Source organism: Athene noctua, chromosome 1, assembly GCF_965140245.1.
Source record: "Athene noctua chromosome 1, bAthNoc1.hap1.1, whole genome shotgun sequence".
Lineage (NCBI taxonomy): Eukaryota > Metazoa > Chordata > Aves > Strigiformes > Strigidae > Athene > Athene noctua.
In genome coordinates this window covers 94,519,287-94,661,314 of record NC_134037.1, presented here as the reverse complement: position 1 = coordinate 94,661,314, position 142,028 = coordinate 94,519,287, and the positions used below count along the sequence as shown (strand labels likewise).

General features: G+C 46.7%; 4 protein-coding genes across 7 annotated transcripts; 2 read left to right on the top strand and 2 right to left on the bottom strand.

The window, feature by feature from the left end:
- Positions 1-63,129: 63,129 nt before the first annotated feature.
- Positions 63,130-76,934, top strand: CCDC167 (coiled-coil domain containing 167). Its single transcript, XM_074897018.1, has 4 exons — positions 63,130-63,178; positions 70,509-70,603; positions 73,882-73,934; positions 76,083-76,934. Exons 1-4 carry the CDS (start codon positions 63,140-63,142, stop codon positions 76,184-76,186), a joined length of 291 nt encoding a protein of 96 aa, XP_074753119.1. The 5' UTR covers positions 63,130-63,139; the 3' UTR covers positions 76,187-76,934.
- Positions 76,935-77,354: 420 nt separating this feature from the next.
- Positions 77,355-106,620, bottom strand: CMTR1 (cap methyltransferase 1). 2 transcript variants are annotated; one of them, XM_074897016.1, is made up of 24 exons: positions 106,055-106,620; positions 104,762-104,896; positions 101,257-101,399; positions 98,787-98,945; positions 96,638-96,730; positions 95,831-95,902; positions 95,086-95,180; positions 94,916-94,988; positions 94,508-94,706; positions 91,905-92,023; positions 91,555-91,651; positions 90,205-90,337; positions 89,474-89,653; positions 89,008-89,064; positions 87,984-88,041; positions 87,261-87,329; positions 86,955-87,086; positions 86,333-86,455; positions 85,520-85,611; positions 84,817-84,885; positions 83,350-83,397; positions 82,688-82,800; positions 82,037-82,145; positions 77,355-80,300 (listed from the first exon to the last, which is right to left on the bottom strand). In XM_074897016.1, exons 2-24 carry the CDS (start codon positions 104,889-104,891, stop codon positions 80,168-80,170), a joined length of 2,496 nt encoding a protein of 831 aa, XP_074753117.1. In that variant the 5' UTR covers positions 104,892-104,896; positions 106,055-106,620; the 3' UTR covers positions 77,355-80,167. The 2 variants fall into 2 exon arrangements, with proteins under 2 accessions (XP_074753117.1, XP_074753116.1); XM_074897015.1 differs by lacking the exon at positions 106,055-106,620 and having other exon boundaries at positions 104,762-104,927.
- A 959-nt stretch (positions 106,621-107,579) lies between these two features.
- Positions 107,580-122,017, bottom strand: RNF8 (ring finger protein 8). Of its 3 annotated transcripts, XM_074897014.1 has the most exons (9): positions 121,822-121,940; positions 119,615-119,645; positions 119,086-119,214; positions 116,867-117,607; positions 115,676-115,738; positions 114,781-114,870; positions 113,547-113,654; positions 112,349-112,553; positions 107,582-110,555 (listed from the first exon to the last, which is right to left on the bottom strand). In XM_074897014.1, exons 3-9 carry the CDS (start codon positions 119,152-119,154, stop codon positions 110,449-110,451), a joined length of 1,383 nt encoding a protein of 460 aa, XP_074753115.1. In that variant the 5' UTR covers positions 119,155-119,214; positions 119,615-119,645; positions 121,822-121,940; the 3' UTR covers positions 107,582-110,448. The 3 variants fall into 3 exon arrangements, with proteins under 3 accessions (XP_074753114.1, XP_074753115.1, XP_074753113.1); XM_074897013.1 differs by lacking the exon at positions 119,615-119,645 and having other exon boundaries at positions 107,580-110,555; positions 112,342-112,553; positions 121,822-122,017; XM_074897012.1 differs by lacking the exon at positions 119,615-119,645 and having other exon boundaries at positions 121,822-122,016.
- Positions 122,018-122,197: 180 nt separating this feature from the next.
- Positions 122,198-139,809, top strand: AARS2 (alanyl-tRNA synthetase 2, mitochondrial). The gene is made up of 22 exons (XM_074897011.1): positions 122,198-122,422; positions 122,726-122,914; positions 123,573-123,718; positions 124,510-124,704; positions 125,240-125,384; positions 125,833-125,978; positions 126,288-126,396; positions 126,987-127,025; positions 127,773-127,884; positions 128,430-128,557; positions 129,299-129,449; positions 131,278-131,447; positions 132,393-132,506; positions 132,909-133,049; positions 133,672-133,809; positions 134,219-134,328; positions 135,434-135,542; positions 137,067-137,189; positions 137,608-137,718; positions 138,590-138,673; positions 138,809-138,919; positions 139,312-139,809. Exons 1-22 carry the CDS (start codon positions 122,198-122,200, stop codon positions 139,474-139,476), a joined length of 2,961 nt encoding a protein of 986 aa, XP_074753112.1. The 3' UTR covers positions 139,477-139,809.
- The last annotated feature ends 2,219 nt before the right edge of the window (positions 139,810-142,028 follow it).

Sequence of the window (142,028 nt, the reverse complement as noted above, 5' to 3'; positions counted from 1 at the left end):
TGTAATTTTATGACCCTTCTAATGTTAAATGGAACAAAGGTTAATTGATGTGATTACAGCTCATGAGCTGAATTGCAGTCCTTAGTGGGTTGGATGATTGCAGACATATGGGTTGCAATATTTCTCCCTCTTGGCTCATCGGGGGTTTGCTAGGCCCATAGTAGGTACCTAATGATACTTAATGGCATGAAGATAAAGCAGTTAATAGTTACATAAGTCTCTAAAGTTTAGTATTCTTAAAGCTGATCTGACTGCCATAGGGTGTTTTTTGAGCAATGGACATGAAAGTGCAGTAACAGTCATATCAGGTAGGACCAGAGACCCATCCCACCCAACAGCCTGTCTCCAACCAGCAGCAGGCAATGGCAAGGCAAGCACACTGCAGGATTTCCCCAGATTACTCTCCTGGCCATCTTTGGCTTCAAGACATCCTGGGTCACACATGGCATTCCTGCGTTTGATACTTCATGATGGATTTTTCCTCCACAGAGTTGTCCGGTCGCATTTGGGATGCTCCAGATGCCCGTTGCCCAGACATTTCACAGCTCAGCAATGCCCCCACCGCAGAGCCACCTTCTCTTGTCTCTTCTGAAACTGCTGCCTGCCAGTTCCCTCTGACTCCCCCCCCCCCCCCCCCCAAGTCCTGATGCTGGGACAGAACAATTGTTCCTTGTTCTCCTTCTCCATGGCACTCGGGATTCCATAGCTCCTCAACTGTGTCTTCCAGGCAGGGGAGTCCTAGCCCAGTTAATAATTTTTCACACTCAAGTCATTCCCCACCTTTGGTAATCCCTGCTGTTGCCCTGCTCTGAGCCTTTTTTAGCTCTATTATATAAAATGCATTTGAGCTGGAGAAGCCAGAGCTGTATACCCTACTCAGCATGTGGGCAATGGCATAATGATATTCTCTGCTTTGCTTTATTTTCCTTCCTATGGCCGGGCTAGCAGGAGCTTCCTCCACCTCCAAACCATCTCATTGAACTGCCACGCAAAAGGCTCAAAAGGATCACACTGGGTTTGCAGCAAATATATGACCCACTGTAGTGTGAGACATGGATGAAGAGCTTCAAGAAACATAACAGACCCTCCTAGCACTCAGATATAAAAAGAAAATCCCGCACTCGGGACTTTCAAATCAATTAATAGTGTTCTCACAAAGAGCTCATTCATTGCTGTCAGTTCTCCATAAGAGCTATAAACCAGACTGAATTAGAGTAAAATATGCCTGACTGGTGCTGAGTTATGCCCAGATATAATTATTACAATGTACATAGAAATACCTATAGATTTTCCTTGGCTCTTTCCTTTTTACTTTGAAATCCTCTCTGGGCAGAGAACAAGCACAGGGACTCTAAGCCTCGAAGGAATCTGTATGCAAGAAGTAAGAAAAACTAAGAAACTGTACTTTCTTTCACAGTGGGCATATTTCAGCATTACAATTGCAGTCACTGATATTTCTATTCTAAGAACACAGGTAGTCATTCTGGATATACTAATATTGAAATTCCACACAGTATTGCCATGGGTTGCTAGAAAGACCATTTCCTCCAGCCATGCACTAGGATTTCAGATGTGTTCTCTGAATTTCAATGGTGACCATGCAGATGAACAAAATAATGCACATTTTTAATGGCACATTTGGCTAGAATGGCATTAAATTTACAAGAATAAATTCAATTAGTAGAACCTTTCATTCCCCAGCATTTAACTTATTTACACTGAATAAACACATCAGACAAGCCCCTCTCTAGAGATTACGCACAAATGCTTGGCAATGGGAATGTACTCCTTGGTGCGTGTGAGTATAATGGAAGGAAATTAATATTTTTTTGCAAAATAATAATTATTTTGCATTTATATCGAATGTTATATTGAGAGATCTCAGAGCACTTAACAGAGTGATGCAATGCTGCTTCTTTTTAATCTTGAGCACTTGTTTATATGGACTTACACCTATAGCATGACAGTATTTTACTGGCTGCAGTACACAGGCCCTGAACACAGAACTTCAGCCATCCTGCAGGCACCCTCCCTCCGCCAAAGCAAAGACACTCTGCAACCACCACCACAGATGCCACAGAAAGAGCAAGCAGGCCTGAGGACGCATGCTGGCTCTTTGCTAGGGCAGAGCTTTGTGCAGGGAAACTGCTCAGATGGTGCTGGGGAAGGAGCCAGGCTTTCCTGCCACTGGAGGAAGAGCGATAATGCCCAGAAGATTCTCTCAGACTGTCCCAGCAGAAGTTGTCTCCAAATCCAAGACATCATTTTAACCTCAAAGGGCTTTAGCACACAGAGTCAGGGAGTCCAATCCAATCTTATTTTCCATTCTTGTACCCAGACCTTTTTTCCTCACTGCTAACAGTGACCAAGAGGTGAGATAGCCTCACACCCAGTCCCTGTTATACCAACAATGTGTTTTTGTTGGGATAATACATGTGTTTTCACCTGTTTCCTAACAGCCTGAAAGAGTCAGGAGCTTGCCAGCCTCTGCTGTCACCTTTAGATTTCTCTTAGGTCACTTCTCACGCTCACACACCTTGCTCTCTCCTCACTCCCAGTGAGAGCTGCTCTCCTCCAGTGGAGCAGAAACCCCAGCAGATGCTCACGCTTCTCATAATGGGGCTGAAGGGAGGTAGGAGGGGCAATGCAGCTCAGGCTCTGTGAGTCCCCATCTTCATTAGGGAATGCAAATGGGACTGCTTGAACTCATTTCACAAATGGCTGTCACAGCATGGCTGATTGATGCGTAGCAAGGGAGTCACTCTGAACTTGGCAGCAGAGAAGAGCTGCATAATACAGACCGGCTCTTCCCTCCCTGCTCTCCACTACAGTGCCTTTTGTTTTCAGCATCACAGGCCTCCTCTTTGCTTCCAACTAATAGCTCCTTTGGCAAGTCCCTTCAATAGGCTGCTTGAAAGACACAGCTCCACTGCAGAGGGAGAATGAGATTAAATGGGAGCGAGAGACAAGAGGAAGGATGAAGGCAGGCAGAGATCAGCAGCAAGATGGGAAGGAGAGATGGAGGGAGTAGAAAGCAGGGTGCAGAAGGCAGTGAGGGAGAGACAGAAGGAGGGAAGGAAGGATCATTTTCAAGTTTTTAACAGCATGGTCCTGAGCATACCTTCCTAATCATGCCCACAGACACCAGGGACTTGACCATGAGCACAGAGGGAAGCAGAGAAGGGGGGCAGGCAAACAAGCTGTAGTCCCAGTGGCCAGACAAAGGGTCCCCCATAAAGAGATGCTGTTCTCATTCCTGCAAGCAAGATGATGATCAGTTGGTGCTCTGGTCTTCCAAATAAGGACTCCTTTCCCTTCTCGCCCTACCATAAATTGTCTTGTCCTGTTCCTGCCCCCCCAACGCCCCCATCAAGAAGGCTGCCTGTGGGATCCCACCCTTTTGGATGCCAGAAGTGTTTGGAGGGAGGATGGCCAAGGCAGACCAAATCCCTGGCCTTTTCTGTTCTCTGTCTGCAGGTTCATTTGCTTAATCAAACCTTGGCCGCAGCTCAGCAGAGATGCCCAGGGTCACTTTATCTTGCCTGTTTGCTTGGGCAACCAGTCAAGCAGCTAGTAGCAGAAACAATGGGATTTTTTCTTTTGTGTATGTGGGCAAAATTAAATGTGATTTGAACTTGCTGCTGGATTTGCACCAAATGAGCCCCCCCAGGCCACGAGCTGTCAAGCAGTTGAGGAGGGGCTACCCTTCCCAGCACAGTGAGAACTTTCCACACCAGAGAAACACCGGCAGCACAGCTGGGAGATCGCCCACGCTCCCTCAGATCACTTGCTGCCAGAAGGCTGCCTGGGCTGCCTGCCACAGAAGAGGCTGGTGGCCTCCATCCCGCTTCCTCCTCCACCTGTGGTGAGAGCAAGAGGCATGGGATGCCCACCTCTGCATGTTCAGGGATGAACCTCCAGCACCCCCCCCCCCCCCCACTTCCTAGCCTCCCAAGGGAACTTGGGTGTCCCCCCCAAAACTCACTGGACTCAAGCCCCTCTCAAGATTTCTGCTTTGGGCCAGCTCCAGGACCATGAGGGTCTCCTTGGTCAGCGCCAGGAGGAACGCTTGGCATCATCCAAACACAAGGTTTGCTTTGCAAAGAGGCCATCGGTGGCTTCCAGGAGTCTGAGGCTCCTTCCTCTTGGCCGACTGCCCTGGGAAAGCCAGTCCCTGACTCTCTCAGCAGCCAATTGATGCTTTGCTACACTGCGCCCTGCAGTCTGCAGTGAAGGAGAGGTACTAAATATGGATCTGCTCTGCAGACATGACTCACACTCCAGCAGGGTCATCCTGCTCCCTGTATGTGCTCAGGACTTGCTTTTCTTAGTCCACTGTTTTCCCCGGCTGCTGTCCTTCCTATCCACCCACCCGCCTGCCAGGGCTGCCTAATATGACCATGAAGATAATGAAATCTGTTCCAGTTGTTAAAAGCACTGCCTGTGCACAAATTCCCAGTTCAAAACACCTCCAGCAGGTGCCACAACTTGCAGCTCCTGTCCTTTCCCAGCCACGCTTTGTCCAACAGGTGATCACTCCTTACCCCCCACCTGACTGCTCTTCTGGCTCCAGCTGAGGTGCAGAACCCCAGGACTAACGCCTGCAGTGCCACGCTCCCCATGTGCAGTTGAGGAGTGAAGGCAGGAGATCCCCTCTACAACTAAGGCTCTTCCCCTAATTCTGTAGCTGGAGCAGCTCGGGGTCAATCAACAGTCCAGACAGGCTGCATCAGTTTCTGCTGGAGATGCTTGCTCCATAACCCCAGCCTTGTGGCAGCCCCACATCTGTGAGGTTGCTCTGTGGAGCACTTGGCTGGGAGCAATCTCCTCCTCCAGCTTCCTGTGCCAGCTGCCGGCAGAGGGGCCTGAGGGCACCTCAGGCTCTGGAAGTGCTGACAGAAAAATCAAAGATGGACCAAGTCTCCAGGCTTGGCAGGGAAAGGAGCATGCATTGCCAACTCCATCACCCAGACAAGCAGTCCTCTCCTCCCCCAGGCCCAGAAGAAGGAAGGGGTTGATGGAGGAACGTGTGGCTGAGCCCTCCCTTGCCCACCTCCCCACCTCAAAGCACAGTGCCATGATTGTCATGAGGCTAAGAAAAAAGGCAAGAACTTTTCTTTCAAGCACATGTCACATTTCCAGGGCAGGAAGGCTGTAAGTCTCTTTGGAAGAGGTTCAGAGATGTCCTAAGGCAAAGCCCCCCAGGCAACCCCCCATGAGGGGCCCTGAGCATGGAAGGTTTAGGCTCCAAGTTCCCTTGCCTCTTCCCAGGGGCATCTATGGGAGAAGTTTTGTTGGAGGGAGCAGCACCTCACAGAGGGAGAAAGGCAGAGAGAGAACTCATTAGGGTGAAAAATCAAAGCGGTGCGTATGCAAAGGGGAGGATGAGGTGAGGCAAGACAGCATCCCAGACAGGCAGGAGGGTCCCCTTCCTCTCACTCCCTCGGGGGTTCATTACAGGCTGGTATTTGTGAAGCGGCACAGCCATCCGATCCAGTGTCACTCCCCACCACCCTGCATATCGACAAATCCCTTCCCACGGGAGCCCAGTTAATTTGCTTCCCGTCTATTGATCCCGGTGGCAAGTCACCATTAGCAGCAGCTCCGCCTGCCTCCTCCTCCTCGCTTTGCTCTGCTCTGGGAAGGAAGGGGAGCGGCAAGCTCATTACTGGAGAGAGGCGTTTAGGGGCGACTGGAGATGAAAGGTGCCGCATTGCTCCCTGGGCCCACTCCCCATCAGAGAGATACTTCTTATTTATAAGGCCAGCAGCATCCCCCTGATTAGTGAATGCTTTCAGGCTCCCTCTCCCCTGCACTCAGCATATTGATTAGCCTTTGTTCGCTGCTTTATGAACCCGTTCGTTAATGGGCTGGGAGCTTGTAAACGCACATTGGATTTCTTTTTAAATCTGCCTGAACGAAGGGACCGCTGAATGTTTACAAGGGGGAGAGTTACAGCCCTGCCACCACCACCAGCAAACTTCAGCTAATGGCTGAGAATAGGGTCACCCCTTCCCCACATCACACCCCCATCCTGCTCTACCTCAGCTCCTTTTGGTCAGGGCACACTTTGCTGAGGGGCAAGAGGGGACAGGACTGAGGAGGTTCGGGAAGCTCCTGCCCTTTGTGCTTTATCCCACACTATGGTGCCTCCTGGGCTGCGCCCCAGCTGGGGCTGTGGAAGGGACCATGGCACGCCATAGCTTTCTCCCCAGGCACGTGTGACACCTTTCTGCTTCTCCCTGGATGGTCTTACTCTGTTGACTACGCCCATCGGTGTCAGCTCTGCGGTGCCACCCATGGGAAATTCCTCCACCTCTTGCCATGACTCTGCAAGGTACCAGCAGCATCCGCATCCCCTGCCCAGTCCCCATCACTAGGAGGAAGAAGGCACCAGTCCCCAGGGAGATAGATGGGGAGCACTCATGGACAGGTTATTCATGGCAGGCAATTTTCTAAGCAGCTGACAGAAGCAAAGCAAAACATATCTAAGGGAGGGCTCCTTCCAATGCCACACACCACACGTCCCTGAACATGGCAGGAGAAGTTTTGGGGGTAATGCCAGAGCCTTGCCACAAGCCATGGCAGATCAGACCCTTGCAGTTGATCCTTCCTCTGTCACTTAAAAAAATACACTTATCAAGTCACTCCCATTATTCTGAATGCTGACTGGATTCAGTGAAATGGCAGATGGCTGGCATTCCCCCCAGGAGAAAAGAGGCTGTGTTGCCCGATACATATTGTATGTTCAGTCCTATTTGCTCAGCTGTAGACCTGCCTGTCCTGGACTTTACTAGACCATCCATCCTCTTACTATCAGACACAGCCAGGATGCAATGGCATACTCCTAAAACTTTGATAAAGCTGGCTCTGAGTGTTATGGCCCAAGGTGCTCCTTCCATTGGTTAAACCCTCCAGTTTCAGGCATCACAACCTCCACTTCATTTCCTCACTGCACTTTGATTTATGAAGCTGTAAGTTTTCTTCTCAATGTCACTAAAGTGGATATTTCAGGGTCATTTTGATTGCAGATTCTGGTTTGGAAGTGTTGGAGTGTCCCTGACAGAGCTCACAGCAGCCTGTTGTAGGAGGAAACCTCCCCTACCCAAAGATACATCTCTGTTGTTCGAGCTAAGAGTCATTCTTTCAGCAGAAAGTCAGTAGAAAGCTATTAGAGACGCTTGAGCTGGCTATTGCAGGGAAACATTATCGCTTGTACTAAGCTAATGTATTGCTTTTTCTTGCACTACTCCAGTATTCCTTTTGCTTGCAGTTCACTGGGTCTTTCCAGGGAGCCACAAGCCTAAACTAATATTGCAGATGCGTTTTCCAGGTACACCGTACTGTTACTTGCTTTCCATATTCAGAAAACAGGAATGTAAATGTAATAGGCTTAATGCAGAGTTGTTGGCACAGTAAAGCCATAATAAAACCAGGACTCTCCAGCCTCCATGCTGCTAGGAAAATGGGAATCTGATTTATATCATTTAAAATGGGCAAGGTTCAGGATCTTTAGCACTTTGAGATATGTCTTGAGACTCTAGTCTGTGAAACCAGGGAAACATTTCTGGGACGTGACAGGCATGGGAACAGGATCCCTGTCAGCCAGTGAGGTCCCACCTCCTAATCAGGAGTCTCTTCTATTGCAATGGGTCTCAGTTTAGCTGAGTCCTTTTTGATCCAAATATTCATTGAAGACCTTCTGTCTTTCAGACACCAAGGACCTCATCCTCATACATCTTGCTCAAAAGTTGCAGGACACAGCACGTGGCAAACAGCAGAAATCCCACCCAGAGGGACAGGAGTATCTACAGTCATGACACTCTCTTCCCCACCACTTGCCATGTACTCAGCACACATCAAAAGCAGAGCCATTTTATTCAGGCATTTCTTCCCAGACTGCACCCACCTTCATTACTGAGGCAAGACACAGCTCCCAAGGAGTATCACAGAGCAGAGCCCATTCCCTGGCTCTGCTGTCTTAAAAATCCCACTGTGGAAGTAGTTGGAGATGTTTTTTTTCTCCAGGACTGCATCTACCTGATGTTCTCACTAGAGCAGTAAGTCTTCGCTATCCTCTGGACTACGTGTACACAATGAGGCAATGCTCACATCCTCAGCTGAGTCCTCGGTTGCCTCTGGGTCAGGAAACCTGCCTGGAGAACCCAGGAGCCACAGGCTACCACCTTGGGGAATCAGTAACAGGTATTTATAGTCTGCTGTGAGGTTCCTCTCTGGATCAGTACTAACTTGTGCATCCCAGATCAGCTTTAGAGAAAGCCATCTTTAGCACCATTGTGAAGTTATAGCACTGATGGTTGATAACCATTCAAGATCTCCTGGTGCTGCCTGGAAGAAGGGCTTCGGTACTCTCATCAAGCTACAAATGAGGCATTGACCTCATGGAGTCTTGAGGATTGTCACAAAAGGTGCAGTGTTTTCTGGGACCCCCCTCAAATCAACGTCTGATTATTCATGCATGGGAAATGGGGTATTGAATCACTTACAAGAGCAAACCCAAGATAACACAGAAATCACTCTGTAGCTAAGGCAGAAGATTTACAAGAAATTACTTATCAGGTGACATAGCTTCTCTGGGTTTACAGATTATGCTCGGACCCTGTTAAGACTCCCAATTTAACCGGAAATCCAGAGACAAAATCTGACTGGAAGAAGCTTTGTTGATCAGCAGAAAACAAAGTCTTGTGAAGGCTTTCTGCTAGATCAGCAGTGCCCAAGGGGACCTCATGAAGACTGATTCTCCAGAGACAGAATTATGGAGCTGGAGACCTCATTTGGGGATTTTTAATTTTCCCATCTGGAAACATAACAGGGTAGAGATCCTCAATGCCAATTAATTTACGGCTGGGACAGAAATTGCCAGCCATCTGTAGCAGAAAACGCAACCAGAGATTTGTACTGGGAAGTCAGAGAATGGACTTGTGGCACTCTCCAGTGAAGTTTGCCATGTTTTCCTATCTCTCACAAAATACAGAAGTCATAAAAACAGCTGGCACCTAAATTTTCTTTTTCAGTGCATAAGACATGAGGAAGGGGCATGTCTGTGCATACAATCCACAGATAACCCAAAGCCCAAAGCATACTGAGATGCTCTTTAGAGGGGTCCTGGCTGGAAGCCAATTGCATTTTTATGAAAGATTTTACCTCCTGAGACTTAAAAAACTTGCTGCATTCCCTCAAGGGTAAGTCCTTTCCTAGAAGCTGCAGCAAGGTCTCTGGAATAAACTCTGCCAAAGAAACACTGTAATTTGTCAGTGCCTTCATTTCTGTCTGTAGCCTGTCCTGCTGCAGCATCCCAATCCATCCACCCACATATCTAGTCACAATGAGGCAGAAAAAAGATTAAACAAGTTCAGGAGACCTTTGGAGCTGACTTTCTGAGAAAACAAATTTGTTCTTTATATCCATTTCTTTTTCTTTCCAAACAAGAGACACAGAGATACTTCTTGCCACTGCCCTTTCTGCAGCACTCCCTGCTTCCAAGCAGCAGCTGACAGCACTATGTTTCACCTGAAGTCTGTGACTGTCTTTCATAAGAGTGCCTCAGAATTAGCACTATTGGGTGAACCAAAGATCAAAAATAGGTCAGGCGGGAAGAGAGAAGTAGCTCAACTGCTGTAAGACAGGGAAAAGGAGAGAGCAGAGAAATATGTTTTCTTCACTAGAAATGACCCCATTCCCAGCAGTTCCATCTAAGAAGACTCTGGTGGTCAGCTCAGATCCTTCGAGCCTGGCAAGCACGCTGTCCACCTCATCACCTTCAAGGGAGAGAGGCTTCGCTCAGGGCTCCAGTTGAATCATACTGTAGTGCTCAGGGAGAAATATCATCCCTCCCTGGTCAGCCTTGAGCGGAAATTAAGAGTTACTGGTCCTGAAGTAAAGAGCACACAGCATAGAGACTGCCCTTGCCTTGTCTTGGAGATGTCACACAAGCACTGCCAACTTTTGTGGTATTGCTTCCCACCTGGTACGTCCTGCAAGTGATGGAAATACAGCAGGACATGGATCCAGGAACATCTGAGGAGATAAGGGATAGCAAAAGGGTAGGTGAATACTGCAAGATTAGAGCATAAATCGGATTGGGATAACACAGAGGTATCCTGAGTGCTATAAAATGCTACAGATGGGGAGGCAGCCACATAAAATGTAGTGGCAGTGTTAAAATCAAAGTCTGGCACTAACAGCTGTGATCTTTTTTAATCTATTGATTAAACTAGTGATCCTTTCCAGCCCTAAACACTACTAATCTGTTGCCCTGGGAATAAACCTGGAGCTGGGAAGGAATAAATTGCCCTCTCAGGAACATTTTTCAAGGTTTTAGTGTTTTTATCATGCAAAAATAGGCTTTTGAGCTTTCTCATAAAGAAAAAAATAACCAACACGATGAAAATTATCACAGAAAAGGTGGCACCCCTCTAATAGCCAGGGAATTTGGAGGGGAACAGCACACCCCAAACTTAGTACCCTAACTGCTAGGTTAAGGCACACTGATGTAGACCTCACTGTCTCTTCTGGTGAAGCTGTCCCATGCGGTAACAAGTAATTAGGAGAGACCTAAGTGTCCCGATCAAATGTCAAGGGAGGTTTCAATACGATCCCAAGAGCGTGATTAAGACACAAACGAGGTCAAATGCTGTACACCCAAAATAGGTTTTTTTATTTAAAAAGAGGGGTAGCGATAGGACAGAATAGAAGGAAAAAGCAGAAATAAAGCAAGGATGCGGGATAGGACTCCAAGAATAGTTACCTCCATGGATCCAGCGGCGTCCTGTTGGTCCTCAGTCTTCAGTTCTTCGGTGGTGGGTGCACACACATCTGGCTTCTATGGTGCATGCACACAGATGTGGCTTTGATGGTAGATGCACACAGAGCAAGATTTTCTGCTGCCTTTTTAAGTTCATTGTACCAGCTGATCAGCATATCTGCTCGCCTTTAGTTTTTTTTCATCTGGTCCAACAGGTTTTGTTGCATCTGGCATCAAGGGCAGGAAAGTTTGCCTCTTGTCAGTTCATTAGCAATGCGTGCATGGGGTCTGGCCTACACAGTAGAGCCACAAACGGCTTCAGGATGGGGCCAGCTCAGTCCATGTCTGCCCCTTTGAGGCTTATGTAAAGAGTCCGGACAATGCAACCACCAAGAAGTGGAGAGTGCATCCTTCAATACACTCCTGCTTCTCTGGGCAGCATCCCCCAGACCAATTCACAGGCCGCAGCAGCTTCTCTTGGAGGTTTGCACAGACAGAAGCAAGCTTTGAGACAGCCATAGGACATTTCAGTCTCTCACACCAAGTCACATAACACACATACAAAGACTGAGAGACAGATAACCTGGTGAGACAGACTTCAATTATTGGGGCAACTCTGAGGTGTTGTAGAGCTGTCATTTCTGGGTGGCAGCTGGGAGGATTTGTTATTTAACATATTACAGCAGCATTTCAGAGCCACATTCAGCCTGTGAATGAGAGGTGCCTACCCTCACTGTGGCACCCGGTTCTTTCTACAGACTGTACATGGACCAAGACTTGGGCAGCAAAGGACCAGTGTCAGGCTGAATTGCGTAACATTTCATAATTTTGTCATTATATTTGCAGTCATGTAATTGCAGTCATAACATTTGTAAAGCAGAGACCTCCTGAGAATGATGAGAAAGAAGGAGACTGGAGTCATCCAGGAGCAGAGCTGGGACCTCTTTCATTGGAACAAAGTTCCCATCCAGACACGTTGGTATCATCTGTGTCATCAAACACACATGTGCAGGTGTTGTCCAGCATGAGCAGTCCATTTTCGCCTCCTCCTTATTCCCTCCGAATCATCCCCTACAAATAAAGATTTTTCTCACTCCTCCTTCTCTTGCTGTCATTGAAGTCTTCAATCGCCCCATCTCCCTCTCTCCCCTCATGCCTGGGCCAATTTAGAGTGTTAATTAGTGATGAATTAGCAACACAAATCCCATTCGAAGCCCCAGACCCACTATGATGATTTCCTACCAGGGACCTGACAAATCTTATGTTAACATCTTCCTTTTCTTCATCAAGCAATTACTTCTCACTTCATTTGTCTGCAAAGGCTGAGCCCACACCCTCAGCTCGGGTGCTGGCATGTGCAGTTCGACTTTGTCAATTAATTATTGAATGGCTTATTTCACGCTGTTAAGGCTATTAAAAAAAAAAAAAAAAAAGTGAAAGCACCTCCTTAATTATTAAATTTCAACATGTTGGGCATTAAAGCTCTTAGAGGGAATGCTGACATCAGCCTTTCCCCTCCTAAAACTTCCTGCTGTCACCACTATGCCTGGCTGTTTTAATCACAGTGGCACTTCACCCTGTGATACGGAGACCACAATGAGTCCATCCCTGATCCAAAGCTGGATGAAGTCAAGGAGAAGATTTACATTGTCTTCAAAGTCTTTCAGTCCTTCCCAAAGACTGATGTGCTCTTATGACATGAGTGCTTCAGGGATCTACCACCTTTGTGATAAGAAACACTAGAAGGCTAACTAGGGTAGTTGAGACCAAAATCCTCCTCCATCAGGGTGATTCACAGAAGTTCATGGCAGAAGAAACAGCCAATTACCTTTGCCCTTCCTAATAGCATGGTTTGTTGAACTGCAGTTGGCAACCCTTGAATTAAGCCCAGAAACATGGTATCTAGGTGGCTTTTTTGTTGATCAGAGACCTGAGTCCCAAACTCAGTGCCACTAATTGTCCATACCCAAAGGGAAACTAATTCTTTCTTCTCTGCCCAAGCTGCCAAAGGGCAGGATTCAATCCCAAATAGCCTCCTGCTCCCCAGCTCCCAAATCAGAGACCCCAGCTCCTGGTACCTCTCCCTTGGGTACCTCTCTTCCAAGAGGTGAGCTCTTGGCTCGTGACTTGCTGAGCTTGCAAAGAACAAAGGTTTGAAGCAGATATTTCACTTTTGCCTGTAGACTGCTCAGCATCCTGCTGGGGAGCTGTGGGCAGAGGCCTGAGTCACTCTGCATCAGCACCAAACCAGCTGACCCATCTCTGCATGCTCTCCAGCTGACTGCCAGAGTGACTAGTAACTTCCAGTGAACAGGCTACCCCAGAAGATTCGGTGATGGTACCCTATTCTACAACCTCTCTTCCTGGCTTCCTCCAGGATCAGCAAGAGAGAAAGATCTCCTGGCCACAGGGAGCAGCCTATAGGCCTCCTACTGAGCCCATCCTCTGGTTTCACCCCATCCCCCTGGAGCATTCAGCAGGAGGAAGCATCTCAGGGCCTGTGACCACTATGGTCTTGCATGCCCACTTCCCTTTAGCAACAGTGATGCCTACCATGCAACCTCAAACATGCAGCAGCTGCTCACCCCTCCTGTTGGCATTTGCTCAGTCCCAGCCCAGCTGCTGGGACTACCACGCTGCATCCATTTCTTATGGGGAACAAGACTTTACAAGCTGTTAGAAGGCCTGCCTGGCCCAGCTAAACTCCAGCGAAGGCAGCACTTAGGTTCAGAGGAAGGGCTAATACCAGGAAAGGGCTGTGAGATACCTCCAGACGGGTCCTGCTGCTCTTTCCCTTGCAAGCACCTGCAGTGAAGCCATTAGCTGAACCCAAGGGCCTCCAGCACGGCAGCACCCATGGCCTGGCCCCATGCTGTGCCTCGGGGTGCCAAAACCAGCTACATCAATCAAGAGCAGAGAGCAAGGAAAACCAGCAGGTCTGTGTGTAGGAGGAAAGGGGTGAAAAGGAGCAAATGCAGCCTAAGTTTCAGAAAAGTCTCCCTCCATCTGTCCCTCAATGGATTAAAGACTCCAGATCTGTCTACCTGCTAGTAGACAAGGAGCATCTATCATAGGCACCAGCAACTGCAGGGCCTGCTTCAGCTGCAATAGCTGGGACCTGTGGAGCCTTTTCTTTCACCGACTTCCAGTCTGGAGCAGTAAAAATGACTCCCTGTTCCCTGCAACTGACTTGCAAACCACAGCCCAGCATATCAGAGAGAAGTGAGCAATTAAAGAGACAAAGTGCTGAAAAATACATAACAAAAGCCCTGCAAATGGGTACTGGGAGCCCGGAGAACAAAGGCAATGCGTGTTAATGATGAACATGATTCAGTTAATTTTTAATAGACCATAACAGAAGCAATGGATGGGAGAAACAAACGGGTATCAGGAAGGAAACCTCCTTTCTTCACGGTGCTCTCCTCAGTGGAGATGACAGCCTGCCCCTTCCCTTCCCACCCGGAACTGTCTCCACATCTCCTTCCCAAGAAGCTTTCAGGGGATGCAGTGCAGATAGGGTTTCAAGTTTTATGTATGAGCTTCTTGAACGCAGAAATGTAGTGCAAGCGTCCTGAGAAAGTCTGCAAGGAGCGGGAAGATCTCAGCTTGTGATGATTTCAGGAAGTTTAAGTTCAAAGGCATTGCTGCTTGGCCAGGGATGAAGGTGTGTGTGCCATGGAGCTTGCTTGGGGCCTCTTGCCCTGCTGTCTTGCTGCAGGAGAGGTACCACAACCATGCATATGCTGAGTTATCAGAGCCAGAAATGTGTATGCTGGCTCCTAGCTGGGCAAGCACATGTATATTCCTGAGTTTTTACCAGTTATGTCTAGGTATCCTCCAGTCTTGCCTCCTCCTGCCCTCTGTGATCATGTGAAGATCAAAAATACAATCTTGGCCAACACAGAAATGAAGATGAAGGAGGACAAACTGGACATCAAGGCTAAGGGGATGGCAAAAGGGACATGATGTCACTCTGTGACAGAAACATTCTAACTTCCGTTTGCAGCTAGTGGAAACACCAGCCGAGATCAGCTCTGACAGTGCAAGCAGGGCAGGACATGTTAACAACACGTTGGCGTGACATGGACAGATTAGCAAGGGCCCGGGTGCTGCTGCCCTGGTGGCCAGCTTTGCCCCTCAGGGAGCCGCTCCCCACCTCAACCCCCACACCCTCCCATGTACACTCAGCTCCCTGCCATCCATGTGCCCACTGTCTTTTATGGCAGTGAGAGACAGTCACGCAGGATTCCTGCCCTTCCTCAGTGCCTTTGCGCATACTCCTGAGACCTCCCTTGCTGACTTGCTGCTCCACACTGAAAGTGTCTCCCTCCTTCTGCTGGCCTTGCCACTCTCTGCCCCTCCATGAGCTAGCAGCTCCAGCAGCAGACACCCTCCTGTACCCTGGGCACCAGCACATCGCCCCACATAGCGTGAGAGTGGCCCAGCCTGCCGCTGACAACTCCTACCCTTCACATGCAAGCCCTACACAGACATCACAGGAGCCCCTGCAGCGTGCCAGCTGGGGAAGGAAGGACAGAGTGATCATGAAAACATCCAGTGCTTTGCACAGGTCCCCAGCTTCTCTCTGAAGTTCCCTGCATTCCCCCACCCTTTTCCCCTCCATCACTGCTGTCTTCCTCAAGATAGCTAATGAGGCTCCTAACCCTGATTCTTAACTTGTGAAGCCATTTTTTCCACATTATAACCCTTACGTGAAAATCCCAGACAAGCTGAAGCAAACCAGGTCTTGGAATTTTGGGCTGAATCCCTTACCCCTCACTTCATCTCTGCTGGGGCATGGGTGGTAGGGGGTGGGCATCCACCAGCAACTGGTGAACAACATGAACAAGTCTGCCTCTCCAGACATACAGTTTACACTGCTTACAGCACCTCTGAAACAGTCTCACCCACCCATTTTGCTCCACTCCCAGCAACACCCCATCTTTCACCCCAGCCTCTGCTGCAGTGCAGGAGAGCAGGGGCATGGCAAAATGTGGATGGGGCAAGGGATGGACAGCTGGGCATGGGTCTGGTCCATAAACATGGACCGAGAGTTGATTTTGAAGTGGGATGGCCACATCCTGGAGAACCACAAGGCGATGTCATCACTGAGCCACTTAGGTCAAGCAAGAGTCTGGCATGGTCACCACACCCAGCCCCTGGGAGAGACAGTCCCAGAGAGAGCCCATCACCCCAGCATGAGCCACGTGTTGGGATGAAGCAGGCACAGGTCACTCACACAGCAGCTTCTGCACCCACATGAGCTGGTGAAGCCCAGAGGAGCCTCCACACAGGTTGATGGTACCCACCATGCTTTCCCCAGCTCTCACCCCGTACCTAAACCTCCAGGACCTCAGGTAGCACAGCGGTCCCACCTCCACAACAGGAGAAACTGGCACTGTGGATCCCAGCTGAGGGGGCTGCAGTGGGGACAGGAGAGGGAGGGGACATATCCTCCCAGGAGCTGCAGCCTGGTGAGATGCTGGGGAAAGGACTGTCAAAAACTAATTTAAAAATGTAGCGCTCCGCTTGATTTCATGTCTCAACATGTAGCTTAACAGCAATTTAGTCATCCTCCACCCGCCTTTCGCTGAGGCACTGACACTTTTTTAATAAAAATACGTAAAGGAGCTTCAGGCACTTTATTAAGCGCACAGCAAGGGTGCCAGCACCCATGTGTCTGCCCCATGCTCCCTATTAGTGTAATGAGAGCTTGCAGGAGCATAGGAGCCAGCGGAGCTCCTTCCCCGGCTCCAGCTGAACATTCACGACCTGATTTCCCAGAGCACATGCTTGGCTTCCTCTAGAAATCACATCTTCAGCTGTTGCCCAGGGGTGGGCCCTGCCTAGGTGAAAGGCATTCAGCAAACCTGATCTGCCAACAAGCTTATATAATTATTAGAATTTCTAATTTTTTTCCTTATTTTTTTTGGTCCTTTTTATTTTTTTTCTAGTGTCCCCAAGCCATGTTGCAATGCAGAAGCTGCTGCTGCCATGGTTACGGTCCCAACCAGTCAATACCTGGCTCTCAGCTACAGCCTTAGGAGGGTGCTGAGCCCTGGGATCCCATGTGCCATGCTGACCCCCCCTCCCGGGGGATGGGGCTGCCTGGCACCATCCCCAGCTGACAGCTTCTCTGGCCACCCCTGCATCAGATCACTGCATCTGCAAACATTCTGGCTTTGAGCTGGGACTGTTGAGCTGTTGAGGAAGAGAAGGCTGAGGGGAGACCTCATCACTCTCTACAGCTACCTGAAAGGACATCATAGAGAGGTTGGTGCTGGTCTCTTCTCACAGGTGATTAGTGAACTCCAACAGGGGAGGTTTAGACTGGACATTAGGAAAAAAAAATTCACAGAAAGAGTGTTCAGACAGTGGAATGGGCTGCCCAGGGAGGTGGTGGAGTTACCATCCCTGGATGTGTTTAAGTGTCATTTAGATGAGATGCTGGGGGATATGGTGTAGGGGAGATCTTTATAGAGTAGGGCTGATGGTTGGACTCCATGATCCCAAGGGTCTTTTCCAACCTGAACAATTCTGTGATTCTGTGTGTGATTCTACACAGCCCTGTTGTCCCAAAGCACTCAGCACATCACGGCCAGAGGTGAGCTCTGCACCCAAGGGAAGCGGCGGTGTTACTGCCAGCAGCTGGTGTGAGCAGATCTGGCTGATGCTGGGGCTGCCCATCAGGAGACAAGTCCCAAGCCAGCATGCTGCTGGTGGCTGTTGGTGGGCTAGAACTGAATAGGAAGCTTCCATGGCCTTGTGGTTCATTTTGTAGGCTGCTTATCTCTCTATTACATGTAAATGTCTCTCTCCTTCTTACTCTTTCTGAGAAGAAAAGTGAGTCAGTGGCCAGGGTGTCACTGCACATCAGCTGATGTGACCTGAAAACTGTGACTTGCTGAAAAGCTACTGCCCCTTTCTCCATAGTCATCTAGTAGCACAGCTCAAGTTTGCAGATGGCTTTTCTGGGGCTCAGGCTCATCCTGAGTGCAGGCAAAGTGTGCTCTGTGTCATTCCACTGATGGCCCAAAGCATAGTCTGAGTTCAGCTGTTTTCTTTGGCACCAGGGACCCCAAAATCAGAGAGACAATCTGCATAATCAAGATGGGTGAACAGTCTACAGGATCCTCCATGCACCCATTCCAGTGGCCCTAAAGAGATCTAAGCTCAGTTCCCCAGCTGGACTAGGAGATGCCAACTACCCTGGAAATCCTGAGCTGATTTCAAACCAGGAATCTCAAGGAAAGCCCTCTTTTCCCCTCAGCTTCCCAGGCCCACCTCTACACCACAAGCAGCCCAGTTAAGTCTGCAACCAACCTCTTGATGCTCTTTGCAGCTTTGCCCATCCCTTAACAAAACCCCCTGGTCCTGCTTGCCCGACTGTGCCCCATCACCCTCAAGGCTGATAGCTTTAGGGTGGCAGGGACATTTTCCTTGCCTAGGTCAGCAGAGGTAAGGGGTTAAGCCCAGGGCGAGCAGACTGATGTCCCCTGCCACAAGTTGCCTCCCACTGCCAGCAGCACCCCAAGAGCTCTGGGGATACCTCTGTTCTGCCTGCCAAAGCAGTGGGCAGCTGCCTGAGCCCCCCTCCTTGCAGGGATGGGGAGTAACTATGGTAACTGTCTCCAGCTGCATCCCAGCTCCATGTTTGCCTCTCCTCAGTACTGCTTGTGTTTATCTTCAATGCTCCTTTCGCAGCTTACTCCTTCTTTCTCCTGACAAAAGGCAGAAAGCATGGTCTAATAGCAGCTTCCATCCTCCCCTCCCCACAGACAGTGTTAACCACAGACTAGCCGATCTCAGCAGGTAAGGCATTACCTTGCTCAACACCTTCCCTGCTCATCACCTGAGAGCCCCCACGGGTTCACAGCAGGGCTGGTTAACCACCAAATCACAAAATGAATAGCTGTGGCCTGGCCAGAGCCTGGAGGTCCCAAAGGGCATCAGCAAGCACCACCCAGGAGACATGCTGCAAGGGCTGGTGGGGTGGCATGCTCACAGCTAGCATTTGGACACACACCAGTCTGGGTTGTTTCCAGAATTATCTAATAAAGCAGTATAGGCACTACTCTTAATCCCTGCATAACTTCATTCCACAGCTGTAGAACACGGTGACTACGCTTCCTCCTGCACCTTCCATCACGTCCATCAAAGCCTTTGGGGCACGGCTGCAGCTCCGTGCTGCAGCGCCTGGCACCAAAATTTATGCTCCAATCTCGGCTGTGACCGTTCAGGTAAAAATTTTCAAAAGCATCTAAATGACTTAGACATTGAAATCAGATTTGGGAAGCACTTCTGAGAACGGATTTTGGGCTCCTGACACTTTGAAATGTTCCCCACAATAATTTAAGAATGTCTAAACTACCAATTAGTGCTTGATTAACAATGGTAAATAGGAGCCCTGTGTTCTGCTATCTCCCTCGCTGTTTCAGCTATTAATGACAACTACATGACAGGCTGCCAGGGGAAACATTTAATATGGGAAGCCATGATTTTTTTTCCTTTTGTGTTTTAAAAATAAGATGATGACATTTCTTTTCCCATCTTTCTCTCTTTTTTTTCCCTTTGCTTTGTCATACCAAGCAGCATGTCTGACACCAGCTGAAAACATCTGGAATGGTTCTGATAGGAGCAGAGCCAGCTGCCTTTTCATATTTTTCTGGAACTGGGAGATATATATCAGATGTGAGTGTCTCTCCTCACTAATAATATGTTATCTGAATAAATAACTGGTGGTGGCTCAGACCTGGCTGAAGTGTTTGCTCTCTGCCTCCTTTGCCAGGATTTGATTTACAATGTCTTCTGTTGCTTCACACTGATTCTTATTTTACTTTAGGGGTTTTTTTATTCAATCATTTCTTTTCTTCTCCTCGTTTCCTTCCCCTCCCCTCCTTAGGCATTCAATCACAGCTGTCTGAGAGGGGGGTTGCAACCCAGCTTTTCACCTGCTTGCACTGCAAACACAGGAAACCTGAGAAGCAACAGTGGAAATATTTTCTAACTAGTCCCTGCCCAGATCCCTCCTGAGGATCTGGGCTTGTCTGGGAGGCACGGCTTGGAACTGAGCCTGCCAGAGTGAGGGGACACAGGGCGAGATCCAGCCATGCCTGGGCACACAGAGGTGACAGGGAGACATGGGGTAATTATCCATGGGCGTTAGGTGTGTCAGCACTGCAGTGCTGGTGGGACTTGTTTCCTCTGCCCCCTATATCAAGGGTGCTGCTGCCCCTGATAGGAACCCTCTTTGGTGCCACAGGGGACCCTAGACACCCACTGCCAGCCCCCAAAGGAGTCACCTTCCTGCCTTTTGCACCAGAAGCACAGCTGCAACCCCTCCCCATGAGCAGAGCAGAGCCAGCCAGCATGCAGCGAGCAGGAGGCTGAGCTGCACAAGCACACAGAGGTCCCAAAGGTGTTCCCACATATCGCTGGGTCACCAGGCTCTCCCAGCCCAGCTCCCGTCCCTCTCTCATCAGAGCCATTTGGTCACCTCTGCATGAATGTCCTTGCCATGCTCAGATCACCCCTTCATCCCACAATGAAAGTCAACGCTGTCATCTCCAGCTGACAGAAGCAGAAGACTGTGATGAATCTCTCTTCTCAAAGCATCTGAGGGCTCTGCAAAAATACAGAGGCATCTGACTCCAACGGGCCATCCCTGGCTGGGTGCTGGTAAGGGAAGAGCACAGCTTGGGATGCCAAGGGCATTTCTGGCAGCAGGAGCATTTTCAGGCAAAGAGGAAAGCGAGTTATATGACAATGATGAAATGTGAAACCAGCTGCTTTTAAGGCCTTTCATCCATCATCCTTGTGAGCCTGTGACAGTGACAAGAGGGAGGGTGGGACAGAGGGAGAACTGAGAAAGAAGCATGGCAAAGGGAGTTGTCTCTGAAGGCTTGGCATAGATTAAAAATAAACAGCTCTGGCTGCTTGCCTCTGCACCTTAACATCTATTCCTGCTTGTACAAATAACCTGCCTGAGAGTGACCCTTCCACTGTCAGGTCTCTTCATGTGTCAGTTACAGCAGGGAACTGGGTCTAACAGACTGCCCACCAAGTCACCTCACAGGTCTCCTCCCCTTCTAAGGCATTGCCTTCTGTTGCATGGCTCAGATCCCTCGAGATCTCCATACAAGCAGTCTCTTCCACTGGAGGCATCTCACAGGGCCTCAGCCCCATAGGGCAGACCACCACCACAGACAAACAAACCCTGCCACAATATAAAATGGGAAGCAGAGCCTCCTGACAGCATCGTCTCAGAACTCTGAGGGCCGTGGCAGCTCAGGTTGCTCCTCATCCCCACCAGAACTTCTGGAGGACTATGGCTGGATGCACTGGCAATACCATTTTGGAAGAGGAGCTTGTTCCTGTTGCACTGTACATGCTTCACCTCCAGGGCTACTGCTTTTTCTGATTGATATTAGGAAATGGGGGTAAAAACAGGTTCTGCTTTTTCCTACAGGAGATAAAGTGTCTCTCCCAGACACTCTCACCACCATAGGAAGCACCACGCATCAGGCAAGGGTGCCAAGGCATCCAGGGATGTTTGCGGGTCATTGGCTGAGATCCTATTTGGTGCCTCTTAAAAAGCTTTTGCTGGAATAACTGGAGACTTTAGTGTGGATGTGTTTTGCGTCACCTGCCAGAGGACAATGAAAAAGCAAGGCAAGGAGGCAGCACAATCCACCCTAGCGAAGGGCTTTGGATGAAAAGAAACGGCAGAGTTGTCATGCAACTGTTTGTTTGCATTATTTTGGGCTCAGATGTTTGCAAATACAGCCTGTTCTAAATTGATCTCTCTCTTTTTTTTCAGGCGGTGTGTGATAAATGTGTTAATTTTGCATTCAGCTCTGGGAGACGAGAGGAGGCTGAGAGGAAGAGCAGCTGAGAGAAGGTACTCTTTCTGCTTGCCTGGAACCTGGTTTAGAGAGCGCCCAGATCCCTACAAGTGTGGGGCAGGGTGCGTTTACATGTGACTAATCATCACCCTGCCCTCCCTAGAGCCTTCCTCGCCAACACTGCTGTGCTCCTGGCAGATGCTATCAAATTCAGCCTCACTGACCCCGGGGAAACAAGTTACCCTCCCTGCGCTCCATTCGCAGGAGATGATGCCGAGACACAGGTGGAGGAAATTACTTTCCCAAGGACACACGATCCATCTTTAGCAGAGCATGCAAAATCTCACTCTGCCCTGGCTCATCTCCCCATGCCCAATGAGCAGGGCCCACCTCCACCCCATCACAGGCTCATGGTGGCTGTGTCCACGCCGTCTGCATGCAGACTTCAAGTGTAAGGTGCAGAACTCACAGTGCAGGCAACCAGGGAATTTGAGCTGGTGTGCAGAGTTAAGCCCTAAATCTACCATGATGGCACAGATGTAACCAGCGCGCTCACCTGTGCTTGAAATGTGCCACTGCTGGGTGAACCTCCAAATCCACAGCACCCCACTGCTCGTCACAGCCATCTAGCGCTGCAAGATTAAAAACAAATGCTCACCGTCCATGCTGTCCTCTCTTAAAACAGCTGAGCCTGCCTATGTGGAGCTATTCTGGGGGCCTGCATGCATCATGGGAACCTAGGACCTCTGGCCAGATGAGGCACATGCCATAATTCCTCCTATACAACACAGGCTTCCACAAAGCTCTTGCAACCCTTGCTGCTTTTGCTTTTTTGCTGTGCCCCTTTCCATGCCAGGCAGCAAGACAGGGATGGTGGCAAGTGCTGTGTGCCAGACAGCTGAAAGCATATCTAAAGCCACCCAGTCACTTCAGAAGCAAAGTGAAAAAGACCCTTGAGGAGGAGAAGGCTGAAATGAGGCAGACAACCCTGCGACAGCTTTTTTTTCAGAAGACCTTCACCAAGGAAGCAGTGTCTCAGGCATATGCCAGAGAGCTGGTTAGTGACAAGGACAGCAGTGCAGATACAGCAACTGAAAATCAGTGTGGCAGGAGCAGAAGTAGATTTTAGGGGTGATCCTGAGCAGGAGAAGGAGCCAGTTTTCAGGGTCACTGTTTCTCACTGCAAGATGCATTTCTGGGTTGACCAAGCCAAGTCATGGATCGCTGCAAAAATTAGCAAATTATTTCAACTCAGGGGAAGATAACAGAAGTTCAAAGGCTCCATTTCAACATTTTCCAAATTAGCTGTTCCAGATTTGCTTGTTGAAATAGTCATTTATTTTTACAGATTTGTAATAGCCCATTAGACCTTTTTTCTAGATCCCTAAGCAGAACATTTGCTTTCAAACTGAGTCATTTACTCAACACAAGATGATTTTTCTGCTTTTCATTTCAGCAGGAAACTGAAAAATAATGCATTTCACAATGACCCCCAGTTGTGGTTTGTTTGGTTTTTTGTTGTTGTTTTTTTTTTTTAAATGCTGCTGCTCCTGTAGCAAACCAAAGCAGTGCTTATTTGCACAGATATAGTAAAATCTCACTTTTGTCAAAAATGTCTGCTGACCAGGTAGGAGCAAGAGGCTGCACGGCTGCCTGGGAATGCAAGTGGCACGCTCTCCCAGGAAACACAGAAACCCAGGCTGCTCGTTATCTTAGCTAATTGCCTGACAGAAGAAGGTTAGTAGGTCTTTTGTTAGCCATTTTGCACAGGGAAGAGTTTTGTGGTGAGGCAGATACCATTCCCTCCACAAGAACATCTGTACAGGATCCCACAGGATCCCATGGTTCTGTTCCTGACAGTGGCCACAGCAGAGTAGGCAGGCATATACAAAACTTGCTCTTAATTCCTTTCCTCTCCACTTGTTTTCAGCACACTTACCGAAACAGGCAGTTTCTTTGTGCTTAGTAACTACCCATGGGTTTTCCTCTTTTGGACTTAACGGAAACTTTAGCATAACAACCTGCAGCAAAGAGTGAGGCAGAGTAATTACCTCTTTTGGGAAGAGACTCCTCATTTTGCTTCTTTCAATCCCGGCTCCCCCTAGCTTTATTTGACACTGTTTATTCTTGAATTGGAGGACAGAGGGAACAAGCCAATATTTGATGGCACTGGTGTTCCTCTAGACATTTTTGGGGAACTCTGCGACCTGATTCCCAGACCTGCAAAGCTCCTTCTGGAACACCTGTCTGGGGTGAGGGAGGTCTTACCTGCAACACAGTAAGGTGAGGTTCACATTTGGGAGACCAAAATTTAGGCAGGGAAGCCTGCCAGCAGGTCTGGGCACCAGGAAGGAAGAAATGTCTTCCTTGGCCATTTTTGTTTTGTATAAGGGTGGCAGGAGGCAAAAGATATAGCTTGAAGAGTAAGCTCTGTCTGCAGAAAAGGTCCGTTATGAGGGCTGGCTATGAAACATTACCTCCCATAAGCAGCAGAGTCAAGACAGCTATCACCAGGTAAGAATTCAGGGTCAAGACCTCTGAAAGTCAGCCAGTACAGTCTCCTGTGAATACCTCCAGGATGGACACCTCACAGACTCTCCGGACACCCATTCCAGTGCTTGACCACTCTCATGAGAATGATATTTTTTTCCTTTACACCTGATCAGAATTTCTTTTGGAGCAATTTGTGCCCCTCGTCCTTTGCTGTGCGTCTCTGAGTACAACTTAGCTCCACCCTATTTGCAATGGCTCTTTTGAAAGCCGAAGACAGCAAACAGCTCCTTGTTTCTTCAGACTCTTCTTACATACTAGGTGGTCCAGACCCCAACCATCTCAGTATCCCTTCTCTTGGCTCATTCCAGTTTGTTGATATCTCTACCCAGAGAGCCCCAAACTGGACCCAGTACTCCGGATGTGGTCTCACAAGTGCCAAACAGAGGGGACTGCTGACTGAAGATAGCATGCTTTCCCTGTTTTTTCAAATCCTATCTTTGCTCTTAAATGAGCTTCCCATCATGATTATTGCAAGTATCAGTGCAGATTCTGTCTGCCAGCTCTGCCTGCCCATCTTCTGAGCTCAGCATCAGCCAACTCTAATCCAGGGGCCATGTAGATGGGTTATCAAGGCACAACAAATTTCTAAACCATGCTGAGGAGGCAGGGGCAGGACAGCTGCAGCTCAGTACCTGCTAGCAGGGGTTGACACTAGGGAAGAGCTGGCTCACATGTAACCAAGAAGGGAAAACCGGAAGTCAACACTCACATCCATCCACAAGAGATGGTGCAGACACTTCAGTCCTGTGGATGTGCAGTGGGATAAAGATTTTATCCTGTCTTACATGGGGCCTCTCACCCACTCAGTGGTGGAGATAGAATATAATGCAAGAGTGGAGTTTCTGACAGGGAAAGTGGGTGTTTTAATGAACCACTTGAGATGCAGAGCCATGAATGTCCAGACATTCTTGGAGATGTTTTAATAAATAACAATGAAGATAACAATTTAAACATTGTGAGCAGGAAATGCATTATTGAACATGCACAACACAGTACAAACTTAGAGCCCTTTCAAAGCCTTCAGAAAACAGCCAGGCAAAATTCAAATGAATGGAAGCAGACAGGCACATTTGTGCTTTAATGTCTGCCTGTGGCTTCCAGAAAACGAGTGCTGGAACATTGATCTGCAGCAACTTTATATACTTGTGCACCTGCCTGCTCTCCTCACCCCTCTGCAGGAACATACTTGCTCCCTAGAAGGGCAGAGAAGAAGGACATGCATCGGTTTTGTGTGTCTGCAAGCTGTGCATCAGCCCCGGCCACCCTTTGGCAGCTTAATGTCCTCTGGTGAGGAGTTCCTCAGCATCAAAGTCCTAAGATCTTCACTGCATTGGATCCACTTAGAGAAAACCAGATAATTTCACATTCCTCCTGGCTCTACAGGATCTCCAAAGCTTTGATAGGTGATAAAGGCCACAGGAGGATCATTCTTGAGGTGTTTTCAAAGGGAAAGAAGGGTTGATAACAAAAATTTAGGTGGGAAGTGTCACAGTCCACTTGGTGGACTCGTGATGGTTTGTTCGCTACGATCTCAAAAATGCAAAATTAAGGTGACCAACACCAAAGGGGATAGCAGTAATAAACCAGTGAAACTTTATTGTGTTGCCTGTGAAGCGGCACGCTAGAGACAGGTGAAAGAAGGGAGAAAAGTAAAGTTTTAGAGAGAGGAGAGAGAAAGGTTATAGCTACCACCCTGATCTCATGACATCCTAATGGTCCTGGGTCCAGCTGATGCTGCGTCATCGATTGTTGTGGTCCTTGGTGGGGAAGCTTCCAATTTTCATTGTCCAGAAGTGATCCTTTTATGCTCAGTAACACACCTTGCTCCACTTCCGCCTCGGGGGTCTCCACCCTTCTCGAGCGAGGCCATTGCACATGCACAGGGGGGAGCGTCCGAGGTGTGGTCAGTCTTGGAGTCGGGTAGCCTTCCACCAGGAGTTGTGTTTTGGTATTGTAATGAAGCAAAGTTCGTATCAGGTTCATGATTTCTTCATCGATGTTATGGCAACAGTTGCGATCCATCTTTTTTGACAGTGGCCATGTGATTATCCCTAACAGCTCTGGCTAGGCCCAGGTATCTAACAGTAGCCCAGCACTCTTTGTACTGCACAGCTCAGGCACCGAAGAACAGCCCAGCACTGCCTGCACCACACAGGTCAGTGCTCAGGAGAACAGCACAGCACTCACTGTGCCACACAGTTCTGCCTTCTGGAGCCACTGCACCACATTCCACTCCAGGGATCAGCAAGGCCAAGCAGGCCGTTGTCAGGTACCTCACTGTCCATGTCCCTGATGACAATTTTGAGACAATGCTGATCGTATGACCGACTCTTACAGTCAGGAAGGTTACTAATTGCATGCAGACATCTGCAGGGCATGCTCACTTTGAAGAATGTGACAGGGAGGGATCCAGTGGATGTTGTTCAAAAGAGCCACAGCCAAAGCAGAGAACTCTGCCACCGCTACAGCCAGCGCAGGATTAGAAGGAGAATTCAAGGTTTGCAAAAAAAGTGCCAGCGGAGCTGTATCCCTATGCAACAGCAATGCCAAATTAGAGCATGATCCTTAGCTTAAGGTCTCAGTTTTAACATCTAAAGATCACTGCAAAGTGCAGAGTGAGATAATTAAAATTTTGCAGTAACACAAAGGGAGGGGAATTCCTGAAAATGGCTTACAATCTCTCACTTTTTCTTTTTCTCTTTTTTTTATGAATATAAAACATTACCTGAGTGATTAAACTCAACACCTGTCACCAGCTGAAAGCTAAAAACCTTAATGAAACTGAGCCAGACACATGATCTCTGTAGGTTTTCTTGGTTGTATCTGCCACTACAGAAAAGTCACCTTTCCTTCCAGCCTTCTACTTTTAATCACGTTCATGTTGCTCCCTCTCCAGAGGAGGTGGAGGAGAGAGGGGACTGTGCTGCCTTGAAGAAGGAGGAGCAATGGATGCTGAAATTTGGAGGTAAGGTACAAGCCAAGTGAGCTCAGGCACTGGCTGTTTGCTGGGCCAGGAGAAATAGGTGAGGTGGGAAGCCTGTACACTGCTGGGTAGGACCAAAATGTTAAACACACTCAGTGGAGAAATCAGCATGACAGTATCCTGATGGATAAACAGCTCTGATGCTACAGCTTTGTATCAGCACAGCTCTGGTCCAACTTACATCTCCTAGCAGTGGGTCTCCAAGAATGGGTTCACTAGATGGGCAAGATTTTAGGATGTTTCTAAAAGGTTACTGTCCTATTTAATAATGGCAGGGATGCTGGGGGTGGTAGCCCAGGGCAACAGGTGAGGTTTCTCCAGCAAAGGCACAGTGTGCACAAGGTATGGTAGCTGCCTTCTTCACAAGTGCTACCTGAGGTTTCACTGTTAACCTTACAGCTTTCATAACATATCCAGAGATTTCCTGGAGCACTACCTGTGGCCCAGCTGTATGCCTTCTCCTTCGTTTGTTCAGATAAACCCTTGTACTCCTGTGGCTGGAGCTAGATAGATGGGCTTCCAATCACTTCTCTTCCCAGTGCGCAATAAGGTCAGACTTCTAAAAGATTGAGGCACAAGGTGAAATACCAGGTGTATCTCATCCCACTGAGCTGGACTTCTAGCAGGTAACAGCCTAGGGGACCTCACACCGACTTTGATCCAAACTTTTCCCAGGCCCCTGGACCCCAACTTTCAGACAAGTGCCACACCCCTCTGTACGCCTGAGGGCTCACTGTCAAAAATGCTGCTGTGGACACATCAAGCATGAAACAACTCAACCCCCAGCAGATTTCAGGTGCTGAGATGTCATGAGAAGTTCAGTTTCAAAGCAGCATGTCTGATTCACTTGTGACACTGGTTCTTTTGAAATAAGTTCTCCTTTGTTGGAAGGTTCAGAGCTACCTGTTTTCAAATGCCATCTATACTCAAACCAGCCTCAGGATCCCCTGTTTTCTCATCAGAGCTGCTTGGTCGCACCGAGCCCTCCCCTGAGAGGTACGTGGATTCCCACAGAGCCTGTCCTGGTATTTGAAGCCTAGTCCTGCCATAGCCTTGTTTTCCACCAAATACCCGAGGAAGTTTTTATTTAAACTTGGTTTCTATTGCCAACGGCCCCACTGTCTGGGTTGACAGAGAATATTCCTCAAGTACCTACTGAAGCAGCAATCTCCGACATGCTCCCAAAGACCTTATCTGTGCCAATTCTTTTTAGATGGGGCTTGATTTTCCTCTTGCTTACACCTGCTTCACAGCAGGGTAACTCCACTAAAAAGAATCCTCATTTACACCTGCGGAAGGAAGAGAAGAATTGAGGCCATCCCCTGCAGGAAGAACGCACATAAAATACCAGCTGCATGATGTGCTATAAAAAAACAGTCCCCTGACTGCTTCCACTATCTCAGCACAGAAACTCCTCTCTCCAATGTTGTTTTTAATAAAAACCTTACAAAAAGGAAACTGCCTTCCCAAGCCATCCCGCACAGACTCAGGAGAACCGTTGAGTTGGATCGTGACAGTATAAACTGGTTTATTGCCAGAACAAGCAACAGATGCCAGCAGTGTGACACGGAGTGAGTATTTGGCAGTTTGTTCAAACACTCTGACAGCAGCAGGCATTTTAGACTCTGACAGATAAGAAATTGGCCAGCAAAATGCATTGATGGAGTATGTGGGCTGCAGAGTCTGCCCTGCCACCTCCCTGAAATAATGCAGGACTGAGTCCAGAGGGAGTACATGACTTTTTCAGGGTAGCGGGATCGCTGGATCCCATACAGCCAGTAACTTAGTTTTCGCAAGAAGCCATTGTTTAGAAAGACGGCATCTGCTGTGTGTTTGGGGGTTTTCAGAGATAGAAAATGGTTCATCACCATATTTCACAGGTGCAGAGCACTCTCTGAGCCTTTTGTTGTGTAGGCAGGTGATGCCTTGATACTGTGATGATTGCCCCTACAGAAACACTACTCAGAGAGGGAGATGCTACCATCAAACAGAGTAATAGGGTATTTCTCTGCTAGAGAGAGATGAATGGATTGGTGTAACTGTAGAAAAAGGGAGATTGAAGTGATAGATAGATAGATAGATAGATAGATAGATAGATAGATAGATAGATAGATAGATAGAGGCATCCCACCATCTATTATATCTTCCTCCTATTTGCCATGCTGGCTGGCCAGCATCACCTTGGCAAGATCTTCTCTTCTCACAGCCAGGTCTTTACTGACAGGTCCAGGAGATGGAGTACAACTGCTTCATTAAGTCTTTCTGGCTTGAACTCATGCTTCCTTGTAAGCATGGAGCCTTGTGGGGTTCATAGTTCAGGATTCAAATTCTCCTTGAGAAGCTGAGTCCTCTCTGCTTGAGTTGGCCTATATCTCCTGCAATGCAACAAGGAGAGCCTCCATGGGTTATAGGAGGCATAAGGGTTGGGGTACATCTAGCAGGGAAGCTGGATCGCGAGAGAACAAAGACAGCAGGTTCTTAAACTACATCTCAAAGGGGCAATGAAGCTAGGTGAGAAAATGCAGTGTCCTAATGAACAGAATTGTACAGCATGTCCAGATGTTGGCCCTTTGACTGAAAATGGCATACTAGTTGAAAAGCTTTTCTGTTCCCCTCAAAACTCCCCAGTTTCTACTTTTCACTTCTACCCGGGGATGTAAGTAACTGCTGATAGTGGATCAGCAGATAGTCAGAAGTCCCTGCAGATAGTGGATCCAGGTTTTGCTCAGCACCATGCCACTGTAGCACATTTGGGCAACATTTCTAAGAGAAACCTGTCTCTACCTGTGGCTGTGAACAGCATCTGAAGCAAGATCACCCCGAACCCAAGCCCACACCCTTCCCTTTGGTACCAGACAATCACTTTCCACATCTGTCTGCCCTTCCTAAAAAAACCTGCCAGCAACTCTCTGCAGCAAAGCTGCTTACAAGTTCCCTTCATTCCCTTCACCTTTCACACTGGCTGCAAACAGCTCCTGTTCATAGCAGTGGCTTTATTTTTCCCCAGTGCTGTGAGATGCAGAGCAGGAGCATCCAGGACAGCCCTGCCCAGCATGTGCAGCCGCTACCCCATTGCTACCTGTGGCTGCCCTGGCACATGTGAGAAACTTTCATCCGCTGTGCAAGGAGGTTCCCCATCGGTTTCCCAGGCTTTGCCGGAGGGTGAGTAGCGTAGCCTGACACAACAGCAATGACAGCCAATTACCAGCTTTAAAAATTACCCCCCAGGTGAGTGGGCTGCCCAGCTGCTGTCAGACTGATTTCAGGTTAGGCTGGAAATTGTCAGCTGGCTGACAGAGCCCCTGGTTAGTCTCCACTGCCCGGGAAGGATGTGCTAGTGCTCCCCATGCTGTGCTCTGCTCGACTTTCATTCCCAGTCCCAGTGTTCAAGAGGAGGTTTTAGAGGGGATTGGAGGAGAAATGCACAACACCTTGCCCGCCACGCTAGGGAGAGCAACTAGGCAGGGAGAAAAAACTCCCTTCTGCCCGCAGCCAGTGCTGGGTGAGTGCCAGAGAGCCTGAAAGCAGAAGAGCGAAGGGCCAGCAGGAGGCAGCTGCTGCTGGAAGGGGGCGTGGGCAGAAAAAGCACAGTGGGCTGTGGCCATGGGCAAGCAAAGGGAAGGGGGTCGAGCACCATGGGCAAGGCTGCGGCAGTCACGCTATCAGAGCCCCCCCAGCAGCCAGACCCAAGGAACGGGGAACAGTGACGTGTTGGCACAAAGACCAGCACCAGTCCTAAAATGCAGGTGGCAGTGGTGCTGTCGAACACTGTGAAAGTGAGCACCAGGAGTGCTTCACTGGGCATGAGAGACAGTGTGGGAAAGGGCTGAAACCACGGGCATGGGCAAATGACCTTTGTGGAACAGGGCTTCCCAGCAGGGAGGTTTGCGGCACCATGGTGGGAGCACAAGCACCAAAGAAGTTTTGGAGGGAGATGCTGAGGGGTAGAGCCATGAGCAGGGTACATGCCCCACAGCATGGAGGGGAACACCAAGCCTGTTAAGCCCCAGGGCTTAGGGTGTAGCAGTAGTCATGGAGGGAGCCCCTGCAAGGACAGGACAGCCCTGTCAGCATCACCCACCTCTGGCCAGTGTCAGTACCCCCTCCACTCTGAATGTCCCTTGCACTGGCAGCAGCCACATGTCATATTTGCCATGCAGGGGTTTCTATTTCAGACACTGTGATTCAACTTTTCTCTCCAGATAAAGTTATTAAGGCAAATTTGATCAAAATGACACATGGATTACAGTATGTGTTGCAGACTCTAATTCTGTTTACTGTTCTGGGGGAATGGGCAATTATTACAAAAGCTGGGACAGAGTGTTTTTAATAACATTTCTTGTTAAGATTTAATTACAGGAAATTGTGTTTTCTTAATCACTGAAAACTCAACTGCCTGGGAAATTTTTTTATATAATTTCGTTTGCAGTTTATTAAATCCTTAGGTTATTCCTTTTCTGAGGCTTTGTTTTAGTCACTTGCTAAGTGCTTCTTAACATGTGTAGGAGCAGACTGCTCAGAAGCACAAAGAAAATAACGGGAGCAGACTCTGGGAGGCAAGGCTGGCCTTCGACAAAGCAGATTTCCAAGCAGGATTTAGAGGTCCTAAGGTACTCTTTGGAAAAACAAAACCACACCCAAAACAAACAATCAAACCCACAAAAAAAACCCACAAAACCAAAACCAAATTCTACTGCTTTTCCCCCCAAGACTTGCCTAACCTGCAGCCTGACAGCTGCTGGTAACCATGCCTGCCAGGGTGGCTCCCCCACTCACTTCACTCCCCAGTACACCTCTCTGAAGTAAAGGTGATCTGGGGAGTTACCCAAATTGAGGGCCAACTTCTAAAACAACATGTCAGGGCAGGGGGATGAATAACCAGACAGAGTGAATGGAGGCCCTGAAATACATGACAGGGAAGAGGAAAGAAGGGGGTGAATGACCCGTTGTCCTGAGCATCAGTGCTCCCTGAGCCAAGCTGTCACATCACAGACTGGCCAGGGAGAGGGGCCAGGTCAACATTCCCTGTCCCTGAGGGGTGAATGGGCACCTCAGAGCACCATTATCAAAGATGGGTGCCAGATCTTGGCACCCAAACTGATGTGAGGGTAGCCTGGTCAAAGCATCAGGCTTGGCAGGGCTGTTGAGCACCTGCTTCCCCTCTGAGTACCAGCTCAGGGAGGAGCCAGTGAGGAGAGGCGATGACCCCCCTGAAAACCATGCCCTTGCATGGGGCCGAGGTTTCTCCCCCAGCTGCTACTTGGTAGGAAGAACAACTGCTGATCTGAAAGGAGCCAAGCAACCGCTTCAAATAATCAGGGCGGCAGATATTCTGGCCAAGGGTTCCTCATTTCTGGGCTTCCAGTGCCCCAGGCTCTGGTCCCAGCCCCTCGTGAGGTTGCAGAGGGGAGCAAGGCAGCTGAAAGCAGTGAAAAGGGTGATTGTGTTGCTCAAAGGCCCGGCTAGCTCATGCTGGCGTGCAAAGCAGCTTCCTTTTGTGCACAGGGCTAATGCTGAAAGGACACAAGACCCTGGAGGAGATGAGCCACTGCTGCTCAGTGAATGGGGCGCAGGTGCTTTCCACCCACCCACAGCCCTTCAGAAAGCAGCACAGTTCCATCAGCTGACTGCCTTATCTGTCCTCTGATGCACGTGCAAGGGAGAATGGGCTTATCTCTGCCTCACCCCCAGTCTGGGGTGAGGTATTCAAACCCCACGAGTGGCACAGCCAGACAGGGATCATATCTGCTCTCTGGGTGCCAGCTGGGCAAGGAGCTCATGGGAGTGTGGGGGGCTGTGATATCAGGAGCTCAGTGCAGCTGGGGTCTCACCCAACTCTGCTTCAAGCTCTGACTGCAGAGCAAGGACCTCCTGAGCATCTTGTGCCTTGATTCTGCTCTGGCATTTCATGACAGCAGATGTATCTGTTGAGGTCTCCCTTTCTTTGCTAAAGATGAAGCTATGGGTGACATCGGAGTCCAGATAATTTGAAAATCTTAAAAGAGAAATCCACAGCCTGCAAGCTGAATGTAGCCTAAGCCTGCCCTTATACCTGCCAGGGTCTAGGTTGGGCTGGGCAGATTTCAGTGCATTTGCCAAAGCCAGAGATATTTACAGTCTCTTCTGATACCAGAACCAGGTAGGGGAGCACCAAATTAATGTAGAAAGAGGCTGGTCCAAAGCAAACAAGAAATGGTGGCTCTTCATACAACGTTTTGTTAAGCTGCGGGACTCCTTGCCACAGGGTGTTGGGGATGCTCAACATCAACACGAATTCAAAAGACAATGGACCAAAATCAAGGAAGACAAACATATTGCTGGTTTAACCAAGCTGTTCTGGTCAGAAAGTCCCTGAGCTGCAGAGTGCTGAGAGCTGGGAGAGTATTTTGGAGAAGCTGCCCTGCATACTTGTCCTCACACACATCAGCTGCTAAGATGCTGAGCTGGTTGGGCTCTCTGGGCTGGATCCAGAACACCTGCATGGGATGTGAACCTGTACACCTGCAGGGCACGAACGCCCTGTTGTGCCTCCTCCACAGCGGGTGCCATTCCAGTGCACACCATCAGCTCTGCGCTGCTAGTCGCTCCTGCACTTTGGTCTCTGTGGGAGCCACACATCCCTGCAAGTCTCAGGCAGGCAGGACAATCAAAAATCCCTCAGCTCTGGGATTTTTGTTGAGGTAGAAGTGGCAAGTTTATCAAATCAGTCAGGTCATCCTCTTGGGCATCCAGTTTTGATAGCCCCATGGTCCCTGCTGTACTCTTCAGGACATTCATGATTTACGCCACTGGCAGGGAGCAGAGGACTGAGACAACTGCATGGAGGAGGGCAGAGGTGTGCATTTCTTCCGTGCCCTGCTTGATGTGGGTGGCACCACCAACTCCTTCAGTCTTGTAACTATTGGCACTCCTTTCAACATAATGATTCTCCCCCTCTGGCAGTCAGGCTTAGCAGCTTTGACACAGGTGTAAGGGTGAAGAAGGCTAATCTCTCCGTCCCAGTCTTTACCAGATACTTCACTTAGACTTTTGGCCACCATCATTTTAGGACAGGGCCATAGTTTTATAACAGCATCCCCATTGCACTTGCCTCTGATTATTCTGAGCACCATCAGCCTCACGTCAGGGCTCACAGCTCTGTCCCTGCTCCAGGACAGTGACAATCAGTGACTTGCCAGCTTCCCCAAAACATCATACCCTTCATTTCAGGACACAAGCGTTGAAAAGAAACAATACCTACAAACAAACATGCCAAACACTTATGCCAAGCCTATCTTGTGTAGATCAGCCCCAGCAGATCCTGGTCAGGATCATGAATATGTCAGTCCTCTGTTCCAGCTCTAGCTGTGTGTTTTTCAGTCAGGGATGTTTCTTTAAACCCATCATCATCTTTCTTTGTCTGGTTTCTTAAACCAGAGTAAGTAATTTCTCCCATGAGAAATTTCTCCTGTGTTTGCAGATTAGAGACTTGTATTAATTAAACAAGGTAGGCTTATTTGGGAGGAGCATAGAGAAAGAAGGTGGCAGAGTCCTGCCATCTCCATTACCCCATGCATTGTTTGCTGCAGGTGTTAGGAGGGAGAACAGCTGTGCAGCAGCCTGACTCCCTCCCCAGCTGCAGCCTGTTGCCCCACTCCTTTCCATCTCTCCCCCACTGCCCCAGCTCTGTCCATTCCATGGCACTGAGGAGCCCAATGATACATGGCATTGAGAGCACTGATGCAGGAGTCTTTCCAGTCACTCTGTGTGTTCCTGGCAGAGATCACATCTCAGGATAATCGTCTTTGAAGGTTCCTTGCTTCTAAGGTCTTGCATCTGTCACAGAGGAGTATTTCCCATCTGCTGGGATTTACTCTGGGTTCCCAGGACCCAGCTGATTCCTGACTACCTGCCCTCAATCAAGAGCAGTCACATCAATCCTGGCTTCAAATAATATCCCCAGGGCAGGACCTGTCGCAGGGAGTAACTCTGCAGATTACTTTGCAGAGGCCACAAGAGTTTAAGGTTATAAAAGGTATCCCCCCTGCCCCCAGACCTCGTGCTTCAGAGTCAGTGGGCTCCTGTAGCCCCAAGAGGGTGGGTAAATATAATGCTGAGGAAGGCCAGGCTTAGACTTGTGGGATGCTCTGGCACACACTGGGGAGCACAATACCTGCAAACCCTTTGATTCGCCAATATGGAATGAGGGCATTTAGGAACAGCCATGTTTTCAGACCAGGCACCACCCACCAGTGTGGGGCCAGTGCTGAGGAACCCAGTGGCACAGGCAATGCAACACGGACATGCTGCCTGCATGTGAGGTCAGTGATGATTTTCGACAAACTCTTAACTCCACCAGGTTTAGCCACAGTGACCTTTTGGCATCCATCCCAATCCACCCCAGCTAGCTGGTTCCTCAAGACTCACTGTCAGACAGCATAGACCAGCCTCCACACCTGTATCTTCACTTTCTGGAGCCCAGGGAGGAAAGAGAAGCCCCTCTGAAAGTGCAGCTTTCTCCAGATGCTCTGGACTTAGGGGCTTCCCTCTGAAAAGCCTTGCTGGGAGACTGCAGGCATGCAGCAACATCTACAGAAATTCAGGATGTACTGCAGGCTCTACAGAGAGAAACAGAGCCAGCAGCAACAGGGAGCCAAATCAGTGCTCTTTTAATATACATCAGCTTTCCACATCACCACCTTCACATGGCAGCCAGAAATGTGAGAGACACATCTCAAGCACTGAGCAGTAATTAGAAAAGGCGAAACTCGGGTTTGTTTCCATATTTTGCGTATCAAAGCCCTGAAGCGAGGGAGGCTTTGGTGCAATGAGTCTTGAAATACTCTCTACAATCTCCTGAGTCGTAAGAAGCAGCAGCTCAGAAAAGAGGAACCAACGGGCTCAGTGTGAACTGTCCCTGGCACCGGTTAGTGCTGGACTCTTCCAAGGGAGACAGAAAGAAACCTGAAGATATAACCTATCCCTGGGGAAGTTTCTACCACTTTAGTCAGTCTGTATTACATGCTGTGAGAAAAGAAAGAAGAGGTTTGTAAGGGTCATGGGCCCTTAGGGTTTTGTGATCCACATGTTTTTGTCCACAGTGCTGCTGGTAGTTCAGGCTTAAAACACCTGCAATGTCTGTGGGAGGTAGCAAGCTTGGGACATTCCTTGCACCCAGGCTTGACCCAGTCTGGCCTCAATTTATCCAGCATATAATAGCAGCCTGTTGCCTATGCTGGGCAGTCTCCCAGCTCAGGCTGGAATTTGCAGTGCAGATAATGGGCAAGCCTGGAGTGGCTTTGGGCTATGACTAAGTGAGGGCACAGACAAGCTCCAGACCTGGTCCATTGAAATATGATTCACCTCCACATGAGAAGCTCAGGCATTGCAGTTGGTGTTGCTCTAGCAGGCACCAGGGAACCTCGAGGCACATTGGTTAACATTTGTTCTCGAATTAAGCCCCTTAGGGGCTAAACTAGGAGATGCAGCAGCATCCCGGGCTGATTGGAGAGTCCTTCTCACCTGGAAAGCTTTTGTGCACTCCTAGGCAGTCTAGGATTCAGGAAGCTTGCAGAGAAGTGCTGAGTACATGGCCAGGACCCCGCTGTACACCCATCTTCTGAGAAGGCACCTGGAGCACCCCGCCTGAGTAATACCCCCATCAACTCCACGCTGGGTGCCAGGCTGCCTTCACAGGCTTCTTGGGCCAGGGCTGTTCAAGTTACAGTCCACTGAGGAGGAATTACAAATTACTGGATGGATCTGCTGGGTCACCCTCTACCTGTCACTGTCACTTGCTTGCATTAGGGGAGCACTTTGAACAAGTCAGCCAGCAACACAGCCAGGAGTGAGCTCTGCATATTGGAAACAGTGGGGGGAAACAGAAGGTGAATAAAGTATTTGCTAATGGACTCATTATCCCCTTTTAACTGGCTGGAGGACTAGCACAACAAATGTGGCTGTCAGCCCTTGCTTAAGGAAAAGAAGTTAGCCCAGGAACACAAGACCTCAAAAGCTCCTCCAGCCTTTTCCAGAGAGCAGACACTGCCAGGCTCACCGGTTGCTCCTTCTTCACTCGTGTGGTGCACGGGGAGGGCTGGCAGCTCTGAACCCCACTCTGCTTCAGTCCCCATCTTCGACAGGGGACCCAGAGAAAGAAAAGCAAGGACAGAGAACACTCAGCACCAGCTGCAAGGGAGGATCCCTGATGCTGAATCTCACCCAGCGTTGAGTCTGGCCAGCTGGGACTCGGGCCATAGCCACAAAATGCTATTAGTGTCAGGAGTGATGCAAACAGGACGCTTTCTCATTTTTCAGATTCTGTGTGTTCCCAACAGCACTAGGAAGCTGAACCAAAAGCTGACGTCTCAGCCTCTCTAAGACTGCCTTGCCAGCTGACCAGATCACGTACCACAGCTGGGAAAGCTGAACACGTGCAGCATATTCACAGAAAGGACACTATCTCTGAGTAATATTTGCGAGTGCAATGGCATTATTACTCTGAGCGGCAGCATCTGGGCGGCTGCTGTGGTGGTGTTTTTGTTCGGCTGGGGAGATGCACTGTGACATTGCTGTTATCTATGACGCAGAGAGCAGAGTAGCACAGATCCCCAGCGTGTCACGGATTATTGTCTCCTAGCACAAACATCTTTCTGTTGTTCTTTTACAGCTGAAGCTGTCAGTAAAATATACACCTCCATACTAAGGAAAAAAAAAAAAAAAGAAACTATCCTTCTCAGCTGACAGATACATTGGTGTTTTCTTTTTCCCTTTGGCTTGTGGTTAACTCTATGCTCTTCCATTAGCCCAAAATAAGACGTAACAGTGACCATTGCCCAAATGTGGGGCTGGGCACTAGGATGCACTGATCACATCCTTGCCTGGATGAAGGTACCTGAATTTCTTCTCTCTCTCCTGTGTTTATAAAATTCTAGCAATAAGAGTTTGGCTGCAGTGGCTGGCCTAGGGTTCATGGCAGAGGCTGGGGTGGGTATGTCCAGGCCTGCCTGGAATCAGCTTCTCTCTTGGAAACCTCAGCTCTGTAATGCTCTGAGTCCACCAGCAAGCTGGCTGGTGCTCAGGAGGTGTACTGCAAGGCACATGCCAAGGTCCGTGCCTGGTGTATACAGAGGCATGGCAAGCAGGAGGGACAGCAGAGCCTGCACAGGAAAGTCAGCTCACAGAGATGTCCCTGACCCTCCTCTCCCCTAGGTCCTGTCACCTCCAAGTGAGACAGGACCCGTATGCCTCTACCTCTCTCCCTGCCAGCCTCCCCACTAGGCAGGCTAGTGACAACCCCAGAGAGCAAAGGTGGAAGCAGAGCAACCCATAATGGGTGTGAGCCACAGAATCACAGAATCATCAAGGTTGGAAAAGACCTTGTAGATCACCCAGTCCAACCATTACCCATGCCTGATCAGGAAAATTCAGAGTGGGAATACAAACATTTCCTGGTGAAATGTGCAGAATAGGGGGCTTTAGCTCACTGCTCATGCCATCAGAGTGCTACATTTCTTAGCAGGTTGCCCAGAGGTGTGAAACTGCTGAATGGAGAATTTTCCCAGAGAGCACCGATGAAGATACTTGGTATGTTATGGGAAAAGATAACCCTCCGATAACAGGAAATGCTGCACAAATCTGGCAGGGAGAAGGGAGCACTGGGGAGGCAGCCCAGGCCAATTATAGTGACACATTTGATTTCCCAAACCTAGACTTACATCAACCTAGAAAAGCACGGGAGATTGTACTATAAGTCTGCTATGTCTGTACTTCTTCCCAATTTAGGAAGCCAATAGGAAGAGGTGAACTTTCAGCAAGGTCTTAAAAATTATGATCTAGAAAAGGAAAGAATATAAAGCATAACACTAGCCTGCTGATGCCAAGGCACCCTCTCCAAAGCTTCAGGTTTGGAGAGATACCCTAAAAGGTGGATTTGTCCTTCTTGACGGTTTAAAAATACAGGCTTGCAACTGAAATACCTGAGCCCAATGCCCTACTCCCTCTGGCAAGCAAATGACCATAATCCTCTTGCATGTTGAAAAGCTCCTTCTTAAATCCCACTGGAGCTTTTTCTCCCCGTTACACCTGCCGATAAATTACTGCAGAACCTCACTGCTTTCTGATGCTTACAAAGCCTTTTCCAGCCTACTTTTATTTATAAGCAGCCCTTCTGATGGCAGCAGTAATTCCCACTCTTTGCAGAAAACACCTTGTTTGAGAGGACTGGCATTTGCCTTTCTCCTGGCTGTATCATTTTCACACAGAATCACAGAAAGGTTGAGGTTGAAAGGGATGTCTGGAGGTCATCTTGTCCAGCCCCCTTGCTCAAGCAGGCCCACCCAGAGCCAGTGGCTCTGGACTGTGTCCAGATGGTTTTGAGTATCTCCAAGCATGGAGACTCTACCACCTCTCTGGGCAGCCTGTGCCAGTGCCTGGTCACCCTCACAGTGAAAAAGTGTTTCCTGATGTTCAAGAACCTCCTGTGTTTCAGTTTGTGCCCACTGCCTCTTGTCCTGCCACTGAGAACCACTGAAAATAGCCTGGCTCTGCCTTCTTTGAACCCTCCCTTCAGGCATTTGTACACACTGATGAGAAACCAATCATCATTTTTGCCAGCCAACATGATGCAGTAGCACCCCCAGGATCTCTATCTTCCTGACTGCTTCAAAGACATGGACCCAGCTCATAGCTGAGCTTTTCATAAGCAGTTTCTCAGACTTTCTGACACTGCATTTTGTAGTATCAGAATTTATTACCTCTCTATTATTCCAGTCTTCAAAGTGACCCAATTTCTGTTGCCTGATATTCTGATCCTCTTCTGTCCTGCTGATGTCTCCCATCTTTGTGTGAGTATCAGATTCTACCAGAGGACACCTACATTTCCATTAATGAAAACATTAGATCAGTCTTGAGATTCATCCCTAAGAAACAGCACTAGACCCTTAAGCCTGGTCAGTACACTCTTGTGAAACACACTCTACTGTCATCTCCTCTCGAGCCAGTTTTTTTACTGTAATTGACAGCTCTACTGATCCCCAAATACTTCAGCTCCACTGGTTTCTCAGTGGCATACTATCAAAAATGTATTTGAAGCATAAATAGATCTCCCACATCTCTTCTGTCTAGAAAATCAGCTGCCTTCTCAAAGAAAGAGATCAGATTGCTCTGCCATGATCTGCCCAGGGCAAAACTCATGTTTCATTGTATGACCTTTTCCATTTACCTCTACTAATTTGTCCATCCTTCATGAGTGCTCAAAAGCTTTAAATATTGCTGAGGTCAGACATGGCCATGTACATGCCTAGAGCACATTTATCACCCTTATTAACTAGAGATAGTACCTTTGCTAATCTCTAATCGGATGTTACTCAGTTTGAAGGATGTATCAGAGCTCCATGCCAGCTGCTTGTCATTTGCATACAAGTCTTTTGGAGTCTGGAAACGCAAATTACCCGTGCTTTCCAAACTGACCACAACCAGCATTTGAAGTTGGCTCCCACCCTGACGTGATCACTCAACTGTCTAGTACCTGATGCTCTCAGCTGGCCATCTAAAGAGAGAGAACATGCTGATAGTGTAATACAGCTGCCTCCAGCCAAAAAGCAAATTGAGAAGGGCCAGGATGGAAATGAGAAGGCAGCAGACCTTGGTGGCTCGTGCCTGGCAGGTGCAGGATGCTCAGAGACTCTCCCAGGTGGCACCAGGACTGCTTTTCCTACAGGCATCACTCACAGGTTTGGTCTAGGGCTTTCAGGAACTCCAGCACAGAAAGAGGTGTTTTACTTTATTCCCTGCATTAAGAAGTGTTGTTTGGCTGGCAGATGGGTAACTGTTGTGGTGAAAGGTTGTGCTAGAAATAAAGTAGGTTAGGAGTAGCAGATCAAATTAAGAGAAAAACATGCTAGTAGCTTGGCTGAGGAACAAATGAGGACAGCATGTAGCATCGACAGTTAAAATTAAACACACTGTCCTCATTTGTCCCTTAGCTACCCAGTCAGGTTTCTTACATGTTGCTGCCAGATTATTTTCTATGCACACACAGAAAGAAAGTCCAGAAAGAATCTGTGTGATAATCCAGCTCTGCAGAAGTTCTATCATCAGTATATGTCCTCAGGACACTGACTCTGTGCAGGCATTAGGTGGATGGTTATAAAAGAGGTATCTGGCACTCTGCTGGGGATATCAGAACATGTCTTTATTTTATGGCTTTTTTCTCCCTCTGTACTAGAAATCCTGTTGAGCAAAGAAGGAGATTCTGATGCTTGTTCAGTGCCTACAAAAATGGGCATTTCTAATGGCATTCATAAGGACTCTCATTTTTAAGTTTGACAGCTCTCTACAATTTTTTTTAATCTTTTCCTCTCCACATCCAAAACAATTTGACATCATGCAGCAGGGTGAAGGTGTTCAGATACCATTGTATGAGTTTGTACCCTGAGATTGTATCAGTGCCTTCTGTCTTTATGTCAGTGACTATGAGCACTTAATACTCGATGTTAATAATCATTTTCCCATCTCAAAATCAGGCTGAACCCAGCATAAGAGTTTAAGGTAACACGTTTCCCACATAGTTAAGACATCCACCACTCTAGTATGATGGCTCTTGCAGACTCCCAACCTCCCTGGGCTGCTCCCTGGGGGCCTGTGGGTCCAGTGAGACAGTCCTCAAACAGCACAAGGCATCTGTATTTTGGCAACTAAACCCCACCTTTGCCAATGAAGCCTGCAGAGCTGCATGGCTCACAGTGTGGCATTTCCCTTTGGGGAGCTGTGCTGCCCTCCAGACTCTGCTGGCTGCCTCGACTGTCTCTGCTGGTTGAAGTGGGAGTGCTGAGTTCTTGCTCAGTACCAAACATTCAGTGCCTTATCCATCTCACCCCTAACCATTAGATAATCCAAGCTGGATGAGCTGGTTGCCTCCTGTGGAGCATAGAAGACAACAGCATTAAACCGTGTTTGCCCCATCTCCCAGATAGGTTTGGAGGCAGAGTTAGGTAGACAGGACACTGTTGATGATCACAGTGTGATTTAGATGTGTTATTAGCCACCACAGCTTACCTTGTGCCAGCAAGACAGAGTATATTTTTAAATTTCATACTAAGAGGTCTCAGACACATATATTAAAGTCCTTGGGTGTGACATTACTAGGGAAAGGTAGGAGAAAATTCAGCTGCAGGTCATCTGAGTCACCGTTTAGAAGTCACCATTGGATTTCTGATATAGCAGCCTACAGGAGTGCAGAAGGTTGTTGAAAGGCAGATGCATACACATACAAAATCAGTATATTAAGAGGCAAAAGACTCATCTGACAGATAGCGAGCGTGAGAAAATGAAAACCAAATGGGATGCTAAAATGTTTTACGCTACATACTCATCACAGAGAAGGGGAGTTGTGTTTTTAATGAACAAAGATGTATCATTTCACTTACTGAGCCTTCCAGCTGATGATAAAGAGACTTGCTTTAGAACAGCAGGATTAAACAAGGTGCAGATATGGATTATAAATTGCTATGTACCAAATGTGAACAGATTGCCCTTAAATGTCATTCTTATGTAGATAAATCAATCCTAGTTGAAAAGAACAGTTCATCATGTGAGGAGGTGAAGGAAAAGGCAGTGTACCTGCCTCCTCTTACACCTCATAAAGTATCCAGTTTTACTAAGACATCTGCCCCAGGCTTTGTTCACCCATAAAGTCATTTGTAAGGCCCTTGGCATGTGTGTCACCCTCTTTGTGGTGCTGAGGAAAGCTGGACAACAGACTCTTGTGCTAGACCCTGATGTAGCCCGTGCAAAACTTCTTCAGCCTCCTGCACCTGGGCTTGGATGTACCATAGATAGCCTTGAACCTCCAACAGGAAAGACACAGCACAGCCTTTCCCCTGACTTAGACCCCCAGCAAGCCTTTCAGCCCTCCACCTGAGTCAGTCACCAAACCCCACATTCTTCAAACCCTGAAAGACCTTTTCTTTTCTGGGGCTCTTCCCCTCACCTCATGAGAATTCAGCACTACTGAAGGAAGCAAAAACCAAGATGGCAGCAGTCTGCAGATACAGAAAGTGATTTCACACATTTTATCCTCCTTTTACTCCCACTGTCTGAAATGCAGGTCCTGCCTTGGCACCAGCCTGCAGCAGTTCTGCTGCCCTAGAGCAGCTGACCTGGTGAAAGGCTGGCCCCAAAAATCTTGCAGAGCACCACAAAAGTGATCGCAGAGGCTCAGCCTCGAAGAAATTAGTTTTGCAACAAGGCAGTTTCACTCCACAGCCTTCGTGCCCTCCTTAGGGATGTAGAGGAGTAAGGAGTGCATGCTGGCCATCTGACAGCTTACATCTGGTGGGTACTTGTCTGTACCACCACTGGGTGACCACAGCTGTCGATCCATGGACCAAAACAGTTAGGAAATCTCTGTTCAAGGCATTGCCAGGAGCAGAAAGCACTGCCCAGAGTCAGCTGAAAGGAAATGCTAGAGTGAGGAAAGACACTGCAGGGAAATAAAGGGATTTCTCCTCAGCATCCCTTTCAGCACACGGTTGGGGGACAGAGGAGTAAGAGGATGAGGCTAGTCCAGAATCACTCTTTTCAAGCAAAATGTAAAAGAGATTGCAAAGGACTGAGAGGCTGAGAGAGTAGATGCAGGAACAACGTAATGCATCCACAGATCAGGAAGGCACACAGTCTCAGTGGTTTATCCAGGTCTTCTAATGCTTATGATATTTCATTAAAATAAGCTACTGTATTGAAGGAGGATTAGAGGGCAGTAAAAGCATATCTATCTTTAAAATTGGCATTAGTGGTGATCCTGGGAATTACAGACCAATGAGCCTTACTCTGAACTAGGCAAATTAGCTGAAAAGATAATTAAAGTGCGAAGAATAAAACATCTAGATGACAGTGGTGATATAACAGGAACAAACCAATACTGCTTCAGCAAAAGTATTCATGCCTCACACATCTACTAGGATGCTTTGTGCATGTCAGCAAAGCAGCAGATAAAGGAAAAGTGAGGTGGTTTATTTGGATTTTCAAAAAGCAGCAGATAAAGGAAAAGTGAGGTGGTTTATTTGGATTTTCAAAAAGCCTCCATCCATACTCCTCGCACTGACTGGCACCATTTGAAAGCAAAGCAGCCAAAAGCACAATGTAAGCAGCTATTGAAGATCAAAAACGGGTTCAAAGAACTGCTAAAATACAATCAGTGGTCAACTTGGTGAGAGATTTCAAATGCAGCAGCACCTATATGGGTAACAGAATTAATAAGTGATCATAGCAGCAAGAATACTTTAGCAATCTCCTCCTCTCTTTATATAGCCCTATTACAAGAGTACCTCTGCCACCTCTTCAGATCACACAAAAGTGTCTGTGTTCATCAGTCCTGGAGGAAACTGTGCAAAGCCAGTTGAGCCTGTGTTAGCAATCTTCACCTTTCTTCCGTAAATCTTATACTATTTAATGGATAGGAAAAGGGACAGTCTCAAATCCTCACTTCCAGGAGGCACACTATTTCCTGAGCACCTCAGCTTCCTTTCTCCCTGTAGATTTTCAAACCACATGATTACAGAAAAGAAAGCTGGAAGCTGCATTTGCTAAGCATTTTAAAAACCCAGATGAAACTCAACCAAAAAAACCCGCCATGACTTTGAAGCTGACTTTATTTTGGAATCCTGCCTTGCAATGTGTTGGGGGACCACAGCCGTGATGATGCAAGATTTTGACAGACAGGAGTGGGGCACAAGCAAGCAATGTGTATAGGAAGTACACCTTTCCTTGCCAGGTGTGGCACCCCAAAGGGTGTCCATAAAACCAATGCAATCTGGACTATGTGTTGCTAAGGTCAGCACAGCATCTGGGTACATACAAGGAACAAAAGCCTGATAATGACCTGTCCTTGCTCTGTCATTGTGTCACCCAAGTGCAGCCCTATCTGAGTCTGTGGGATTGAAGCCTGGGACTCACAGGGGTGAGTCCCATCTTCTGGGTTTGACTAGCTCTGCCTCCAAAATGACAGAGTAGGAACAGAGAGCATAGCAAAACCAATAAGAAGCCAGTAGAGCCTTCTGAAGGGGGAGACATAGGGAGATTGAGGCAAGGTAATACAGAAAGAAGATGAATACAAGGGATGGAAAAAATAAGTACAAAATAACATATGGACAGGCAGAAGTAAATCATTCTCTCATATAGACTGCCAAATAATACCAGAACAAAGTACATGCAATTAGAGCAAAAGGCAATGCATTTTGAACTGATAAAAGGAGAGACTATTTTTACACAATGAGTAATTAACCTATGAAGTTCACTGCCACAGGATTTTACTGAGGACAGAGGCTTAGCAGCATTCAGAACAGGAAAAGCCATTGATATGAATAATGAAAATATCTACCATTACACTTGACAGAATAAAATCTCTCTGGATGGGATTTTAACTCCTCCCAGCCCAGTGTAGGACCTCTGCTCCTTGACTAGGAGGGGCGAGAGATGTCTCCTGGGCATATGCTCTGTTCCAGTCTATGGATGCCCACCACACTGGCTGCTACCTCCCTCTCTGCAATTCTTGGGGCTGGGAACAGAAAGAGGACAGATATCAGGCTGAGGGACAGCAGAGCCACTCTTCTATGATAATTCCAGTGTTCTGGTAGAAGGGATTTTAATTGCTTTTCATTTCCATCTCTGCATTGTTTGACCATCTGCTGGTTCCCAAGGTCTAAGAAGCTTGCTGCCTCTGGAGGAAAGGAGAATTCAGCCTGCTTTCTGCCAGATGAGGCTGTTGCTTTATCTCTTGTAAATCTGACCTAAGTATCCCTCCTTGACAGAAAAGCTGGCCAGTTTTCAGCTAGTCATCTTGACCTCACCCATACCTTTAGCATTTTCATAGGAAAGCTGAAGTTGAAAAATAACTCCAGTTACCTGAAGCTGGAGAGTAAATACTTAGGTGCTAACAACTCTAATGGATTTACAGAGGTGACTGGACTTGTTTCTGTGCCATTTTGCATTATTTACCTGCTCTCAGAAAAGCTCAGCCTCCATTTACCACTGTTCACTGAGATCAGCATTGATGGTTCCCTGTGAGTTGTGTTGCATTATCCCTTCTTTCTAGAAGAGTGTGGCAGAGGGACGTGGTTCACCATCTATGCCAAAGAGAAGAGTTGTAACAGAACCCCTAGACCTTCATGCTAAGGCCACCTTTCCCTGCCTAGGGCTGATCACATATCAGCTCTTGCCTCTGTGGACCATCTTCCACCTCAGGAATGCAAAACATTTCATTAAGATTACCTAGGCAGCCCAACACTCCAAGGAAGCAGGTGGTTGAATACCATCTCCATTTGGAACTGAAAAATTAACATGTGAATTAAGCAGCATGTGTGAGCACAAAATGCAGATCCTTAAACATCCCTGTAGAGCCTACAAGCTACAATTATTGCTCCACGAGCAGCTAAGAGCATTGCAACACATCAGCCAGGCAACCCTCCACCTGCCTCCTTCCCCCTGCTAGGCCTTTTCAGAGCGTGCTGCCAGAGCCAGTCACCGTGAAAAACACAGCCAAGGAAAACAGTGGCTGCCTTCCCTGCAACACCATAGCTCAGCTCAGCAGGTAAGAGGCACAGCCAAGGCATGGCAAGCCCAAGTCTGCTTTCTACCTCTGCCCCCGGAAAAGGACTGGGGAAAGACCTATTGCTCTGCTGTTCAGCTTGGTGGCTCCTGTGAGGTTTGGGCTTGACCCCCCCCTTGTACACCACTGGAGCTCAAGGCGTTTCCCCCATGGGGTGAGGAGTGTAAGAAACACCCTGAGGCTGGCCCATCTAACCAATTACCTTGGTTTCTGTATATTTGTAAACCAATTTGGATTCCTTCTCCATGAACCTGTTCAACTTCCGCTTGAACATAAGTAAAGTATGTGCAACACCCCATGGCAATGAATTCTACTGTTTAGCTACACGATGTGTGAAGAACAGATGTTTCCTCCTTTGAACCTTCTAGCTCTCAGCACAGCTTGATGAGCTCCTGGTTCTTGCATTGGACAGGTAAGAAGTGGAAAGCCAGTGTATGGAGAGGCTGTGTTTTGGCGTTGCTTCCTGCTCTCAGGGAGGATTGCAGAGACTGAAGAGGATGTATGAGTCCCAAAGGAAGGCTGGGTTAGCTGTGACCTTCTCTCTCCCTATCAGAAAGCCAAGGTGCCTAAGCCAGAGTTCTGTGGGGCCAGATGCTTCTAGGTGAAGGTACCAATCAACTTGTCTTTGAAGGTCCAGGCAAGTGGCAGATGCTTGTTCGCTCTCATGCACCAAGCACAACCGAACCCAACAGCCCTTGCTCCCAGGTGTTGCTGAGGGATACACCAAGTCATATCACAGGGTCACCCACAGGGAACAAATCAAACTTATGATGTGATACTAGAGGGAAAAAAAAAAGATGGGAAGAAACTAGGAGGAGAATGCAAAGCAAATCAAAACCAGCTGTTTGTGATGGAGTGCGATTAAAATATTGGAAGAGATGTTGAACTTGGCATCCAAAACCAGTATGGTATATACCAGGCATGGCGAGCAGTCCAGTCCAGTGCCCATGAGGGTTGTGATAAACCCAGGGAAGTATTAATCTGTCTAAAGAAAAAGGAAGAAAGAGATAAAAATATTCTTCCTACAGAGGATAAAGTGGATTTTTTTATAACCTAAGCATCAAGGTAACAGAACCACTTTTGTGGATTACTATAGGTGATTATATACACAGCTAAGTAGGATAAAGTCAGAAGAGGGTTGATCGTCTTCTGCGAAAACATGAATTAAAGGGATTTTAGATTATGAATAAAGAACTTGAGATAAGGGTCTAATGGATTGGAAGATACTACAGCCATGCTCTTGCTACATTAAGGTAAGAGCTACCTGGGGGATGCTTTTCAGTAGCAATTAACCCTTAGTCAGTCAATCTTTCTAAAATGGGTAGCCAAGGCATGATGCTGTTTCATAGCCCAGAGATTGAGCCTGTCAGACTTTGAAATGTCTCTTCTTGGGCTCTCACATGTAGTCCCAGACAAAGGCGGCCAGTTGAAACCTCTAGAAAGCCTGTGATTTGTCTCCACAGAATCTGAGAAAGAACATTGCAACCTTCCCTTCCTTTGCCTTGCCTTGCAATGGATCTGGGCCCCAGTTCTTAAGAACCCAGGTCCCACAGGCTGCTGGATTCTTCCCTGACCACAACCAGGCAAGAGACAAGCTCCTGGTTTCTGACACCTATACCTACAGCCTAGGATGTGAAATAAGCTTGCCAAACTCATTTCACACAGAAGCTGCCATGCATTCACCAGGCCTTAATAACATTAGGTGACAAAGATTTTTCTAAATAGAAAATAGACTCTTCCAAGAGAATCTCTTCTCATCCGAATAAAGCAGAGGACAATTAGCCTTTTCCTTGCATGAAAGGTCTCCTTTACTGAATCTAGATAAGACTGTAAAAAAGTAAAGTAAATATTTTCCCATCTCTCTCCTGTGACTAAAACCCCACTGTCCTTCACAGCAGGGCTTACACTAGGTCGCAGTGTGACTGCCGCAGCAGAGCCCTTGGCGAACAGGTCCTGTGGAAGTGGTGCCTAGTGAAAGGATAGGTGAGAAACAATGAGCCTGTCACTGCAGAGGCAAGGAAGCCAAAAATTGAATGCCAGGAACATTTCTGCAGGAGGGACAAATCCTTCCAGCTGGCAGCGAGGAACAGAGCTTGGAGGAGATGAGCAGAGGGAGCAGTCTTTGATGGCTACCATGTGTGACTGTCCCTACATCTGGGCACAATACAAGTGACCAGCATGAAGTCCTATAGCCTGTTTTATGCAGGTGGAATGAGCTACTGGTCTGTCCGGCCTACAAATCACCAACAGTGTCTGTAAAGCTCTGAAAGAGCAACTCTCATAGTGACCACAAAAGAGTCATTGCCTGCCTCCCATCCACATGTCCCTCTCACGGCCAGGCTGAAGCACAGGCAGGGAGACAAACCCACCTCAGACACATCAAGCCTCAGCTAAAGACAGACCAGTGCCTGATCACCTGGAAAGCATATCCCTATTCCCAGCACTGTGCCAATTAAAAACACTCCATTTGGTGTCTTTGCTGGTAGGACAGGGGGGATTTGTCTGTTGTTTGTCCACTGATGAATGTGCTGGGTTTGCAGCCCACCAAATAGAGGAAGTGTTGGTAAGCCCCAAGCTTGTGGTAAGAAGATAAAAGCTTGCACAAAGTAATTCTAGAGAGGCACCAGCCACCCAGTGACAGAGGGGTTTCTTCTCTTCCTCACTCCTCCTTCCTACTCTGACCCTCAGCAGAGGAGCTTTCAAAGTATTCAGGCAGGTACTCAGTTCAGCCTGTCTTTCAATGGACAAAACAGTTTTACTCATCTCTGCTTCCAGTTTTGTGCCAGAGAAGGGCAGCCAGAGCTATTGCAGTTCAAGCTGAGAGAGGCAGATGGTAAGGGTCAGGATTTCCTACAGTCTTGCAAGCTGCTCTTGCAAACTCTGGGACAGTTGTCTCAGGAGATGGCTGCAGATCTCCCTGTGCTGTCTGTGTTCCCACACTGGCCTGCTCTGAGTAAACATAGATCATTATTTCCCCACCCAGTGCCTCCAACCTATTCACCTGCTGCTTCGTGATCTCCTGGCATCATGTAGGAAACACCTTGTCCTTGTGCCTCTGTTTCCCCCGGTATATAAGACCAAATATTTTTTGCTGTGTTTCCCAAGGAGTTGCAACCCATAACTAATTAGTGTCTGCAAAATGCTTTCAAGCTCCTCAAAGGGAAGGTGCAAAACAAGGACTAAATATCATTAACAGCTATATTTCACACACAGCAGAAAATTAATGAGGTGTTGGCTCCTCCTGAACTGCAAATACCATCCTGCTGAGTAAATTTTGCTTTCATAGCAGGTATTGCCCACATCTGTGTTCCTGGAGCACTACCGTTTGGGATGCTATCCTCTGAACCGAACTGCTACCAGCTTCTGGTGTCTGCCAAGGCCTGTAGATCTGCCACGCACAACTTTTCTGTTCATTTCCCTCGAGGTGCCTGGGATGCTGGTGACAGGAGATGGAGACTGGAGAGGGAGAGCTAGAAGACATTTCAAAGGGGTGAGGTGAGGTGTCTGCTTCCAGGTTCCTAATAATAAATGTCAAGGGGAGGTAGAAATTATCTAATATCTGTCTCTGAATTGAATGGCTCTGAGGACTTCTCCAAGCAGCTCATCCAGAGTGTTTCTGTTGCCAGTCCCCTATTGTCAGGGCTTTCAAATGGCAGCTTTGGGTCCCTGCTGCTTGCAGGGCTGGCAGTCACTCAGGGACTGCAAGAGAAGTCTTTAAAAAATTGTTCTTGCTAATTTAAAAGTCAGGTCTCCCATTAAGCACATTTGGAGTTGGAAGGAGTGTTGCCTCAATGCAGACAGTTCACGGAGTGGGTCTTACCTCAGTTGGTGTACCTGCTGCCTTCATATGCCAAACATATGCCTGCTGGCAAAAAAGCATTTTCCTCAGCAGAGACAAGGACACAGTAGGTCCTAGCCATGCCCCAGGTTCCTCCAGGGCAATGCACCCAAGGCTGGATGCTGGGGAGTCCCCCTGCAGCTAGGCTCTGCAGCACCCTCTGCTCCCCAGGGTCCCTCTGCCCCTGTGGCAGGGAAGCACAGAGCTAAGGAGTTCAGAACCACTGCTCCCCCTGCGCTGCTGTTTCACCCTGACATCAGTGTGCTCACGTGCTCTGCTACTCCCCACAATCCCTCAGGGCTGCCAGGGAAAAGCAGGCAGGCTCAACATGGAGCTAGGGATGCCATGAGCTGGATTCTCCATCACACCATCTCTTTCTTGACCACACGTTGGGCATCACTGGACACAGAGTGCTGGGACAAAGCTCTCAACTTCCAGGGCTGCCCAAAGTCGGGAAGCCTGCACAGGAAAGTGCTGCCTTTGGTGCACTCCCATGGATCTGCATGTGGGAAATCCCAGGAGAACAGGGATCCCTTCCTGGGCTCCTTGTCTCTAATCCACTGCAAGCTCTGCTGCTGACAGAGACTTCCAGAGACCAAAGAGTGAAGCAGGGGAATGGCATTTTCAGGGAAGGAACCAAATAACGTCCATCTGCAAATTTCCCCACATGGGAAGCAACACACCTCACAGGAGCAGCGTGGCAGGAGTGCTCTGGGACCTAATTCAATGCCTCCAGTCCCAACCTGGGTCCTCCTTCTTTAAAGGAATTTACAGAAACCTTAATACATCAGAAACTGGTGCTCCAGGCCAAGGTCTCAATATGTTCCAGTAAAACACAGGTCAGTTTATCTGTAAAGCCCTCAAAAGACCATCTGCCAGTGTGAGTGATATCAGTAAAGCATGGTGTTCACTGCTTGCATGTCAACCAAGACAAAGAACTCCCCTCTGAGATAAACTGCAGAGATGAACATTTGTGGAAAACACCTGAGTACTCTCCACCTGAGAGCAAAATATGGCCAAGCCATGTTTGTCAGTCTTATCAGCAGCTGGTATGCAAAATGGCTCTGTCTGTCTATTTGTTTCCCCTATAGATGTCTTCTCATGTTTCATGGCACTTCTCCAGCCTCTTCCAAACCCTGACAGCATCTCTGAAGCAATACACTTGATATCATTTCAAGGACTGGCCATTGGAGGTTGGAGCTAAGCAGTTTGTCTAATTTCCTTCTCTCTCCAGGTTGTGAAATCTGGGAACAGTAGAGTCCTTTTGTAAAATCATCAGAAAGCATTCAAATCCCACCTGCATGTGCCATGCACAGTTCAAATCCCAAATTAGAAAAGAAAATGCATGCCTTGTGCTGCAGACTCTTTCCCCTACTGCTTCCTTCCACGCCCTAGTCTCTCTACTGCCTGCCAACGCTGCGCTCATAGCCAAGGCAATGGCTGTGAGACACAGCCTGAAGCAGCACAGCGAGCTGTACCTGGCCTCAACTTGGAGATGTGCAAGCTGCCCCAGGTTCAGAGCCATCAGAGGTGTATGGTGCAGTCACATTGTTCCTGGGAGAGGAATGAGCCCAACCAGCGCAGCTGCTTTATCCCTAATATGTGAGGCAGGAGAATCATCTTTTCCAACTGCTCTAGCTGCAAAAGACAGATGAGCTTTTGGACATTTAAACCTTTCCACAGATCTGAGATACAAGTAGAGAACATCAGGTGAAGGACAGAATGGAGAAAATGGTGCTGATATTTAACTTCTTTACATTAATCAGCCAGACAATCTGAGAGGGAAAGGTAATAAGGCTATTAGCCTTGCTTCACACAGCCACAGCCTCTGCTGTCCACAGAAGGAAAACCTTGCAGCAAAGGGAACTCCCCTTTCACACCAGCATCCTGATGGTGCCACCCTTGGAACAAGGCAGGAACATATCAAACTATGCCTGAACTGCCTCTCAGCTGAGTTAAAAAGTCTCTTGGACTGTATCCACATTGCTCTGTCAGCGCAGCCTCCAGAATCAGCAACAAGAAGGATGATCCTGCACCCCCCAGTACTGCTTATACACAGGACCCCATCCAATCTTTAGACTGTTTAACCTGTAAGCACAGGTTCACCTGACCTCCTAGGGGATTCCCATATTTGAACACAGTTTGACTGGGCCAAAAAAAATATACTGTCAACACTGAAGAAATGATGAGGGGCCAGCTGTAAGGGGAGAGTGGGTATCAGCTCTCAGCAAGGGCAGAGACCCTGTAAGCATTTAATCCAAGTGTGGGTTCAATTCCTGCTCCCACAGTCAGGACTGCTCAGGCCCAACAAAGGGGGGGCCAACATTGCCCAGCTCAGCCTACAGCCAGTGGCCTGAGCCCAGCTTCCTGCAAGGGACAAGAAGGCAGCTGATGCTTTGTGTGTCAGAAATGCAATCTTTGGGGTTAACCCAGAGCTGCAGAGCTACTTAGTTCTCAGCACTGATTTCAGGAAGATGCTTGTCTAGGGAGGCACAGCCCACAGTCTTGCTTGTCAAGGGGAGAGGTCTGGGGGCACTCCTCCATGGTCTGCTCTGACACTTCCACTTCAGGGTCCTGCAAGAGCTAAAGGAGGTGCAAAGCCTCTCTGAAATAGGGACAATGTCACATTGCCAGGAAAAGGAAGGAACTGGGAGCCTGAGCTTCGTGGAAACACAGCCCTCTCTTGCTAGTAATTTCACAAGAAGTGTCTTCATGCTGTGTCGGAAGAATCCCAGCAGTAATTGACAGGGACGATTTCAATCAGAAATCCATCTCCTGTAAGGACTGCTTTGGGGGCCGAATGGAGAAAGCAACCTGCAATCTACTTTGTATTGCTGAGCAATAATGGGGCCAGCTCAGATGGAAAGCAGATGGAGAGAAAGTGAATAAGGCCCCCAAACACTGGGGAGAGTGGAAACAATCAGAGCACTGACTGCTGCAATACAGGCCAATGCCACTTCAACCAGCTCTGCAATAATCAGCGCCCCACCTCTCTTTCCCCTCTATATTTGCCTTATGACATTCAGCCAGTGAGCAAACATTTTCCTGACCACAGACTAGATTTAAAACCATTTTGGCTAAAGCTTATCTCAACAAATAAAAGACCAGGGGCTGGTTTGAGTGCATGACTCCACTCAGCTCTGCCTACAGACAGGTTGTGCACAGCTGCTTTCACTCTCCCTTCAGGATTAGCACCCAGCATACTCACAACTTGATGGATAAGGTAGTGCCTGACCATTGCTCTGTGTAGTGCCTAAACCAGAGCCACAGCAAGCTGGTCCAGCTGCTGCTGTCACTGATGAGGGGGAAGTGAAGGAAACATCTACAGGGCATTTAGGAAGGAAAGCAACAACTCAGTCACTGTGCACATCCCACCTCCTCTCACAAGACAGAAGCAGCAAGCTTGCTTCTCCCAGGCTCTCTATCTCTGGGCTGACCTTGGCTCTGCCACTCACTCTTGCCCTCCTGCCAGAATTCAGTCAGCTCTGCCTTGGCACCTCCACCAGCTGTTTACACTGTGGAGAACCCTGGAGCTGCCTCTCAGCAGCTCAACTGGGGACAGCAACACCCAGCCAGCTCTGCCCAGGCACTCTTCAAAAGCTGCCTCACTGGCTGACCCTTGCCCTGGAAGGAAGACTAAAGGACACAGCAGTCAACACAGGACAGCAAAGTCCAGTTATTGCCTGTCTTTCTCAGGGTGCCAAAGTAGAGGACTGATCTTTTTTGATCTTCTCTGCATTAAATGGAAGTCTAGAACTGATTTTAGTCCCCAGATCCCCGCCCCAGTAGGTCCAGGGTTCAAGGGACAACCTGGAGGGAACACAAATCATGGTTAAGCTGGAGAAAGCCTGGAACATATCAACTGAAGTAATAGAGGAATGGCTTCTTGAAGCTCGGAAGGACTTCTGGCTGAAACAGAAGGAATGCAGACTAATTTAAGGCCCTGGAATACCCCATGAAGAGAGCAGCGGCATCCTGCTCTACTCACCATGTGGCTCTAATTCTCCTTCCTCATCAAGCACAGTGCTTGCCATAGGGTCCTTCTGAAGCCAGGGCACTGGCTGGACTGGAATCCCCATCTGCCCCAGTACCTCTGTTTTTCCTGAAGAGCTTTGGGAGGCCATGGACATACCCCTGCACAGGGAGGCAAAAGGGACTGCAAAATCTCAGAAAGTTTTATATAACCACAAAACAGTTTCCCAGGAAGCTGTATTTGTGCCATCTTTTTATATTTCAAGCCTGTTCCAGTTCTCTTATCTTTTTTTTTTTTTTTTTTTTTTCCCAACACTAGCAGCAGCAGTGTACTTAGCCTGGTAAATAATGCATACCGCTCTCGCTGCTATGCAGACAGACAAAGGCAGGTAGTGTATCAAAGAATAAAATTGTACAGCGAATTGCAGTGTAATAGCTGTAATTTAGTGCCCTGTGGGTGATCAGAGATACAGAAAGTATCAGAGACCCATGCTCTGTGCTGACTGGCAAGGTGACTGGAGATACAGCACAGTGTTTGACCCCTGGATTGTTTCCAACCTAAGCAGAGCCATAAAAAATTCAGGAGACCATGCTGTCTCCCAGCAAAATGGTTTGTGGGGTGGATAAATAGATGGATTTTGTGTGTACGCACACACAGTATACTTATGTGGGTGCAGAGAGATAATCAAAGAAACACTGATCAAGACCTGGACTACTTATATAACAGAAATGCCTGGGGAAGCTGGGGGTGTATCTGGGTTGTTTTTTGTTGTCTGCTTGCAAGAACGAAGGGAAGCCTTCGTTAGGGAGCCAGCTGGATCCCAGCTCAGGAAATCTCAATTCATTTCACATGCAGGCTAGCGGCTAATGATGTGTGTGCGTATGTCTGTCTGATTTCAGCTTTTTGGCCACCTCAGGCTTGGGGGCATTCAGATTCTTTGCCAGCTTCCCATGTCTGGAGCATTTGCCTCCACCAATCACCCAGAAAGTCATTTGAGGAAGCAGAAATGATAGCAGGAAAAATAATGCTATTTTCAGACTCCCTAGTAGTAGCCCCTTGATCAGAGGCAGCAAGACGTATGTTTCCTTGGAGCTCACCAGAGTCCTGGAAGGATATAATCACTCCCTTTCTACCTAAACAACTCAAGAGCATGCAGGGATGAAGAGGGCTGTCATCTCCCACTTGCAGACATACAGTGTAGGAGCAAACTCCTTTCTTCTCCCTGCTCAGGGAGCCCCAGGCAACCCCTGTCCTCACAAGCCTCTCTCCCATTGCCCAGGGGAAGTGAGAAGCAAAGGGTTGGCTACCTCCTCCTAGGAGCACAGGGACCTGCTCACAGGTAGCAAGCACCAAGCTAAACAGGAGGGGCTCTGAAGCAGAAGGGTGACTGGGAAGTGATTAGCATAAATATCAGGCAATTTCTTTTCAAAGAGCATCCCGCCATCCAGAGAACCACAGGACACATTAGAGGGCCAGTCCCTCACTGTCCTTGCAGATGGGGACAGACTCAGACTGATTTTGCAGCGAGAGGCCTGAGCCAGGGATTACATTTACATGGCTGTCCTCTCTCATAATGAGTGACAGCTCTGTTTGGATTGTCCGTGGCACTCAGCAGCCGGTCTGCCACACAACAGGCTTGCAGAAGAGATGGTATAGGAAGAGGCACAAGTCTGGCTGCTCCCACCTTTGTCATCAAGGCTAAAAAATCCTTTAGCACTTCATTAACAGCACCTGGAACCTTGTAGGACAAATCCACCATGGGATCTGGATAAAGAATATGGCGCTTTTGACAAGCAGCAAATAGGGTTAGGCTACCTCATGCCTTTCACAGCACCATCAACCAAAACTGGAGATCTTAATGCCCTTGGGACTGGGAGATGGGGAAATGCCACGCATAAACTGAGGGGGAAAGTCAAGATGGAAACAAGATAATCGGACACCAGCTCATTAACTCTTAACAACTGTCAGGCAAAGGTCGTAGAGCAGAAGAAGACAGGGTGACTGGGGCAGGAATGGAGACTGTGGTCACCGGATGACTGAGCTAGAAACCAGCCGCCCAGCACAGGACCAGAAACGCAGTTGCTTCCTCTGATGCTGGCAGAGATGCCTGTGTGAACTTCGCCTTACTGGACCAACCTTGCCACCCTAAATCTCTGCAACCCGTTTGCCAAATAAGTAGTTTCTTGCTCCTTGGAGCCTGTTCAAGGGGATAAATCTCCAATAAAGGTCTTAAGCTCTTCTGAACATAGCTGAGGGACTCCAAGTTAAAAACATGGCTATAAAGGCAGTCACCCAATTTTGAAGTGGCATGGAAGCCCAGGGGGTCTCCTCAAGAGACTCTCCAAGACCCCACATGCAGGTCAGAAGCAAACTTGTCCTGGGGAACTGCAACTGCCACATCTCCCTCCCCTGATACAAGCCAAATGTTAAAAGCAGGGCATGCTGTTCCACTCAGCCATGCCCTGGTTTAGAAATACACAGCAACTCATGACCTCCCAGGCAACTAGCAGGACCCTCTACTGCCTCTGCACCATGCCACCCGTCTCTGTGATGGATGCATCTCTGCTGGCTGCAGAATAAACTCAGCCATGGGGTTGTGGCCCCAATAACACAGCACTCCATAAAGCTGCTTGGGTCTCTCTCCCTGTTCTCAGATATTTATAAGGGATTCATCCCCACAATATATCTGAGCACTTCACACTCAATGAGATATTTCTTCTTTTAAATGTGCTCTTACACTTGCTCAGTAGATGGGAACTATGCCCACACAGCTTCTTAGACCCTTGAGGTGATGCAGCATATTTTTGGGAGGACAGCAATGCTTTCATAAAACAAAGAACATAAATGGCTGGGACAGACCCAAAAAAATGCCTCCAAACTGGCACCCAGCATAAGAAAACTTGGCCTGACATGTCCCAGGGGAACAGGCAGAGACTAAAGGAGAGGGGAATCTCCAATATTCAGAAATTAATTTGGGCAACCCTGTACCCCTGTTCCCAGGTTTGCAGAGTGGGATGCACGCACTGGACCCATGGATCCCTTTTAGATCACATCTCTGAAAGCCATTGCTCCTGTTCTCTCGCATCCTCCTCACTAACACAGCATGATTTGGAGTTCAGCTTCATGCAGCGTCAAAGCGAGATCTATGATTACATGCTGTGCCTGGCTCTCTGAAAAGCAGGACTCCATCTGTTCCCACTGCAATTACTACACTGTATGGACAATCATAATCTTGCATGAAGCACACAGCTCCTCAGAGCTCCTCATGTTTGATTGAGGCATGTAGGACACAGGATTTCATCTCAACAGAACCTATTGATGAGGGCAGACATTAGCCCTGGCTACAGAATCCCTTCTTGGTCCAACTCTGCATTTCACTGATGCCAGTTTTGTCTCTGGGTAGGTTGTTTTGATTAATTTCATTTAATTAATTCTATCATCTCAAGCTGTTCCCAGAATCCGTGTGGAGCCCGTCAAGGTGGGAGCAGAGAACATGATGCACACAAACTGAAGATGCAGTCCACTGGCTTCTCTGTATTTATGTTCCCAGAGGAAAAAAAATCACCCCACCCTACAGAAGCATTTTTCAGCCTATAGAAATCTGACAGTGTTTTCTGTGGCTCTTCTGTTCCATGGTGGTATTTAATTCTGCAATTGTCCCCACAAGGGACAGACACATCTGCACTGGAATTTGTGTCTCCTGGTCATCATCACAAAGATGCAATTTCATCCCTGCTTACAGGGTTTGAGAAGAAAGGAGGGAATTTATATGTTGGTCCTATAGGAGGGAAGTGGGAGGAAAACAGAGCTCCATAGCTCAGTTCTAGCTCACAGCACCCCTCAGCTTGTTGTGTGCCTCCCTTGCATTCAGTTTTTTTCTTCCTCCAGGAGGTAAACACACAACCTCTGCCCCTGGTGACATTTCCTGCTTATTCCTTCATGCTGGGAGTCATACTGTCCTGGTGATCACCCATCCTTGGCTGCCCTCAGCAGCCAGATGCTTCCCTCCATCTCTTCACAGGTGCAAATGTATGGACAGAAGACAACTCGTCCTGCTTCCTCTCTCCTCAGCTTTCCCCTGTAGGCAGGCTTCTTCCTTAACATGGGGCAGTGACTTCCTTCCTTCTGTGATCCCAGTGACCAGCTGCATTTTGTACAGCAGGGCTGGGAGGGGAGACATGACACTGGGCTAGAACTGGACACCCACTACACTAGGGAAACCTGTTCTCAGAAGGTCCCTGAAGGTCCCCTCCTGTCTCATGAGGCATTGCCTGACAGGCTGGGGAAGGACATGCTTGGGGGAAAAAGGACTGCTCCCCATGGTATAGCCAAGGATAAGAGGTCAGGCCCCTGGATTCAGTGCTAGCCCAGCTACTTACTTGCTGCAGAGACTGGGTCAGATAATGCCTCACTCTTCACATCTATAAAGTAAGATGTCTGGCCTCAGCTTCCTGTTGGACTTGTCAGAGGACTGATTCATTTGTGCTTACCAAGCACAGTGAATCTTGCAGATGGAGAGGCAAAAAGTGTTAGAGAGGTAGTAAATCAGGAGTGCCCAGGAACTTTTTCCTAGACACATCCCACAAACTAGCACCAAATGGCTCACGTCCATATTATTAAACTCTCCTCACCTCTGAAACAGAGTAAGCTCATGCAAAGCCTATTGGGAATGGTCCTCTGCCTCCGATAACTCCCAATCATGCCTGGAAGTTGTCAGGGACAGTCCTAGTGGGACTAAGCCAAACCATGCCAGGGATGTGCTGCCACTTAATTCTGATGATTGAGTTTGTATTCTGGGAACGTTTCCTGGCGTTGTTTAATTTACTAGTAAAGACTTAATTACTGGTGAAGACTTAATGTCTATTCTATTAAATTACCCTCAAAGTCAGCACTGCCCTGATAAAAATCAGCAAGTGTCCCTAAACTTTCTTGAAAATGTTGATTCCTCAGCTCTCAGCCATTACCTTTCCATCTTCTCAATGAATGTGGAGCAAATTATTAAATAATCAATTTGTTATCACTTAAAGATAATCAGGTGATAAGAAAAAGCCAACAAAGAGAAAGCCAAGAATAAATCACATCCAGTCAGTCAACTTTCATTGCTACAGTAACTGGAATAATGGAGAGCAGGTCCAGCAATGCAGGCTACCCTGATGTGTAGCAGGGCTAGGGCTTTTTGAAAGAATCCTGTATGATATTTGTCACAGGTATGCACTCTGAAACTAGTTATCAGTGGTTTGCTGTCAGACCAGGAGGACTTACAGAGATCAGTCCCAGGGGTGCCTGGTCAGATCTATCAACTAGTTTCACCAATGACTTAGGTGATGAAATAATGTATTTATAAAAGATATAGCTGGCCCCAACTCTGGAAGAGTTTGCAAGACTGAAGGCAGGATAGGAGAAAAAATTACTTTGAAAAATTGGAGAAACAGCTCACAATCAGCCAGCTAAAGTTCTATAAAACTGATGCAAAATACTGCCCTGAGAAGGGGAAAAAAATAAATGTACCAGTAAAGAAACAGGGAACAGCTGGCTGGACCACAGAACTGAGGAAACGGATTGAGGAGTTACAGGACCACAAACCAAATATGAATCACCTCACCTTGTGAAGGTATTGCATAAAAATGCAAATTGCATTCTTGGTTGTATTACTAGGGCGTACTGCCTGTAAGACAGAGGAGGTAATTTTTTGCTTTCTCAATACCCCTAAGTTAGAGAGGCTCAGTAAGAAGGCTTGGTCTGGGTTTGGACTGGAGGAAGTTAACAGTATAAAAGGTGCAAAACATACGGTTGAAAGAAGAGAGTCTAGCAGGGAGAAAACAGAAGAGGGAATATGATAATGAACATCGAATGTGTAAGGCTGTTAAAAGAAAGATGGTCCCCATGTCAATTGTTGCTCATGTCTCCTGAGAATAGGTCAAGATGAAACAAGCTCAATTAGGTTACAAAGAGGAGGGAAGCCATCCCAGCTATCAGTCAATGAGCAGTGTAGCAGGTACTAAGGAGGTGGTAAGCACCCCTGGCATGTAAGGGGTTGTAAGTGTATCTGATCCTGATCCGGGCACATAGATGGAGTGACTTCTTTCAGACTGACACTTGTGTAATTTTTAGTTTCTAATATCACTTCATCACTCATTTTGGCTGAAGGGATGTGACCCCCAACGCAGTAAGGTCAGCCTAATCAGAGACTCTGAGCAGGGTCTCACCAGGGCCTTAACCACTCTCATTACTGGATATGTTATTTGGTGTTCACCCGTACATCATTACATACTGTGCCTTCCTCTTACTGGTTTTGTGTTAGACCATCCCATTCAAGAGCTCACTAAAAACTATTTCATTATTTTCCTCTCATCGCTCTGGCACAAGGCGTGTTCCATAATTTGATTGCTCTCACAGCTAGAAACTTCTGATTTCCAGCTTAAATATGCTCGTGGTCAGTCAGCAGCCACTTGAGAGTAGTTCAAGTTCACATTCATGTCTGTGGATATTCTAAAATGCAGAAGCTGATGTCACTGCATGTGAAAAACGTCCAGATCTGTTCTTCAGATTTCAAGAAGGAAAAGATTATGAATTTGCTGAGGAAAAGGAACATTTTTCTTTCTTGCATCAGCACGTAGATGACCTAAATGACATTACAAAGGAAATGCAGATGTAACAGGAAAGGCTGAAGAGAGCGTGCCAGCTGAGGGCAGAACCAGGAGACCCAAGACCAGGTCACAGGCATAATAAGGTTATCAGCCTGGTGGATTCAGGAGGGCCAGGAGGAGTAACAGGTGAACTGAAAACTGCTGCTTGCAATGGTGGGAATGGTGGTTTGTTTTTGAGGGAGGAACCAGTTCCCATTTTCTGTATTCCCACAAGATGTGACAACAGAGGTCACGCTCATCTGCCTGTAAAACAGTGTATGTATGTGTATCTGTGGAGAAGCACGTATGTGAAAATTGACAGTCCTCGTCTGAATCAATACTCACCTTTTTAAAGCAGAAAATGCTTTATGTTGAACTGATGGCTATTTCATCCCATTGCAAACCATAACAGATGGGTTTTCTTCAAACCTCTATGCATTTTAAAATTGTATTTACACCCACCAAGCAAGTCTGCTGTCTAAAAGGGGAAAAAATAACATTCTCCTGCTTCTTCATTTTCTCCCTCCCCCTGGTGCTGTGCTTTCTCAGAGCTTCTGGCTGGGTCATACTCAGCTTCTTTACTGCCTTCTGACTGAGCTGCTTCTGACTGGAAAGCAGTTCTCTGTGTCTCACCGTGGAGGTGGGAATTCTGGCTCCTTTGGGTTCAGCAGTGTAGGCTCCATAACAGAGACTCAAGTACCAGACTAGGAAGCAGAGAAAACTACAATTATCCCTCCTTTTCTCCAGAGACAAAATAAGACTGATGCACTTACCAACACATACCACCTCCTGTAGTAAAAATGTAGGGTATTTTTTTAAAGAAAAGTGAAACACACTAATTAGGTATTAGTATTATCACTCCTCCTATGAGGCATCTGCACTCCTGCCATCCTAGCAAAATTTCAGTCAACAGAGAGTATTTAGCCAAAATGAAAACTCTGTCTGTGTGTCTAATGCTGCTGCTGCCCAGCCTTCCATTTTTTGGTGGCAAATAGTTCTGCTGTTCTGTCATGTAGCAGTCATGTCCTACCCTGAAGACAGATGCATTTCAGTGGTGTTTCTTGCCTTTTTTTTTTTTTTTTTGTAATACAAGATAGCTGTGTTTCATAAAAAGCTTTCTTGAGTCAGGACAAAAGCTTCCATGCATATGTAACATTGTGATTAGCATCTTGCAATGAACTGGCTAGTGTGCACAAAGTGCTATCTCCTGGTAGATCAAACAGCTGGCTCTTCCTGCAGATGCTTTAGCATAAAGCTAGTATTTGGGAAGGAAGCCCCAAGGACAACCTGAAGTTCTCAGGAATCATAACACACAGCATAACAGCGGTCCTGTTGGTCCCTTGCTTTTCTGAGACATCACTTTCTTCCTTGGTGAGCCCTGACACCCAGCAATACAAGAGCTGGTCTGGAGTGGCCTGAGCAGTGTGGAAAGTCGAAGGATAGAGCTGGCTCCCCTTGGGGGAAAAACAACAACCATCCAGTCTGGTTTTGCCTTCTGACAGGCCCCCACACTGAAGACTCTTGCCAACACCTTCCCCCGAGAGGGAGTAGCAGTCTCTGAGGCATGGATGGGCAGGTCAAGGCAGGTCCAAGAGGGATCAAGAGGTCCCACCTTAGCCTTCCAGCCTGCTAGTCCTTCCCCAACTATCCCTCATCTGCCACCCCTGGAGCAGGCAGAGGTGGCTGTGGGCAGCACCAGCAAAAGCAGCCGGCACCGCTCCTACTGCTGCAAGCCACCCTGACGTACGTCTTCGGCTGTCTTCACGATAAGAAGGGTTCACACAGCCAGCGCCGCCGCCATGCTCCGGCCGCTTCGCCGAAGAGCGCTGAGCAGAAGCGCCCTCACCAAAATGGCGGCCGCCTCACAGCGCAGCCCCTCACAAAGATGGCGGCAGCCGCGCGGACGTGGCCGCTCTCGGGCGGTGGCGCGGGGCGGTAGCGCGCATGCGCTGCTACGGTCGGCCCGGGGACCATGGGCAGGAGGCGAGAGGGGCTGAGCGTGGCCCGGGAGGTGAGGGCCGGGCGGCGGCGCGGGCACGGCTGGGCTTAGGCAGGGCTGAGGCGAGGCGGTAGCCATCACCACGGCAGCGTTTCCCTGGAGAGCGGTGGTTGTCAGGGAGGGCCGGGGCAATGGGTGCTTAGGGGCGCCGCTCTGACCAGGCTGTGCAGGGCTGGTGCTGTGCTCGGTTGCCATCTTAGTCTGCGATGGCAGTAGGGGGGGCCGAGGCGGGGCTGCTTGTGCTGAGCCCTCCCTCGGGTGGAGAGCTCAGTGCCCCTTCCTCTGTGCCAGGCCTTTGACTGAGCAGTGGCATTAGGTGCCCTTGCACCTGCTGAGCCTTTGAGGCAGCGTAGGGAGAGGCAGCAAGTGCGTGCGCCCGTAGCAGGTGCTGCGGCAAGCTCATGCCCCTCGCTCGCAAATCTGCGCTCAGCCCAGCCTGCATGTTTCACCACGCGGGTGGTGAAAGCCAGCAGTGTGTGGGGCTCAGGCCACTGCTTTTGAGGAACACATCAATAAACTAGTACATGAGTGCCTATAAATCACAACAAGAAGGGGGAAAGACTGTTTTTTAAAAGTATACCTTCCTTCTAAAGTTAACTTTTTATTGTTGTGGCTGCCCAGGCAGGTGGTGGAGTCCCTATCCCTGGAGGTGTTTAAGAGTCGGGTCGGCTTAGTGCTGAGGGATATGGTGTAGTTGGGAACTGTTAATGTTGGGTTGATGGTTGGACTGGATGATCTTCAAGGTCTTTTCCAACCTAGATGATTCTGTGATTAACTCTTGAGTAGCAGGAGGGCTGCTGGTAAGCTTTGTTTAAGCTTTATATTTGTCTTAACAAACTGAGACATGTTAGTTAATGTCTCTGAAGCATATTTTGTTTTGGCTCCTGCACTGAACAGTGCCATCTGGACTGACTTTGAGGAGGAAGTGGAGAGGCCAAGAGTTCAAGTGAGGGTTGTGGATACTTTAGGGACAGCAAAAGCCTGAACCTTCCTGACAAATGAAGCAGAATCAATCCAATGAATTTCACTGGTCACTTCCCCATCCTGAAGTCTTTCAGATGAGCATATGTACAACAGACCAAGATAGCCAGGGTAGAAAGGCCAACTTGTACTTGTCATATGCTTCATCAGTCTGCAAGGTAAAGGTGTGTCCTACTGTGCGGTATGAATGAGAGTTCAGTTTATAGTAGTTTTCTGGTCTGTTTCATCTAGTTAGGCCTTCATTAGGGAAACAGACATTTCTGGGCACTCTAACTCAAATATAACTACCAGAGAGGGTCCAGAGAGCAGTGTGCTGACTGTCTAAGCTTCACTTCAGTGATCCTAGCAGGGAGAGTTAAAATAATGAATTTTTGGTGATTGCTGTTTGAGATGTGACAGACAAGGATTGTTGAGATGGTAGGGTCTACCTTACAAAAAGAGAGGTGGTCAAAAGGGTAGCCTGTCAGGGACCTGCTGGTTGCAGAATGAAAAGGAATTGATTTTAGCTGCCACAGAAAATTCTTGCAAAGTGTTTGGGGACTTATGGTAGCTTTAGATTATTAATTTTTTTTTTTAGAAGTTGTCATGATTGAACATACTACTTTCAAAAGGATTGTAGAACTACTCTTCAGTGTGTCATAGATGAAAACCACTCAGTGCAAAGATACTACTAAAAGATAAAATTTTTCCCCCTTGCAGTGATGAGAAAGGTACTGAATAGAAGTTAGGGAGGAAGAAGACAAAATGTCTTTAAGCCAGAGGAAGAGGGCTGTGTTTCAGGTGTCAGAATGCATGATAACCAAGATATTGATTTAATAATTTAAACTTTTATTCAGTTCAGTATTACCTTCTGAGCTGTTACAACTGTAAAGAAAACTTTCTGAATGAGTCTTAATATGACATGATGCATGGCTAGCCTTGAAAGGCCTAATCTAGGCAGAGTCATGCTTGTTTAACTGAAGTCATGATGCTAAATGAATGCAATTTTCTATATGGACACTTATCAGATTAGCTTGTACTTACAAATTGCAGGTGTAATTGATATGACCTGGTTTAAACTGATATAAATGTGTTTCCATAATGTTGTGGTGGTTTAAACTCGTGCCACTTCTCCTTTCATGTAGCTCTGTAGTCTTTCAACAGGCAGGCCAATTGATAATGCTGAGCTGCACAGAACTGTCTTGAAGAAACTTGTCAGGGAAATGAAACAGGGAAGACTGGTCCATTTTGTAGCAAAATAGTGAAAATGGAATGAGCTTAAGAGAGTGACAAGGATGATCAAAGGTGTGGAAAACTTCTATGCAAGAAACAACTCAGCATACCAGGCTCTTTTAAGCTTGAAAACATGACAGGAAGGGACCTGATATAGGTCTATATCCTCTTCATGCTATTTGTAACTTAAACAAAGAGTGAACATTCACTGTCAATACAAAATTAGGGTTATCAAATGAGACTAGCAGCTGACAAGCTCAGAACAAACAGGAGGGGTTGGTTCTTCAGGCTGTGCTGTGAAACTCCTGGCCAGAGGATGTTGTAACCCTTGAAAAATACTTGTGGTTCAGCCAACAACTGAAAAAAATGAATGGAAGCAAAAAAGTGGGGCTACTAAATGCAAAGAGAACACCCTGCACTCAGACAGTGCCTAAGTTACAAAATGTCAAGTGTGTGTTTGGAGAAAGTATTGTTACGTGTATTTCTGCTTCTGACAAGGTAGCATCTATGCAAGAGCATAAAGAACATGCAAAAGGCCAACGTAGTCTTTACTTAGTAAAGCTGTTCTTACAGGATTTTTCAGAAAGCTGTGCATGGTGCCGTGTGGTCACGTCTGTGTGCTACCCTGCAAAGCTGCTGGCCTGAGCTGAGGCAGGGTGGGCTGACAAACTGGATAGACTCTGCAAGGCTAAAGGAAGAGATGCAGGTGGCATCTAGCCCTTTCTCCTTTACCAACACGGAGGGTTGATGTGCAGGATTTATCTTAGGCTTTGCTGGTGGATCATCGTCTGTTGTGTAGTAGCTTGCATGGTAAATATTTCCGAGCATGCTGTGGGCACAGCGTCTGTGAAATGATTTGCCAGCATGCAAAGTGATTCCAAGAGCATGGCGAAAATGGAAACATGTCCATGGACTGCAAGTTAGCATATGAATTTAAACAAAACTTGTCTCTGCTGGACTGATTTTAATAATCTAGCCAAATTTGTGGATGCAGGAACCACTAATAATTCTGTGAAAAGAACGGCTCAAGTGTGCTGACAGGTGACAAGGCATGAGAAGACTGCTCAGGGAAGGTTTTTTTCTTTACCCCCACCTCTTCAGTTGGCTTTGATCTGTTCTATGAGGGTCAGAAGACGCAAACCTCATTACCTAACGCTGTTGGATGTCGACGTATGTGTGATATGGCTCTTTGCCAGTATCTTAATTAGGGAATTCATAAAAGCAGAGGGTGGATGCCAGTTCTTGAAAAGTGCTTTTAGCCTTTCTGCTGGAAAGAAAGCTTTTATTAATTCATTACAAAATTTATTAAAAGGGATACAGCTCAACTCTGTAAGCAAAGCTGCTTCTTTTTCCCTTCTTTCTTTGTCTCTGCCTTAATGTGAGCCATTTCAGGCTCCCTGCCCAAGATGGTCCCAACAAATGTGATTTGTAATAGGCATGTAAGTCCGTTTGGATTGAAATCTGCTCCAGGTCTCTCTGGTTTAAAAAGGTCTCCAGATTGTGAGCGAGAGTTGCCAGAATTCAACAAAAATGGCTCAATGCCTTGACATACCTTGTGGAGCAAGGGAGGCAATCTGGTCTTAGATTCCTGTGTGAGCCCAAAGCTGCTTGGACTTCACTTTCTGGAGTGGCTCTTGAAGAGCAGAAGGGCAGCTCTGTCTGCCCTGAGCTGCTCCCTGGGTGTGAAGCACCTGTTTCACTTGGCCCTTTTAACTAACACTACTTACAGATGCTGCTGCAAGGGAAGTCCTGTGTCCCTGCTGCAGGCCATGTGAACCTGAGAAGTTGTCATGTGAGCGTCCTGCACGCTGCACTTCAGCTCTGTCCCAGAGGATACTCTCAATGGAAAAGTAAGCCAGAAGGAGCAAGGGTTTGTCTTTGCAACTGAGATTCCACACTGGCTTATTTTTTTTTGTGGCAGTGATGGTTCAGCTAAGCAAGCTTGGCTGTTTTCATGCGGGGTTCTGGTGGATCTAGGTACATATCCCAGCTAACCTTCTTATGTATTAGTTAGTAGGAGGGAAAGCTTTCCATCCACAACAAGCTCAGGTGTGCTGCTGCTTCTAGGATTGCCCTCCTGGAGATCTGCTGCAGGTAATTATACCACAGCTTTACAAGTTTTCTTGTGCTACAGCTTTACAGGCTGTGGCCCCCCTGGGAGTTTCCTCAGCAGCCCAGAGATTAATCAGTAATTCCCAGGCATTGCTCTGATTTCTCCCTGTGCTTATTTTCTGTTTCTCTCTTTCCTTTGCCTTATAGTGAAGAGTTACTTGGATGGCTGAGCTGTTGAGTGACTCCTAGCTTTCAGGAACAGATCCCACATCCCACATGAGGCAGTGGGACTGACATACCACGATAGTGCGCTGCCCATAGTTTGGATCAGTGTCTGAGGCTCCTTATGTCAATGAGCCACGTCCAGAAGGCAGATAGTATTGTCCTAATTTATAAGTAGGGAAACTGAGGCACAGTGAATGACTAACATCTGGGAATCCTAGCTCTTGTCCTTCCTTACAACCGCTAATGCCCCAGACTAGCCTGAAGAGAAGAAATAGTGAGATTCTGGAGGAAAATTATTTTGTTCATTCAGCAATCTGTACCTCCTTCCTTGCTTTTTTTTTATTATTTTCTGTCCCTTGTGCCCCCAGCTCAGCAAAGCTGATGGTGCAATTCTTGGGCATGTGGTTTATTAGCAAATTATTGCTCTCCAGCAGGGGACCCAAACTTTGGGTTTGATTTAAGAGCAGTAAAACCAGTTGAAACTTTTAAAGTATTATGTGGAATCTGGAGATTTTTAGTCAGCAGAAAGTAAAAGCATTGGCAGAGTTGAGCGGAATATCCTCATGTTATGTCTTGTGAAATGACGGAACTACAGGCAGAGAATGTACTAGTGAGAGCAACTGCAAACTGAGCGGGAGGAGCAGTTCTGGAGGAGAGGCTAGGAAGTGCAGTGACACAGATAATTTATTGGTGGGGTTGACAGCCGACTAACCAAAGCTCTCATTAAATTGTATTCTTTAACATGATTTTTAAACGCGTTTCCAGGGAAGGCATCGTGCATTGTAATAAGTTTACCGGCTAAGGAAGAGCCAGGTAACACATGCTGAAGTATCTCTTGCTGTGAGGGTTTCCAGTAAATAAGGGAGCAGAGACAGAATCTTTTGCAAATGGTACAAACTGATGAGGGAGGCGGTCATCCTTAAATCAGACCGGATGACACCCCACCTCCACTCTACTGCACTCAGTGCTACTGGACACAAGTTAACTTGCTGATAAGTGTGGTCAGAGCTGACTCGGCTGAAGCCCTTGCTTGGCCCTGGAGCAGACTGGGGCAGAGCATTTTGCTGACAGAGCTCTAGTGGATGACAGTGGTGAGCAGCTGGAGTTAACATTCTTAACTGGCACAGCTGGATATGGAGGAGGGCAATTATCTTTGCCCTGACTGAACGCATTTTCAGCTAACATGCTTTAAAAATATCCATGTCCCCATCCAGGCAAACCCAAGCGTTGCCAAACACAGAAGTGCCATTCCCTGTGCTCTGGGATCAGATGGTGTGCCTTGGTGCTCCCCTTGGGCTCAGGGGAAGCTGTGCAGCTGCCCCTGGGGAGCTTGGCATTTCAACAGCCCTGGCAGAGTTGCCTGATAACAAGGGACTTTGAAATTGCTATCTGGTAAGATGCAAAGATTTATTTGAGCCTTGTTGTGTGTGTCCCCCTCCCCAGCTCTGCTGTGCTCCTTACAGTGAGACTATTCACCTGACTGACTAAACTCTTTTTTGCAGTCTGCTTTGTTCTCTCCTTTACATCAAGCCTCTTCTCCCATCCTGCTTATTTATAACGCTTGCCTGCCTTTCCTGAGCAGAAGGTGTGAGATTGCTAATGAGCTCAGGATGGAGCTGATCCCCAAAGCAACAATAATTAGGGACCACTGCCTTTGATTTTTGTTTCCCATATGACTGTTTATGGGAGTGTTTGTGCCCTGGGTCACCTCGGAGGCTGATGTCCAGGCAGCTGGTGTCTCATTCCACCTTGGTACTTTAGCTGGGACCACGCTACCTCTTAGCCTATGGTTTGTGAATGCTCCCACCACAGAGAGGCTGTGCTGTGAGCTGTCTAGCTGGCCTTGGCCTTGCTTGGAGAACTAGGCACAGCAGAAGTGTGCTAAGTAGCTAAAAAGAGAAGTCATTACCACCTCAGGGCACTGGGGCCATTTTCTTTCAGGCTGGGATGTTGTGTTCATATTATCTGATTAGTCCCACTGTTTCTCTGCTGGAAGCAAGCCTGAAAGACAAAGTTTTCCCAAAGATGTCTATACTCTGTTTGCCAGGCAGAAAAGAGGAATGGTTCCCAGGAGAACTGTTGTCCATGGTAGGATTCCCTCCTGGGCAATCCATTTGCACACACGTAGATCAACCCTCTCATACTTACCCACGGTTACTCCTCTCCTCAGGAAGACGCGAGGGTGGCTGTTAGGAAACCGAACGAGGAGACACAAGGAGATGACCAGTGTTTTTCTGCATGGGACTGTGTTGCTGCAGGTCAAAGATGTGGAGGCAGTGGTGAATGCTATCTTGAACATACCGTGCAGACTGCTGTTGCTGTTGTAGATCTAGCTGGGTAAAAGAGATAGTAGGTTTTCCCCTTTGTCCCCTCTTCACCCAAGCAGACAGCTGAGGGTGCTTTGTATTCACATCCCATGAACTTCTGCATCTGTTCATAGCACTAAATGTAGACCTTGTCCCTCAGGCTGTGGCCAAGGCCAGTCTGTCTTATTTTACCCTCTTTTATTGTGTAAAGCTGCCTTAGATCACTTATTTGTTTGTGGACCCACATGCAAAGAAACTAGAACAGGCTGGAACAGGATCAGATCTTAGCAAAAAAGTGCTGGCCAGCCACACAAGTGGGAGTATTAGAGCTGGCTTGGCTATATCTGGGATTACAATGCCACTGTTGCGTGGGGTATGATACAGGCTGATCTGGAAGGTGATGGGCTCTCTGTGCTGTGATCTCTACACAGAGCTGGGGCTGTTCCTCCCTTGATCTGGGGAGGAAGGAGGTGGAGTGGCTGAGCTGCCATCCTTCCTATCTGAGTGGGGATAGATCCATCCTAGCTGAGAGAGGAAAAGGTGGTGACTGGTATGGTGTTTTTCAGATTGATGGACTGGAGGAGAAGCTGGCACATTGCAGACAGAGCATAGAGGAGGTGGATCTTAAACTGCGCAGAGAGAAGCTCAGCCCTGAAGGAAGGTATTGATGACCACTTTGTTTCACAGCTGTGGCTGTGTACTTCAGCTAGCTGTCATCCTGCTGTGGCTCTTGAAGGGATGGGAATGTGTGGTTCCCCATAACAAGGCTCTCTTCGCCCACTTGGAGCTCACTTGGGGAACTTGCCAGGGTGAAAAGTTCAGTGATACATGGAGAGAGCTTTACCTTATCAACAGCCTCACTCTCCAGCCTTCACCACAACCAGCCAAGCAGTGCCTGAAACTTGCCAGTTCATTTGCAGAGCTGGCTTCTGGCCTAATAGTAAACAGCTCCATAAGTCTGGCAAGGGTTCACTGCACACTGCTACTCAGGCCTTGCTGAAGCTGCCCGAGTTCAGTCAGGGGAGATGTGCAGCAGCTACTGCTGAGGGCCAAACCAGGCTGGGATGAAACTGCAGAAGGGGCTGAGGGAAATTACTCTTATCTGTGCTTGTTTTGCAGATGTGTCTGAATATAGGGATGTAGTGACACACTGGCTTTTCTTGGTAAAGGGAAGAGGGACAATCCCCCTGAAATCTGTGACTGATGTAGAAGAGGCAAGTATAGGTTTCTAGAGCAAGGACTCTAGAAGACTACTAGACTCTAGACTCAAGCAAGGACTTTGACTTGGATTTTGTAGCAGACAGAGGCAGAACCTGCTATTTATCTAGAGTATGAAGCAAGAGATGCTAGATCTCCCAGCTGATTGTGAAATCTCTCTGCTTGAGGACATTTTTCCAGTCATCAGCATCCTACTGTTTTGGGCTCTGTCTCTCCCCACCCCACCCACATCCCCTTTACTGGGACTTTATATCCCCATCTATATTTCAACAGGCTCCTGTCTCCTCCTGTCCCTCATCTCTCTAGCTCCTCATCTTAACAGTCCTTTTATAGGCCTGAAGTCTTATGTTTAATGTCTGTATTCTTTACCTGGTACTTAGGTCACCAACAACCAAACCTACAGTTGTGGTAACTTAACAGGATGGAATATATCTGTATGATTTATCTCTGAAATATAGGGCCTAGAGCAAAGATGTAGGAATAGGGATTCCTGGAGCCTTTTCTGAATTTTACAACTTTGTGGTGGGTTGATTCTGGTTGGATGCCAGGTACCCACCGAAGCTGCTCTATCACTGCCCTCCTCAACTGGACAGGGGAGAGAAAATACAACAAAAGGCTCATGGGTTGAGATAAGGATGGGGAGATCACTCACCAGTTACTGTCTTGTAACTTGAGGAAAATTAATTTATTACCAATCAAATCACAGTAGGATGAGAAATAAAACTCAAATCTTAAAACACCTTCCCCTCACCCACCCTTTCCTTCTTCCTGGGTTTAACTTCTCCTCCCACCGCAGCAGTGCAGGGGGATGGGGACTGGGGGTTGTGATCAGTTCATCACCCGTTGTTTCTGCTGCTCCTTCCTCTTCAGGGGCAGGACTCCTCACACTCTTCCCCTGCTCCAGTGTGGATGGTCCTCCACAAACTTCTCCAACATAAGTCCTTCCCACAGGCTGCAGTTGTTCACAAACTGCTCCAGCGTAGGTCCCCCACAGGGTCACAAGTCCTGCCAACAAACCTGCTCCAGCATGGGCTCCTCTCTCCACAGGGCCATAGATCCTGCCAGGAGCCTTCTCCAGTGTGGGCTTCCCACAGTTTCACAGCTTCCTGTGAGCATCCACCTGCTCCAGTGTGGGGTCTTCCATGGGCTGCAGGTGGAGATCTGCTCCCCGTTAACCTGCATGGGCTGAAGGGCACAGCCTTGCCTCACTATGGTCTTCACTACAGGCTGTAGGGGAATCTCTGCTCTAGCACCTCCTCCCCCTCCCTGTTCACTGACTTTGGTGTCTGCGGAGTTGTGTCTCACATATTCTCACTCCTCTCCCCGGCTGTAGTTGCCCTTGCACAGTTTTTTTCCACCTTCTTAAATATATTATCACAGAGGCACCACCACTATCCCTAATGGGCTCAGCCTTGGCCAGTGGTGGCTCTGTCTTGGAGCTGGCTGGCATTGGCTTTGTCAACACAGGGGAAGCTTCTAGCGGCTTCTCACAGAAGCCACCTCTGTAGCCCCCTGGCTACCAAAACCTGGCCATGCAAACCCAGTATAAACTTGTATGGAGATGGAAACAAATTCTGTTGCCCTAATACAGACCATTTGAAAAACCCTGAAGGAAGGTACCATGATCAAAATTACTGATTCAGTGAGTAGTACACAAAGAAGAGTGCTGCTTTCCCATTTTGAAGTTCAGTTGTCATGGTTTCTTCAGGTCTCTTCTGAAAGCCTCTTCCCTTGACTGTCTTCACAAGGCAGGTTTTTAAGTAGCAGCTCAGTCATGTTGGTAAATCTGTCTTCTCACTTCCTCCTGGCTGTACTCCACATTGCCTTTCCCCAGTTGCCTTTGAGAGCACTTTCTTCTCCTGCTGCTCTGATGTAGCTTGCTTTCTTGTCATCCCTTACTTAACTAGCTGTACACATAGATTTGGATCTCTTTCTTCCTACAGGTTCTTACTCTGCCCTAAGGGGAACAACAAACTGTTCCACTTGCTGCCTTCTCTGTCTGCTCTGAACCAGGAGATAATTTGTTAGTGTGTGTTTATTTATATGCACACAGTCTGAAAGGAGTGACCACATCCTCACTGCTGTAATGGAAATGCTGCTGCTTTCAGGCAATTTGTTTTGTGTTTATATTTTAAACTGTATATTAATTAATCATCTTGTGCAGTTTGAGACAAGGGCTGGTCTTACCCTCAGTCTTCAGTCTAATAACAAATTGTTACTGGGCTTGGATTCAGCTTGTTACCTTGAGTTGACCACTTTGTGTAAATTAGATACCTCTGACAAGCATCCCAGCTTCAATTTGTCAGAAGAATTAGTGTTAAAGCACTAAGCCAGATGTGCTGGAAGGGCAGGATCCGCAGAGTGTGCAGGGACCCTACCCCATCTGTAGCTGGGGCAGAACTTCCTTCCCAACCTGGGGGAACAGAGTAGGGGGCGCTCTGACACACAGACCCCTTTCTAGTCTGCTTGTGTACCCTGACACTGTCCTGAAAGGACAGATCTGAAGCAGTTTGCAGGAAGGAAAGAATAATCTAAAACTGTTGCATCTCTTCTCTTGCACAGCTGGAGGTTTCTAAACTGGCACATCTCTACAGTGAAGGGTGAGGGGCTCATTCTGTGAGCAGATATCCCCAACCGTGGGACAGTCTCTCTTCTATCATACAAGCAAAGAAATAGGCTGTGTTGTGCCTCACAGGTAATGAACTCCTCTTCTCATTACAGAAAGTCACTGGAGAGAGAGAGAAACTTACTAATGACCAAAGCTGACAACTATGGTAAGAGCTTCATTAAAAATGGTCCCTCTGGGCTGGATGGAATCAGTGCTGCAGCTTAGTTTCGTCTTCAAGCTCCTGCCACCTCTGACTTCTGCCTTTGAATTCAGGTTCAACCAAAGGGAGATAGACTGAGGGAAAGCTAGTCAGCATATTATAATAGGAGTCTGGATCCTCCTGCTTGAGCTGTGCTATCATAGGAAAAAAATAAGCATCAGCTAATGAGGGGGGAAAGATGTCCCTTTCACACACCCCAAATTACTGGTCTTTAGATAATCTTAGCCAACAGATTAATTTGGGCAGCTTGTTAGCATTTCCCCTCCCCCTTTTTTTTTTTCAACAGGGACTTGCTAAGCAAGCTGGCAAGTCCTGTCTGGAGTGTAGCAAAGTATATCCTTCCTTGGGGAAGGTTCTCACTGCATCAGTTTCTGGAGCCATTCACACTGATGTGCTTCCTGAAATTCCAGAGATCCAAGGGTCCTTCCTTACTGCAAGTCCTGCTGTAGACAGTTAAAATGAGTCTCTTTGAGCTACTGAAGGTTTGACAATACTACCATTCTGTTAGGGATGATGTTTTGCATGTCTTCAGGCTCCTGGTGGTGATCAGTGTGTTAACTGCTTGACAACACTGCAGCAGTGTAAGCACCAGAGCTCACACAAGGGAAAGGGAAAGAAAGAAGTACAAGTGTTCTTTTAGGCCTGGAGAGTTGAAAGCTGGGGAACAGCCAGCAAGTTTGTAATTTTAACTCATGTTAAAGGACTGTTTCCAGAAAACTAACAATTATTTTAAACAGGTTTAAAGCTGTTTCAAAGGGCCTATCAGTAGAGGCAGTGGAAGACTGCACATTGCTGCCACCCTTTCCCCAGTAGTCAGCCATCACTGCTACCTCGCATCAACAGAGCAATCCGACAGGCTGCTCAGAGAGCAGCAACAGCCTCACCTAATGGTGATGGCTGCTCCTCCTGGAACAGAACAGACAGTGCATGTGCACACAGTCTTTTTAGATCACTGCTGTGGCCTCTGATTAAATCTCTGCTTATTCCAGCTGACACACTTGAGGCCATGAACTGCAGTTGCTGACAATGGCATTATTCCATCAGTTTAAGCTGGCACTGCTGTGCCTGGGGTTATGTGATCTCCTGCCCCTGCCACCTCCTCTGTAGCCTTGCAGATTCAAGCAGTTTCCTCCGTGGTTGCATAAGAATGCTTGTATTATGTGAAGAATGGGGGCCAAACGAACAGCTAAAAGCCTGTTTTGATACCAGCCCATTTGGGAGCCTGCAGCACCAGGACATTCCTGCTGGAGGCTGCTAGTGCTAGCTGTAGAGTCAGTAAACCATGCAGCAAGAGCTGTAGAGGCAGTAAATTCAGCAGCAAGACAGCCTGGAGACAGCCTGCACCCAACTGTGCCCTGCAAAATAATTGTTGCTGTTTGGCCATGTGACATGTAATGCTGTAGGCCTCACTTCTTGCCTATACCATCCAGCCAAGCCTTGTGGAACAGAACTAGTGGTAAAGGGAACGGAACAGAAATGGAGAGCAGTAAGAATCCACATTTTCAGTAGCCACTTCCTTCTCTCTACATCTGTGTCTCTTCTGTAAACCAGGGCAAGTGACCTGTCTCTGAAGAGCTGCAGACCCCAACAAAATGAGTGTCCAGTTTCAGACCTGTCCCACACTCATCCTTCTGGGGTGCAAGGAAACCCAGATACTGCAACATTCAAAGGTGGCTAGTTTTATTTAAGTAAATTTAAGCATTAGGAAAAGGTACCAGGCTGTTAGTCTAGAAGATAGTAGAAACAGTTCTCTACCCTCTGTCTTCTTCATTCTCTTGGGGCACAAGCAGTTAGAATAATGCCCCATTTTGTCCTTATAGGGTCCTAGAGAAAGGTTATTTTCAGACAGGAACTGGTCCAGCACTGAAGAATTCCCAGGCACAGCTACTGAGATTGACAGGATGAGAGTTAACAAATAGAAGGGTTCCTGTTAGTTGACTTCCTATTTAGCACATCTTACAGTTGGCAGCTTTGTGTACTGATCCCAAAAGAGTTGCCTGTGGCCAGGGTAGCATTGTGCTTTTAAGACAGTTTAGAAAGGAGATGTAGCTGCAACACGAACATTCACAGGTGAGGCTTTTGTTTGTTTCCCAGAGAAAGAACTGAGTGTGCTTCGTAAGGAAAATCGCAAGAATGCTGCCCTTGCTGTGGCCATGGGGTTGCTGATTGCTCTTATTTACGCCTGCTGGACGATGTGATTGCACTCAAGAATTCTCCCTGCTGACCAAATGACTCTCCTGCAAGGAGCTCTTCCTCCTCTCACCACCATGCCTCCCCCAAGGGTGAGGATCAGCATTTCAAATTGCTGTTCTTGTTTATCCTCTCCAAACCTCATTGTAGCTTTTTCTCCGAGAATTGAGGGGGGCAGGAGACAAACCAGAAATCACAGCACACTTGCAGTTGGAAATCGGGTCAAGCAGAGCTCAAGGTGGTGCTCTTACCCAGAATGCAGTCAAGACCATCCAGCCCGATGCAGGAAAGAAATACATTCTCAGTTTTGAAGACGACCTCTGTGGTTGCAGACGGGTGCTCTCTGCTCAGCCATAACCCAGCCTTCTTGGTTCCTGGGACAGCCATAAGCTGAAGGGACACCAGGCTCTTTGAATCAAAGAGTAACTTGAATATTCTTACCTATAGACTCCACTTGTTCCCAGAGCTGAGATAAACAAAGATGTTTCCTCCTCCACACTGACTTACAGGACCAAAGGAATCCTACCCCCACAAAACCAGATGGGAGATAGGTGTATCTTCTTCTGCAAGCAGGTAGCGTCCAACTTGAGATCTGGGTGCTTGGGCTTTAAGACAATCTACCTACCTCTCTGTTGCATCAGAGCTTTGCCATTTTGTGCCTCTAAGAATCAACACTTGCAGAAGAGAATTTACTATCAACTCCCAGGGATGCAAGAGCCTCTGCAGGGCTTTAAATAAAATAATTTGACCATGTAAGTTCCCGATTTTCTTTTTTTCCTGTTTTAGAACATGTGCTTTATTCTCATCCTGTCCTCTCCCTGTTGGCACACACTGCCCCACAGTACGCCTACATTGGGTTAGGTACTTCACATCCCTGGTCAGCAGGGTCTCAGCACTGGGTTATTGGTCTGTTGTGGCCTAGAATCTACTGGACTGTTTGCTTCCTTGGAGTGGAAAAGCAGCCTAGCATGCTGCAGAGTGCTGGAGACTATCCCCTGTAGTCTCCTCTCATTCTGTTGCAGTGACATACAGTAGGTAGCCCTCAGTATGCTCTAATGTGCCAGGAAATCCTTTTAAAGGGGACTGCCTTGAAAATTTAACTGTGCATGGCATTTCTCCATCTCCACACACACCACTGGCCAGAATTCTGTGGAAAGCAAAGTAAACAAGCACTGGTTTGAACGGAAGGGGCTGTATTGGTAATAAGACAATGAAAGCAGAAGTCAACACAAAATGATACTGAGCCTAATAACAATACATTGTGCAATTAATGTACATAAACATTCCCTTCAGCAAGACCCTCCTCACCCCCCTTCCCAACATAATCCTTCTGTATGTACCCTGCAGCAGGAAAGCACATAGCATGGTAGCTCGTGCTTGCCTCCTTGAAGGGGGATTCAGAATCAAGGTTCAGTGCATCAAAAACAAATTAAAAATAAAAGCAAATTAAAATCAGGAGGAGCTGGAGGCAACTGGGTAAACAGAAAGTATCTGTTTATAAAAGCTAGCCTGCAGGCTAACCAGGTTTTTTTGTACCCTTGGAGGCCCACTCACCCCAGTGTACTTCCTAGGCACCCTTCTGTCTGCCAGCCCACAGGAGACCAAAGCCCTGAGTGGAGGACATAACATAGCAAAGGAGCCTGGCAGAAGGAGCAGCACACTTTGCTGTCATTGGAACAGCCTCAGGGCAGGCCAAAGAAGCACCAGCACCAGAACTCAAATTACTGTTTGGTTTAAAAAGCCAACTGTCCACAGACCTGAAAACCATACAGTTGGGAGGTTCTTTATTGCCCACTGGGAGAGAATCATCCTCATCTCTCATGGAAGTGCTTTTGCTAAAACAAAACTGCCAGTAACAGGCCTCTTGTTTGGGAGGGGGGGGGGGGGGGAACAGGAAGGGCCACCATTTCTTTCACACGTTTTACTGATGCTTCAGAGCAGAGGGGGGTCTATGGGTCAGCAAGAGGATGCATTAACAGCATGCAGTCCTTCAGCTGCTTTGGTAGACCTCTGTCTGGGGACTAAATAATAACAAATGTGAAAAAAGCAGCTTTGACCCACTTCACTATTGGCCAGAGCTGAAGAAACAGAACAGCTTCCCTGCATAATATTCAGGGCTGCCTATTTGTAAGCTAACCTCCCATCCTTTGCCTCGTCCAGTTTCCACTGACCAACAGACCCAACTTCTGTGCTGCTCCTTTAGCCAGGGGTGTGGTTCTGCAGTGATCAAGCCTGAGTATAGTTTTCTCTGCTGCAAGGAGTTGCAGCTGTTAAACTCATTTATACCAAACTGTAGAGAATTAATACATGGTTATATGGAGACAGTTTCCTTGGGAAGACATGGAAATGCTCAGCAAGCACAGCCTACTTGTAGGATAATATTCATCTGTGTGCTGAGAATGAGCACAAAACCTATGTGTGATGCTGGGCCTTAGAGGGTAGAAGTGGGATTTCTACAACATGCCATCCTCTTCTGGCTTCGAGTGGGGTACAGGGCACCCACATGCCTACAAGTGAGAATTTCCATGTCTTGCTACATAAAGCTTGTTCAAATCCTACATATGGGTGTGGAAAGAAACAAGAATCTAAACAACTGCTACAGATTCTAGGTGAACTATAGCTTTCTTTAAGGCACAGTTCAGAGAAGCCCTACATCCGTTTCCTCCCTGCTGCCAATCTTGTGTTTAAAAACAAGCCAAGAACAACAAAAAAAAAGGGGCAATTTTGCTGCTTGGCCAGAAGCAGTCAACTGTGTGTTATGATTTATATGGAAGACCTGGCAAAAGTGCCATGGAAGCCAGAAGTGAAAGTAAAACACGCAACAGAAGACTACTTCGAGCCCAGCACAGAAGTGCATGGAGAAGTCTGTTGACATACAAATACCATGCTAGGAGTTTCACAGCTCTGTGCCTTCACCCCAGATGGCAGTTCCAGGGTCAAATGAGACATGGAAGGTTTCAAAGCCCACTGATATTTAAAGTCTTGTAACCTTTCCAGTGGGCACCGTCAGGGGGCAGGATTTCTTCTGAATAACCAACATGGTCAAGATCTCTTTTCACTGAAGCCCTGGGGTGGTTTTAATTAAGTCAGACATTCCCACCATTTCCTCCAAAGACCTCCAGCATCACAACCTTCTTGTGTCTTCCCTCCCACATCTGCTTTTCTCCCTGAAGATTTGGGTAATAGCGTTGAGTACCAAGAATCAAAGTATCTTGGTCTCAGCACAGACACGTTTTTTTGACCTCAGGCTGCTGTCTCAGGATCAGTCACTGACCTGGAGAGGGAAAACCCTTGTCACAGCAGCTTCTAGAGGTCTGAGAAAGCCCCGGTACCGAGCACTTCAAATCTGTGCCAGGAACCTTTGTTGGCCTTTGTCCAACAGGACACCATCACACAGGAACTGTCAATGGCCAGCCAAGTGCCTTGATAAGCAGAAGTGTTGGAGACACCAACAAAAATACATACTTGTGTCCCAAAGCTAGCATTCCGCAATGAGTTAACCCCCTCCACTGGGTAGGCCTTTGACAAGGCTGAGGAGACAGATAGCTGCCAGGAACGATGCAGGGCTGCTTCAATGTGCTGTTATCCAGCTCTGCCACCAAGACATCTCTGCTTCCTTCCCACGCTGCCAGGGAAGCAAAGTCTGGAGAGTTCTGGCACACAGAGAGCTCCACAAACTTCGCTGAATGTTTGAACAGGAGCAAAGAAAGCTGCCAGCCCCTTGGCCTCATGCATGCAGTAGGTCAGGACAAAAGGGTGTCAGGTCTTGGCTCCAGGAGTCACCAGGCGCTACCTGGGCCGTACTTGTATATACACTGCCAGGGCAGAGCCTTGTCCTGTGCCTTCTGCATACCACCCCTCCTGCATTCACCTCCAGGAAATCAGCCCTGGAGAATACCAGGGTAGAAGTTGTGGAGCCTCCCCAGTCATCAGTCCCTGAAGAATCCAAGCTGGGCTCAGTCACCCCTGCACCCCTCAAGAGAGCAGGGTTAGGGGTAATGCGCTTGGATGAAAGACAGGACATCCTCCTTCGACAGCTTCTCTGGATCTTGCCTTTTCTGAGAGTCGTGCACTTTGACACCTTCCCCCCACTCCCAGAAGAGGCGGCTGTAATGGCAGACGCTATGGGCAGAGAGGAAAGCAAGATTAGTTTGGCGGGGAGGGGGGGAAGGAAAACACTGTCATCCTCACCACAAAGTGCACTATGGAGACAGCTGCCCTTGCAATGGGAGCCACACAGAGATATTCTATCAAAGGCATGCCTTGGAAAAAAACAGTACATACATTCATTCACCTTACAAACTCTATAGCCCTTAAGATACAGCAACTTCCAAGCCTGAGAGATTTCCATGGAAACAAACTTGTTAATTCTAGCTTCACTCAAGATTCAGTGCAGTATTTGCTGGAAGGAGACAGGTCATTAGGGAAAAGCCTACTCCCCCATCCCCCACCCGCCCAACCCCCCCCAGGTTTTTGAGAGGATGACTGTCATTGCAGGCAATGGAAAGGCCTTCATGAAGAATTTAGAAAGTCTGCCAGCAGCAGCAAGCAGCAATCTAATCACTCACCACAAACCTACCAGAATCAGTAATAGCTGTCCTAGGGAGCTCTGCAAACGAATAGTGTTCACACTGTACAGAAGCAGCTAGGATCATCTCCTCTTTCCCCTCATGTAAAATAACCAAGCTCCTCTTGGCTGCCAAGAGTTCCGGTCCTACACCATCTCTCACTCCATCCATCAAACACAGCCCTCCCTCACTGCATCAGAATAGTCCCAGCCATAATGAAAACAGAGCTGCTAATTACTGCAGACACAGCAGCCTTTAGTTTTGTACAATTACTGACACTTAATATTCATAGCTTATTTGGTGCTACTGTTCTAACAAAGCAGTACCAGCACAGTGACAAGAGCACATGTCAATGGATAATTACAGACACATTAGTACTCACTAACCACAACACAACACATCCTTCTGGAGTCCCCCACAAGAGCTCCCTCCACCTCCTCAGCCATTCATGCAGGTTCATGCTGGCCTACTTCAGAGTATTGGGGGCAGAACTAACCACATCCCATTCATCCATTTAGCTGGTTAAGGAAAGCTTAAGGATTCTTAAGAGCACTGCTGTAAGGTAAGGAGATTCAAAATGAGAAAATCAGGAGTCCTATTTCCTATCAAGCTCTTGCTCAGAGGCAGAATGGCAGTAGAGGGCATCTCTTGAGACTGAAGGCAGGGTGTGCAGAACATCTCCACCCATCAGCCCCGAGGTGTCACACAGACTCAGGATTTGCTGTACTTCAGACATGCATGGCCTTAACCTAGCAGTCAGTAGATACAGACAGGGTTCAGCAGCCACAATGTTAATGACTGTCCAGTGACAAGCCACTCCATCCTTTCCCAAGGAGCTGCTGCTTTTCTCTCTCACTCTCTCTTTAAACAGCCCCCAGCTACCTACAGCTTATTCCAGAGCTTGGGCTAAATGAACTGGGATTTGTTTTTAAATTAGCAACTTACAGCCAAGCATCTTAAAATACAGAGATGCAGCAAATTACAGTTGCTGGGCTCAATTTCCATTTCCCTGTGTGCAAGGAGGTTCAGTAACTTGTACTCTGCTGCAGACAGGGGAACAAAGTTGTAAGATATGTGTTATTCATAGCAATTAATTGCAAAATCCACAAATCCAGCTCAGCAGTTTCCTGAGAAGGTGCCAGCTTCTGCAGCACACCCTGCTGGTGACCAAGCTGCAAACGACTGCAAGAACATAGCACAACACGCCTGAACTCCCTTCCAAACAGCCCCTCCGCGCACACACACACACAGAGTTACCCTTCCATAGCCTCAGCTCTGGCTTGTACTCACTGAAAGGGTGCAATGGATTCAGAAGGGAGGTCATACGTCGCCTGCTTGGTCATTTTGTTGAAGAAGAATTTCCTTTTGGAGTTTTTGCTGTATGCCATTGTCCAGGGATCTTGCAAAAGAATCACAGGGATCAGACAGAAAATGAAAAGGGGAAAAAAGCACAGTATAAACACACATATAGTGCAAGCAAGGAGGAGGAATCTATAATTGTGATCCTTCTCTTATGCCTTTTTCTTTCCCTCCCCTAAGACGACCTGCTTTCCAAGCTGTTCTCTATTCACTGAGAAAACTCCCTTCTCCCTACATTTAAACACTGACATTCCAAATAGGATATTTCCATGTACTATTACTCTGGAAAATATTTTCTTGATGAAAAATTATAATCCCATTAAAAAAGTCATCAGTCTTGTAAATAAATGGAATTACCCACACAATAGCTAATCAACCCACAACAGAAAAACCTATCATATAAATACTCTAAACCTTATCCAAATCCAGGCTGCCCTCATGACATGCAAATGGTTAATCTCTAGCCACTGGAATACTCCCATTAGTTTTTTTACCACCTTACAATAGAGGTGAGCCTGGTTAATACTTTTACTTGAAGATACAAAGAAAAGTTAAATAAAAGCAAGAACTCTCTCTTCCTACCATTCACAGTCCGTACGATGTAGAGTCCTGTGGGCACAAAGTGCCGGTCATCTCGGCCAGTGTAGGACAGCCGGGGTATTCCCCCTGAACTCTTGATGATTTTCATCTCTAACCTGAACGTTGAGAGAAGGCAGTAATAGAGATTCCCTGCGTCTTCCTTTACCATCCTCTTGCACACAAGCTATCACCTGCACACCCTCCCCAGAGTGTCACAGTGAAAAGACGACAGTACCGCACATGACAGGACAAAATCATCACTTCCTGGAGAATTCAGTCTCTTGCCTCCCCCTCCCACACGTGGCTAGAGAAACCAGCCAGAGCTGTCTAGATCAGGTAGCAAACTGAGGGTTGCAATGAAAAATCTGTGATGATCTACCACACTTAATTCAACTGGGGTTCCCATGAAGCCACTGACACTTCTGCACACAAACTCAAGCACCATTGCTACTCCTACTGTTGTAAAGCGCATTGACCACATCTATGGCATCAGGATGATGCTCTGACTCAGCAGCATCTCAGAAACAGCAGTCACCAGCTGCAAAAGATCTATCAGCTCTTTCTCCAGAACTACTCATAGTTCAGCACAACCCTCCCATCCCTGTCCACTGGTGGCTGATAGCCTCAGTGGGCCCTGAAGTCTCTTATCTGTGCCAGTCACTTACCTCACAAAAATCTTCTCCATTTCCTCCAACCTGTACACTTCCTTCACTCTGGGGGGAAAAGGCAAAAATGTGATTTAGAAAAAAAAAAAAATTAAACTGCCCTCTTTTTCTATCCCAGCTACAGGGACCTGCCAATCAGTTAATTTTGTACAGCATGAGGTGGTCGGACATGACTGAGGTTCACTCTTGTCCTCAGTCTTATGCTCCAGTGCCTCATTTTTCCTGGCTTGAGAAAACCTGACACCTGCATGCTCATGGTGGGTTGCTGTAAGCAGCACACCAGTGTCCTTGATGCTAAGGAAGCCGTGCATTTTTACCTCAGGCTGAATATACAGAAAAGGAAGAACAGTGAAAGTCGTGTCCTTCTATTTTCCCATGAGGTAAATTCACCAAGGTCAGCCCCAGGCAGGTTCTGGCCTCAGCATGCTGGTCACGCAGTAAAACTAAACTGCCTAATCTCCATCAATATTATCCTCAGAGACACCACAAACTCACTAGTCCCCATGAGGTAAAAATAGCTGTTTGTTCGTTTGTTTTAAATCAGTAAAGATGATCTGGAGTTATCGTTCTTATGTCAGACTGCTTTTGTTTTTGCTGTTCTGAGACACCATAAAACAATCGGGAAGTTTCAAAAATGCTGCCTCTGATCTGACACCCCAGCCCCCATTTCCCACACACTGCTAAAAGCATCAGGCTTCAAAGAGCACAGCTTGAACACCTTTTCATAAGGGCAAAGAACCCCTCTACAACCCCTTTCTACAGCTCTCCCCAACATTCTGAGCTCCTCCCGTTATTGCAACTGTGTCTTGAGTTTGAGATCCCACTCATCTTTCATTAAGAAACTGAGGAGAGCATCCTCTTTCCTTTCCTCTAGCTTCTCTCACAGTATCACAGCACTTCCAGCTTCTGAAACAGAAGCTGTTTCTTCCACAATACCTATCTGATACCCAGCACAATGATGCTCTTATGCTTCACTGTAGCAGAATTAATCAAATGGAAGGTCAGAAGGCAACCAAAGCTGAAGCCCTTTGTCAGGAACTTTCTTGGGATTGTAACTAAAGCCTTCTCCTCAGGCTAAGCATTTGGAGACTGTAAATGCTGATCAGCACTTCATTTATCTACTAAAAATCAGCATCTCTGTTCTGCTGCTGACTCTTCAGGGCAGACAAGGACATAGAAGTCTCTGCAATGATTAAGCTAACTGAGTGCTAGACATACTATAGCACATATTTGAAGTCAGGACCAGTCAATCCACCTATGATGAAAACATGACTGTGTGATATGTAAAAGGGCACAACTTCTCCATTATCAACCTTTATCTCATATTTAAAGGGATTTTAGCCTCCTTTCACTGACCATAACAGAACTATGAATTTCAGCTTGAAATTTAACTCTCTTTCAGCTTCTTCATCCTCCAACACACTGAAACCAAAGCATGCCAGGCTGAGGGAAGGAGTCATCACTCACCGGATGGGGTTCATATCTGGTCGGCTAGGTTTAGAAACAGCTTTGACAAACTTCTCCGCCAACTGAATCCTGAATGAAAGCGCAAGGAGAATCCAGCAATTTAGTGAGATCTTTGGCACAGCAGGTAGGTAACAGTTTCAGCAGAATAACTGATTAGACACTTCAGTACATGCAGACTGCCTCCACTGCTAGCCAAATGGGTACTAAGCAAGACTCTTATCACCCTGCCCTCCCAGTTCAGTGCCCCATGATACTGGCTTTATCTATTAGGAACGGGTCTCCACAGCTTCCTCTACAAGCCCACATGATGCTGAATACATTAATGTATCAGCAGGAAAGTAGGACTAGTAGATACATCATGTCCCTGGGGAAGGAAACAGGGGCTCATTCCTTCTCCCTCAGCCAGTTATCAGCTATGCTATGCTCATTCACATTCCCAGGATGCTCAGTTTACCCAGACTGTGCCTGGTTCACCCCATACAAAGAAAGGAGCTAGACCTGCCCTCATACACAGAGAACGTACAGTTGGAAAAGGCTATATGCATTTCACTTCAGATCAGGTTCATTCACAGTTCATCTTTATAGCAGTGTTTCAGCTGAATGCACTTGTATCCCCTGTGCTCAGCATTCTGCTTTTAGTGTGAATGCTGTTTCCCAGTCACCTCCTACTCACGTAAAAGAAGTTTCTCCAGATCCTACATACCTCTGGTTGAAATGCTGCTTTCGAACATCATTGCCATTCAGCACCAAGACATCAAGGATGTGGATGGCACTGATTTTTCGCTGGGCTTTCCCCTAGGAAGGGCAATACAGAGACTTACTACTCAGACTGTTGCTATTTCAGCTTTGATTTATAGCCTTTTTTTTTTTTTTTTTTTTTTTGACAGGACATCACTCTCTTCCAGCAAGAAAGCATCTTTCCAGACATCAGAAGCACACAAATTCCCTGCTGCCCATTGTACAGTAACACGCTATCCTCCAAGAACTGGTGTATCTCAACCACGCCATTCTGTTCACGAAGAGAGAGGGGACAGGACCACAGCTGCCATCAGAAGTGCTTTGTGCCTTAACAGGGACCACAGCACAAAGCCCAGTGCACTACACCATCTTCATGTGATATGCCAGAGGACAGGCAAACTCCCAGGCAGCAATATCTTACACTGTGAATATACCATGAGAATCTCTTCCCTAAGGCCTGAAATCACTACTGACCACTTATATACCCAAAGAGCTGCAGAACACATTAAGTCATGTTGGCAACGTCATCTGTGGCTGCACGTAGGACAACAGCAGCACATCAGGTCCAAAGTGTTTTCAAAATAATATTAAAAGCTCCCATCTCTAGCACTGGGCAGAAAGAAGGAACTTAATCCAAAATAGCTTCTCTAAAGTTCATACACAAAAAAACTTGCACCTGGCACAGAAGGAACATTTGTTCTGCAGTATCTTACAGAGAATAGGTAAAACTGCTCATTATATTTGCAGCCACTTGGTAAGGGAGAGAATAGCCTCCTACCTCTCCTTTCAGCTCATGAACAATCTCCACAGAGAGAAGGGTATCTCGTGGCAGCTCAGTTTTCAAATCCAGCTTTGTCCATCGATCTGACTGGCGACCATCCCAGGTATAGATCTGTGATTTCTGTGTGTAGAAGGCAGAATCCAGATTTAGCCAAAGCTTCACAAGGGCAGGGGTGAAGGTCAGACCTCTGACTAACTGTAAAGCAGCCCTCAAAGAATCTTTTTCTCCTAGGCTGTCACAGGCAGTTTCTTTGTTGGAAGTTTTAAGGAAGAACCTTAATCTCTACAGCAAAGGAACAAAACCACTGATTCTAATCAGCCAGTGACTTTTCATACCCGGACAAAGAACTAGAACACCTTTAAAAGGACAGTGAAGATAATTAGAGACAACAGCAGGAGTACAGATCTCCATGTAGGCTGCAATTACAAAACCAGGGTTAATTAGTGTGAAAAGCAGTGAAGTTAAGAGAAAGAAACATAACATAACTAGCAGTCCCAGGGACCACTGATGGGGATCCTTTCTGGCCTCTGAGGACAGGAAAGGATGGGATGAAACTGCAAGGCAGTATAGTAGCGTTGAAATGAACCAGAAAAACTCCCAGACTGTTCTCAGCACTCACCCCTAGACCCAAGAGGAACTTCTGCTCACTTCCAGACACCATACACCGGTAATCTAACACTTGGCGAATTTTCTCCAAAGTAGTGGAATTCAGAGGAGTGGGTTTGTAACTGAAGGTATCAATGTCCGTGCCCTAAAGAGCAAAGTATGGAAAAGGCAAATTAGACACAATACATCAATAGGTAGGTAAATGCAACTTCTGCGTGAAATGATAACACAGGACTAGCTTCTTAATCTCTCAGTTCCCCTGGGGGAAAGTTCCATTTGTATGAAAGGACTCAGAACAAGCTTCTGAATAAGGTCTCACCTGGATCAGCTCAAAGAACTTGGATTTGGGATCTGAAGATGAAGGAGCAACACGAGCCTGATCAGGAATCTGAAAACAAATAACAACTGGTAATAAGTGTTATTCTTTGGCACATTCATAGAAACCTTTCTGGTTTCAACACACGACATAACATCCTGCCCGCTGAAACTCACACTCTCGGGATTCAAGTTGCTGGAGAGGTCATCTGGCAAATAAAAGGTTTCACGGGTTTTTTAAATTTAGTGTTGGCATACCGCACCTCATAGTAAACAACAGGCAACTTCAGAAAGTTTCAGGCTAAATCTTTGATTTCATGCATGTTTTGATGAAATACTGTTTCATCAAAGACACATGATTAGCCTGTGAAACTGACTGCCATATCTGTGGCCCCACTGCAGTCAAAAAGTTCAGGAAAGAGAAACTGCAGACTCATAAAACAAGACCTTTTGGAAAGTTCTGCTGCTTAGGAACTAGGTGCTGAGTTCACTCTGTGTACGACAAAATATTCTCAACTGCATCAAAGAAGCCTGCTCAGTTAAGCTATACACATAATGAAACAGAAACATCCTGTTTGCTAACATAAACAGCTTGAAACAGTTTCTGACTTTCCCACAAGACAACGTATTAGATCTCTGGCTAGGAAGTCCTGTCTGTACTAAAGGTCCATTCTTGTTTCACCACAGCAGACAACTTCACAACCTCCCGGCTTGGCAGCTGACTTACCCCCCATAGCTGGAGACACTCCTTTCGGATTTCAGCCTGCCGTGGCTCAATCAGAGTCCTACAGAAAAACAGCAGACTGTTAAGATGGCGAAACCTCCTTGCTCTTGCAGCATTACATATTCCAGCCCTATAAAACTTGTATCTGTCAGTGTCTGGCTCGGGAATGATAAACATCCACTGTTCCTCAACAGGTTACACAAAAGAGGATGCTGCCTTCCCTCCGCACCCTCCACCCATCTCCAATCTTCATGTTTGGCTTTGTTTCATGGTCTGCACTACTGATTAGCAGTCACCACCCCATCTCATGGAAGTAGCACTGGGTTATCAATATTTTCAAGAAGTTACGTATTTGTATGAATTTATGCTAATCTCCAAGAGCTGGGTACATTGCCCTATTTAGAACTAGCAACAAAGACCACACAAAAAACAGTGTCAATGTTCAGATTCACTCTTAGATAACTCCTGACTCCCAGACTCTCTCAACTTTCTACTATGTATTAACTCTGAATGGCACCTCAACAAAAAAGTCATACCAGGGAAACACCTATACATTGCAATGGTTTTAGTTTTATGTAAGAAATTTCCATGATAAGCTTTAGGTAATTCTAGGTATGAAACTTTGATGCTTTGAATTGCCCCTGGAAAAGGAAGAGCTATGAACCACACCCAGCTTCAACGGTTACTATAGAATCAAATATACCAGCTGGGAGTTACTTTTCTGCTTACATTCCTGCTAAGAAGTAGGCCCACTTATGGTAAATCAGAAATCATACAATGCATGGAAGCCTTCTCAACAAGGGTGATAATAGACCATCAACTTCCAGGACTCCTCCAGCCACCCATACATTTCTGCAAATAACTCAAGCAGAGACACAAACTGAGCTGCCTAAAAGCCTTATTCTCTTTCCTTGCTCCAAAGGCCAAGCCAAGTACCAGCTCAAATCAAGAACACATTAAAGGGCAAAGCAATTCATTTATAGTAGGTTAATTCAGTCCTCACCACAAGTCAGAAAAATATACTCACGTGTCTTGAACAAATGCACGAATTTTGGCTAGTGCCTTTATCTGAACTTTGCAGTGGCTGAAAGAGAGGACAAGTTTCAGTCAGGGGAGAAAATTCATCACCAAGATTGTTCTACGGTTCAAAACAAGGAAGAGTGCTGGGACAACAGGAGGAAGCCACTCTGATCCTCAGAGCAAGGATAGATGATTGTCAACATGATTCAAAGTGACAGGAATACCACTGGTAAGAACTAGGCAGTAGCCACCTTTCTTTTCTATACAGTACTCAGAGCCCAAACAGTCACTAACAATATACAGCATTTCTCTCAGCACAGGGTCCCTCTGCCCTGCTAAGCCTCTCAGGGAGCAAAAGCAGAGCAGTATAGCAGCATCAACAAGAACCTTCATGGGTGCAAGAAGCTACAACTGAAAGCCGTGTTGGTTAACCTGCCTACAGCCAGCAGTGCTCATTGCCCACGGGCACTCACTTTTCATTGGACTGGACAATGTAATCATAGAAATCCTGGTCGCCTTTGATCACGTTCAATGGGACAACAAGATTCACATCCACATCAGAGTTGCGCAGCTGGTTGAGTCTGATGTTCACCATGAAGAGATAGTCTCGCACGTCATCAATCCCTAGCTTTAATCCTTTGCATATCACGTACCTACAGAGCAAGGCAGAGGGATCATGTGGGTTCAATTCTTCCACACAGCCAACCTTCCTGCCACATTCCCATTATCAGGACAGTTTCCCAAATCCCAGGAATTCTTTCCTCCTGGGTATCCCTAGGAAGGTGCAATCTTACTTGTCAGAAAGTCATCGTACATTTTTTACACTCTGGAAAGATTGGGAAACTCAACCCTATTGAAAAACCCCACAGATCTCTCTCAAGTAGTAAAGCAATTCTGTTAAACTTGACAGGTACAATAACAACACACATAATATGCTCTAGCTTTATTGGAAACATAGTTGTTTCATGAAAAAGAGGATTTGTTATATATGCAGTTCCCTGCTTTCTCCCCAGAAGGGTAATTTGGCAAATATCTTCTTTACCTTGTCATCGTAATTTAGTAAGCGTCTAAAATGTTTCCTCCTCCAAGACAGTTGCCAATTAAGGCAGGTCACGGAGCTTCTGCTAGACTTACCCAAAACTGTCTACCACTGTATTTAGAGGACGGGGTTTCTTCAGTAGTCCCTCATGACCAAGAATCTCACCTCTCTGAGTTAGCTGGGCGGCTTGTCACGGGTTTAAAGATGCACACTCGCTCAAAACAGCAATACAGCAAATAAACAAGTCCCACACTGAATGGAGTGAACAAGTCAAAGGTTTTGCAGACAAAATGTCCTCCTGGAAAAAAAAGAAAGGAAGCACACCGATACCAGCAGATTATAAGGAAACGAGTTGATACCAGGCACCTCAGTAACTTTCTCTCCAGCAGAAGTGGTGTTTCCGTACAATTAAATGGCACCTAAAACACATTCATGAAGGGGAACAAATGGGGCTCCATGAACCATCTTCCCCATATTTCTGCAGCAAAGAGAAAAGCATTTCCCTGACCAGGATCAAATCAGTATGCATGCTGTCTCACAAGCAAACCTTCTATCTACCTCCCCTTCCAGGCACAGACTGTGCCCTCTGGCATGGCAGCATGCTACGTAAAAGCCTCAGTGAAGAAGAGCTCTGATACGTGCAACCTCAGGCTGGAGGAGAAAACTAACAGATGTTACCTAAACAGAATAACTCGCTGTCTAGAAAGAAAACAGTCTATGGTGCCTCTTGCCTTCAAACAAGATTCCCAATTTCCCTAAGCAAAAAGCAGTCAGTCTTACAGAACTATTAGCTACCCAGACAGGAAAGACTTAAGCAAGGTTGCTCCTTTTACTGTATCACATTTGAGACTACTGCTAAGTAGATCATTGCCTCAGGTACTTCTAAACATAGGGCACAAGATAAAAATACTCATTATGTTATCATTTATCTTCCGCATCAGTGCCAAATACTAACTAAACTCAGCAGAAGAGAGAAGCCATCAAAATCAGATAAAGCTGTAATGTCCATCATTTGGCAATGATGAGGTACAGCTAAGACAATGCGAGACATCGTCTTGTTCCGCTCACAGAGATGGCAGATTTAAAGGAGAAAAGCCACAAATAAGATGAACTGGTAAAGATAAACTGGATAAACATCACACTGTTCCAACCAGCCCACTAGAATATTCAGAAAGCAGTTGGTCCAGCCAGTGCCGTATAACTCAGATACACTGTCCAGTTATTACAGTAGCGACCTTAGCCCAAGACAGCTACATAACATAACAATGTAAAAGCTTTAAACCAATCCATTTTACCGCAAGCTTTCAATAAAAAGCAGAAGAGACAGATAATCTTATCTTTCTGCCCCAGTTCTCTTAGCTTTGTGACAACCATCTCAGGTTGTACACGCACATGCTCAACTCACCTCACTGCAGAGCAGATTTTATGGCATGCTAATAAAAACTCTACAACATCCTTCCACAATGCCATCCCCACCTTAGAAAAGGAGAAAGAAGATTAATGGCTAAAACATACCTGTCCGGACAATGGACAGTGCTGTAAGGAACTGGCAAAGCATGAGCTGTTTGCTTAGGATTTCTTGCAGATTCTCCTGACCCTCCACTGAGAAACCCTGCAAAGCACATAGCATGTAATTAGTATTTCCACAAATCTGTTGGTCAAGCAAAGGATTCCATATAGCTACATCATGGAATCATGATAATTTATGTTTATTTACAATAAGAAACACTGCCACCAGGAATTTTAATGGCAAGCCTTTAAGAATTTGACATTGTAATTATGGACACATGTTGAATATCCTATTATATGCAGACTGAGGTATCAGTTTTGGTCTTTAGTGCAGGAAGAAAAAGAAATGGACCAACCCCATCAGCCATTAAGAAATGCACTCCCTTGTGATCAGTATTGTCCAAAACAAAATTCCGGAAAGCAGTAATGTTCTCCGGGCGAGTGATGTCTCCATCTCCATCAATCCCTCCCTCTCCTACAGGGAAAAGAGGAGACAATTCATAACATATTTGCAAATATCAGTATGTACAGGTGATCTGTAGGTGATCTGTGGTATTCAATCAGTCAGAAATTACACAGACCTTGACAGGCAAATAAGCCTTAACACATTCCTTTGTTCACAACCGAAGATGCTTGTTTATTTAGGAAAATTATCCAGATTGTGTGGTTAGGGATAAACAAAGCCATAAAACAACCATGCTCAAATGATGAGTTGTACATTAGCCTCAGCAAAAGACAAATCATTCACTGCCCTCCCAAGATGAGCACTGACCACAAGACAACATAATATTCTCATCCAAGTAGGAATAACACATAGCTGAACCTACTAAAAATCTAAGGTTCAATCTCACTGCACAGCTCACCTGTTAATAACACATTTTTACAGACAAGACAAAATTATTTACATTGTTAATATTCTACATTCTACTAAGAATTCAAATCACTCCAAAGAAACACAATACTGTATTTCCAAACACAATGTAATCTGGAATTTAAGAAAGCAACCCCCAAAAAACCCAGCAAACAACTTTATAAAGGGAGTAGGGAAAGGGAAATAGGGTTTGTGCATGAATGTTCATAGTTTTCCTGTATGGCTCTTTCTAAAGAGCGGTACATTGCCCCCCAGGTTGGTGTTTTAGAAAGCTAATCTAAGGTGTATTCTAGAGCTCACTAATCCTGACTTTGAAGAAGCCTGAACTTCTACTTGGTATTAGTCACTATAAATCTTCTACAGCTACAGCTTCTATTAACTGAACTGGAGGACTAGAAAGTAGCAGAGATCAGGATGCATGATAGTGCTTTGAAAACTAAATTCCTCATCAATCATCCTGTCAGCAAGTGAACTGACGCTAGAATTTGTTACCATTCTTCACAACACAAATAACACAGCAGTCTGCTCCCTTCCCATCACTGGAAGAGTTTGTACACATCTCGCTAGAGTTTATAGCGTAACAGACAGAAAGGTATCAAGGAAATGCATCAAAGTCATTGGGCTATTCATTTCTCCAGATATCTCCTTCTCTCCATAAGAGCACCAGTTTGCAGTGAGTTATGAAGATCCAAATACTGCAACCGTTAGAACAATGTATTTATCTGCTTTGCTGCCCTTGCCATGAACCTCCTCTTTAACAGATCTAATCCTGAAGTGCTAACAATTCTCTAAGAGTTCATGGTCAGGTGTCAAAAGTGGCAGTCAAGAAGAGTCAAGAGTGGTGGAGGGAAAAAAAAAAAAAAGCACAACGGAAAAGCAAACCCTCTTCTCTACAAGACAGGCACACTCAATTTTCCTTTATACAGTCTGAAATAAGCAGCAGGAATACTAGCAATCCTTGTATTTCCCTCCCTATTCCTAGAGGCTATGCAAATAGAGGGCTCAAAGATATCACCAAGCTTAACAAGTTACCCTCCGTGAGGTGAGACACAGCAATTTTCTATGTACACCTGCTTAGCCTTTCTCAAAGCAATGTAAAACATGTTACCTTAAACCTCTTTGGATTAAGCAGCTAATTTAGTCACAGTGATTCAGATATAGCCTCTAGCCCAAATCTGGTTTATTTATCCTTAGTAAGAGCCCACAATCATCAAAGAAGAGCGAGGGAGGTCTGACACAGAAGCATACTGTCAGTCAGGCAAGTAAGGTTTCTATCTCTAACTCCGCAAACAGATATTTGGGCAAGTCAGGGGGCTGGAGCACCTCCCCTGTGAGGACAGGCCAAGAGAGCTGAGGTTGTTTAGCTTAGAAAAGGCTCCAGGCAGACCTTATAGCAGCCTTACAGTACTTAAAGGGGGCAACAGAAAAGATGGGGATGGACTCTTTATCAGGGAGGGTAGTGACAGGACAAGGGGTAACAGTTTTAAACTGAAAGAAGGTAGATTTAGATTAGATATAAGGAAGAAATTCTTTACTGTGAGGGTGGTGAGACACTGGAACAGGTTGCCCAGAGAGGCTGTGGCTGCCCCCTCCCTGGCAGTGTTCAAGGCCAGGCTGGACGGGGCTTTGAGCAACCTGGTCTAGTGGAAGGTGTCCCTCCCATGACAGGGGGTTGGAACTAGATGATTTTTAAGGTTTCTTCCAACCCAAACCATTCTGTGATTCTATGGTAGGTCATCTCACTTGCTGTGTTGCACTTCATCAGTGAAGCAGGAAAAATATTGTCAAGCAATCTTAAAGCACTCTACTATTTTCAGACAAGCAAAGTACTCAAACATCAACTATTACAATGGGACACACATTCCCTGGGCAGACTGGAAGTGTGTGCAGAAATGTGACTTGATATGCAAGCTCATCAATCTCAAACCCTTTCTCAGATGACCCTCTCCTCCTACCTTCCAAAATGGTTCCCTCTAAACAGGCCTCTCTTACATGCCCATGCTGGTGTCAGTACCAGCCCTGCTCCTGATACAGAGGCTGCAGCATAAGTAAAAACGTCAGATAAACACTCATGCATACGCTACATACCATAGTAAGGTTCAAAGAGCTCACTGGAAGCAGAATAGAAGTCCTCTAGTTTAAAATCATTTGGTCCTTTCAAGGTCATGCCAAATCCCTTCGCATGCCACTTCCGCCTCCATAAGACGTACTCAGAGAAGCCTCCAGGACCAGCACACACATCAGCAAAGTAGAGCAGCTCTGCATCTCGCTCCTTTATCAAAGGCCTCTGCAAAAGGAAACTGAGGAAATTCTACTTACCCAGTAACAGCGCCCATCAGTCAAACACAGACACACCATAAACTGCACTGTTCAGTCAGAGAAGTCTCTTTGAAGCACCTGTTTTCCCAACTAGTATCCTAAGGATTTTCCTTTCTCCCCATCTTCCCCATCCTCTGAGAAAGCATTGCTGTTTGAAGGTTAAATAGAGGCCCTCACCCCATGGAAGTCCTTAGGGTTTGTAAACATGTAGTCAAAGACATGGTCCATATTTGCCATCTTCATTGCAGCCCTGTGAACGCATAAACAGGGACCTATTAAGCTTCAACCTTGGCTCCCAAGGTTGAAAGCAGACATAAAGGGGCTACACTACCAGAAGTTCTTCAAACCTGTTCAGGAAGAAAACTCCACGGATCATCTCATAAGGGTTAGACCTTGTTCGGGCTCGACGCATTTCTTCTCCATCCAGCTCATCAAATACACTCTGCACAAACAGAAACAAAACTGAGCTCAACATAGCACAGGCTTGAGGGACAGGTAGGCACAAGCACTTCCTATGCTCATGCTTCTCTCCCCTTAGACAGCAACCTCCATGCAGGGTTTGGTTCACCAATATAGACAGTTCTTCTGTCACATAATGATACTTACTCTTCTTATAAGCCACTCCAATTCTTAAGAAAATTTAGTGACACTGAAGAATTCTGTACTGATAGCTCCAGAGCCTGATAATGTGGTTACCCCCCTCCAAAAGCAGTTCCAGCCCAATGTATTTCTCTCGCACATATACACACACTCATATTCTACTGCAATTTACAATGGCATGATAAAATCTAAAAGGGAAGACGGAACACAGAAGAACAGAGAGGGAGCTTATTTCCTTCATTTATTCAAGTCTTCAGCCTTTCTAGTAGAACTAAGAAAGGGAGACTGTTTCCATTTATCTCTGAAGGCTGAGGTGCAAAACAGATTGCTGAACAGACAGTAACAACCAGGACGCTAGGTCATACCAGTGGTAGAGAGGTAAAAGAGGATGTTCTGAGCTCTTGCCAATCACTTAACTATACAATCCTTTTCAAGTATTTATTTCACATGTTTCTCCAAAACTTCAGTTCCTCTCTAAAGAAGGGGACTCACCTTGCACTGCAGGACATTACGTAAAAGCTCTTCGCTACAGAACTCTGTTTCATCTTCAATCACCATCTTCCTCTGGAACAGGATGAGAACACAGATAACAATTAGCAAACATGGTATCAGTCATCTCAGAATGCCACATATATCAGTAACAGATGAAGGCTGCCAGCGACATACTAGACTGTTAGCAAAAGCATAGCCAGCAGGCTGAGGAACTATTCTCCCCTTTTAGGCATCTTGAGACCACATGTGGAATACTGCACCCAGTTTGGCACTTCCCAGTACAAGACAGACATACAAGAGCAAGCCCAGCAAAAGGGCCACCAAGATGACAAGGGTGTAGAAGCACCTGGTGTACAAGGACAGACTGAGAGAACAGCTTGTTCAGATTGGACAAAGGGAAATCCTATTGCCGTCCACAAGTACCTAATGGCAGGAAATAGAGAAAACTGATCTAGACTGTTAAGAGATGGACAGTAATAGGACAAGAAAAAACAGATGCAACCTGCAACACAAAAAATGACAGTTGGCCCTATGGAAATTTTCTTCTGTCAGCTGGGTCAAACACTGAAACAGATGCTCAAACAGGTTATGAAATCTCCATTCCTGGAGATACTCAAAATTCAACCAAATAAGGCCTTGAGCAACCTGATGTAGTTAGACCTGCTTTAAGCAGGAGGCTGCACTAGCAATCTCCAAGAGTTTCCTCCACCCCAGGTTATTCTACAACTCTTTGACAAGGCAGTTTTTTCAGACTGAGTAGTCCTGTGACATCTTAGGCTGGTAAATACTGATATCTAAAAAAATTACCTTCCCCACAGTCATCCACTCCTTCAGCTCCTGGGCATCAGGGATTTCCGTGGTACACTCAAGGCACCAGTCCACCTCCTCGTAGGCACTGGGCTGCAAACAGAAGACATGGGAAAAGCCAAAGAAGTTTTTACTAGCAAAATATAACAACTAATTGCTTCCCAAAAGTTTGCCTCCTAATCCTAGCATAAAGGGTTATGCCATGACTTTAGGGCCAATCATAGAGTTCTTTTTACACAGAATCATCTAGGTTGGAAAAGACCTTGAAGATCATCTAGTCCAAATGTTAGCCTAACACTGACAGTTCCCAACTACACCATGTCCCTCAGCACTATGTCGACCCAACTCTTAAACACCTCCAGGGACGGGGACTCCACCACTGGCCTGGGCAGCCCACTCTAACATCTAACAACCCCTTCTGGAAAGAAATGCTTCCTAATATCCAGTCTAAACCGTCCCTGGCACAACTTGAGGCCATTCCCTCTTGTCCTTGGTTAAGGAGGCTCATCCCCAGCTCTCTGCACCCTCCTTTCAGGTAGCTGTAGAGGGCGATGAGGTCTCCCCTCAGCCTCCTCTTCTCCAGACTAAACACCCCCAGTTCCCTCAGCCGCTCCCCGTACGACCTGTGCTCCAGACCCTGCACCAGCTCCGTTGCCCTTCTCTGGACACGCTCGAGTCATTCAATGTCCTTTTTGTAGTGAGGGGCCCAAAACTGAACACAGGAATCGAGGTGCGGCCTCACCAGTGCCGAGTACAGGGGTCAGATCCCTTCCCTGTCCCTGCTGGCCACGCTATTGCTGACACAAGCCAGGATGCCATTGGCCTTCTTGGCCACCTGGGCACACTGCTGGCTCCTGTTCAGCCGGCTGTCAATCATCACCCCCAAGTGCCTCTCTGACTGGCAGCTCTCCAGCCACTCCTCCTCAAGCTTGTAGGGCTGCTGGGGGTTGTTGTGGCCAAAGGTCCTAGTCTAAAACATGGCTTATTTGTTTGGACTTAATATTTAAAACTAAAAATACCAAAAGAAAAAATACCCTCACCACTTTCCTCTCATTAGAGTCCGATAAATAATCAAGACAAAGCAAAAGTCTAGTACTCTCAAGGTACATTTTAGGGACACTGCAGGACAGACAGTTGCCAAGAAAACACACACTTCCTGACAATGCTTTACACGTTCTTTCTCCCAGTTCTTTCTGAAAGGCTCCCTCATCCCACAACTTCATTCAGGCTTTGAATAATTTTTATAATCTTGGAAAGGAATTCTTTTAGCAGTTAAGATCAAAGTGATGCTACTTCTCTACAAAGAGAGGCTGCTAAGATCTACTAACCTTCTTATATTTATTACAGTATTATTATCCACAAGGGTGATAACACTTAAACTGCTGTGCGCTGTAGAAACACACTGGAGGACAGGACCTAAAGCAATGAGCCTATAGAACAGGTCTCAAATTCCTGTCTCTCAAGCAATAACCTCTGATACTATTTTCAACTGCTGAAAACATTTAAAAGAATGGAGAGTGAAGTACTATAACATGCACCATACATAACTTGACAAGCATTGCTGTCCTTGACTAACAATGGCTGGGAACTTCTGGCTTAATCTCCAGCTGCCAGATCCCTACAATTCAGTGGGTTTTTTTTCTTTTTAAATACAAATTGCACCAAATAATATCAAAACTGGGCTTTACTTTCCTGACAATATCTACTTCTATTTCCCGGTGTTCTTCCTTGTTGAAGAGCTTGACAAGACACAGGAATACAACACAACATGTGAGCATTTTATTTGGGATATTAAACACACCCAAAAAAGACTTTTTTTTTTTTTAATCACCTATATAGGCATTAAAAATGATATTCAAAATAAAAATGGTAAACTCAAAAGAGCTTGATAACAATTTTCAATCACATTCACTACTGCAAACTCAGAAACAAATCCTACAGACCACAGCAACAATCCATCTGAAACCAATTTTGTCCCAGAACATTGATACACGTGACAGAAAAGAAGTTTTGCCATGTTTTCTAGGACAAAATAAGGCCTGGGTCTACCCAGTAGAGCCACTTAATGGTAGCCAGTTGTATCAGACACCACTAAACATCGTTCCCAGAGGGCAAAATAGAAAAGGGATTCAAAATAGGAAGTACTTACCTCTGGCTCACCCTGCCAATCAATATTGAGCTCCCCATCAAATCCTTTGAGGGTCAGCCCAAAGCCTCTCCTTCCCTTCTGATTGGAGGCCTCAACAATATCCTTCCTGCCTTGGCCATATTTTCCCAGACCTTCTCCTTCCCGGAAGCCCATCTTGGCCTATAAAGAAAGCAAAGGGAGCACACTATAAGGAAAGTGGACTTGAGTTTATGTACTACTGCTGGTGTCAAAGACTAGCAGGAAAAACAACACATCACTCTGAAGTGACTTGAAGGCATCGAGCATTTGTAATCTCAGCTGTGGCTTTCAGGACTTAATACTGAGCTCACTTCACTGAGGCAGGATATAAAAAAACTAGATCTGAAGAATGATGTTTGAGATGACAGCAAATTACAAAAGGTTCAGTAATGCAGGAACAGCCTACTCAGAGGGAGTAGTGAGGAGCCTGGAGTCATTCATCACAGTGTTCAGTAAGCATGGAAGGTTCATAAAACAGAAGATGCTGGCACAGGAAAAAACTCATGTTGTGATGATATTCTTTGTTGTGAACATGCACTCACATACATTTCAAGCATCAGTTAAATCTTCACATAAAACTCAGAGGAGGAATGCAAGACACTGCTCCTGAAACACATTCTCATCTCTTAGGTTAAGAAATATGTTCATCAACTGCTAGTTTTTCAGGCTTTTCTCTTCGTAAATTTTAGCAACAAGAGAACAACAAAAAGTATCAATACAGTCAATTTCACTCCCTCCAGTACGCATCTACAAGACAATAAGTAAATAGAAGACTTAATCCTTAAGTTTCACTTCGAATGAATGTTATCCATATATTCTTTCCTGTGAGAAGCAACAAAAACATTGTTTATTACCAATCTGTACAAGAAACAACACAAGAACATCTGACACGTTTTATACAAAGGTACATTGTGTTTTCCCATTGCCTTTGCTACCTGGCTTCAAATCACACCGAAATATGTACACCAAACTTGACAGCCACCAAGCCTGTTATAAACTGGTTTCCAAGGACAGAATTTTGAACGTCTAGTAATTAAGGAGTATTCTCCTTTTACTCACCTAATGCTACCAAATCATTCAAACAGACTTCGATATCACATCAATCTTTATATTCAGATTTGAGGCCTTACAAACAAAAGCCTCCCAAATTTAGTAGTAAAAGCTCCTGCATTGTGGCCATTGAAAGCACACGTCCCAGTTGGCTCAGGAGAGAGCTCTCCAAGTAAAAGACAGTCTTGTGCTATAATCAACAAACTGCAGCCCAGTGCCAAAAATGCATGTGGACAGCTTCTGAATGATCAGCAACAGGGTTTATCTATCGAAAGGCACAATCAGCAACTCTCAGTCTCTTTTCCATTTAGAGGTATGATCCTGCTGGTCAGCAGCATTCCACCTCCTTGAGAGGCAATATCTCCCTGTTCCCACTCCTAGTAGCAGCCAGCATTTCCCAGCTTCTCGCAGAACACTGAACTTCTAACTTGGCAAAGGCAGGTAGAAGTTGGCCTACCACCACGGAAAGATTGCTGACCCCTGGTCCTGTGAGTACAGCACCAACACAGAACAAAAGGAGATCTGATTTCCAGCACAGGAGTCCCAAAATTCCTGTTGCATTTCAAGTAATACACAACTATACGTCTCACCTTCTCTGCTGCCCTTGGAAATAACACTTTTGTTTCTCTGTTATCAAAACCAGAAATTCTTTCAAGGACTATGAGATACTCGCTATACCACACTAATGAAGTTTGCATCAGGAAGTAAGTGCCACAGCATCCACTGAAAGAGACTCCTCTTCTCTACAGCCTACTATTGCCTTTAAACTTGGCAACAAGTTGCCGAATTTGGGACTACCACGAAACACAGTCAATCATCATCTTAGAACTTCCTAAAAGTACTTTCTTCCCCACGCTAAAACTGCAATTAAGAGGTTGGTGATCACCTTCAAAGTTTAGTTGTCCCTGTCGCTATCATTCACAGCTCCCTGCCTTGCCAAAAAATTCCAGTCCTACATAAAGCAGAGTGGCACTACTTGAAAGAAAAAGAAATACCTTAATAATTTAGTTACTAATTCTACAAGGGTATGCCAGCCAGCTTCCAAGACCAAACAAATTAATGTCAATCACACAGCTTGTTAAGGCCTTTCTGACAAAGCATTTTCTAACTCAAGCACTGCAAAATAAGACACGTAGTACTCTTTTTTCCAAGCTCAGCAAGCTGGCTGACCCAGAGATCCTTCCCTTCACATTCACCTTCCTGCTCCTAGGCCTTGAACATGAATCAACTTTCTTTTTCAACAGATGCCCTTGAACCAAGCCCTCTCAGCCCCTCTCTTTGCTGGCTCAAAGAAGCAGAGAACCCAGCTACAAGGAGGATCAGAATCCCTTAAAATAGACTAGTCTTTTCACTTTGCTCTCATCAGGTCTTAATAGTTTGGTCCCAAACTATTTTGACCTACCATGAGCTTTTGGGAGACACTGTTATACATTGAGTAGCGAGATGAAGTACCCTCCACAAGTGAGTCTTGTTTGAATTCATTGCTGAAGACTGGTCTTTTTTCATCGCTCTCACTGTCAGACCCACTGCTGCTACTGGAAGACTCTAAAAGCAAAAAAAAAAAGGGTGAGAAAAGTGAGTGTGAAAATAAAATGGAAGAAAGACGACTCAGTAATCACATTAAGAACAACACAGTGAGACTCATTAAATCCTCTCAACACACACACAGAAGACACTGCAGTATCTCAGATGCACTACAGGAAGCACACAGGTGTAATATAAAATACCCCATGGAATCAACACCTGGTTATCCGCCCCTTTGTCTCAGGGACACACACAGCCTCTTCCAGGCCCCACAACGAGCTGGGCAAACCCATTTACAGCAGCAGGGCTAGCCACAGCATGACCAAGATAGTACACTGTGGTGTGCCTGACCTTTGCAATGATCCCAAGGAGCTGAGAAAGTCCACAGAGATTCTTTCCTGAGAATAATGACAATTACTGACAACTTGATAAAACATACTGGATTTTCCTCAGTTTCCTACCTAACTACAGGTGTAAACACATCCCTAACTTCACCAAAATCCACATCAAATACACAGGCATCTACCAAACAGCCACCCCTGCAGAAAGAAAAGAATTAAATCCTTTAGTCCCCATATTAAACTTCAGTTTGACTCTACAACGCCAATCAGTAGCAAGGATCCATAAATTCACAACAGCAAATGAGTTTTTCACATCTAGAATTTGCTGATGCATACAAACCCAAGTGAAAGATAACAACAGAAGACACTATTCTAGTTTTAAAACACCCTGACAGAGACAAAGGTTTGAGGAAGAAATTAATCATGTCAATGGTCCAATCAAGGTGATAAGTACCACCATACACAACAGGCACTCAAAATAAACATTTGTCACCTGAAAGTCCCCTGAAACTGATGCAGCAGAGCCTTCATGGGCACCAAACAATGAAGTTCAGTCTATGCCCAGTTCCACCCTGGGATCTGCTTGGGAAGAACCTAGGCCTGTATCAGTTGTACAGACCTCGCTGTTGATCTACAGTTGTGAGATGCCCAAGCTTATTTGCTCTGGACTGGATGTAACTGCGAACTGGGCAGGAATTGTAGCAGTCATATAACTTGTCTCTGCCTGCTCTATGCCAGGTGGGTAGTGAGGGAGGCCCTACAACCCACTGAGTCCTTCCGCTTCTCCTGAGGCACTATCTTTACAATGATGAAGTAACGGCACTAATTTCCTTCCTGAAATTTGCCTAGCATGACATCAGTCATACAAGTTAATGCTGTGGGGCAGGCCATACAGACTACTGGAGCAGCAATCTACCACAAGCACAGTCACACTCTTCACTGGACCTCTGACTCTTGAGCCTCCCTTGTTCGCTGAGTGCTAGAATCATTCTCTGCTACCTCATGCAACTAAGAGAAGTTGAACTACAGAAAGTGCCCTGAGATAATGCAGAAAATTGTTGTAGCAGAGTTAATATTTTCCTTTAAAAGGAATTACTTAGCTCTATAGAAGTGTTAAAAAAGAGACATTATGACTACCTAGAAAGAACAATTAAACTTCTGACATTTTTCTGAAATGAAGAAACACGGATTATTTCTCTCCCAACACATTCTGTATTTTCCTGTTACAGAAAACTGAGCATTAGTGAAATAACAGGAAACAACTGGAAAATTAGTAAAAGAAAGACCACTACAAGAAAGTGAAGTGAAAATGAAATACACTACCGTGAAATACACAACTGTAGTTAAAATCCTTCCAATGTGTACTCAATCCCTGTTGTTGAACTACTGGCTTTTAAGATTCAGGACTTGTGTCCCCACATAATTACTATGCCAGAGTTCTACAGTATCAACATTTGAGGCTTCCAGTTCAAGACAAGGAAGGCTAGGATTTAACTTATGTTTACAATATTAGACACCCATCTTGACATTCAAACATCTGTCACACAAGCCACATTTCTCTTTCCTTCACAAAGTTCTTAGATATGAACACGATCACAAAGGATTTTGCTTTAGGGTCAGTTACTGCTTTCTGCTTCTCCAATACACAGCTTCAATTAACTGTGCTGCCTGCTTTTGAGCCCTGTCTTATTTCCCAGAGGCTCATGAAGTGCCTCAAACACAAAACCCACTACATAAATCTCAGGAAAGTCCCTTCACAACTCCTCTTGCTTTTAATACTTGCTAGGCCATGCTTATCTGAGATCAGATCTCAAACCACCTCTCTCCCCCAACCTTCCCCCTTTCATTGGAAATCACAATGGGTGTAACAGGCTTCTAAGCGATTAACCCTGTCCAAAATGTTGTCCTTGAACTGTATCAACTTGTTTCTTAAACATTAAGGTTCACAGTCTATTTTGAGCCACAATGAATTCAATGATCAAAAGGGGGGAAAAAAAAAATCCTAAAATTATTCAATTTTTTAGCTCAGCCCTGAGTGCACCCAGCAGTCCCTACCCCAGCTCTCACACCCTGCACCTCTAACCTCCCCACTCACCTCCAGCCTTGCCAGACAGGTACGTCCACCATAAACTGTCACTACAACTACCCCCAAACTCACCCACTCATCTTCCATCACATCCCCTTCCACTTTCACGACGCGAAGGCTTCTTTATGCATTCAGGCCCTTTCTCACTAACATTTTATGACCACAGGAAATCCCATGACTCAGAAGTAGCAGTCAGGACCACGAGGCTACCTGAAGTACCATCCTAGGAGAGTTTAAAATGCCCCACAACAGCAATACCAATTGTGCGGGGCATTCACCTCATCTTTGGTACACCCCAAGCTTTGTTACACTCCAAGCATGCTCTGACTTGAGAAAAAGTAGGCAATTAATTTCGTTAACTCTGAAACCAAACACCTGTGAGCTCACACAACTCCTCCCTCCCCTCAAAAATCACACTGAGCCAGCAAAAGAGATGGTGCTACAATGTAGAAGCCCCAACCAACCTGCCCTTTGTATTCATCTCAATTTCTCCCACCTGCAAAAATGTGGTAAGATTACTGATTTTTAAAAATTATTATTTTTTAAACAATAAGAAATTAGGATGCTTCTTTACAGTACAACACCCACAACTCCTCACTACTGAAAGTTTCCAAAACAGAAATAACTGCTGAGACTGAAAAGATTAATGCTACTCACATATTAGAAGAGCATTTGCAGCTTTGGACCATGTACTTCTCATCTACCTGAAGTTCTATTTTCTGTCTGAATTCATACAATTCCCAGACAAAACTGTTTACATGAGATTTTTAAAAAGCTTAAAAAAAAATAAATCACACCAATCCAAGGTTGTGAACAGAAATAATGTGTTTTTTCTTCTAAAGACAGAGCATGCCCTTGAAGTTCAGGCTATCAATTAGGATTTAGGAGATGCGGGTTCAATTCCTAGTTATTATTTAGATTCTCCACAGCAGCACATACCTTATCTCCAAACTTACCTTGAGTAGTATGATTACTAAATTGAGTTTCATCATCTGAAGTAGAACTGAGGGTTAATCCCAAATCTTCTATCCTCTTCTTTTGCTTCTTTTGGGGGCTGCTAAACTCAGGTTCTGTCCTTCTCTTCATTTTTACTGAAAGAAGATGATCGCACTTGGTAAACATTAAGCTAATTAACCTTCTCTTGCATGGCAGCATAGATAATTTTAGGGACTATTCAGTATTATGCTTCTCAACTTGTTTGCTTTAGGTAGGAGTACTGGCTTCTTTTGAACCTACCTTTTTTAATAGCTGGTCTAACAAACATGAAATCTCTGCAGAAGCTTCCCTATTACTGAAGACTTGAATTTCAAATCATTTGTACAACCTACCTACCATTAAATAAATGCTAGTAGACGAAGACAACCCAGACATCAGCACTTCGATAACTTAAATATTTGACAGTTGGTTACTACTATTGTATCAAAGATTCATTTTACCCAAACACACCAAAAAAAATGAGGAAATAAGATCAATCCAATGGAGAACATGTAAGGTAGGACCAACTTCTCACAAGAGACTCAGACAACCTCTGACCTCACCTCTGCAAACATTAATTAATAAAAGAGCTTTCCTACATGACTTCTATAGCAGAACTGTATTAAATACTTGTACTCGAGCTGGGAGGTGTTTGTGTTCTTCAACAGGAATCACTGGCAAGATATCAAGCTTCTGGATGTGGCTGATAAAACTTTGTATAAATACAGCAAAAGGACTAAAAGTTAAGGCAGAGTTAACAGAAGCTATTCAGGAAGGCTTAAAGAGGACTAGAACCAAGGAAGAGGAAAGCAGGTGAAAATTAAAAGACAGAGATGCTTAGAGCACTAGTTAAACCTACCTGCTATTGATAAAAAGCAATAAAAATCTATTGGTGTTTATTATTCTACATAGGAATGCTGAGCTAGAAGAGATGCCCCAGGTCACCGATTCCAACTCTCCGTTGTCAAACTTATTTCCACAAACACGTACGGAACTGCGTAAGGCCAATTCCTTTATTCATCCAACAAAATCACCCCACAACTTCACTGCACCACGGCTAAGAAATGTCCCTTCCACCAGAAGATCATTCACAGCCAACTCACATTTATCTGCTCGTGACAGTTTAGGGGCTGATTTTTTTCGTCGCTTACCTCTAACAAACTGAGGACAATTTTCTATTTCTTCTGAGATATTTTCCTATTAGGTTAACACACCCCGTTCACCACTGCTAGCATCCTCTCAGGATCTCCCTCCTCCCACGGGTCCCTCAGCACCTGTTTTCCTGCTGGATCTCAAGCTCCGCAGAATGAACCACAAGTCCAGCGGCACCCGGTTCCTCAGCAGACAGGGGAGGCGGAGGCTGTGAGGGGAAGCCCCTTCGGAGCACAGCCACCAAGGGGTTCCACGACCCGCGCCCCGCAGCGCCCCGACGGCGCTTTACGGGTGAAGCAGCTTGCGCTGGTCTGACACGGCAGCCTGAGGGCCGCTCCGCTGCCACCGGCCCCTCGCTTCCGTCGCACCGGCCGCCCCTAGGGTCCGCCCGCCCAGGGGCCCCGCAGCCTCCCGGTCCCAGAGGCCACGCAAGCGGGCGGCGGGAGCTGCCGGCGGCCGCGCCTCACCACACACGCGCGCCGGGACTGGGACCCGCGGACAGCGCTCTGCCGGACCGGGCGGCACTCACGGGAGAGGTGGAAGGAGAAACAGGCGGCGGTGGCGGAGCGGGGGCAGGCGGGTCGCTCGGGCCGGCTCCAGCGGGCCCCGACTGCCAAGGGCCCGTTCCTGCCCCGCCACCGGCGCTTTCGTTTCCCCGCTCGGAGGCGCCGCCGCCCCCGCCCCGCCCCCTCCCGCGGGTCCTCCCCAGCCCGCCGGCGCGCGGCAGTGACGCACCATCCGCGCCTGCACCGAGGGGCCCCTTCCCGCAGGCGCGCCGCGGGCAGCCTCAACGCGAAAGAGGGCCCGGTGCCCCCTCCGCAAGGCCCCCTCCGGTCGCGGAGGAACGGCGGCGGGGCCGCCCTTCTGCCGCCAGGGCCGCCCCTCTGCCGCCGGGCCTGGGCCGCCCCGCCCTACCCTGCCCTGCCCTGCCGGCAGGGCGGGGCGCAGGCCGCGAGCAGCGCCCGGCGCTCTGGGGTAGCAGGTAGACGGCGGCCTCACGCCTTCCCTGTGGAGATGAGGCAGGGGTGCACAGGGGTGAGAGCGTATCGAAATTCTGTGTGAAAGGTTATATATCATTTTCGTAAATATATTGCATATAAAAATGCACATGAAGTGTTAACGGACAATTAATTCCCCCGCTGCCTTGAAAGTGGCAATTTCTAAGAAAAACAGCTTTTTTTGTGCCTCTGAAGGAGAGTAGCCCCCCCGCCCCCTTAGAGGCGACTGCCAGCAGCAGGCCCCGTCCCTGCTCCGGGCCGCTGCCCTGCCTCAGCGGCTGGAGCTGTCGTTACTCCTACAGGCAGGGAAGCTGCAAAGCCTATAGCCTGCTCAGCACGAGGCACGTCACCCTGAGCTAACTATAGCTCCGTTACTCGAACAAAGCCAGGGCAGGTAAAGCTTTTCACACAATGAAAGCCTAATACATGTCTATAGATTATTTATCATGAGGATTTCAAGCACTAATTGAGCTGTCTTGTACTTCACACTAGTCTTGAAACTTGGGGGTTTACAGCTCAGTACACAGGCATGAATGCTTAATCTTAAAAACCAAAAATACAGTAGCACCAAGGGACAGGACTATGCTCTTTGGGAAGTGCAGTTTATGATTATCTAGTTGCTATAAGGTATATGTCTAAATATGTAAAGTTGGTCACAGCAAAAGGGACTGGCAGGAGGGAAGGAGGACTGAACAAGAAGCAAAACATGGACTAGTCAGAGCATCTCTTTTAGGAAAAAATAAACACACTTAAATGGGGGTGGGACACAGCTGAATTATTAAATTGCTGGTTACATGTTCTGCACAGTTAAAGGTCAATTGTTGCTAAGGCTCACCAAGCACTAACGTGGTAGATTACACGTGCAAGAGAAAAGTGATTGTCAGATCTTGGAACCCATGATGAAACAGCACATGGTCCCTCTGTGAGGGCCCCTTTCCACAATCCATGAGCACTCCTCAGCTACTCCTGCTCTGTTGATAAACAATATATTGCTCTGAAAGTGTCTGCTTATCACACTACGTGACAGCTACCTTCCAATAGAAAGCAGCAAGTCAAACCTGCATCAAGCCAGCTGTGCACCAACCGTTACTAGCCCAGAGTTGTAACCTAAACCCTGGTTGCCAGACAGGAAGTGCTCGATGCCATCCCCCGACAGGTAACACACCGTTCAGGGCTTGACATCTCCAAGGGGACATTTAGATGTACAATCAAGCAGAAGAAAGGATCCAGACCTTAGACCAAAGGAGAGTATTAGAAACAAGGACATCTTTTCCAGAAGCTCAACAGTTTGCCTGACACTTTTGTATGCCTAGTCATCAGCTCTGTATCCAATAGTAGCTTTACTGAGGAACTTAGTGAACTGTAAAGAGAGGTCTGGTTTTGTCATGAAATGCTTCTGCAAGTGAACAGGATTATTACTTAACCTCTCTCTGTGGAGCTTTACACACTATGCACATACCAGTAACAGTGGAAGTGGTTTGGTATGCACTTGTGTTCTTCATATTCTAGTGAAAACAGGACACACTCACAAATTGCACCAAAGTACTACTCAGTTACTAGCAGAAGAGTTATCCTTCTCTGCAGTATGCATAAACACCAACATAACAAAATAAATATATTTAGCAAAATGAAATGAGCAAAAAGAAGAGCAGCAACATGGAAGAGATACACAGTAGAAAAATTTGCAGCCCTAGGTAACCAGAGTATTTTCCTCCTTCTTCTCTGCATTGGGAATGCCTGTTCCAACATCAGCCTATTTCACACGTGTTTTCAGGAACCCTCTTAGACACCCTAGAGAGCACATATTCACAAAAGAAACTTTCCAGACCACATACAGAGAATTAACATTAAAAGAGGGAAACTCAAGATGTAATGACTCCTTCACAAAAAAAAAACCCATTACACTAAGATTTTAAGAAAGTTGCCTGGCCCACTGACCAGCCCTACCTCCCCTCTCAGTACTACCAAACAAATCTGTCAGAATGCACTACTTCCTTAGGACAGCATCATCATTTATGCACCTTCTTAATAGAAACTTTCTTTAGTGGAAGAAGTTAAGAGGTATGATTGTATCTACTAGATTACCAGTGGAGTACCCACAGGCTTGAAGAGTTAGATTGTTTTTGAACATCGCCTGAATACACCAGTCTTTCAAATAATTTTAAAACAGTCACACTGCTTATAGCAATCAAAACATGAAGCAGAGTCATTAAAATGAGATAGTCTATGTTTTCTCAAAAAAATCTAAGACAACTAGAAGAGACATCTCAGAGGTTGCACCAAGGAGATTAATGCAGAAATGGATTTATATTTTCCTTCTTAAACAAAATAGACACAAGAAAGTACATACAAATAGCCAAAGAAATACTACAGAGAAGGGCTTCCCCCATCTTCTCACAATGTAAAACAGTCCTTCCCATGTAACACCCAAGTCAAAAGCATATCCCACTGAAAATGGAACCTCATAGACAAAATCATGAGAAGATAAGGCAAGACTTGCTCAATCTCTTAAGGGTGAGGGATCTGCTGTGAGGGTAGTACAACCCATGGCTCAACAGCAATGTTTTGTAAACAATAAAACTAAATGTGCCTTGTGGTTACCTACAGACGTGGCTTTCCTACCCTGACAACAGAACATTTCAGATAGTAGCACTTCTGAAGAGGCAGGTTCCTCTCTGCTGCTGACAAGAACTATATGCGTTTCTGAAGTCATTGCTCACAACTTCTGGATGCATCACTTCCCAATTCTAAAACCCTTTATGCAAAAGCGTGAAGAGGGAACAAACCAAAGATACTGTAGGAAAAGAGCACTAGCTAAGGAATTCTGGCAGATTTCATCTTTTCCATCCCTATCTTAACAGAAAATGAGTAACAACAACAGAGCAAACTAATGGCCAGCAGCTCAGCTTACAATGCATTTAAGCACTTAAGACTGACAAGATCCATAACCCACCCTTTGTTATCCTTACTGCCAGAGGCCTGGGATGACTCTAGCTGCCATATGAAATTCAAGAGGAAAACCCATGTTGGCACTTTTTCAAGATATACCACTCCTGCCTGCTGGTGGGGACGGCCAAGTTCTCAAATAGCTTGGGCCACTCCCTCTGCTTCCTGAAATAAGTGAAGCTGATGTACACATTTAAACATGTCATTCACTAAGGAAAGGGCAGCGATGCATACAAACTATTACATTACACCAAGCAGGTCACAAGCGATCATAGAAGCCTAGGTTTTGTATGTCAACCTTCTAGCATAACAGCAGTTTGTTCTCTCACAATCCCAGTCTCATTTTAGAGATCAAGCTTCTGTACATTCATTTAAAAAATAAGGTCCTTCTTCCAAACACTGCTAGTTGTCAGCTCCAGCCTCTTCAGAGCCTCTCTTTCCAGATGTCCAGTTCACTCATCCAGCAGTAGTCAACCAAACACCATTAGGTTGGTTCTGGGCAGCACACAGGCAAATGAGTCTGCAGTAATAGTGTTTAGATAATGTAGTAGCTTTCATTATAGTAAGAGTACTCAAGAGTCCTCACTGTCACAACTGCTCATCAACAAGATGGAGTAGATGGAAGAAATGATACTGCTGTCATTGTCCGTGGCTGGTTTCACCAACACTTTCTGTTTCTCTGCATTCAAAACACACAGATACAAAAGTTAGCAGTGACCACTGTACCCACAAATGCTAAATTACTAAATTCTCTTTGAAACTTGAAGCCTCTCACCACCAGTTTGCAGGTCTTTCAAGCTGCATGGCACAGACCTTTTTCTGTTAAGATAGCACAGATGAGAAGGAGACATTCTCCATCCCTTCACTGGCACACAACTGGCAAGGGAAGCAGCTAACTATTACAGTGCCCTGCCAGGTAGGAAAGAGGGAAGGAACAAAATGTGGTAAGGGGATTTCAAACAAGTAATGGTTGTTCAGGACACTTACGGTCCCATCAAAACCTCCATACATTTAAGAGTGCAAGCAGTCCTGTCAGTGCCCTAAGAGCTACTAAGGCTCTCGGAAAGGCTTCTTGGGAAGCTCTGACTGAGCTCTGACAATGTGCCACTTGCATCATTATTCCTCTTTGAGCTAGTTTCTTCTTAGGAATTCATGGTTATCTTCACCTCAATCAAAATGTTTCCATCACTGAATAAAAAGACTGCACAGACACAATTCATTCTTCCTTCTGAATTGTGTCATGGTGAAGTAAAATGATTTCCTACTAATAGTCATTTATATAATTAGAACATCTATCACACTTGAACCTAGGCAATGAGCTTATTTCCTTTCTGTGGAAAAAAGCATTAAGACCACTGGTTTACCATACAGAAATGAAGTGGGCTCCAATGAAGGCACCACTTCATCTAATCACCATTTGCTACCTGCTGAGACACTTCAACAGTAATATGGCCTACTCTGCAATGTACGTATTACACAAGAGCAGTGTCAGTTCTGCAGAGGTTAAAACAATTCATGAAGCCGAGCTGGGCAGCCTCTGAGCAGTGTAGCATTTCCTGAGGGAATCAGACTGAGTTGGTTAAATAGGTTATAATTTCAGGTTTGAACTAACATGGCTTTGTGGTATCACTCTATGTCACCATGAAGAATCTGAAACGTTTCAAACGCACCTTTATTTACGTAAAAGGCTTGACACACTGCAAAATGAAACATCATGCATTCAGTTCTACGAGGGGAAAACAAAAACACTTACGGGAACACAGCAACAGAAATTTGTTAAGGGGTAGCAGAGACTTCTAGATTTCAGCACCTAGATACTAGTGTTGAGTGCTCTAGAAACAAATTTGGAAGAGGGAAGCAGAACAGAAATACTCCATACTGGAGTTTTACTGTGCATGACAGTGATGGATTTACATATTTCAGATACAGGTAGGCAAGAGGTTATGCATTTAAGCCACAGTGGCTTTAATTCCAGAAAAGTTAACATGGCAGAGCAACTGCAATTTCAGCCATTCACTTAAGATGACACACCAACATTCCCTTCAGAGTTTTTCTGCACAAATCTAGCACACAGAAAATAATTCAGAGTTCATCATCAGGCACTGCAATGCGTTTTGCAATGATATTGTCAATAGTTTAATCAAAAGATGTCTGGTAAATTTTTCAAGGCCCATTCCATATGGTTTTACTTTTATTTAGTGATCACTTTGAAACAGCATAACCTTTAGCATGGTTAAGTTGTCCCACTCAATTCCACTGTGGAATTCATACCAAAGTCTTTTTCCAAACTTTTTATTAATTTTATTTTACTGTGCAGTAAACCTAGTTACAAAACATATCTTAACATTAATTTTCTAGTGTTTCTGCTGCATTCCCCGAGCATTTCCTCAGTATATAGGTGCCAAAGAAAGTTATGAGAGATAGATGGTATGAAAGATTGTAGTCATCGTGCCACATCCACCCACCTCTCACCTTTCCGCTCTCTGATAAGGGTCAGGCGACGCTCTTTCATTTCCACATCCAGTTTTTCTACCATCCTGTCAATGCAGTTATCCAGGACCAGAGAGCGTGTCTTTGATTTGATCTCCTGCCTGCAGATAGGGCACTCCACTTTACGTTTTGTCCACTCATTGATACAGTAGGAGCAGAAACTGTGTGCACAGTTCAGAGTGACTGCCTGTGGAACTCGACGGAAGGATACTTATCAGAGCATGCTCACACAAGTATTGGCAAGAAAAGAATACTGAGGTCATGAAAACATTAGATGAACACTTCCTCTAAGGGAAAGGGGGAGAAGCCGAAAGCCCCTTTTTCTTTAGCCTTTGTAGAGGTTACACACAAAAACTCTCCCATGCCAGAGCGCAGACAAGTTTTACAAATTGGTTAATGGGTTCATCGTAGATCACAGCAAGTCCAAAACACAGATAGAAATAGTTAATTCTATTATAAGTTTCCTCAATTTGGAAAGGATGAATTATGGAAAAACTCAGATACTGCAGAATAGCATCTTAACTTACTGAGAAACCAGAAATTAAAATTTCAGCTAGCTGTTAAGTCATTATAACAAGGCTAACACATCAGGTCTTCTGTAGTAGAAATGAATGTAATGAAACTCAAGTTCGAGCAAAACACAAACAGAAGTAACAGTCTACATTTCAGGCATAGCCTATCACTCCTAGAATCAAATGAAAGCAGACCAATTTCTCAAAGAAAGAGTTTATCTGAACAATATAAATGCTTCAGGACTTGACTGAACACTGCACCACCCTTTCTTTACTAACCTCTTCCTATATCTAAACCTGAAGCAGTCCAACCTTAGTCAACTTAAAGCAAGGTCTACTACAAAATGATTCTTCTCCAAGTAGGCTCTCAGCAGCAGCTCAGAGCACCTGTTCAAAAACAGCCTAAACTGCTGCAAGCCTACATGCATCTTAAGATTTAAGCACTCATCTCTATTCAGGTAGAGACATTAAAGCTGAACTTGCTGCCCAGGGGAAGAGTTAGGGCAGACAGAATGGATTTCTGGACCAACCGGTACCGACAACTCACTGTGGGTCTGCTGGGACTGCTAAACTAGAAAAGTAAAGAAATAAGCTTGATTATTGCTTTAATAGAACTAGGGAAAGCTTCTCATGTCTTTACTGCCAAATCCATAACAGTTTAAACATACCTCAATAAAGTGCTCAGAACAGATTGTGCACTGCAACTCATTCTCCAACACATCGTTCATCTGATTTAACACCTCTTCTTTTTGGGCTCTCACTTTTTCCTTCTCCTCCTAGTGGAAAAGCACATATGGTCATGCATCACGAAGAACAAGGTTTTACAATGTAACAGTGGCAGGAAGTGCATGCACAGGAGAAAGTAGTACAAGTAGGAAATCACACAGCTACAAGTCTCCACATGTCAAGCCTGTGTATTATATACTTAGATCCATAACCTCTCTCCTCTTTGTAGTTACACCAGTATGGAGAATATTCCCACCCACTGCAGAAAACTTAAAAGCAAGAACAGCAGCTGTTACCAAAATTCCCTTCAGCCTAAAGAAACTACCAGCTGGATCAATCTTTTCAGAATCTCTTTCAACCTCTTCCTGGCATGAATTTGGCTTAAGTCAACAGAAAGTCTGATGTAAAGAGAAAAGCACCCAACAGAAAAAATACACTTCCTTTTTTAAATATTTGAGGTAAGAATTTAAGACATTTACTTCCATTTAACTGCCCAATAATTTTTTTTGTTGTTTAGAGTTAAATTAGGCTCTTAGGCACCTGCTCTATCTCCTAAAAATAACAGAAATTCTTCCAATTGAAGCTGTACTTGAAGCAGCAACAGAGCTGCAAAGACAACAAAAAAACCCATAAAGCAAACAGCCAGAGGTGGATAATGGGATAACTCCCAAGAGTAAAAAAAACACAGGAAAGGATCTCCTTTATTTTCCACACATAACCTTGTGTCAAGGGCAGGAAGAACTGTGGTTTATCTCCTTTGTTATTCAAATTCCATGTTGTTTCAGTCCTACACTCCCTTGTAGGACTGCTGGAACACTGCAGTTTTACTTGAATGCACTAACTGAAAATGAAATACTTCATTTTTCAAACATTTTTTTTTTTTTTTTAAAGAAAGGGTGAAATGGGCCCACTTCTCCCACACAACACACAATTCAGGTGCTCTGGGCTTGCTTTATCACTGAGAAATGTTGAACAATGACTGTTCAACACCAATTTCTGAACACAGCAAGGTGTATCCTGCCTCAATCCTGGAGTCAGCTGCCACCTCAAAATACATGAGTTTTTCACTATTGGAGGCAAAGTACAGTCAAGACAAATGTTAAATAAACTATGTCCTCTGCTGCAGCATATCATGTTTCACTTATGAATAAAATTGAGAATTCAGTTATTGCTTACCTTGGTTTCTTCCAATTCTTTATTCTTTGCTCGAATTATCTCCTCAAAATCTTTTTTACTACGGCTCAGTTCTTCCATCAAAGCATGATGCTGTAACAATACCATCCCAGAAATTATATGAGTGCCATTATAAGCTATGCTATTAAATATACATGGCCATGATCATGAGGTTCAGCATACTCATTTCTCCTAATCTTCTCCTAAAAGAGCAACACATGTCTATATATGGAGTTGAGGTGTTAAGGCCGTTTAGCTGTAACTTAAAATTGAAATGTAGTGCCAGTTATTTATAACCTTCCCAGTGTCATGGTACTTCTCATTCCCTCTCCCGGGTTGTTCTTCCATTTCAGTAATTTTACAGCCACCATTTTAAGTATATCCAAGACACTGGAGTATCAAGGGGTATTTGACACATAAGGACCACAAAAACCTGTCACTGTATGCAAGGTTACCTGAATTACCGTTTTCAGATTAACTTTTTAAAAAGAAAGGTCTTTTGAAAAAAGCCTAGGAAACCTAAGTGTGTGGCAATCTCTCAAAAACATTCCTAACCAAGAGGGAAATTTTTTTCATCTGGTTAAAATTGCCAAAACAACTTCCCCAAAACAGATAACCAGCAGACAGACCTCACAAAGGACCACATTAAAATAAAAGTAATTGCAGCTACTTAATGCTTCCAATCTGAGTGCATATTCTCACAATATTTGCTGGCAAATAGCAGCTCCCACAAAGTGAGGTCTGCCACTTTCTGACAGAAATTTAGTCTGTAGATGAAGATCACCCAATTCACACCTAAGGCAAAGTCCTTGTCTTTTACCAAGAGGCCACAGCAGTAAGAAAGATTTAAATATCTGAGTTACACAGTTAGACCAAACCTAGACTCATAACTACTTGCCTCTTGCAGGACCTGGGCCAGCTGCTCCTTCAGATTTTCTTCCCCATGTTGCCACTTTACTCCCTGGGGAGGAAAGAAAGAAGGGGGAAGAAAAAAAACCTCAAACACTTGAAGAAAGCAAGGGACTGTAAATTACTACCCTGCACACTCTCTTTAAAGGATATGCTTAAATAAACAACACTGTTTTTCAGCAAACCCTGGGATGTCCCACTCCAGTGTTACACATGTACAACAGAAATTAAGATGTATCATTTACTGTTAAGAGCTAAAATGGATATGTCATTTACATACTTGGAACACCTCCACATTATGCTAGCTCTAAAGACACCAGCATGTTCATAGAAGCAGATAGGTCAGCAACAGCTTAAGCATGAGAAAAAGCTGCAACTCTATCTTTGAGGACATTCAAAGAGGTCAGATGTACCTACAGCACGAGCTGAACTTCCCATCATGCCAAAGCACACAACTCCAGATTTTCCATACTTACCTTCAGCAGCAGACTTTAAATGAAGTAACTGATAAATAATGAAACACACTCCAATATGAATTCTTACTTCCTTTAAACCAGATTTTGAGCAAACTCAAATAGAAAGACTTCAGCTTGTTATCTAAAAAAGCTACTTAACATACACACACTGCTTGAAGACACAGATTGCAAGAAAGGGTTTTTTGCAAAGTATGAAAAAAACCTTCCTCCCTCCAGGGATTAAGACATACAATAATTCACTTGCTTGGAAAGGGAATGGATTGATTTGCCATGCAAACTGGGCACTAATTCATCCATATACCATGAGAAATTTGCACTTCAGGTGAGTACTTTTTGACTTGTCCTCTCTATAACCACAGGAGATCAGGCAAAGACTTTTGATATTTTTTAAAAACATGCTTTTTCACTAACTGAAAGACTTTACTATCTTGCTGTAATGAAGCTGTTTGTAAAAAAATAAATAAATATTATTTTGCACCTTTTTCTTAATTCCCCATGCAACTCAATCCCTTCTGTGTCCACACATTCTTTTGGCACACAGGCATGGAAGCGAAATACTCCGATGACACTTTTAACAGCAGTAATTCACACAAACGTTATTTGTGTTACCGTATGGTTCAAGATCTTATTTTGGATCAATGTTTTATATTAGGCATTCCATAAAAATGAAAAGATACAGGCCAAAAAGATTACCACCATTATACCTCTAGCTTCTGCTGCTGTTTTGAGAATGTCCTCTCCAGCTCTTGCACCTGCAGCTGATGATGCTCTTGTTCCATGCACAGCTGGTCCTGCAACTCCTGGAGCTCCTGCTCCATTGCTAGTATCTCCTTCTGAGCGTACTTCCTGCGCTTCTGCTTCACACTCAGAACTGCTGTCTGCTTCTCCTGCACTTTGACCTTTAACTTCATTATATCTACTAGAGTTTTCCTCAACATTTCCAAGCCAGTCCATGACTCTGCAAGACCAGAGCCTTTCTGGTCTTTATGGGGGACATGCACGGCTTTCTCAGAGTGCCCAGGGCTACTACGCACTGGATCACTATCCCCCTCGCTTGGTCCAGGAGAAAGCAGCTTGACATCCATCTTCTCTGTTAACTGTTTGGCCTCTTCTACTCTTTCCCATGATTTACCCAGAGGTTCATTGTCACAGGACACTCTGTCTTTTTTGGATCTTGAGTTTGAAGGGCCTTCTGATCCAGACGTCTCCAATTCCTCCAAACTGAATTTACGTTTAGTTCTTGAACTCTTAGCTTTCCCCAGGTCATTCCTTTGGGCTAAAAAGGGTTTGATTTTCTCCCATTCCTCTTTAATTACTTCATACTCATATTCAGCAGTCTCTTTGTTTTCCAAAGGCACTCCCAACTGGATGTGGTCTCCTTCAGTGATAGGATAGGTTTTTGAGGGATCCAGGCGCTGTTTGTTAAGCCAGACTCCATTTAGACTCTGCAAATGAACAGAGAATCAGCAACATTTAATATGCAGTTACAGAGTCCTCTGCAAGTTATTCACGGTAACTGTAAACATATCCAACCTCTTCAGTGTTTCAATCAGAACAAGCCACCTCTTTAAATAAACTGTGCAATATCCAATTTATTGACTTAGTGTCACATTTATTACAGTTATTGCATTAATATTATTTACCGTGCACTATTCTTGCCTTACAGATTTTGTGTACAAGCACTAAGAACAACATTAATATATGCGCCTGTGCAGAAGGAAAAGAATAAACTCCAAGGGGGAAAAAACTGCCCAAAAGCTTCAGAAATATGAATTAATCGATAAAAAGAAGACTCTGCAATAGATCATTGTCAAGAACATAGAATAGTGCAGTAATTATTCTTCATAATTAATGCCACCTGAAATTCAAGAAGAAACTAGAAAAGAAAAAGGCACATAGCTTATAATGCTTAAAGAAAAAAATGACAGTTTCCCCATAAATACAAGGAGAATATAAACAAGAAGAAAAATGTTCTTCTAGAGATAACGTTCAAAGCACAAGTTTTTAAATTAGGCACTAGCTTGAGAAATAGTTTTGAAAAACAGTGGAACTAATCCATACTCAAGATGAACTGCAGAATCATAAACAACTGACGTATCTCAAAGATTCAAAAGAACTAGTAGCAGTGATAACACAAAGGAAATGTTAATCTACCACAGATGTTTCAAAGCATGCAATAACTGTAAGTTTTTAAGTTTATGCAAGTACTTCAACAGAGTTTTGTTTAAGAGCAGTGTAATTTTAATGGTAGCCACTCTCTGACTAATCTGCTGCTGACCCAAACATCTAAACACTTTTGTTCTACCAGTGCTGCTTTAAAGCAAGTTACTGATTTTACAGTTTTCAGCCTGAATGAGAAAGTGGAGATCATAATACAAAAAACGGATTACCAAAGTCAAAGTGATACTTAGCTGAGGACTCTGATGTCAACACTATTCTAATGAGCTGAGGAGGACTTTCAGAAGAAACTCATCTGAACAAAACATGAAGCATGATTTTTCTAACAATAGATTCTTCTTGTAGTTGATGACAATTAAAGCAACTGTGTCATTAGAATAGGGAGTATCAGTTTATCCTCTCACTAGCAGTACAAGAACATTATCCTTTTGAATACTGCCAAAATTCATAGGACTTTTTTGAGAAAGCAAGACAAAACAGGTTCATAGACCACAAAGTACCCTTGGCAAGACTACAATTGCCTGAAAAATACTAAACCAAATCTATACAGAAAGCAACACAGTTTGCATCCCAATTGCAGCAGACCAAAGCTTCCTGCTCAAAGTGCACAACAGGCAAGACACATTCCCACGGGCCTTCAGTCATACTTATACCATATCATATCACAGCTCATACATTGTTTGAGCCCAAACAGGTCACTCTGTTCAGTGAATTTGAGTACAAGGTCTTTAATCAGCCTCTGTACCTTGTTATCCTTGACAGTCCACTGCCCTTCTGCATTTTGCTGGAAAACACAGTGCTTACGAGAGATCATCAAGGGACAGGTTTTTGACACCAGCTGGTATGTGAGATCTAATCCTCGGCCTATAGTTACCTGAAAATAAAGAGTTTAGTAACTGTAATCAGGAACAACATGGTAAATTCAGTTTATGTCACTTCAGTTTAAGTAGTATAGCAGAAATCTATCTAGATTAGCATTTTATAGCTACTTAAAAGTCTAGGGTAATAGGATTTTTTTTTTTTTTTTTTTGCATTTAAGTTCAAGAGTATATAGAAGACAGAAACCTGCATGTTTGAAGCCCTTCTCCCACAGCAAGGAAAATTTGATTGTTCTAAGACAGGTTACTGCCTTGGTTTCATGGAAATCTTCCTCAGCAGCAAAGCTGCTCAAAGCCACTCTCAATCCATCCCTGTCCCACCTTAGTGATTACCTAACTAAACACCATTTCTTCAAACCAGTACAATTGTTTATGGGTCTCGAGATTATTTCTTACCTTCTTTTGCTAGCTGCATCTGTTCAACTGTCTGTGAACAGGAAAGACACAGGAAAAAATAGCCAGAAAACTGCCATCAAAAAAATGCACACGTAACTGCGCCCTAAATATACAATACTTTTGTAAATCACACCATCAATCTTATGGCTCAGAAACTAAGCTATGCGCAGTTCATAACCAGTAGTGAAAGTGATCTAAATAATCTGATTAGACTCTAATAGCATCTTCTGGAAGAAGGGACATAATTTAATCATACCGTTTCACGGTATCTTATTAAATCTGATCTAATTGCACGCTGACATTTAAAGAACAGCTCTAAAGCACAGCCCTCCACTGCCTCTTTTGCAAGATCTGATAATCATACACACTCTTCTTATTCATCTGTGCGCTGCACAAGTTTTCATCAACTTATCGTGTAACTGGATAACTGCATGGATCCAACGGAATACAGCAGAAAAAGCAGAACAAACACCTTTTAGCAGAAACCCACAGCTAAATCTGGTGACGAATATTATAAAAGCGCACTCTGTTTTTTATGCATTATATGAAGGCTGTCATTCTTTCTCCCTGTAATCCCAGTTCATTTGCATCACACCTTCCAAATCCTAGGAGATGGCAAGATGCTACACGTTACCTGAGCAGGTCTCACCCAAGTTTAAAGCAAGAACTTGGACTCCCATGTCATAACTAAATGCAAGGAAGCAGACTAAGATTATGAAAGCAAATTTAACCATGTGGGTCTCTACCTCTTAAATGCTTCACATACATTAGTGTTCTGTCAACTTGGGTTGCATATATAAGAAGTACAAAGGCTCAGATGGATAAAGACTCCTGTTATTAACACTCAGTCACGCACATCAGATACAGTTAAGACCACGTAGGGCCAGTCACAAAACTTCCAAACTTCCCCTCGATCAAGTTCTGGGCCTGGCGTGGGGCTGAGACATTGCCACTTGAGGACTGGAGTTTGCTGCTGCCCACAGCAGTACTGGCAGACCATAGCACAACCCCACACCTCAGCGGCGCAGTTTGGCACCGACATTTAAAGCACAAACGGCTTTCACTGGAGATAACAGGCCAGACTGTGGCCTGCAGTACCCGGATGCCATCAGTCACCCTGTTGCCTATGACAAGGACTGTCACAGCCAGAGCAATAACGTCTCGAATTAGATATTCTGCACAACAGGGTATCATCTGTGTGACAGAGCCCTGGCTGCACGTTTTGCAGATGTATTAACTCGAGTCCTTCACAGAGCATGCTCGCACCCCTCCTGGCTTCACATGGGAAAGTAACAAAACTGTACGTTTGCTTCAAGAGTTACCTAGCACTGAAAGACAAGAGCATACTTTCTGCAGTGCATAAGCACAAAGGAATTAGGTACAGCATGAACCCGCAACACCTCACTACTTGATTTTGACCACTGGAACATCGATCCTCCTACAGCACCCCAACTTCAACACACATCCCTGCCTGCTGGGTTTAAGGGAAAGAGTACTAGGGCCCATTTGGGCTTTTCAATTGAAAAAACATGATTACTGAAAAAGAGTTATTCCTGTATCATACCAAAACATAACTAACATTTAAAACATAACCTTGCTTACACGTGAGTAACTTCAGCAACAAAACTCAAATACATTACATACTATTAACCTCAACAAAGTATCACCCTGTTAATTAGGCTGAGGATTCCCCCCCGCCCCCCTTACGTTACTGCATCACACAAACAACTCCTGCCTAAATACGAGATCGTGTTAAAAGAAACTAACAACCGAAATTTAGCAAATCACACTCCAACGCGTGATCTCCGCTCCCTCGCACGTTACCGGTGCCGAAACGCGCCCGTCCCCGCCGCTGCTCCCTCACGCCGCCTCCACCGGGAGCGCCGGGCAGGGCCGCACCGCGGCGCTCCGGGGGGCCCAGGCGTGCACTGGGGTGAACGGCCGGCTCCGCCCAACAACCATTTAACAACCGGTGCCCGTTAACCGGGCCGAGGCGGGGCTTTTTCATCCTGGGAAGCGCGTTAAGGAACGAGGAGGCTCCGTAAACGAAGCGCGCCGCGGGCGGCCCGGGGAGGCGCAGGCCGCGACAGGGCTCAGCCCCAGCAGCACCGGTAACGGCCCCCCACCCTAGGCGGCACCGATGGCCGTGCCTCAGCCGCCCGCTCCAAGGGCCCGGAGCGAGCTCGGCCTGGCGCGGCGCGGCTCACCTGAGTGCCGGCCTCCAGCAGGAGCCAGTCGCCGCTGGCCCCGACCCGGCGGAGGCACCACGCCAGGCGGGAGGTCCCGCGCGCCGCCATGCCCCCCTCCACCCGCCGCCACAGGCGGGAGCAATCGCGGCGGCGCCGGCGGTCTCGCGATACGGGAGGGCGGCGGAGGGCAGCGCAGCGCCCGGCAGCCCGGCTAATCGAGCCCGGAGCACGAGGAGAGGCCGCGCATGCGCTCTAGAAGCCAGCGGGGACGATGATGGCGGCGGCTCCCCCCACAGCCATGGTGGTCATCCGCGATCCCGTCGGCCCCTCCCGTCACCGCCCCTCTCCCCGCCCCTTCCGGGACCCGCCGCGCCGCGTTCCGCCCTCGGCCGCTATGGCGGCGGTTGGCCGGCTGCGGCGGCGACTCTTGCTGGTTGTGCCCAGGTGCTGGCGCTGCAGCCCCTGCCGCGGGGGTGCCGGCTACCCGCCGGCGGGGCAGGTCCGCGCCGCCTTCCTCCGCTTTTTCCAGGAGCGCCACGGCCACCTCCGCCTGCCCTCGGCCCCCGTGCGGCCCCGCGGCGACCCGCGCCTCCTCTTCGTCAACGCGGGCATGAACCAGGTGCTGCCTCCCCTCGCCTCTACCGGCCTTGCCCGGGCCGGGGCTCTGGCTCTCCCCGCCTGCGGCCCACCCTCGCGGGTCCCTTCCGCCGTCTTCCCGGTGTCTCCGCGTCTGCGGAGGAGCGTGGCCCGTCACGGGTGACCCCTTTTACGGAGGTGTCCTGCGGTGGGGTGGGCTTACCGCCGCGCTGCCCTCCCGTTCGCCTCTCGTAGCTCCGCGCCTGTGTTTCAGGAGCCTCGGGCAGAGTCCCCAGCGCTGGGCGGCATCTAGCAATAGCGGGCGCCCCTCTACCTTGATTTCTAGTTCAAGCCCATTTTCCTGGGCACGGTGCACCCCCGGAGCGAGCTGGCACAGCACCGGCGGGTGGTGAACAGCCAGAAGTGCGTCCGTGCCGGAGGGAAGCACAACGACTTGGAGGATGTGGGCCGCGATACTTACCATCACACGTTCTTCGAAATGCTGGGGAACTGGTCCTTTGGGGATTACTTTAAGGTGAGGCAATAGGAGCAAACCCTCTTCAGGGAGAAACGTGGCCTTGTTTTCAGAGCTGTGCTGTAGTGCAGCAGGACTGTCTGCAAAAGGTGTCTTGATAAGCTCCAAGTTACTTTGTGGGAGCTCTGTGTCCTGGAGCAGAGGTAATGGTGGCTGGTGTGCTGAATCACTAAATGTGCCCTGCAGACTCTCAGAGTGCTCAGCCTTTTGCAGCTGTGAACAACACGCATAAATCAAAGTTTTCTGTGTGAATGCCCGTGTTGGCCATTTAATATGGTAAACAGAGGTTTCTAGTTCATTTGATGCTTGTTACTAGAAAGTTTGAAAAAGGAAGGAAGATGAAAGATGCTAGTTGTTTTGCTAGAGAGTACATTTTATCCTTGGAAAGAAAGTAATCGGTGTAGCTCTGCTGGTGAGCACATGGGCATAGACCATGCTGTGATCCTGACAATCTCCCAACAGTTCAGGAATGTCAGTTTTCCACAGGCAGCAGTGAGCTGTCTCACTCACCTGACCGTCATCCTGCACCTTAAAATTGGATGGGGAGAGAGCAGCTGGAATTAACTTCTTTGATGTTTAACTCCAATGCTAAAGAGCCTTCCTGCATCACTATGCATCCTGGATTACTGTGCTTCATTTATGTTCTCTGCCTGCTCAGGAGGAGGCATGTAGCATGGCCTGGGAGCTCTTGACAGAGGTCTACGAGATCCCCAGAGATCGTCTCTACGTCACCTATTTTGGCGGAGACTCCTCGCTGGGGCTGAGCGCAGATGAGGAGTGCAGGGACGTATGGCTCCGCCTGGGGTAAGTGTGTTAGAGAAGAGGTTCTGAGCAGCAGGTGCTGATGTTTCATCCATAGTCTTCCATTTGCTCTTTAGCTGATGGGAATCAGAGGTAGGGGCCAAAAGCTGTGTTTTAAATTCATTTTGTTTCTGGTTTGGGCTGTTAAAAGTCAGCTGAGCTCTGAGTCCTCTGGGTCTCGACCTTTAAGCTGTTTCTTAGATGTTTTCAGTCTGGGGGGCTGTGTGCCTAGGACTGGATGGCCTGGAATGAAGTCTGTGAAGGATCTCCGATCCTTTGCTTCCTCTCCATGGTGAGCTGTGGAGAGTACATTCTCCCCTGAAACCTGACCATGACTGCTTCAGTGAGAGGATGAAGCCATTGCAGAGAGTACTGCTGTGCTTTGGGAGCTTGTTGCAGGCTGTATGTGGGCTTTGAACCCAAGCCAGCTCCATGCCACTGTTGGTGTTCAGCCTTGTCCGCTGCGATCAGGTCTTACCTATGCTGGAAATCCCTCCAAGGAGGAGGGCAGCTCCACAGACCCAGTGGAGAGCCTGCCTCTGTCAGCGGGAGCCTGACCGTGTTTGTTAGCCGTTCTGGGCAGTGAGTGGGATCCTGTCTGGTTTAGTCCAGCTTGTTCCTGCTAAGGAGAGTAATTCTGGGTGAATAGAAGCAAAGGAATCCTAATGTGTTTAGTTATTAAGTTTGCAGTAGTCAGAAAGGATTCCTCCCTTCCAACGTTCTCTGTCATCTAGGCTACTGTGTGCTTTGTGTACATGCTCCAGCGCTGCCACCTCTGTTGTCTGCCTTTCCAGGGTGCCTGCAAGTCACGTGCTTCCTTTTCCATTGAAGGACAACTTCTGGGAGATGGGGGACACAGGTCCCTGCGGTCCCTGTACAGAGATTCACTATGACCACGTGGGTGGTGGCAGAAATGCTGCGGCACTGGTGAACCAGGGCAACCCTGATGTAGTGGAGATCTGGAACCTGGTCTTCATGCAGTACAGCAGGTACCAGGCACCTGTTCTGAACTCCAGAGCCTTTCCCCCCTTGGCTGACTCCCAAATCATATGTGTGTATCCTCAGACACCTTACTGCTTTCCAGGAAGAGGCAGTACAGGAACAAGAGAGAAGCTGTGGCTATGTGTCCAGGGTGGCTCTTGGTCCTCTTTGCTTTATTTGTTCTGTCCTCCTTCAATCTCTGCTGCCTATTCTCCCTTACTGCTGCATCCCAGAGGTCTCTTGAGGTCTGCAGCAGCCAAGAGTAATCTGTAGGAGGAGGCGGCCTTGGGCCCCTGTTCAGGGAAGGCATTTTTCCCTATGTTACAGTCTGTCCTGACTATCTGATAGTTAGATCCTGGCTGCCTGACAGTGCCTGGGCAGGCTGCTTTTAGTCTTGTCCCTGAGCTTCCTTTTGTTGGGTCACTTGCTGTTTCCATTCCCTGTCACTCTTCCATTATTTTTGACTCACCTGCTCCTTTTCTTTCCCCCTGAACTGACCCTTTTTTTTTTTCTTTTGTCTTATTTTTCCTGGCTGGCTGACAGAGAGGTGGAGGGGAATCTGCTTCCCTTGCCACAGCATCACGTGGATACAGGAATGGGCCTGGAAAGACTTGTGACAGTTCTGCAGAACAAACGTTCCAACTACGACACAGATCTCTTCACTCCCATCTTGGATGCCATTCACAAGGTGACAGTGCTTCTGCTCAGAGTCACAGCTAAGCAAAAGCTCCTTGAATGCAGACTGCTTACCTGGTACCATAGTACAGCCTTCTCCACACATGTTACTGTGTGGTATTTTGAGACAGGAAATATGTCCAGCCAGGTCCAGAGTAGCATTCTGGGGAAACTGGGTAGAATTCCAGGTTGGAAATCCACAGGGATATCAGCACTGCTGATCTGTTTTTCCTCCAAAATTTCTTAAATTCCTTAGAGCCAAGGCATTGGCTGACCTGTCTTAGGTACAGAAGCCTTTGTTGATAATGCTCTGGAAGGATTTAATGAGTATGTCTTGGATGCATAAGGTTTGGAGATAGCTGAGAAGCATGATGTCAAGTGTAGCTGGCTGCTTCTTGTATTGAAACTTCCTTCTGCAGCCATTAATTTATTCTAATCTATCTCCTTACTTTCTCTTTTAGGGCTGCAAGGGGCCCAAATACCAAGGTCTAGTTGGGGATGCTGATGTTGGGCGTGTGAATATGGCCTACCGGGTGGTGGCAGACCACGTGCGCACCTTGTGCGTGTGCATCACTGATGGCATCTACCCAGGCTTCTCTGGAGCGGAGTAAGGACATAAGGAAATGGTGTGCGGTGGAGGGAGTTAGATCTAAAAAGGAATATGGACAGCCAGGGGAGAGGTACTGGTGTGGGCCCAAGACAGGGGAGGGAGTGCACGAGCTTCAGGGAGGCAGGGAGATAGGAGCCTGGAAGAGGTTCCAATCTGCAGGCTCATCCTTGGGTGGGTGCAGAGCGTGGGGAGCAGCTGGCCTGTGTTGATAGGTCAGGCCAGAGGAGCTGGGCAGGGGGTGTGCTGGATGCGGAGCTGGGCAGGGATGCTCAGATGGCTGCCTGGCAAATCCTGCCCTGTTTTCAGACTGGTGCTGCGTCGGATCCTGCGCAGGGCTGTCCGCTTTTGCTCTGAAGTTTTGCATGCTCCACCTGGCCTCTTGGCCTCCCTGGTGCCTACTGTAGTGGAAGTGCTGGTGAGTGAAAGCCACTGCCTTGAGGAGGGGAAAAAAGAGTGTCACACGTGTTCTATTCAACCCCATGTCCCTTTCCTGTACACTGTCGGGAGTTGATCTTGAATTTGAAGGAGCTCCAGGAGGGTGTATCTGGTGCTATACATTGCAGCAGTAAAAATCTCGTCTTCTGATCATTTGTGATGGGAGGGAGGGGGCCTAGCGTGACCAGCAGTACAGTCAGCCATGTGTGTAAGTGTATGCAAGTGCATGTTGTTGTTTCCTAAGGGTAGTTAGTGGCTTCCAAACTGTTGTATCTGGTTAAAGCCATCTGAAATTGGTCCCTGGGAGTACTAACAGCATCCTAAAAGACAATGTGTTTGCCAAGAGATGGTGTGCAGCGGCTAGCAGAAGCAGGTCACAGGGAGATAGCCAGGAGATGGCAGCTGTAAGTCCCTGTGTGGTTCTTCCCCCATGCTGCTGTCTGTGGAGCTGTGTTCTGGGGCTCCCTTCACACTCACCTGCCTGAAACCTCTATAATGCTTGTGGCATGCTGTGAGATCCCCAGAGGAAGATGCTGAGGATGTGATCACTAACTAAGGCTCACTCCACAGGGAGATGCCTATCCAGAGCTGACGAAGAATGCAGACCAGGTGAGCAGTGTGGAATCCCTGGAGAGAAACCGTGTGTCCTGTTATCTTTGTGAGGCACTGCTCTCAAGGGCAGAAGTCAGCCCTTCCTTGGGACTTAGCTGGAGGAGTTTGCATAGCTTCCTCTGTAACCATGTTCTCGTGGGTGGGCTGAGATGTGCTGGGAACATGTTTGTACCATGGGCACGAGAAGTATCTGTGGCAGATTTCCTTGTGGGAGCTCTACTAGATCCTTAACAGGGACTGATTGGGCTGCTTGTCCTTCTGTAAGGCAGCTGTTGCTCTAAAAAAGCTAGGGTAGCTCTTCTGTTGAGGTGAGTACAGCCTGTCCTAGCCTGGGTACACTGTCCAAAGCAGATTGGTGATTTAAGGCTACTCCCAGCTCAATTCTGCTGACAGCGACTGTGACAAGCAATTTCTCTGGCTGTTCCAGCCATGATATTTTGATTGTGTCACAGACATGAATGTCTAACAGGGAGCATTTGTCAGCCTCCAGCCTTCCCCAAGTGGATACTCAATATTTCATTGACAGGAATGGTGATAGGAGGTACGGTGACTTTGGAACTCTTTCGTAACGTGTGAGAGCCATGTTGTGATGGATGCTCACAGAACAAAAAGGCTGGTTCAGGCAGACACAGTACCCCTGTTGGACACTTGCTTGATTGCTTTGAGCTGACTGTATCAGGGCTGAGCCAAGCTAGGGAATTCCCTGAGGTGTTGTGGCTAACCCTTCTTCTGATCCTTGGGCAGATCATGGATATCATCAATGAGAATGAGGCAGCTTTTCTGTCCTCCCTCGATCGTGGGAGGCGCATCATTGAGCGGACGGTGCAGCAGATGAAGCCCTCCACAGATTTCCCGGGTGAGTCTCCCTTCTCTGACAACCTGCACTTAAAGATAGTTATCCAGGTCCTCATAAGCACTGCAGTCAAAACTGGTGGATGTTTGCCTCCCCCATGTGTTTGCAGTGACCTTCAAGGCCTGGGCAGAGGAGTAGATGTTGTTCCTTTCTCCAAATTGCAATTGGTTTTTAGTACTTTGTTCTCACAACAAACTAGGCACCAGGCAAATTAGAAACATTCCCTTGATGCCTTATTGACTGATTAACTTTGCTCCTTATAAGACACAGCTGAAAGAAGGACCTCAGGACCCAAACAGCTCAGCTGCCTGTCTAGATGTACTACACTGAATTTTAGCATGGATGGGGCTGTGAGGCATCATTAATATCGGCCCCATACAAGAACAACCACATGCCTTCTCTTCCTTTCCCCATTACCAGTGTAGCTGCACACAACACGGGTGAATCTAGTTACCAAGACACATGCTAGATTGGTCCCATCCAAGCAAATCTTGAGATGCTTTTGCTTGCTGTGTACACACACAGTTCGTGTCCTTTTTGTCCTGCAGCTGAAGTAGCTTGGTCTCTCTATGGGAATTTGGGGTTCCCTCTGGATCTGATTGACTTGATGCTTGAAGAAAAGGGAATCAGTTTGGATTTGGCTGCTTTTAACAAACTTGCTCTGGAAGATGCAAAGGTAAGAGGGAGGCTCGCCTTGTCAGAATAATTCAGAGCTTTCTCTCCCTCCTGTGAGCCTGGAGGCAGAATTCCTTTCACTGCTGTAGTTCCTCAGATGCATCACAGGGCCATGTGCCTTTTACCTGAAGAGGAAGTGCGTCTGAAACAGCAGTGGGGTCATGACGTCTTTGCTTGTGGATGTGGGACTGAGACATATTGGCTGGTGATTCTCTTCAGATCAGTAGAAGTGTTTTGTGATGCTGACTGGTGATGGAGTGAAGGTTATCATAGAACTGCATAGGTTAGGAGTGTCGTTTCTCAGTCATCAACTTCTCACACAGAGTCAGCTTAGACAGCCCAAACAGCAAGTGATTCATGACGAGTTTACAAAATCTCCTTGGTCTCTGTAGTGCTGGAAGACTTGCACTGCCACCTGTACCCACCCCCTGCAGTAATCAATTCAAGGCCTTGCCCTCCTGAGCTTCAGTGGCCTGAAAGTTTCCCAGCTACGCATCAAGGTGTGCCAGGAGGGCTGTGTTAGCTGTTGCTTATGGCCTGCCACAAGGCTAGCGCAGGGTGGTGGTTAGTGCTGTGGGGTTTGAAGGAATGGGGTTGATTTAGCAGTAGCCTCCATCAGCCTGGATCTAAACAAGACTTTTCCAGGAAGGGGGAAGAAGTTGTTCCTAGTCTTGTAGCCCCGGTTATCAGTTTGAATGCCCCCAGGTATCTCTTCTCTAACTATGCCTTTGCTTTGCTGTAGCGGAAGGCTCGTGGCCCACAGGCAGGACAGCTGGAGGCCACAAACATGCACCTTGATGTGCACTCACTGGCTCAGCTGCGGAGCAACAACGTGCCTGCTACGGATGATTCTCCAAAGTACGCCTACACGCTTGGGCAGCATGGGCAGTATGGTAAGTGGCCAAGTCCCATCTGTAAGGCAAGCTCTGCATGAAGGTGCTGGAATCCCTCACACAACTGCTCTTACTGCCTAACCTCATGCATGCAGAACACGTACTTTGTGGCTCAAACCCGTCACCTTACTGCTGCATCTTTTCTCTGCCCCTGTACCTCATCCCAAAGTAAATTATTTTCTTATTGTTGTGGTGTGTCCCCAGGAAGGCTCTGGTCTGGTGACAAGGCTGTGGGCTCTGGGTCGTTATGGATGTACAGTGGTAAAGCAGGGGCTGTTGATTTCTGCTAGAGATGAGTCTGTCCCTAACAATTACGCTTCTGGGTGTGAGTGCTAGGAGGGTGAACAATAATTATGCAAAGAGTTTATTACGTAGGTGTCTGAAGCCATGCACTTGCTATTTCTTTGCCAGACCACTAGATGCCAGTGCAGACTTTTTATCACTTAGGGTAAATGGGGTTGCTGGTTGCTCTAGGGAAAGTATAAAGCTAAAGCACAGAGTAAGAGGTGGTGTGGCTGTCACAAGCAATTAGAGACAGCTGTTTACAGTAAGCTCCCTCTTACCCAGTGTGCTGGTGGCAACTTATGCTCAGCAGAAAGTGAGGGAATTCAAGCTATATATACTATGGCAAGAGTGAAAAAAAGTCCAGCAGTAATGTTGGCTGAAATCTCTAAACGAGTACTCTCCCACCTCCTCAGTCTCTGAATCATGGAATTATTCAGGTTGGAGGGGATCTCTGGATGTCCAGTCTCTTGATCAAAGGAATATCAGTTTCACAGTCAGATCAGGTTGCTCAGAGCCTTGTCCATTTAAGTTCTGAGTATCTTTAAGGACAGAGAACCCACAGCCTCTCTGTTCCCTGTTCTCTATCACTCTTGCTGTGAAAAGCTTTTTTCTTTATGTACAGCCAGAATTTCTGGTACTCTAGATGTAGTGTCACAAATGCTAAATAGGGATGAATAACCACTTTCTTTGACCTGCTGGCTATGTTTGTGTTCATACCGCTCAGCAGGCAGTCAGTCTTCCCTGCTGCAAGGGCACCCCACTGACTTGTGTTCAGCTTGTTCCTGAGGACCCCAAGTTTTCTGTCAGTCCACCTTTGTAGCCTGCTGAGATGGCTCAGCAAAGTAGCCCTGCTCTCCAGTGTATCAGTCCCTTCCAATTCATCACCATACACAAGCAGGATGTATGGATATGTCCCATGTTGTCATGGATAGTCATTAATGAAGATGTTAAATGGTGTTGCCCCTAATATCAGCCACCAAGTAGCTTTGCTAGTAACTGAATATCCGTTGAACATTGAACTATTAGCAATTTTCTGTGGGGCCAGCTGCCCAGCCAGTTAAACACTCACATTATAGTCTACCTGTCCAGTCCATATCACCTAAATTTGGCTTCAGGGAGCCTACAGAACATGTTAGAAGCTTGCTGCATCAAAGAAGGTGATATCCATGTTGTCCCTTGTCCATCAAGTCTGTCACTTCCTAGAAGGCAGGCATGCTTGCTGAGCTTGCAGTGTAGCAAGATGCAGATGTGTCTGTGACAGATCTTGCCTGTCAGGCTCATGTGGAATCAGACTGGGCATCCCTGCCTGCTTACCTGCTATTCAGCAGGTCTGTCACTAGGTAAGTGAGGGGTGACTTAGTTCCAATTAACAGATCCTTTGTCATTTCTGCCAATAGCCGTTCCTCTCCTACCAAGGCTGAGGGAAGTGCCAGCTTTCAATATAAACTGGGTGTTGGCAGGGTTGGCATGGGGAAGTGACCCCTCCTTTCCTGTTGCAATAGGGTGTATGCACTAATTGCTGCCATCTTCTTCCCTCTGACAGAGTTCAGCCCATGCCAGGCCACTGTCCTCATGCTGTACAGAGATCAGTCTCTCCAGAAGGAGGCTGGGGCAGGGCAACGCTGTGGTGTCATCTTGGACAGGACTAACTTCTATGCAGAGCAGGGTGGGCAAGCCTCTGACAAAGGCTACATGATATGTTTAGGACAGCAGGTAAGACACTTTGCTGCCAGAATTGTGGCTACTGATGTCAGGCAGAATTCCCCAAGTGATAGGGTGTTTTACTGTGTCAGTTTGCAAGCTGTTGATTCTTGACAGTTCCCTTGGTTTTGCATCAGGGTCGGTGGGGTGAGGGAGAAGCAGCAGTAACTTCACAGAGGTGTACTTGCTGCTCTGGTTGTCTCTCTCAGCCCTTTGCAATTTTGTCTTGCTGGGGAAGACTGTACAGTATTCTTGGGTCTCCCTTCAATGTTCCACACTCTCACCAGGTGGGGTTGCAGTGCAGAGAGAAGGCAATCAATGATTAGAGAGTCCATGAGCTGAGTAACTTGTCTCTGGCCCACCCTGGATGACCACAAGCAGTGCCCAACCTGGGACCCAGTGCAAAAGCTCTTGTCCCTCTCAGAACATCAGGGAGGACCTCCACTTCTGCAGCATGTTCCTTCAGCCTTGCTAGAAGGAGAGCTTTGACTCTCTCCTGGGAAGTTACTTGGGGTGCAGCTTTTTCTCCTTCCCACATTCCAGCTCTTGAGAATTTCCCCTGGGCATTGATGCTGCCTCTTTAGCCTTGCAGAATGTGATAGTACCTTGCTCAGCACTTCTCCCCAAGCTGAAGCAGAGATCAAGTTTCTTTTGCCAGTCCAGTGAGGCAGAAATGGCACCTTGGATGCCTGAGACGGGTGCCTTGGCAGCTGCTGTCCATTTTCTCATGGACAAGCATCCTTGTTAGGAAAATTCATCAGCATGGGTGCTGTTACTGCCCCTCTACTGCAAGTGAACAGCCTCATGTTGTGCAGCGAGTGGCTGGGTGCAGGGAAGGTCTGTGTTTCCCAGTTGGATCAAGCAGGATCCAATTTCCCAGTTGGATCAATCAGGCACCTAGCACAGGTATTGGAATTTTCCCTGTGTCCTAACTCATCTTTCTGTCTCTTTGCTCAGGAGATACTCTTCCCCGTAGAGTCAGTTCGTCTCTGTGGTGGTTACGTGATCCATGAGGTCACTGCTGTGGAAACCCTGCGTGCTGGTGACCAAGTGCAACTCTTTGTGGATGAGGTGATAACTCACCGCTCTTTTCTCAGCCTTGCTTTGAGAGTCTTGTAGTATCCTGAGTAACCTCAGTGCGGCAGAGCCTTGTCCCTTGTATTCCTGAGACTGCTCTTCGTTGTGATGTGCAGTGGGAAGGCGACCTCACAAATAACACTCATCTTTTATGAGCCTTTGGTCTGTCCAGAAGTATCCAGCCTGCCCTTTGCTGTTTTACAGAGGTGATCCCATGGGAAAAGAAGTTAGATCTGCCCTGTGACACAAATTAATCTGACAGCTGTACTACCCATTGTTTCTATCCCCATCTTCTCCTATCCCCTCACATGCAGTCTTTTCCTTATCTCTTCATGCTATCCCCTGCTCCCCTGAGCTGTGGAGAACCATCACCCCCTGCCAACTTTGTGCTTTCAGGCCCAGCGGCTGGCCTGCATGACGAACCACACCGCTACTCACCTGCTGAACTTTGCGCTCCGCCGTGTCCTGGGCGACAGCACAGAGCAGCGAGGGTCCCACGTGACAGCAGAGCGGCTGCGCTTCGACTTTGATACCAAGGTGACTCAGGACTCCTGTTTTTTTGTTCTCAGCAGTACTGACATCCCAGTATTAGCCTTCTCTCCAGGGATCTTCTCTCTCACTATAATCACTCCTTTAGAGACAGGTCGCGTTTTGTCTGAGCCATGAAACTTGGCCCTCTGGATGTGACTGGCTCTGCCTTGCATTGACCTGACTGAGCAGGGCTTGCTGAGGGGATGAGTGGGGGTCAGAGGGGAAGGACTTAACAAGGCCAGTGATCATGGGACTGACCTGAGTAGTGTAAAGGGGTCTTTGAGAGATTCACTGCCTTGGCTGTGGTGCATATCTGATGTCTATGCTGGTCATCCAGATGAGAGTGGTTGGGAACTGAAACTGGGGCTGAGCACTGGCCCTGGTAAACCTGTCACTCATTGTAGCATCTCTTGAAGAGTTTGGTGGATGCTCTTGGATCAAAATCCTTATTCTTCATGGGAGGGAGGGTCATGATGCTCACAGTTCCCTTTTACAAGTAGGGAAGATGAAAAACAGGGGCAGTGGTGTGCCCAAGCTGAGTTGCCTGGGGGCCCTGCCCCATTTCTCCCTCCTTTGTTCTGTATCTCTCAGGAGGCTTCTCCTGATGGTGGCTGATTTACTTCTTCAGAGCCCTGTGACTGTGGAGCAGCTGCAGCAAGTAGAGCAAGTGGTCCAGGATGTGATCAAACGAAATGAGGTTGTGCATATGGCTGAGGTCCCCCTCACGCTGGCAAGAAGAGTTCAGGGACTCCGTGCTGTGGATGAGGTATGACAGGATGGCAGCACACATCTTCACGAGCCTTGTCCTTCAGCAGGAATCACCTGGGTCACAAGAGATGTTGACACAACAGGTCCCTGCAAGGGTATTGACTCCCAAAACTCGGGAAGGAAAATAGGACAGAGTTGAGATCTCAGGACAGTGTGGTGTAAAACGTGGAGGCTGGTGATGCATAGGCTTTCTGCTCATTTCTTTGGTCCAAAAGCTTGTAGTGTCACCCAATTGTTTCTTTCTCCCCATAGTGGCTGGTTGTGGGGGACAAGCAGTGCTGTCCCTGACTCTGGGGCTACTCTAGAATAGGGGAAAAAAGAGGCTGACACCTGAAGCCACGGGGTTGGTCTGTAAGTGCCCCCAAAGGACCATGTTGTTAGCTGCTGATCCCTGTCTCCTCTGTCAGGGGTATCCAGATCCAGTGAGGATAGTGTCCCTGGGGGTCCCTGTGGAGAGCGTGCTGACCCGCGACTCTGAGGCTGCAATGCAGACCTCTGTGGAGCTCTGCTGCGGGACGTAAGTGACTTTTTTATTTGCAGTCAGAAGGTGTGTTTGTGGGCACTGGTGGCTGAGGTAGAGACATTTTTCAAGCTCCACTTCCTGTCCCTGTGCAACTGTTTCCTTATCAGAAAGATCTTGTGAGGGCAGGATGGGCTAGTTATGAAGCTTTGAAAGTCCCAGAGTGATAAAACTAGTGAAATGCAAAGCATTTTTCCTTGCTTCATAGTCTGAAACCAACCTGGAAGCCACAGAGCACTAGCAGAGTGTGGGAAGGAGGTTTGTGGCCTGTCACACGACTTACAGTGCTTTGGCTTTGGGGTTGCAGGAGGGCCGGGGACCCAGCAGGAGACTCTGAGATGGTTGTGAGATCTTGAAACTGCTATGATTAGTTATCTTCACCCTATTCTGCTTTTAGCAGTAATGAGAGTAGAAGAAGAGTTAATCGATCTTAGGACAATGCTGACACCAAAAAAAAAAAAAAAAAGGAACAAATTGGCCTTTGAGCAGATACAGCTGAAAATGAGCAATTTTCTAGTCATAAAATCACTGTGGGAGTAGTGGGACAAGAAGCTGCATGGGAATGGAGATGATCAATTCTTGTGAAGCTGTCTGAAATGATTACATGTGGTAACAGAACCTGAGACACTATAGTTGTTTTCATATCTGGTGTTGAATAGCCAAGAAGAAAAAAGGAGTTTCAGTGCCGTGTGACTGCACAGCTACCCTGTGACTGGAGTCTGCTGGCCTGACAAGAGAATGGTGGAGTTCGAGGGGAAAAAAATTACATTGTACAAGGTTCAGTAACAGCTGACTAGAAGAGAAAAATCCTAATTTATCACACTGCTGAAGGAAAGGGGAGAAAGCAAGGCAGAACTTGTCTGTTATGCACCGTTTGACAACAGCCTGCTGGGCAGGTGGCACAGAGGTTCCTCCTGGAGTAGCCTCAACTCTTCTGTTTCTTACCTGGCAAGGTGCTATTGGGATTTTAGGGATGGGAAAGGATTGAAGCTGTTGGGATTGGGAAGGGGCTGCTGGACTTGTCTAAAAGGATAGCAGGCTTCCTGATTTCTGCTCCCAGAGAGCAACTTATTTTCATTTCTGTTCTCTGCTGGCTTTGCAGGCACCTTCTACAGACAGGAGCTGTGGAAGATCTGGCCATCATCAGTGAGCGTCAGCTTGTTAAAGGGATTAGCCGTGTCATTGCAGTGACAGGGGGACAAGCCAAACAGGTAAGAAAGTGGGAACTGAGATTTCTGCCATGTCAAGGTAATGCCAGAAGGATTCAACTTTGTAGGTTCCTGCACAGACAGTTAGCTTCCTCCTCCTTTGTCTGGAGCCTCCCTGCTGTGCCGGATCTGGCTTTCTCCTTCACCTATGGACTCAGCTCTGCTGCTGTACTCCACTATTGACTTCCACTCTCCCTGTCCTAGTTTCTTATCTCCTTGACCTTCAATCCTCCCCTCAGACCCCCTTTTCCAAGATGAGAACTTGGCACAAAATATCAGGAGGCCTCTGAACTATAAATTTCAATCCCCAGATAGGTATTTAAAGGTGTGATTCTTTGTGCTTTGGTTTCACCTCCTGTTCCTCTCCTACCTATCACAGTTGGATTTGCACTTTAGGATTACAGGGCTCTGGCCCCATTCTTACAGCCCTTTTGCTTCTTTTCTTTAGTCTTTTTCCTGCTAAACTGTGGTCCTGTTCTGGCTGTGTCTGTATAAAAAATAAGCAACCTACTATTATGTCCTTGAGATTGCTCTGTCCTTTGAATATCTGGAAGTGTCAGGGGGCCTTGCAAGCTTGCCTGCTTCCTTTAAGGCTGCAGTCAGAGGAGAGTGACTCATTGTCAGTGGAACTGGGAAGACTAAAGGCAAAGCCCACCCCTGCAAATCTGTTGCTTTTTAGCTGGCTGTCCCCTGTGCATCTGTGTCCCTAGCAAAGCTTGTCTTCGTGCAGAGGAATGAAAAGCTGCAGGGCACATCTGTGTGCTTTGCTGGAAGTGCTGACCTGGAGAGCCCTGAGAGGAACCATGTGCATGTGTTAATTGGACAAGGGAGACTACAGGAATGAGGGAGTGACTTGAAACAAGGGATGTGTATTCTAGCTAGGTAGAGCAGTGCTCACCATCCACAGCTTTTCTCACATACCCTCTGCTGTCCTGGTCTAAAGTTTAGCAGGACCAACATGGTCACAAAGATATAGTAGAGAGGAAGTGCTCCAAACCGTAAGGATTTTCACTGGTGAAAAAAGCTTGTGTTAGCTTTTTTTATTAATGGTAGCATTGGTGTTGGGGAAAGCAATAAGAAATGCACCAAGGCCAGCTGAACTGGTCCTCAGGAAATGTGCTTGAGCCGCTAGTGAGTTTTATTTAGTTTTAGTGGGTTGCTTCTTCAGTCATTAGTTTCAAGATTGCATTTGCTAATGAAAAAGAGCACTAAGTAAACGGGGCTCCTAAGTTTTTCTCTTTGAAATCATTATAATTTGGTCTGAGATACTGAGGAAACATAAATGCACAACGACTTGGTCCCCTGGGTGTGTGACCATCTAGTGTTGGTTGCAAGTCTAGAAAAGAACACTCTGTTCCAGAATCTCTTTGGGACATTTATTCTTAAAGCTTCTGTCTGTAAGTGCCTTCCCACTGGATCCTGAGCATTACTTCAGTGACTGTGACCCCGCTGCTGGCCTACTTTCTCCATCCTCGTTCATTCTTTCTATTGTTGCGTTTGAAGCATTCTCTCCCTCCTTCTCTCCAGGCCCGAGAAGTAGGCCAGTGCTTGGCTGTGGAAGTGGACTCTGTCTCCCTACGACTGAAGCAGAGGAGCACCTCTATTCCTGAGATGCAGAACCTCTCCAAAGAAGTGGGACAGTTGACCAAAGTAAGGATTACAGTCCTGTACAGAAAGATCCCAGCATGGGCTCTATACACTTGGGGCACCTGATTTCTTCCCTACCAGGTTCACATCTTACCAAGGTCGATATCAAGGGCAAGTTGCTACCTGCTGTTGCCTCTGATCACAAAGATTTCTACTAGTGTCTAGGTGCTTCTGTTGCAGATGACCTGCTGCCAGAGAGGATGTGAGAGAAGGCAATGGTAGTGGGGGGGTAAAGCAGTGAAAAAGGGTTTCTAGGCTTTTTCTCGGGCCTTAGATGCCCAGCTGAAAAGAGAAAGCTACACACCACAGTGACTGGCTGGCCTGATCACACAGGGGTATAGGAGGGTCTGGGTCTCCCAGATAACCATCAGTTGATGTCTAGATACAGTTTAGTGTCCTTATGCAGCAACTTGTCTTGCAGGTGGTGGCTAGCACTGCAATTCCTCAGTGGCAAAGAAAAGAACTACAGAACATCCTCAAAGCCCTACAGCGAACAGCCAACACGGCCATCAAGAAACTGGAGACACAGCAGGTACAGTGGCAGCAGCACACTAACTTGCAGCTTGCTAATAGCGCTGTGCCGTACACCAGTGGACCTGGGGTCTCTGTCACACTTCACAGCCACTCAGTCACTAGGGTCACATTAGAAGGCAGGAGAAAGCAGGTGCACTCACACACAGTGCGACACAAGCCCTTTGTTGGGTTGATTTCACTGGCATTAACCAGGGCCATTATTTAAATTGGCAGCAAATGACTGACTGGGCTTTTGGCACCTGCAAAATCCCCACGTCTCTCTGCCTGTGAAGATGGAGAGCCCCATATCAGCACTTTTGGCAAACACCAACAGGCAGAAAGGCATCACCTCCCCGTTTATACATGGAGAAGGTAAGATGTCCCTGACTGGGCTTTACAAGGTTCTGCAGTAAGACAGTGGTAGGACAGAGCCTTTCTTTCAGCCATATGGATATTGCTGTGGCTTCCCAATGCATTTGTGTTCTGCCAGTTTACATTAAAACTCCTTTGGAAATCCTTATTGGTGAGCAATATTCTCAGCAAGAACTGTCCTTTCTTAAAATAGGAGCATCTTGCCACAGGAACCTTCCTGAGACATGCGGTGATGTGTAAGTCCAGGAAGGAGGTTAGGGACCAAACGGGTCACTGTCTACTCCACTTTTGAGAGGGGTTCATCTCTGCTTGCTTTTGAAGAAGGAGGGTTGTACAGGTTTCCATGTGGAGATTTCAGTCTGCCAGTCTTACTTTGACTTCTACTAACATACATCTCCCTTCTATCCCACAGAGCAGCACTTCTGTTCCCTATGTACATATGTTGCATACACAGATCCCCATCCATCCCACCCTGTGCCACCGGTAGCCCCTCATGTGCTGTGTGTTTCCTCCTCTAGGCTGAAGAGAAGGCACAAAGCCTGCTAGCAAAACATTGCAACCAACCTGTCATCATTGATACTGTCCCAGCGGACTCCCTCTCTGTGAGTAATCCACATTGCTGGACCAGCTGTACCTCAGGTGCTGCACACAGTAAGAGGGAGCTGCTGGGCATGTTTTCTGCTGTGTACCAGTCTCCTTTGCTGTAGCCTGACCCCTCTTCTCCCTGCCTCTCCTAGATCCTAATGAAGGTAGTGAACCAGCTGTGTGACAAGTCTCCTGGCACATCAGTCCTGCTGCTCAGCCCTCAGGTTTCCGGTGAGGTGCTCTGTGCCTGTCAGGTGTCCAAGGTGAGCAGAACCCTGGTAAAGACATAGGGAACCTGCTTGCAAAGGGGGGACTGGACCCACTTTTCAGCAGGTCCCAGCTGAGGCTTTTCCTGGGGTTCTACCCAGTGTTGGTAGTTTATCATGCAGGGGTAGGACCTGAGATTACCATACTGGGATTAGATAGCTTTTAGTCTTTGCTGGGCACAGATATCCCTGGATCCTCCAGGCCATGTTTGCTCAGGGGCAGGATGCAGCATTAACATGTAAGCTCAGCCTCTGTGGTCCTCCCAGTCATGACTGCCTCAGGCTAGTGAGGGCCCAGGCTGGGTCAGGAGAGGATGTCGTTACTTTCTTTATCCAGACTGCAGAGTGCTCCACAGTCCAAATGACTTTGCTCTGTGTCTCTTCCCCAGAATTGCCTCCCCATGTTCTCCGCTGCTGACTGGGCCGTGGCTGTCTGTACGCAGATGGAAGGGAAGGCGGGAGGCTCTCCTGTTGTCGCAAAGGGCAGTGGAAATGCCAAGGGCATGCAGGGAGCCCTGACTACTGCACTAGAGTTCGCTCAGAGTAAACTGTGAAATAACTGATGCTTTGGTGGCAGGACAGGTGTATGCAGCCCAGCTGCAAGCTGGACAGTTGGTGCAGAGCACAAGTTATACAAGCAGTTCTCACACTGCTGCAGCCACTGCATTGAAGCATTTGACTTCTGGTCATCAGGGATCAGCAGAGACCCCAGTCCCACTGACAGAATGATGCTGCCTGTTCTCAGCATGGACATAGGTGACTGAGCCTTGGAAAGCACCGTTTGCAGCAGCAGATCCTACTTCTGGAAGGCCAGCACTGAGAGGCTCCATGAGAGCTTGGGGAGATGGCACAGTGTTATCCTAAAGCCATTAAATGGTAGAGAGTGTTTGATCCTCTGATGTTTCTTGTTAGCTGCATCTTTTCTTTTTCTTACTCTGTTCTGGCAAAGGGGTTTGTTCTGTCCCTGCAGCCCCACAAGTCAGCATGCACTCCTGTAAGCAGTCCCATCCTATTGTGGAACTCAGGACACCACTCTGATTTAAAATGCTCCTATAATTTAGAAATGAGAAGTCCCTGCCCCTGCCTGTGCGCTCATCTTTTTCAGCCTATGCTTGTTGAGCAGTGATAAAGCAAGTCCTTGGTAGTGAAACACAGAGGGAACAAAATCATGCCAGCCTCTACCCCTTTGCTTTGGATGAATGTTCTTACTTTTTCTCCTGCCACTCCTTGTAACTCCTTCCTTCTCACCTCCTGGCTTCTTACTTACCAGCACCTATCTAAAAACTGCCATGGATCTGGTGAGTTGTGTGACTGGGGACTATTGGTGTGTTGCACTGTGGAATTCCCTGCAGCAGGACATTTAGCCTTGAGGTGAGCAGGTCTCCCTCCTAAACTGGTTGTTTTTCATGAGTGCTAGCAGATAACTGCAAACTCAACTCACAAAGACATTTCAGACTTCATTGTCAGTGATGTCTAGAGCTCCTGACTAAAGCACCATTATTCTAGATACTGTATTGACCTAAATGAAGAGAGATCACAAACGGTAGCTGACGCCAAGGTGCCACAGGATAGTGATACAAGCAGATTTCACCCTGTGAGCAGCAAAGGCAGCCTGAGGGGGATGAATTTCACCAGCAGGTAGGGTTGCCTGGTGGTGCGGGTGGAGGTGGAGGAGGCAGTAGCTGCGTGCTTTTGGGGAGAGGGGGAGGGAGGGGTGGAAGCACAGTGGTGCTTATGGATGGGGAGCAGGAAATGGCTGTCACATAGATAAGGATTGCTGAAGAGGATGTAGGGGGGAATGGCCCAGTCTCCTAATGAGAGGCTTCCTCTACTTTCCTCAGTTGTCTGTGTGAGGGAGAGGGTGAATAGCTGCTCTGAGCAGAGCCTCTTCTCTTTAGTTAACAGCTCACCTGGGGAAAAAGGGAGTTGGACTTAAAGGCATCACTAAAAGATAAGGGGTTTTCTTCCCTCTCTCAGTGACTGTCCAGCCCAGTACCTTGTATGTGGTCCCTAAGGCTTCTCACCTTTGTGAAGTTCCAGGAAGCTCATTTTGTGCTTGGTTAAGTGCCTGATATAAATATGAAGACTTGGAGACAGAAGGAATGGGGAGCCTTTAGGGACTGGTGGTCCTTTCCCCTATCTTCTGCTCCTCCAAAGCACTGACAGCTGCAGTTGCAGCAGGACTGCACACCATACTCATTCAGTAAATGCTACTTTCAGCCAGACAGCTTAAAGCAGGGCTTGTTGCAAAGGGGACTGAGCCAGAGTCCCTGGGCATCTGCCCCTACTGCCAAGAGTTCAGAGGGGTGCACAGACCCCTGTTCCTTTCATCACCCTGCCAGCAGGACAGGCTGCTGCTCACCACAGACCCTGCCTGCATTCCCATATGTTGGAGCAGAGCAGCTCTGTGCTTTCCCAAATTTTGTTCCATTTCTGGATGCAGAGGTGTTGCTAGTGCTCATAACATCTCTGCAACAAACCTGAGCACATGGGAGCTGGAACACCCAGCCCAGGGCTTTAGGGACCTTGTGATGAAGGTGGTAGGGTGCTGGAGAGGGTGTGTGTAGTCCCAGGGGATAGTTTGTGCTGTTGGTTGAAAGCAGCGTTAGTGCCTGGTGTTGCATAGCTCCTGTGTTTCACTTGAGCCACAGCAGTACCAGATGTGGGGAGGGGAAGGAGTGTTCTGTCTTCCTGGGAAAGCGCTTTCCTGGGGTGCTTTTGTGTTACTGTATTAATAGCTACTACAGGAGATGATGTCTCCTTTTGGTATTGGAGAGTAGGTGTGAGGAGGAGAGGAATGCTGGGTTGAGCTGCTCCTGCATCATGCTGCAAAAGCAGAGCCTAAGCTTGACAAAATTAATCCTCTTCGGCCTGATTTTTGGCTTAGAAACCATGAACCCTTGTAAACTTTTCCCAGCCCTTTAAGGGGCAGCAGTCTGTGTGCTGACCTTCAAGGTAACGCCTTTACTGACAGGGAAGTTGAGCTCCCATGGTCTTTGCTCTGGAGGGCCAAGGGCTGCTGCTGCTGCAGAAGCAACTGGAGCAGTGGCCCTTGGGGCATCTGGAAGGAGGTCTATCTCTGCTGCAGGAGCTGTTGGTGCTCAGC

Excerpts from the sequence above, each read along its gene's own strand:
- CCDC167 (XM_074897018.1), top strand. The coding sequence starts at position 63,140 with ATGGGCAGGAGGCGAGAGGGGCTGAGCGTGGCCCGGGAG. Across the intron at positions 63,179-70,508 it reads GGCTGAGCGTGGCCCGGGAG|ATTGATGGACTGGAGGAGAA; the intron begins GTGAGGGCCGGG and ends GGTGTTTTTCAG. Across the intron at positions 70,604-73,881 it reads AAGCTCAGCCCTGAAGGAAG|AAAGTCACTGGAGAGAGAGA; the intron begins GTATTGATGACC and ends TTCTCATTACAG.
- AARS2 (XM_074897011.1), top strand. The coding sequence starts at position 122,198 with ATGGCGGCGGTTGGCCGGCTGCGGCGGCGACTCTTGCTGGTTGTGCCC. Across the intron at positions 125,385-125,832 it reads TCTTGGATGCCATTCACAAG|GGCTGCAAGGGGCCCAAATA; the intron begins GTGACAGTGCTT and ends TTTCTCTTTTAG. Across the intron at positions 126,397-126,986 it reads CTACTGTAGTGGAAGTGCTG|GGAGATGCCTATCCAGAGCT; the intron begins GTGAGTGAAAGC and ends CTCACTCCACAG.
- CMTR1 (XM_074897015.1), bottom strand. The coding sequence starts at position 104,927 with ATGTTTACCAAGTGCGATCATCTTCTTTCAGTAAAAATGAAGAGAAGG. Across the intron at positions 89,654-90,204 it reads CGCCCAGCTAACTCAGAGAG|GTACGTGATATGCAAAGGAT; the intron begins GTGAGATTCTTG and ends CTTGCTCTGTAG. Across the intron at positions 87,330-87,983 it reads AGTGTCTCCAGCTATGGGGG|ATTCCTGATCAGGCTCGTGT; the intron begins GTAAGTCAGCTG and ends ATTTGTTTTCAG.
- RNF8 (XM_074897012.1), bottom strand. The coding sequence starts at position 121,911 with ATGGCGGCGCGCGGGACCTCCCGCCTGGCGTGGTGCCTCCGCCGGGTC. Across the intron at positions 114,871-115,675 it reads TGGCCCAGGTCCTGCAAGAG|CATCATGCTTTGATGGAAGA; the intron begins GCAAGTAGTTAT and ends GTATTGTTACAG. Across the intron at positions 113,655-114,780 it reads AAGAATTGGAAGAAACCAAG|GAGGAGAAGGAAAAAGTGAG; the intron begins GTAAGCAATAAC and ends CTTTTCCACTAG.